Here is a 144,179-nt window from a genome sequence, read left to right as displayed (position 1 = left end):
TAATCTACAGATTTAATGTGCTCCCTACTAAATTACCAAGACATTTTTCACAGAAATAGGACACATACTAAAATTTATATGAAACAATAAAAGACCCAGAATTGCCAAAGCAATCCTGAGAAAAAAAGAACAAAGCAGGAAGCACAACCCTCCCAAACTTCAGACAATGTTATGAGGCTACAGTAATCAAAAGAGAATGGCACTGGCACAAAAATAGACACATAGGCCAATGGAATCAAATAAAGCACCCAGGAATAAACCCACAGACCAAGGGACAAATCAATCTTCAAAAAAGGAGGCAAGACTATACAATGGGGAAGACAGTCTCTTCAGCAAGTGGTGTTGGGAAGGTTGGACAGCTGTATGTAAATCAGTGAAGTCAGAATACACCCTAACATCACACACAAAAATAAACTCAAAATGGCTTAAAGATCTAAATATAAAACAAGACACCATAAAACTCCTAGAAGAGAATCAAAGCAAAATATTCTGACATGAATTGTACCAACATTTTCTTAGGTCAGTCTTTCAAGGCAATGGAAATAAAAGCAAAAAATAAATGGGCTCTAATCAAACTTTAAGCTTTTGCATAGCAACGGAAACAAAATGAAAAGGAAACTTACACTTAATTTTCAAAACAGCTCATACAACTCAACAAAAAAACCTAACAAGCCAATCCAAAATTGGGCAGAAGACCTAAACCAACATTTCTCCAAAGACGACATACAGATGGCCAATAAACACATGAAAAGGTGGTCAACATTAGAGAAATGCAAATTAAAACTACGAGGTACCACCTTACACCAGTCAGAATGGCTATCATTAAAAAGTCTACAAATAAATTATGCAGAGGGTGTGGAGAAAAAGGAACCCTCCTATACTGTTGATGGGAATGTAAACTGGTACAGGCTCTATGGAAAATAGTATAGAAGTTCCTCAAAAAAACAGAGTTGCTATATGATACAGCAATCCCACTTCTGGGCATATACTCACACAAAACTATATTTCAAAAAGATATACACACTCTGATGTTCATATTAGCACTTTTCCAGTGGCCAAGACATGAAAACAATCTAAATGTCCATTGACAGATGAATGGATAAAAAAATATGTGGTACACACACAATGGAATATTACTCAGCCATAAAAATGAATGAAATAATGCTACTTGCAACAACATAGATGGACCTAGAGATTATTATACTAAGTGCAGTAAAGCAGAATGAGAAAGACAAATACCATATAATATCTCTTTTATATGTGGAATCTAAAGAATGACACAAATGAATCTATACACAGAAACAGACTCACAGACATAGAAAATAAACTTATGGTTACCAAAGGGAAAAGGGACAAATTAGTAACAGATGTAAACTACTATACATAAAATAGATAAGTAACAAGATTATACTGTATAGCACAATTATACTCAATATAATACCTATAATGGAATGTGATCTGCAAAAAAAAAAAAAAAAAAAGAAAATCACTAAGCTGTATACCTGAAATAAACACATTGTAAATTGACTGTATTAAAAACAACAACAAAAAACCAAAGTGTCATTCCTTTGTTGCATCCCTGCTCCCCAAATCGCTTATGCAGAATCCCTTAGTTATGCAATATACACTTGTGGGTCCATACATCACACATTCATGCTATAAGTCATGATTATGTAACTGTGTAGTTGTTGGGCCTCAGGGTGGGTCATCCCCAAATGTGTTTCAGTGGCATACTGATTATTTTGAATTAAAGTTACTTAAGAAAAAGCCAATGCAAGAGGAACACTTGACCCTTCTGTCTTCCTGAAAGGAGGAAATACATCTTTCACATGAAAGGTGCCAACCCTGCATCTGAAGGTAGGGGTTATCTTTAGAAATCAGGGTGAAGAGCCCCTATAAACAAAGCTTGTTACTTTAATTTACTGCAGACTTTGCTTACATTCCTTATAATTTACAACCCAAACCTAGTTTCTTTGTCCTGTTGATTCCATTTATTGTTTCTTTGTCTAAAAAACTAAGAAGCTGCTTGCTTTGGCCACTTCTTAGCTCCTATTTCCATGAGAACTTCCTGTGCGTGAATGAAAATTTGTTTTTCTCCTGTTAGCCTGACTTGTGTCAGTTTATTGCTGGTCCACACACAAGAACTCAAGAGGGGTCGAAGAGGGCTCTTTCTCGCTCCCTAACACAGTCACCGCACTCATTCTGCCTGCATTTAATTCTTTCTTTTAAACCTGATCCCTATAAATTTGAAACAGTTTGAGACAAATCTTCCCAGGTTCCCCACTAGGCCCGCATTTATTAACAGTCCAAGGAATCTAGGGGTAACCTGGCCTTTTGGCTGGAAGCAGCTGAAACAGCTGACCAATTTGCTTAAGTTGGAACTGATTTCTGAACAGAGAACAGAGGCTTGACGGTTATTTTTCTATTTTACAAATTAGAATATTTGGGCTCAGAGAGGATAATTAAATTGCCTGATGTCTCCAAGCTAGTAAGTAACAGAGCAGGTTATGAATTCATTTATAAAACACAGACCATGTTTACCTGTTAGAATGTGTTAGAATTTTCGTTGCTGTTGCAAGCATGGGGGTTCCTCTCCTTCTGGCCTTGACTCAAGGCCCAAGTGAGCTTTGTCACAAAGATTCAGCCCTTCCTTCCTTCCTCTCAAGAAAATTGTGATCATTTGGGGAGCAGTCTCTGCAAGTCAGAGTTGGGACTAGGATAGAGCACATGAGTTACTACCCTTGGGAGAAAAAAAATTAGGGAATTATAAAAAAAGAAAAAATTCTATAATAAAAAGAAGTACTATTTTTAATACAATGTGGTTTTTTAAAGTCATAATATACAAAACCCCATGAAGAAAAAAAAAATACTAAAATGTGAAAGGCAAAACCAGTATTACTGACCTTTGCCTCAGGCTCCAATGCGGCTTGTTATGCCTATGATGCCAGGTGACTGTTTTGAAGTTTTAATTCAGGGGAAGCATCCCTGCCACTTATCAACAGGTAGACAACTCTCTGGACTTCCCAGGTGGTGCTAGTGGTAAAGTACCTGCTGCCAATGCAGGAGACAAAAGAGATTCGGGTTCGATCCCTAGGTTGGTTAAGATCCCCTGAAGGAGGACATGGCAACCCGCTCCAGTGTACTTGCCTGGAGAATCCCATGGACAGAGGGGCCCGGTGGGTTACAGTCCATGGGGTCCTACAGAGTTGGACACAACTGAAGTGACTGAGCACACATGCACAACTAGCTTGCTATCCCCCATAGCCTCAGGGGAGATTGACTGTCTTAGCTGGCAAGTCTAGGGTGGGGGTGGGGGGGGTTGCTTCCAAAAGCCTAAGAATTCATGAAGTCTGTGGAAATGTAGAAAGGAGAAGAGGATTGAGGGGGGAAAAGTGTATTGAAGAAGCAGGAGGCAAGCTGATCTTCCCACTTCCAACAACAAGTTTTCCCTTTGCTGGAATAAGGAAAAAAGGCCTTTGGCTCCTAGGGCAGCTGAATTGGATCCAGCTTCAGCAAGAGCTTGCAGGGGAGAAATGCCACGTGTCACATCAAGGCTCCCTCTGTCCCAAGTATGGCAGAGAAGAGTCTGGGAAGCAGCAGGCCTTGGCAGTCCTGCAGACCACACAGAGTGGACAAAGGGATGAAGACCAAATAACAAACACCTTCCACATGTGTGCGCACATGTCCTGGAGTCACAATGCAATGATGGGAAAGGACAGGATCCTTTCCCAAGAATGCCAGAGAAGTTTTAACTAGCCAGGAAGAAAGGGGTCTCAAGAGTAAAGACCAAAACCAGACTCAACCTAGCTTCCAGAAAATGGTGGGCACTATCCTACATCTATCCTACTTTCTATCATGCCAAGGTGGTCTTTGGCAGCTCCACATCCACATCTTCACAACTAACTGCAGGGCCAACCTTTCTAGTCGCTTCAACCGAAATGTCCAGGGAATATTCTGGTAGGTCTGGCTTGGATCACATACTATCCCTGAGTCAGTCACAGTGGCCAGAGGGGCAGGGCACTTCAACTGGTCAGGTCTAGGATCAGGAGTGAACACAGTACAAACCCGGGCCAAATCTAGCCCCACGTGGGCCCCATCAGGTCATGCTCATTCATTTAGATTGTTTGTTTTCATGCTATGCCAGTAGTTGTGACAGAGGCAGAATGTCTTGCAAAGCCAAAAATATGTTCCATCTGGCATGTGTATATAATATTTATGTAAGTTACAGGTGTACAGCATTATAATTCTACATCTGTATACACTAAAAAATTATCATCACAAGTCTAGTTACCATCTATCACCATACAGTTGGCCCCTTGGCTCATTTCTCCTATCCTCCCCTCCCGCTGCCCTGCTTTCCTCTGGTAACTACTACTCTGATTTCTGCATCTATGAGTTTTGTTTTTTTATCCTTTGTCTTAAGATTCCACATATGGGTGAAATAAAATGGTATTTGTCTTTGACATTCATTTAGCACAATGCTCTCAAGATGCATCCAAGTTGTCACAAATGGCAGGATTTCATTCTTTTTCATGGTTGAATAGTATTCCATCATGTACATGCACCTCACCTTTTTAAGCTATCCACCCATTGATGGTCACTTAGATTGTTTCCATATCTTGGCTACTGTAAATAATGCTGCAGTGAAAATGAGGGTGCAGATATCTTTTTGAATTAGTGTTTTGATGTTTCTTGGATGTTTCTGGGCTTCCCTTGTGGCTCAGTTGGTAAAAAATCCACTGGCAATATGACAGACCTGGATTGAAAAGATCCCCTGGAAAAGGGAAATGCTACCCACTCCTGTATTCTGACATGGAGAATTCCATGGATTGTATAGTCCATGGGGTTGCAAAGAGTCGGACACGACTGAGTGACTTTCACTTTCATGCATATACTTTGGATAAATATCCAGATGTGAAATTGCTGGATCATGTGGTAACTCTATTCTTAATTTTTTGAGGACTCTTCAGATTGTATTCTGATAGGGATAAAATAGTTATACAGGTAGTTGTAGAAGTCCCAGTAGGAGATTACAGAAAGAGGGAAACCTAGGGAACTTTGGGAGACCATTGTACATTAATGATCCCTCAGGAAAGCCATCTGAACAGTCATGGAACAAAGCAGGTCTGCTTAACTATAAAGCATGAGATACCTCCCAGATCATTAAGTGAAAAAAAAAAAAGTTACCATCCTTCTGGTGATTTGAATAAGTGCTATGACAGTCCCAGTTTGAATTCATAGGGTCTCCTGCCCTATATGAAGGATGAGCTAGTGATGTAACCCAGACCTCTACTTGAAAAATGGGGAAGGTGAGGCAAAAATGAGGCAAAGAAGGTCTTTGCCTCCTCCCCCATTTTCCTTTGATTATAAAAATTGTAGTCTCCTTAACCCTCGGGGCAGAGCCCCTTCGCATGCCTACCTGCACCCTTCACAAGCATCCTGTATAATAAGTCTATTTCTTGCCTATCACTTTGCCTCTTGCTGAATTCCTTCTGGGCTGACACACATGAACCTGGGAGCCTTAGTAAGTCCAGGCAACAGGTTTGAGTGATTCTAATTAAAAGAATCAGGCCCTACATTCAAGCCCCAATCTAGATTTAGGCTGGGTTTGGGTCCTGGCACCTGGGTTCAAGACCCAGTCAGAAGTGCACAGTTCCCCTACCAACAGTGTACGAAAGTTCCCTTTTCTCCATGTCCTCTCTCCAATATTTGAAATTTCTTGTCCTTTTACTAGATAGAAGGCCTTCTAACAAGTGTGCCACAATATCTACTTGTGGTTTTGATTTGCATTTCCCTCATAATTAGTGGTGTTGAACATCTTTTCATGTTCTTTACAGAAGTTTGCTGATCCCTTGACCAGGTGGTCCACGACGGCTGGTGCACAGTTTGACCTTTCTAAACGACCCTGAATGTTTCACAGCAGAGCGTTTGCTTATTAGAAAAAGGAAGCGGAGTCTAGCAGTAAAACTGAGCATTTGAGTTTTGTCAGGACTAAAGACACACATTATGTAACTACCTGAAACGTAATATATATTCAATTGACGTAATTTTCTCCACCACCCTCTCCCCTCCCACACATATCCTTAGACTTTTTTCTTAGGACTATTCAGGCAGCTCTCTGCTTTAACTGGGATGGTGGGGGAGTTGGGGGTGGTCTCTTGTTTCCCCATGTAAAGCTCCTGGAAGCCACAGTCCCATTCAAACAAGTAAAAACCCAGACAAAACTCCACAACTCTAACCATAACAGAGAGAAAGCAGAGCAAACCACTGCCGCCAAGATTAGAGAGACAGGCAAAAATAAAGAGTCACCTCTGGGTACCTTGCGCGGGGCAGGAAGCCGAACTGTGACAATTACTGGAGGCTCCACGCAGACAAATCCGAGAGTTAAAACTCCATGGGGACCCAGAAATACTGTGAGCTTTACCTCCAGGAGCCCAACTCGATTCCCTCAGAAAACATGGGGGAAAAGTCCTCTTCTGGGAAGGAGAAAAGGGGCCACTTTGAACTATCCCAGAATACTTTGCTCTCCTTAAAAAGCCTGTCTGCAGGGGAAACTAGTTAACCAGAACCTCACCTGCTGGGTATTATCAGAGCCTAAGTGACTTGGGGGAAGGGAAATACGCAACTCCTGAGGAAAAACCCGAGAAACTCTCGTGAAGTTCACAGTCCAGAAGCCTAGGCTCACCAGCAGACGAGACCCCATCACCCGACTAGAGAATGCTTCCCTTCCCCCACACCACACCGCCGCCACATCCCTACAGGCTTAGGGTGTATCCGGGGTCCCCAACAGCGCTCTCCTCGCCACCCCCAGGCCGCACAGCACGAGGTGGGCGGCGGGAGAGCAAAACTTCATCAGCTCCCCAGCACTTGCCCTACCACCTGAACTACCCCTGCGCCCATCTCCCCTCCATCGCTTGCGTTGCTTGCGCTTGAACCACACTCCCACCCTGCCTCGGAAAAGTTGTCATCTGTGAAAAAAATGACAAGGCATGCCAAACATCAGAAGTCATTTTGAACAGAAGAGCAAACATCAGATCATCAGAACCAGACATGGCAGGAATGTGGGAATTATCACACTCGGAATTTAAAACTATGATTCATATGCTAGTGGATAAAGCAATGGCATGCAAAAACAGATGGGCAATGTAAGCAGAGAGGGAAATCCTAAGAACCAAAAAGAAATGCTACAGATCAAAAACACTGTAACAGAAATAAAGAATGCCTTTGATGGGTTATTAGCAGAGGAGACATGGCTGAGGAATCTCTGAGCTTGAGGACATCTCAATAGAAACTTCAAAAGTCAAAAGCAAAGAGAAGGAAGACTTAAAAAAACAAAAACAGAATACCCAAGGACTGTGGGACAATTACAAGAGGTGTAACATACATGTAACGCAAATAGAAGGAAAAGAAAGAGATAAAGGAACAGAAGAAATGTTTCAAACAGTAATGACTGAGAATTTCTCCAAATTAATTTCAGATACCAAACCACAGATCCAGGAACATCAGAGAACATCACTCATGGTAAATACCAAAGAAAAAAGAGACTGAAATCACTCGATATGGGCTTCCCAGGTGGTGCTAGTGGTGCTAGGCTTGAGTTCGATCCCTGGGTTGGGAAGATCCCCTTGGAGAAGGGAATGGTAACCCACTCCAGTATTCTTGCCTGGAGAATCCCATGGCGAGAGGAGCCTGACAGGCTACAGTCCATGGGGTCATAAAGAGTCAGACATCACTGAGTGCCTAAGTACAAGCTCTCCTCCTTTCCATCTGAGTTTTTAACCAGTATAGATTATTGTAGGAAGCACTGACAAGCCCAAGTTTGTGTATCTGATGTACCGTGAGGCCAAAACCCCTGAAATGTTGGTGTTTGGAGCACAGAAAGATTTATTGCAGGGTCAAGGAAGGAGAATAAGCATCTCAAAAGATTTGCACTCTCCTATTTAGTCTTTTATACCATGAATTTTTGGGGGGAGAACGAGGCAGGTATTGTACTGGGTTGTTCAAAAGCTCCTTTGGGTGTTTTTTTTTTTTTTTTATGGCAACCCAAAGTTTTTGGCTAACCCAATAAATAGGGGCCAAAAATAATCCACATGATATGAAGCAAGAGAACAATTTTTGGACAAATATGGAATCCCTACAAGTAGTTCACAATATACTTCTCTTCCTCACTGGCAACTATTTCTAGTCAATTAAAGACTAAACAATGGTATCTGAGGAGAAATGGGAAGGGGAAAGGGAAAAATGTAAAGAAAATGACCACAATAAAAGAAATCACTGAGATTCCCTTTTCTCCAGGCTAGGGTCACTGAAGTCTGGTGGGGCCTATTTAGTCAAAGTGGAGTCAATCTCCAAAAGAATGTGCCCAATGCAGGCCTCCAGTGACTTTGGACTTTAGTCCTATAGGACTCCTGGCATTCTCAAAGTCAAGGAGGGAAACATCGCCCAGAGTCAGTCCTCAGGACCAATGGGAAGTTACAGAATTTATCTTCATGGTTCACAGGATACCCATTTCCATCTTTATTTTATTATCCCTTTGAGGAGCCTTTTGCTTCAGAAACACATTCTTCTCTCACATTTTCTCCCTGTTCCCAGGTCTTGGGGAAGAATCTGGTGCTACTCATTTGTGATGTTAGTGTAAAACAGGGATGCAGAACAGTCGGGTGGGGTCAGGAGTCAGAACGTATTAGGTTTATTCTGGCTAGGTATGCAAGTGGAGCTTGTGTTCACAGTCATGTCTGACTCTTTGTGACCCCATGGACTATAGCTCACCAGAATCCTCTGTCCATGGAATTTTCTAGGAGAATATTGGAGTGGGTTGCCATGCCCTCCTCCAGGGGATCTTCCTGACCCAGAGACTGAACCTGCATCTCTTAAAGTCTCCTGCATCAGCAAACAGGTTCTTTACCACTAGCACCACCTGAGTATCCTGGCTACTATCATATAATTAGCCGTGTGATTTCACTTCTCTAAACTTCCTGCGAAGTGGGGGATAATGAAAGAATAAGTTCATAAATTGTTAGGACATTTTAGCACAAAAATTTATTTGGCGACAACCTCATTTCTTTTTGCAAGTATGAGAGGCTTTGTCCCTGGTTAAAGGCATTTCAGACTTCTGTCATCAGTTGAAAGAATAATTTTGGAGAAATCTGGCCTTTCCAAATCCCCCAAATTGGCAGTGATCTTCTCCACCTCAGGACGAGACCAGTCTTGACTGTGAGACTTGAGACCTGCCCTCATATCCTTCCATTGTTCTCTGTTGCACAGTGTCAGCTTAAATGAGGCAGCCTGACATCATCTTATCAAAAAATAATGATTATTTTCTCCTAGACAGTAAAACAAAATTTTATTTCTCTAGTTATGTGAATGCAGATGGTAGAATTGAGTGAGAATGTTGTTTTACATTTAATGGGGAAGGGAGAGGATGGCTGGCAATCCTTGCTTGGCACACACTTTTTTGTCTTCTTTATAAATCTGTGTCATTCTGAGTCAGCACTGATTACCATAGGCACAATTATAGTAATCTGCCGACAAGCGCTAATATTGCTAATGATATGGCTTTGCAGCGTAATTATCTGAAAACCACTCTCAGCTGTTGCATCAGGATAACAGCATTTGGATAACTCCAAATTAAGCCAGGGGTGGAAAAGGCAGCACTTGTTCAGTCAAAAAGAGCTGGTGAAGAGGACAGCCTGCAATTAGCTCAAACAGGCTGTCACCAGGGGGCTGGCAGGCCTGGGTCACATGCCCTAGGGTAGGTGATGACCTTTAACAGATGTAGATTCTCAATAAAAAACCCCCCTCCAGTCCCAAGCAGATAAGTGAAGGAGGCTTTGTGCTTGGCTGCCTATCTTTTCATCTCTTCTTGGATTAAATACCCTGTGTTGAAAACTCTTTAGGAACTAAACCAGCAGCCCCACCTGCAGAACTTGTGCTTGGGTATTCCGAAGGTCAAATCAACCAAAATCACTCCCATTTTCACTAGTCCCTTGAACCATTTTTTGATATCTTCATTTACACTTTTTTCCTTTGGAGAAAAACACCCCCGCCCCCGCAAACTAGATTAAATCCATTAACTGTGAGAATGTAAAGCTGAACTCCCTGCCCCAAGTCTTCTTTTCAAAACAGGCTGTCCACGAATTTCATGAGTTTTCTGTCAGCGTTCGCCACAATGAACTATGCTTGATAAGCTTGAGCCTGGGAGTGGCAGACCTGCAGGTAGACATATGCAGACCAGAGAGGTAGATGGACCGAGAGGGTGGGCTCAGGAGAAAAGAGAAGCCAAGAGGAGGAGGGAGCAGAAGGGCCATGCATTTTCAGCTCGGTCCTCAGCCCTGGAATCTCTTCTGCTGGAGGAAAAACCCCTGTACGTGCTAAGTCACTTCAGTCGCGTCTGACTCTCTGTGACCCTATGGACTATATAGCCTGTCAGGCTTCTCTGTTCATGGGATTCTCCAGGCAAAGATACTGAAATGGGTTGCCATGCCCTCCTCCAGGGGCTTTTCTTGACCCAGGGGTCGAACCTGCGTCTCCTGCATCTCCCGCATTGCAGGCAGATTCTTTACCACTGAGCCACTGCGAGAATTTCCTTTCTTCAACCTTTCCTCCTGTCAATCTATCTCCCCGTTCCTAGGCATCCAGTTCATTCATCTGTGGCCTCCTCCTTTAAGTAAGTTCTGAGGTGAGCAGAGCGGGTGAACCAAAAAATGGAAACGAAATTAACTTTCACATTCTAGGGCCTAGGAAACCATCAGTTACATTTTAGTTACTTACTCTTCTCCAATACAAAAAAGTAGGCAGCTCCTTGGATCAGCCCCCTGGCTGCCTTTTACTGATTTTCTATTTTTGCATCTTAAACAATGGGCTTGAAGTGTTGAATACAGAATCCTCACATCACAGATGTTCAATAAGTGTGAATTCACCTGCCTCTCGCTGGCAACTTAGGGCCATATAACAGTAATTCTGTGGTAAATTTTAATCTTGGCCTTCTTTGTGAGGCAGGACCCAGCAAGCAAAGGAGAGAATTACAGGTGATGCTTGTAAAGCACTGAACAGCTGAGGTCCACATAAACCTCACAAGGGAGTCTTCCTTTAATGCCATAAATGGGGAAAGAGCTTTGAGTATCAAGAGATTTTTTCCCAGGTCACCCAGGCAGAAAGGGGCAGAGCCAGGATGCAAACTCAGGATACTGACTTAGGGCTTCATTCCCCAGGCTCCGTGAGCCATGAATGTCTCCAGTTATTGCCAAAAGTCCCTTGGGTGGCAAAATCACCCCCAGTTGAGAACCTCTTCACTTCATTTCAGATGCTTTATTGATGTGATACACAATTTAACCTTCACAGAAACCCTGTGAGGCAGGTATTATTACACAGTGTGCAAAGGAAGAGACTGAGGGGCAGAGAGATTAAGACCCCTCATCTTAGAAATAGCAGAGCCGGGTTGTGAAGCAGATGTGTAGGATTCCCAGGCTCACAGGAGCCAGAAATGATAAAACAAGATTTGTAAAGACATTTATGAGTGTTTTACAGTTGTTCTCTTAATCACCATTCTTATTTTATCTCTTTCCTAGTTCATGAAAAGTTGAAGTCTGAATGTATATTTTAAGCAAGATGTCTTGTTTTTCTCCCTAAGACTGTTGAGTATAGTATTCATAATTTCGCTATACATTTTCTCCAGTGTTACTTCAGAAAGGCACTAAAAATTGGATATATTTTCACGTGGAGTGCCTACTGTCTCCCTCTGGTGTCAGCTAAGAGTCTGTCTGCTTATAAAGGAGCTCATGTGTGACCACATTTCAAGTTAATGAATTCAAGTTTCAAGTCAAGTTCGTCAAGAGGTAATTTAAAAATTCCAACTGGCTCTTATTGATTACATTGTAAAATTATTTTCTTCAGATTTCACAAATATCATATTAAGGGTCGAACATAACCTAAGTTTTATAATATTAGAGAACAGTGAATGTGATTTTATTGTTTATTTTTTTAAGGGGCCCAAAGAGACATGTCACAAGATAAGACTAACTGGCAAAATAAAATGGTGTGTGTGCGTGTGTGTGTGTGTCTTCCCAGGCAGCACTAGTGGAAAAGAACCTGCCTACCAATGCAGGAGATGTTAAGAGGAGCAGGTTCAACCCCTGGGTTGGGAAGATCCCCTGGAGGAGGGCATGGCAACCTACTTCAGTATTCTTCCTGGAGAATCCCATGGACAGAGGAGCTTTGGGGGGCTATAGTCCATGGGGTTGCAAAGAGCCGGACATAACTGAAGCGACGTAGCATGCATGTATGTATGTATACACACACACGCACATATATATGAATGAAAATGTTCAGTCTCCCAATGATAAAAAGAAATCCAAATTAAAACAATAATATGGTAGCACTTTACGCTAACACTTAAGCAAATCTTTATCTAAGCAACACCAAATTAAAACATATACTTTCATGCTTTGCTGTGGTTTTTTGGATGTAACCATTTGGAAGAGTAATTTAACAATATGCAGACAAAGCTGTAAAATCATGTACACTCTTTGATCCAATCATCCTATATCTAGAAATAGTTTAAGGCAACTACTTCAGAAGGAGGCAACAGCTATTTGCTTGTAGGTGTACATTTCAGCATTGATTGAAATAATGAAATATTATTATAAGACCATAATCTTGAATGATTTATAGAAACTAAATAAAGAAGGGCAGGAAGAACATTTGGGGGGTTGGGGGGATACAACTAAGAAAGACAAAAGTGCATTAAATTCATGGAACTGCAAGTGTATTGATATGAGAACACAATGGGAGACCATGATAAGAAAAGAGCCCAGTGAGGTAGGCAGGAGCTAGACCCCACAGCTAAGCTAAGAGTAGTTGAGAGATGTTGAGGGAGGTCATCAGGAGGATGTGATCACACCAGTTGACCCTTGAACTGGACCGAGGCAACTGGAGGCTCCTCAATCCTCCTGGCCTTGAAATGAACATTCTACCCACTGTCCCTAAACTAGGAGCCCCTTCAAGGATGCAGCCTTGAGAGAATAATGTGTTACTAAGACTATATGGACTATATTCCAGGCTGAACCCTGTTAAGACTGCTGTATAAACAAGATTCTGGTGGACAGGGATTGGCTTGTCTTATAGCTGCATAAGACAAGCCTCATACATAAGTTCCCTTGCTTATTAAAACTGCCACCCATTAATCTGGAGTGGTCCACCTCTTTTTTCAGTCTTCTCTTATTCTCTTGCCTTATGTGCAGAGTACATCATGAGAAATGCTGGATTGGATGAAGCACAAGCTGGAATCAAGATTGCCAGGAGAAATATCGATAACCTCAGATATGCAGATGACACCACCCTTATGGCAGAAAGTGAAGAAGAACTAAAGAGCCTCTTGATGAAAGTGAAAGAGGAGAGTGAAAAAGTTGGCTTAAAGCTCAAAATTCAGAAAACTAAGATCATGGCATCTGGTCCCATCACTTCATGGCAAGCAGATGGGGAAACAATGTCAGACTTTATTTTGGGGGGCTCCAAAATCACTGCAAATGGTGACTGCAGCCATGAAATTAAAAGACGCTTACTCCTTGGAGGGAAAGTTATGACCAACCTAGACAGCATATTAAAAAGCAGAGACATTACTTTGCCAACAAAGGTCCGTCTAATCAAGGCTTTGGTTTTTCCATTGGTCATGTATGGATGTGAGCATTGGACCGTGAAGAAAGCTGAGTGCAGAAGAATTGATGCTTTTGAACTGTGGTGTTGAAGACTCTTGAGAGGCCCTTGGACTGCAAGGAGATCCAATCAGTCCATCCTAAAGGAGATCAGTCCTGGGTATTCATTTTGGAAGGACTGATGCTGAAGCTGAAACTCCAATATTTTGGCCACCTCATTGGCCACTCTTTGGTGAAGAGTTGACTCATTGGCAAAGACCCTGATGCTGGGAGGGATTGGGGGCAGGAAGAGAAGGGGAAGACAGAGGATGAGATGGCTGGATGGCATCAGTGACTCAATGGACATGAGTTTGGATAGGCTCCTGGAGTTGGTGATGGACAGGGAGGCCTGGCGTGCTGCAATTAATGGGGTCACAAAGAGTTGGATACGACTGAGCGACTTCACTTTCACTTTTCACTTTCATGCATTGGAGAAGGAAATGGCAACCCACTCCAGTGTTCTTGCCTGGAGAATCCCAGGGACAACAGAGCCTGGTGGGCTGCTGTCTATGGGGTCGCACAAAGTCAGACATGACTGAAGAGACTTAGCAGCAGCAGCAGCCACCATAAGATGAAAAGGCAAGAAGAACCAGAGATGTCACAGATGGTGCTATTACACTTAAGGTCCACAAGGTAGGTCTTAAAGCACATTCAACCCAACACTGGGATCTCTATGTGAATACCGAACTTGTTTTTGACTTTTGAGCACACTGCTGGTGAATCCATCTGCCCCGCCCATTACAATAGACTGACTATCCTTTACAGGGAATTCCAGAGAGCCACTGCCTGTTGATGCCTGGGGCATCTGCCAACTACACTGTGTGCAAGGCACTATGTCTTGTCACCAAATAAAACACCCATGAGAGAGCTTTTACAAGGAAACATCTGAAAACCAGAGGTTCTTTTCAGAGCTACTCATGCTTTCTGCTTAAGAGTAGAGTCTACTAAAATTTCTTCATCTGTTTATGGGTTTGGGACTCTTCCCTAATTTAATAAAAAATGTGTCTATTTTTTCAATAAGCTAACTTTGGATAATTTTAGACTTAACCTAAAAGCTATACGGATAGTTCCCATATACCTCTGTTTCCTCTATTGTGAACATTTATGCATTTGTCACAAGCTAGAGCTAACACTGGCACTTTACTGTGAGTTAAACTCTAAATTTTGTTTGGATTTCATTAGATTTTGTCTAATGCTGTTTTTCTGTCCCAGGATCCAATACAAAATAGAGTTGACTCTTGCACTAGAGTTTGAATTTGTACACAGATACTTTTCAGTAGTAAACATTACAGGGCTATGCAGTCTGTCGCTGCATCTGTGAATGTGAAGGAACCTTGAATATGGATGGATGCTGACTATAAATTATATGCTGATTAATCCCCAGGTTGTTTCATATGGCATTTATGTCTCCTTAACTACTCTGGGCTAACAGTTTCTCAGAATTTTCTTGTTTTTGATGACCTTGGTAATTTTGAGGACTCTCATTCTAAAGAATATCCCTCAGTTTGGATTTGTCTGATGTTTTTCTCATGTTTAGTCTGAGATTATGGGTTGTTGGAAGACTAGATGCGTGAATTGCCCTTCTCAACACATCGTATTAAGGGCGCATGCAAACAACGTGGTTTATCACTTATGTTAACACTGATCATCTAAGGTAGTGTTCCAGGTTTCTGTAAAATCACTCGCATTCTCCCTGGCTTTTGCATGCTCCACTTTAAGTCTGGGGAGTTAAGGTCCAGCTGCTTGATGGAGGACCATTTATTCTATTTGGAATTCTTCTGTTTTGGAAATTTTTCATATATCCTTCATCTAGCCAATCACATCAGCATTCTTGGATTTTAAAATTTCACATTTTAAAGTTTTAATACCATGTTCTAAACATAATCTAGTTTTGTTCAATGTATCTGTATGAGTTTCCTTTTTCCTTTTCAGTTTTCAAAATTTTCCCTTCCTTTTGTGCCCTCCTCAATTGCATGCCTTATCTACATACATTAAGTCAAGACCTGACAGTCTTTTTCATAACTTGATTGTCCTTCATCAACATATGGAAGTTAACTTTCTTTTTTTTCATTTATGTTTATTAGCTAGAGGCTAATTACTTGGAAGTTTACTTTCATCACTTCTTACAGAACTCTATACTTTTCTTTGTACCTATCTCTGTATGTCTTCCGTGTAGCTCTCGTGTCTAAAATGACTTATCAAAAAAAAAAAACAACAAACCACCAGTGCCTCTTTCTCCTTGAAATAGGGCAAACTGCTGAATCTTCTGTAAGTCTGACAATCGTTCATTTGCTTTCCAATTTTTCTTGGTGTTTATAATATAGATCAAGTGAAGCCACTGTTTTGTAGAGGTTAAATCTCTTGAAAAATCTGCCCAAAAGTCCGTAATGATGTCAATGACACGTGATATATTCCTACCTCTAGAGATACTAGTATCCCTCTCTCCCCTACATATGCCATTAGAGTTTCTGATAGACACTACATTTTAAGACATTTTTAAGTCAGAGATTGTCAAATACTCACCAAAATGAGCTATAAAAAGGGTATTGGAATGAAGCTTTTCTCCCCTCGCTTGATAAGCATCTTGAGGGCCCACAAGCAAACAGCTTCAAGGAACCTTAAGTGTTCGAATCAACATTCGAATACTTTCATAGTACAAAGGTTGTGGGTACTAGAAATTTTTGGCAGCCTATTGCTGGAAAGTTGCAATTTACAGGCCCACTCTATGTCACAGCCCTCACTGATATATTTGAATGGCTCTGAAAACAGCCTTTGGTTGCCGTCAGTTTACCAGACATTTGGATTGCTCAGTGGCATTCTGCACTATGATTACTAGCTCTGTACTTCGTGATGGTGGCTCTCGGTCTTTTTGGGTAGCAGCACAGCCTGGATATTGGACAGGACGCCACCCTGAGCGAACAGTCCCCCCCCCCCCCACGAGCTTGTTAAGCTCCTCATCATTACGGATGGCCAGCTGCAAATGGCGAGGAATGATGCGCGGGCTTCTTCTTGTCACGTGATGCATCACCTGCTAATTCTAAGATCTCAGCCGTTATGTACTCCAATACCCCTGCCAAGTGTACTGGCGCACCTGTCCCAACGCGCTCGGCGTAGTTGCCCTTAGCGGAGCAGGCGGTAAATCCTGCCTACCGGAAACTGCAAAACTGCTTTGGATGAGCGAGTTTTCGCCTTTGCACGGGCCTTGCCTCCTTGCTTCCCGCGACCCGACATAATCTCAGAACAAAATGGTGACACGCATAAACAAACTTCCAACAAACCCTACTGGACCTATTTATAGCCTGACGGTAGGTTGTGCTTTGCGTTCTGATTGGCTGATGGCCGGCTAGCCAATCAGCAAAGCTCAAGCAAATCGCCTCATTTACATACACGACAGTGCCAGATATCCAATCAGACGTTGGCCTCTTGATACGTCGCTTGAGTGCCGTGCCTATAAATACCACTCTTTCCACCCACGTAAACGTCTTATGATTATTCAGCGTGTGTGGGAAGTGTTCTCTCCGTGGTTAACTGTTCATACTATAAGGAGCTGCTAACGCTAAGAAGAACTGGTAACACTGAAGAGCTACTAACACTAGTCATGCCGGAGTTGTCTTCGAAGGGTGCTGCTATCTCCAAGAAAGGGTTTAAAAAAGCTGTTACTAAAACTCAGAAAAAAGAAGGGAAAAAGCGCAGAAGATGCAGAAAAGAGAGCTATTCAATATATATCTATAAAGTCTTAAAACAAGTTCACCCGGATACTGGCATCTCATCAAAAGCTATGAGCATCATGAATTCTTTTGTCACTGACATCTTTGAGCGTATTGCCTGTGAGGCATCGCGCCTGGCGCATTACAACAAACGTTCAACCATTACATCTAGGGAGATCCAGACAGCTGTGCGCCTGCTGCTGCCGGGGGAATTGGCTAAACATGCCGTGTCTGAAGGCACCAAGGCTGTTACCAAGTACACCAGCTCCAAATAAACTGGTAAAAATCACTTTTCAGTAACTCAAAGGCTCTTTTCAGAGCCACCTAACACACTCTTAAAAAAGCTGTGGGCTCGGTATTCACTTTACGTAGCTACGTAGTAAAGACCTGCTGCAGAAGACTCTGGTTCGATTCCTGGGTCTGGAATGTTCCCATGATGGCTAGGCTAACCACTCCCGAATTCTTGGTTCCTAGGGGTTCAAATGGTAAAGATTGTGCTTGCAATTGGGGAGGCCTGAGTTCGATCCCCTGAAGAAGAGAGTGGATACCTAATTACTCCAGTAGTGACTGGAGAATTCCGTGGACAGAGGAGCCTGGTGGGCTACAGTCAATGGAGTTGCAAAGAGTTGGGACTGAGAGATTACAATAAGTACTAGGATTGATAGTTACTCTGTTATTCAACACAGGTGTTACTGTGTAACTAGTGATTCTCAAAAGGCCCCAATGAAATCAGAAAAGCTTGATGATATACAACGTAAAACAAACTCAGAATAATGGATTAAGGAAGGCTATTTGGGCTTTCGTTTCTATGAATGACTTTTTAAAAAAACTTTCTATGAAAGGCCCAAAGCTGTGCAGAGATCTAGAAAAGGAGTGTGATAAAAGGAATAGAACATTAACACATTAAGGGTTTAAACTTTCTTCCACTGTTGGTGCTTAAGGAAGTTGGGACCCTCTGGGCCAGCCTAATTCTAAAGGTTAAGCACGTAGGCTTTTTTTTTTTTGCCTTAATGCCACACCCTTATATGCTGTTCAGTGCCTATTATCCCTGGAATATGGGAATACTGCCATCACCTATATTGTAACGCAACAACCTGGCTACCCAAAATTGACTAGGAAACAGGAACAACCTCTTTTTGATTTTTTTTCCCCCCTAAAAGATGGCATCATTTGTGGGTGTTTATGTTGTGTGATGAATCAATAAAAAGGTGCCTTGTATTACTGATCCATGTGGGCTCTGCTCAGCAGACAAACACTGAAGAAACATCAGCGGTAACAGACATTGATCAGAGCCCTGGGTGCATGGCCCTACAGTCTTACTGCCCTTTTCCCGACCCTGGCTTTACTCTCAAGATGGTCACAGTTCTAAGTGTTCACACAGGTCAGAGGACTACATTTACTTGGGTTTCCAATTAACTAATAAAAGCCTCCTCAGAGGATTTCCTCTCAAATCCCTTTTCGGTAACACCCTAGTCCCAGAGGTTGCCGGAGTCATTCACCTGAAGGGAAATTGGAACGTTGTCATTGACGAGGACAAGTTTAATACATGTGGCATATTTTTAAATTAAATGTAGTTCTAGATAACTTTTCTTTCCACAGTGTATTTCCCTATTCATATCTTCCAGCATTTTATTTTATATGAAAGTACTGATTTTTGTGCGTCTTTTATATCTTATTGAATTGACTAATTTTCATGTTGGCATTCTGATACAATTCTCTTGGGTTTTACATGTTTGCAATGATGCCTGAAAATAGTAAATATTTTACTGCTGCTTTTCAGTTAGTTCACTTCTAATTTCTTTCCCCTGATTTCAGTGCCTTGTAGCTTCATAAAGATGTTAAGTAGGGTGGCCATGCTTGTTTTATCCCTCACTTTGCTGAAGATCTGTGCACTATTCCTCATTACATATATCATACAATGAGGAAGAATTCTCTATCTACTGAGAATCGTTAAGTCAAGAATGCATGGTGAAATTTATAAAACATCTTTAGAGCATCTCTGAAGAATAAGCATAGATTTTCTCTCCTAAGTTAGGAGTTATTTTAATAAACTTCCTAATAGTCATTCTTGCATAAACTCTTGCTTGGGCCTCCTATGCTGCTCATTTACTGTTCTGTTGGGGTCTGCTTGCAGTATTATCATTTACAATTTATGCTTCAATATTGTAGGTTAAATTTATCTCATTTTTAAATGTGTGCAATGTGTACAAATTTTTATTCAATTCATAAAAATAATATGGAGGGTGGTTGTCCTTTTAATACTCTGGAACTGAACAGCTTTGGGATTTCTCTTTTCTTTAAAACTCTGGTAAACTTCTCTTTTTGAAACAGTTTGTACCTGGAGCCCCCTTTCAAGTGACAGTTTGACAAGTTTCTCTATTTTTGTATTAAGAGTTGCTAATAATTTGTAATAAGCTTTTGGAAATTATATTTTGCCAGAAAATGCTTTAAAGATTATTTGCACTGTCTTTGTAGCTACAGCTCCTTTATTAGTCTTAATTTTGTATTTGTTTTCTTATTTTTCCACAAATGACAATAGCTATTGGTTAACCTTTTAAGTGTATTTACTATTTCTTTATTCTTAATTTATTAATTTTACTGTTTTCTTTTTGTTTTCTTTTTCCTAATTATTTTTCTTTTTCAGTCTTTATCCTTTCTGCTTCCACTGGTTCAGGTTATTTTCGTTTTTCCTAGTTTTTATTTAGCAGTATGCTCATTTTGTAGTGACAGGCCTTAGACTGCACAATTTTGGTATAAATGAATGCACTTACCATGGTTTAGTTAAATAACACCAACTGCCCCAAAACACAGTTCCAATGTCATTAATGGTGAGTATATGATTGCATAAACCACAAACTTCACTGCTGGCTCTTTAGTTCACAAGTTATTGCACAAGCAACACATACAAACCATGCTCAGTCACCTAACTATATCACTTATTTTAAAATTTGTTATAAACAACAGGGTCCTATTGTATAGCACAGAGAACTATATACAATATCCTATGATAAACCATAATGGAAAAGTATATTAAAAAATTACATATATAACAACCACTTCGCTGTACAGCAGAAATTAACACATTGTAAATCAACTATATTTCAATAAATACTAATTAAAAAATGATTAAATGTGTTAGCAACTGGTCATTGCACATGTTACTCAGCTTATTCACAAATAGAAAGCATAGTAGTTTAGCTGCCTGCTTGTCTCCCAGTGATGAAGGTACATGACAAAAGTCAATAGTCAACAAAATGAAAGTAGAACAAAGCAACAAAAAAGTAATAACCCTGGGAGTGGGATTTAAATAAAACATAAATGGAGTTATTGGGGTAGTAGTTGGCAGGCGGAATGTTGACATTGTCACTATTGACTAGCTGTGCAACCAGAGGAACTCTGTGAAGGCCAATTTACATAAATGTAGAAAATGGTTGTGATGAAGAGGAAGTTCCAAAGAGAGTGGCATTGGCAAAATACTTCATATTAAAGGAATTCTCAGAGATATTTCATGGCACTAAAAATGCAAAGGATAAAATGTTAGAAGCTAATCCAAACTTGAAGAAAGCAAGCACCATCCAAGAAATGACACTTCTCACTGTTTTAATATTTAAAATTACAGTGTCTTTAATACTTTTTCGCTTCCCTTTATATGTTTGATAGATGGTAAGAGCTTTTAATTTTTTGATAAAAAAAAATTTAAAGATCAGGGAACAATCATGATTTTTCCCATTATTAAGGCTGCTTTGCATAGCCAGTTTCACAATTTCCATACTACCTGAAGGACTGCTTGCATATATACTTTCTAATTTGTTAATTAAATCTATCATTTTCCCTTTGAGCCATGCTTCATTTTATTTCCCCCTGTTCTGTAACAGATTCCTTCATTTCCTACTAGGAGCTTGGAAATTATAGAAAGGCAAAGCAGCTGGTCAAACTTTCCTTCTGTCAGAGATGCAGACCAGATGCAGACCAAGGACCAGCATTATGGAACTTGGTGAAACAAACACAGGCAGTTGCGTTGGGTTTGCAGGCTCTGAAGATTCTCTTAATTATGTTAATTATGTCAGAAAAATAAGAGTACGACTTTAGTTTAAGACAATTCATGTGAAAGCATAGAAAAAAATTTTTTTTTCAGGTTGTTACAATATTTAAGAAAGGTGATGTCTTTCGACTCAGATCTCAATCTGTCAGTCAGAGTTGGCAAGACAGAATTTTCTGAGAAAAGGACTATGGCAAAGTTAGGGTTCTGCTTTAAATATAATAATGTTTGGTTTGAGAACTGAGAAAAGCAGATCCTTTAAGTGCTATCCTCCCCAAACACCATCTAGCTGTTAACGTCACCCTAAAATCATTGCAATGGTTATCCACTGAGATTTTCCCTGGAAGCAGGGGAGATGTTTGCTGTCTCTCCCTGATTCTAAGTTGTGGTTCTTCTGTGCCACAAAAAAGAGAACATGAGTGGATGCCAGTAAGATAAGGCCTGGAAAAAGGGCAGAGCAACTAGGCCTGTTTAGAAACCCAGATGCTGTAATTACCCTAAAGCCACCATAATGGCTCTGAATCAAGAAAAGGAGAAATTGCTGGTACAGTCCTCAAGAAGGAAACTTTGTAGTCTCATCTCAGATGGGTCTTTGAGGTCTACAGGGCAAGGAAAAATCCAATCCAGGGAGCAGGGCCAGAGGGAGCTAGACCACATAAAGCCCTTACTGCATGATTCTGGCAGGCTGACACTGCTTAACTCTTCAGTTCAGGGCAAGTCACGGACAGGTGACTATGAATTTTGTTATGAATTTTGTTGTTTTTCTTTACTTTGTTTTCCAAAGAAGTTTTTAAAATTTGCGTTTCCCTTTTCTTCAGTCTTCAAACATTCACTGATTGTGTGTGCATGTGTGTGTAAGAAAGAGAGGAGGTCCTTACTCTCACTGTTTCCATTCTAGTTTAGTGAGGCAGACATAAACACACAAGGTCATTTCAGTTGACTATGAATGAGCGAGATAATTAGGTGTCTAAGGAAGGCCTTGTATTCTCTTTAATTTACTCTATAATACTTCTATCCAGATAGTGTGATGTAAATTTTGTGAGTCAAGGTTAAGCTAAACCTTAAATTAAGATCTGTTTGGTAATATGTGAAGCGTAATAGGCTGAACTATGTCCTGCAAGAGGATATGTCCAAGTCTTAATCTCTGATACCTAAATGTGAGCTTTGTTTGGAAATAGGGTGTAGTTAAGAATTTTGAGATCATTCTGGTAAAATTTAGGGTATCCTTATGAGAGACGGGAGAGGGGCATCAGAGCTGCAAAGCAGAGGACCATATGAAAACTGAGGCAGACAGAGGTTGGAGTAGTGCAGTTGCAAGCCAAGGAACACCAAAGATTGTCAGCTGCCTCCAGAGGCCAGGTAAGAGACACATAAATAGAACAGACTCTCCTTCAGTGCCTCCACAAGGAACCAGCCCTATGGACAGTGATACTGGGCTGCTTGGCCTTCAAAACAGTGAAAGAATATATTTGTTTTACATCAACCAGTTTTTGGTAACTTGTAGCTGCCCTAGGAAGCTAATAAATGGACTTTCCTAATGAGAAATTCATTCTGAAGAGGTTATCATTTGACCCACTACAAATTCTTCAAAATTATACTAGAGGACTGATAGCAGAAGTAATGAGAAAAAGTGTTTCAGTGAAAAGAATAAAAAAGTGATGATCAAGATGTGTGTCAAGAGCAGATACACTTGCATGAACTGAGTGGGATACCCCAGTAACTCCAGTATTCTGTGGCTGCAGAACTGACTTTGTCCATGAAGCAATCTTAAAATCATTAGTTTAACAGGTAATGAAGATTCAGTTTTCTGATCCCAACTGGACTGTGAGCAGAATTCTGCCATCTGATTTCTATGTCATCTGTCTTGGCTTTTATTGTATTATTTTCTGTGCCAGTCTAGTTGATCCTATATGAAAGTGACAATGAAAGTCGCTCAGTTGTGTCCTACTCTTTGTGACCCCATGGACTATACAGTCCTTATGATTCTCCAGGCCAGAATACTGGAGTGGGTATCCTTTCCCTTCTTCAGGTGATCTTTCTGATCCTATATACATCCTCTGAAAATAAATTTCTAAATACAAATATTAATTTTAATATTATCCAGATGACATCACCAGACCAAGAAACCCAGGAACTCGAAATTTCAGCAGCTGTAGGGCATCTGGCCTAATCCAGAATTTTCACACAATGCAGAAAATGCAAAGAAGCAAAATAGCCTTAAAGCTCCCAGGTCAGACATGGCTACTATCTTAATTTTTCTAGTTTTCAGGTCCCTTTCACTAATACCCGATTGAAAACAAACTTGAAATAAGACATAGGAGAGGTGGTCAAGCCATGTTCCTCATGGCACTCAACCAGAAAACCTCCCTGAAAACACATTTCGAGAGCTCCCTTCTTTGAAATATCTCGTGATCAGAGACTTCATTTACTGATTACTAGTCACACGTGACTAGCAAATTACTTGTGTGTTTAACCATGTTACCGCTGGGGAGTGAAATAAAATGGATGTTAATCATTTTTCACTCTAGTGATAGAGCCTACCCGCACATATTTAACCAGCCAAACAAAAAGTCTACAGCCCTCTAGAAACTTAAGTGGCTCTTAAAAGAGCCTTTGGGTTTACAAAAGTCGTCTGAAAGCAGAAACTTCACTTGGAGCTGGTGTACTTGGTGACGGCCTTGGTGCCCTCGGACACGGCGTGTTTGGCCAGCTCCCCAGGCAGCAGCAGGCGCACGGCCGTCTGGATCTCCCTGGACGTGATAGTGCAGCGCTTGGTATAATGTGCCAGGCGCGACGCCTCGCCTGCGATGCGCTCGAAAATGTCACTGACAAACGAGTTCATGATGCTCATGGCTTTTGAAGATATTCCTGTATCTGGGTGAACTTGCTTCAACACCTTGTAGATGTAAATTGAATAGCTCTCTTTTCGACATCTCTTCCGCTTTTTCCCTTCCTTCTTCTGGGTTTTAGTTACAGCTTTCTTGAAGCCTTTTTTAGAAATGGTAGTGCCTTTTGTAGTCAGCTCTGGCATGGCAGACGCACAACTCCTAGATGGCAAAAGACTAGCACTCACTCAACGCAACTGTGGTATTTATAGGTACAGTGCTCAGAAGCCCAGTTGGGCAGCTCACATCTGATTGGATAATGGGTGTGTGTATGTAAATGAAGTGATTCCAGTAACGTACTCTGATTTGATACAAGAGTATCAGCCAATCAGATAGCGAATCACAACCTACCTGATACTATAAATAGACCCCCGCACCTGCCCTAACGGTAATTTTTTTCCGTTATAACATGTCTGCTCTTTAGTTACGTCTGGTCGTGGAAAGCAGGGTGGTAAAGTACGTGCTAAGGCCAAAACCTGGTCATCCAGAGCGGGCCTGCAGTTCCCTGTGGGCCGAGTCCACCGCCTGCTCCGAAAGGGCAACTACGCAGAACGCATGGGGGCCGGAGTACCTGGAGCTGGCGGGCAACGCGGCCCGGGACAACAACAAGACGCGCATCATCCCGCGCCACCTGCAGTTAGCTATCCGTAATGACGAGGAGCTCAACAAGCTGCTGGGCGGTGTGACCATCGCGCAGGGCGGTGTCCTGCCTAACATCCAGGCTGTGCTGCTGCCCAAGAAGAATGAGAGTCACCACCACAAGGTCCAGGGCAAGTAACACCTCCCAAGTTGTAAAAGCTAAGCAAACGACCTGAACGTCTGAAGAGCGTTGGAAAAGTACCAAACTGAAACCAAAGGCTCTTTTCAGAGCCACTGACAATTTCTGAGAAAGAGCTTGGGTTTAGAAAAAAAATCCAATGCAAGTAACTGATGGACTAGCAATAAAAAAGAACTGGCCTACAACCTCTGAAGCAGTAAATGTACCACAATTGTGACAAAACTTGTGATCTTGAGTGAATATTTTTATATTTTTGGAGTAGACAGAAGAGGCTCCTGGTGGGCAGGGGGGTGGGGGTTAGAGATTCCATTCTCCTTGGGGAAAAGAGCAAGTTTTAGCTTAACTCTTATATTTGGAGACAATGCTAGCCTACCAACTAGCAAACCAACATGCATCACGGCAGCTTTTTCTCTCAAATGCCTTCTAGTAAGGGATTTCCAAGATTTCTAGGATGATTCTATATCCTGAAAGCTGTGACACGTCAAGCCAAAAAGTAAGACATGACTATTTGACAGGTAATTTTACGTGAAAAACAGTAAATAACAGATTGATTTCTTAACGGATAAGATTTATTTTGACATACCATTTTGATGGTAAAATACTAATATCGATATTACACTTGGTAAGTAATATGACGAAACAGCTTTCTACCACCAATTATTCAGAAACAGTAGGCAATGAGTTCAACAGACTTAACCACTGAAAGTGAAGCAAAATATTTTGTTGATCTGTAGCACTGCATATGAGTAAACACCCACAAAGGCAACTGACTGGAAAGCAGCCACATTCAAAATTCTTGTACGAAAATGAAAGCATCTGTCAATGTAAGAAATATTTGCAACCTAAAAGTTGAGAGTTATGTTTTATTTGGTGGGACTTTTTAGAACTTCATGCCCTGGAGACAGCATCTCAAGTAACCCTGAGAGAACCGCTCCAGGGAGGTGAGGGGAGGAGCCAGGTTATATAGAAGTTTTGCAACAAAGGGCATGTAATCTGAGCATTAAAAATTATTAAAGAAAACCAGATTATCTCAAGTTAAGGAAGTTAGCCCTTTTCTATGCATGGGAAGATGCAACAGTCTGGGCTCAGTGAAATCATTCCTTTGATAGATACCTCACCTTTCTGGGGCCAGTATCCCATTTTTCCCCCCATATCCTAAACTCAGGGCTCACTGTAGGGTGTGGCTGCAGTATGATGGCCGTTAGATGGCAGGTATTCTTTCCTTCCTGAATCCTCTCAGAGTTCATCAACCTTCTGTGGTGACTGCAATTGCTGATGACTGTGATATCCTTTGTTCTCTGATATGGCAGGAAAAATGTGATCTCTCTTATCAAAAATTTTCAGGGAGGGAGGTTCATGAGAGAGGGGATATATTTATACTTACAGCTGATTCACATTTTGTACAGCATAGCTAATACAACACTGTAAAGCAGTTATCCTCCAATTAAAAAATTAAGAAATGACCTTTAAAATTTTCCAAACACAACATAAAACAAACATCTACATGTTTAACTTGAAAATTCCTTAAACATTGCAAAGTTAAAAAGTTTTTGAACATTATTTTTGTCTATAAAAGTAGACCCAAACCTATACATAAACTGTTTAAAAATTCTAAGAATGTAGTTTTTAAAAACTTACGTTAACGTATTAAAAAATATGAAATGTAAGAGTTCCTGAAAAATTATAAATTGCTTAAATTAAACCTAGAAAGCAGTGAGAACTAAGATAAATGGGGAAAAAAGTCATCAATGAGCTACCATCCTCAAAGATTAGGCTTCCAAGAGTGTATCCTCTTAGACATTTAAGGAACAGATAAATCTATGGCTAATGAAATGGTTCTAAATTGTGAAAAAAAGTTTCATTTGTATTTTTGAAGAAATATGATAAAATTTAATGACGAAAGCATGCTACTAAATGCAGTGCAATATAAATTTTAAATAATCCATAAATCTCCATTAAATATGAATAACTAACTTTAGCAACACATTAACAAGATTACCAAACAAGAATGTAAGGCTGTTTTCAATGTTGAGTAAAACCAAACAAAGGGAAAATAAAGTCTTATGTTAAACTCAGGAGGTACTTAACATTTGCTAGTATGTTTAACTGAATAGTTTTTGTTTCTCAGTGGAAAACTAGTGATTACTGTTAGCAGACTTTTTCTTATCACTATATTTTAATATTACTCTGGACTATGTTAGATAAATCACTAAAGAGATATTAAGAGGATTCTGCTGTAGCAAAAGAAGGAAAATAAAATTAGGTGTCATCTTTGAGAGAAGGAGCTGTGGTCAAGTTTCAAAAAAATAGCATTTCATAAGTCATTTATATTCAATGTAATGTTACCTATAACTACTTCAAAATGTTGGTGTTAATCTCAGTTTGTGCAAACTGTTATATGAGAAGCCATTTTAGTGAGTAAAATGAAATCAGGCTTCTTTGTTAAGTGATGGCTGTTTTTCATTTATAATTTCAGAAAGCCACAGCAAATACTTAGGAAAAGAATTCATACTCCACCAGAATCAGATGGTGGAAAAATTGGAGCGAATGGGGGGTTAAAGACAAAAGAATCAGGAGAAACAAGGACAAATGAGGCTTGATGCTAAAGCCTGAAGTGGGAATAAGTACCTCTATTTAAGTGGGTAAATGAGGAGCCGAGGGGTTAAGTGAGCAATCCTGCTCTAAAGCAGTCTACCACACAATATAGGGGAAACTGCCCTGCTTCTGTGAGTAATGTGTTACACAAGCATGTAAGCTGGGAACAGCATTGATAGAATTCAAACACACAAATTTACATCCAATGCAGTAGAAAGTGAAAGTCAGTGTCCTGACTTTTTGTGACCCCGTGGACTATACAGTCCATGGAATTCTCCAGGCCAGAATACTGGAGTGGGTAGCTGTTCCCTTCTCCAGGGAATCTTCCCAACCCAGGGATGGAACCCAGGTCCCCCCCATTACAGACGGATTCTTTACCAGCTGAGCCACGAGGGAAGCAATGCAGCAGAGTGAGTTTCTTCTTTAAACTACAATTCACATTAAAAAATACATTTATGTGAGCAAAATTACTCTCAGAAATACACATGCGCACTAATAACTTAAAACAGTTTTCAGAAATAATATGCCATTGCTGGAAGTGTTACAGGGAAGAGCCAATTAGTACTCCAAGTTGGATCTATTTCTTTCACTTTAATTTTTGATTAACTTTTGCTTCCCATTGCTTTTATTCACTAAAAGGATATACTGTTTATATGTAATGGCCTGCCTCATGGAACCCTGTCCCTGGGTCTGAATTTTAAACCGAAGTGCCTTAGTTCAGGACCCTGTACACCTGTGGATGTTTACAGAAAGGAAGAAGTTAACACATTTGCTGTGTCAAATTGAAAGCTGTCACTTGAATTTGCCAAACAAATGTGTTTGCAGATGAAACACATAACTCAAATAGATTAAAGAAAAAGAGGGGATTCATTAAACATATTCTAATGAGGAACCCTGAGAATAGAAAGAAAAGCTACTGAGCCATTAGAAAGAGTGTAATCTGAGATGCAGAGACACAACAAAAACCCTATCCAGCATGTCAATGAATTGTTTTTTATCATTAATCTTGGCGTTTCATCACAGCAATCTTTAGTGAAATGAAATGGCCTTGTTTTTTTAATCATGATCTGTCACTGAGATAAATACAGAATATGGGAGGCAGAGGAGAAGGATGAAATTTAGCCAAGAAATGGAATTTTTCTTTCTTCTAATGGTATTGATGTAGAAGATAGATGGGCTCCAGGTTAGACATTTACAATTGGCCTCCTGTTTCCAGTTCATGGGGCACGAAGATGTGGGCTTCAGGCTGGATGCCTACAACTGTTAGCATTTCCTGAGACAAGAGAGAAGCAGGCTCCAGTTCAGGCATTTACAATCAGCCTCCTGTCTGCCCTCTGAAACGGAAGTAACGACAGAAACAGAGTAAATAGCCAGTGTTTGTTTCTTGTAAACACCTTAAGGTAAGAGTCATGGCAATAGTCAAGGTTAAGGACAAAGAGGGGCAAGACTCTGAGTAAAGGATTAAGGGATCCTTGTTCCCCCCACTTTGGGGACAAGGGAGACACTACACATGAACAGAAAGGCTCCTTGTGGGTCACAAGTCAAGGGATCATGCCAGGCCATAATGAGTCTTGCTCCTCCCAGAAACCTTCACTTTGAGATCCATCTTGGCTGAGGGGTGAGTGAACCCTAGAGGAGTGTCCCAGGGTAGGTCAGGTGTGAAAAAAGAAACCAGATAATTGGCTAAAGGCAGACAAAGACCTGGAAGAACTGCCCTATATAAATGACTTAACTGCCTCTTTACTGTGCTCCTCCTCACTAGGGAGGACGTCCACAACCTCTCTCTCCAGGTGTGCATCTCTGCCTTGCTTCTGTCTTAACTCAACAAACCATTTCTCTATGTGCTCTCCCACTTGTTGTGCTGTGTCTCTAATAATAAACTTTGTACCTGCACTTATAGTTTCTGCCTCTGTGATAAATGTATTTTTCACTGGGAACAAAGATCTAGGGGAAAATAGCTTCTAGCCTCTAGCCCTCACTGGTCTGGTGGCTAGGATTCCTGGTTCTCATCCAGGATACCCAGGTTCAATTCCTGGGCAGAGAATGAAGATCTTGTTTCATGCCACCATTCACTGCCGCCTTGCTGAGATCAATGTAAGGCAATTTAAAGGCAAATTTAACACCAAACAAGGGGTATGGCTGGCCCTTTGAGAGTATTTGTGAATCATTAGAACATTCTGATGAGATCATCCTTTGGGGATGGTGATCCATTTTTGGAGTCATGTTTCCACTCCTTACCTCTACTGCCAGAATCCATATAAGGGCAGTGAGTTAGGTCAGTCTGTCACTCATGGTTCCTTTTCTTACCCCATGAGTCATTTGAAATCTTGAGATTTATCAGACCTGGATTACATTTAACTAAGTTTGGCTTCAAGCTCTTTCTACCTAGTAGGAATAAAAGTGATACCTTCTTTTCTTTTCCATCTTGAATTTTACTTTCCTACATGGTCCAACTAAACTTATCAGTGTTAATCAATAATATATGGCAAATAGCATGCTGCTGGAAATAAGAGCTAGCCTGCTGCATTCACTGAAATAAAACAATGGTATTAGATCACTGACAGTTTCCCCCTTTAAAAAATCTGGCTGCAAAATTTGGGATTCCGCAAATAAATTGTCTCTCACTTTGTTACCACAGACAAATGTTAAGTCCTACATAAGTCGTTTCATTTCCTAACACCTTTCTTCTCATTTTTCTTTATCCCAACCATTCAGGCTCTGTTTGGATTCTAGTTGGTTATCTGTGTTTTTTCTGAGTAATCCAGGGTCTCAGACAATCTCAAGGACCTCAGTAGGGTCTAAATCGAGTAACAAGTGTTCTTATAAGAGACAGAAGAAAAGGTACATAGAAGAGAATATTTCATGAAAGGTAAAGGTAGAAATTGAAGAGATATAGCCACAAAACAAGGAATACAATAGACTCCTGGAAGCCACCAGAAACTAAAAGGGAAGCAGGGGACAAATTTTCCCTCAGAGCATCCAGAAAGAACCAATTCTGCCAGCGCTTGATTTTGGACTTTGTTCTGCCAATATTATATGGGAACAAATTTCTGTTGTTTTAAACTACCCAGTTTGTGAAAATTTGTTAACAGCTACAAATATGTAGAGAACTTCCAAAATTCAACAGTTAAAAATATCAATCTAATTAGAAAATGGACAAAAATAAGGGACATTTCACCAAAAAAAGATACACAGATAGCAAATAAGCATATGAAAAGTTTTTCAATATCATATATCACTAAGTGTTAAGTGTTAGTTGCTCAGCTGTGTCTGACTTTCCCACCCCATGAACTGCAGCCCACCAGGCTCCTCTGTCCATGGAATTCTCCAGGCAAGAATACTGAAGTGGGTTGCCATGCCCTCCTTCAGGGGATCTTCCTGATCCAGGTATAGAACTGAGGTCCCCTACCTTGCAGGCAGGCAGCTTCTTTACTGTCTGAACCACCAGGGAAGGGAATTATAAATTAAAACTATGATGAGATGTCACTATTATCTCACATCTTTTATAATGACCAAAATCCAAAACACTGACAACACCAAATGCTAGGTGGGAGATGGAGCAACAGGAAAACACACTTATTGCTGTTGGTAATGCAAAATGGTATGGCCACTTTGGAAGACACAATTTCCTTTTTTTTCCCTTTTAACTGAAGGATAATTGCTTTACAATGTTGTGTTGGTTTCTGCCATACAACAATGTGAATCAGCCATTAAGTATACATAGGTCCCCTTCCTCTTGAACCTCCTTCCCACCTCCCATGCCATTCCACCCTCTATGTTGTCACAGAGCACCTGGTTGAGTTCCCTGTGTTATGCAGCAACTTCCCATTAGCTATCTATTTTACATATGGTAATGTACAGATTTTAATCCTACTCTCTCAATTTGAACCACCCTCTCCTTCCCTGTGTTCACAAGTCTGTTCTTTATGTCTACAGAAGACACAGCTTCCTACAATAGTAAACACTGGCTATTCAATCCAACAATTGTACTCCTAGGTATATATCCAAATGAATTTATATACACATTCATTCACACACACAAAATATTTATAGCAGCTTTACTCACAATTGCCAAAAATTGTAAACTAAGATGTTATTCAATAGGTAAATGGATAAATAAACTATGTTATACCCATACAATGGAGTATTCAGTTCAGCTCAGTTCAGTCGCTCAGTCGTGTCCGACTCTCTGTGATCCCATGAATTGCAGCACGCCAGGCCTCCCTGTCCGTCACCAACTCCTAAAGTTTACTCAAACTCATGTCCATCGAGTTGGTGATGCCATCCAGCCATCTCATCCTCTGTCGTTCCCTTCTCCTCTTGCCCCCAATCCCTCCCAGCAGCAGGGTCTTTTCCAATGAGTCAACTCTGCATGAGGTGGCCAAAGTATTGGAGTTTCAGCTTCAGCATCAGTCCTTCCAATGAACACCCAGGACTGATCTCCTTTAGGATGGACTGGTTGGATCTCCTTGCAGTCCAAGGGACTCTCAAGAGTCTTCTCCAACACCACAGTTCAAAAGCATCAGTTTTTCAGTGCTCAACTTTCTTCACAGTCCAACTCTCACATCCATACATGACCATTGGAAAAACCATAGCCTTAACCAGACGGACCTTTGTTGGCAAAGTAATGTCTCTGCTTTTTAATATGCTGTCTAGGTTGGTCATAACTGTCCTTCCAAGGAGTAAGCGTCTTTTAATTTCATGGATGCAATCACCATCTGCAGTGATTTTGTAGCCCAAAAAAATAAAGTCTGACACTGTTTCCACTGTTTCCCCATCTATTTCCCATGAAGTGATGGGACCAGATGCCATGACCTTAGTTTTCTGAATGTTGAGCTTTAAGCCAACTTTTTCACTCTCCTCTTTCACTTTCATCAAGAGGCTTTTTAGTTCCTCTTCACTTTCTGCCATAAGGGTGGTGTCATCTGCATATCTGAGGTTATTGATATTTCTCCTGGCAATCTTGATTCCAGCTTGTGCTTCTTCCAGTCCAGCATTTTTCAGGATGTACACTCTGCATATAAGTTAAATAAGCAGGGTGACAATATACAGCCTTGACATACTCCTTTTCCTGTTTGGAACCAGTCTGTTGGTCCATGTCCAGTTCTAACTATTGTTTCCTGACCTGCATATAGGTTTCTCAAGAGGCAGGTCAGGTGGTCTGGAATGCCCATCTCTTTCAGAATTTTCCACAGTTTATTGTGATCTACACAGTCAAAGGCTTTGGCATAGTCAATAAAGCAGAAATAGATGTTTTTCGGGGACTCTCTTGCTTTTTCAATGATCCATCGGATGTTGGCAATTTGATCTCTGGTTCTTCTGCCTTTTCTAAAACCAGCTTGAACATCTGGAAGTTCACAGTTCACGTATTGCTGAAGTGTGGCTTGGAGAATTTTGAGCTTTACTTTGCTAGCGTGTGAGATGAGTGCAATTGTGCTACTCAGTGATAAAAAGAAATGAACTATCAAGCTATGAAAAAGCACGGAGGAACCTTAAATGCACACTTCTAAGTGAAAGAAGTCAGTCTAGAAGACAACATACTATATGGGTCAAACTAATGACATCCTGGAAAAGGTAGAACTATAGAGACAGTAAGAAGGTCAATGGTTGTCAGGGTTTGATAGTGGGAGGGGGCAGGGATGAATAGGTGGAGCACACAGGATTTTTAGGACAGGGAAACCACTCTGTATGATGCTATAAGGTGGATACACGGCATCACACATTTGTCAACATCCATGGAACTGTACAACACGAAGAGTGAACCCTAATATAAACTATGGACTGTAGTTAATAATATATCAGTAGTTGTTCAATAATTGTAACAAATGTACCACACTAATGTAGATGGAGAAGACATTCATGTGAAGTCTCTGTACTTGCTACCCAATTTTTCTGCTTTAAACCTAAAACTGCTTTAAAAAATACTCTACTTTAAAAAGCCAATCCCAAAAGATCACTTACCATAAATTCAATTTTTGTAACATTCTTGAAATGGCACAATAAACAGAATATATTAGTGGCCCAAGAGTTGAGGAGGGGGGTGGCAGAGAAGTGTCTGTGGGTATAAAAAGGCAACAAAAGGAATCCTTGTAGCAATGGAAATATTCTACATCTTGATAATATCGATGTCAATATCTTGGTTGTGATATTGTACTAAGTATTGCAAGATGTTACTGAAACGTTGCTGCTGAGCTGTGAAAGACACTGGGATTCTTGGCCTCCGAAGGACAGGAATTAAATCTGGGGCCAGTGATGAGGCTTGATCACTCAGAGCTTTTGTGTAATAAAGTTTTATTAAAGTATAAGAGAGATAGAGAAAGCTTCTGACATAGACATCAGAAGGGGGCAGAAAGAGTACCTCCTTGCTAGTCTTTAGCTGGATGTTATATAGTTACTAGGAGTCTGCTAATTGGACAAAGGAAATGTCTCAAAACTCAGAGACTGGCACCAGGCCCCTCACCCACAACCTGCATTTTGAGATAACATTGGCACAAAGTGAGTTGTCCTGGGCCATAAAATGATTGACACGAATCTTGAAGAAAGGCAGGTTTTCAAGCAAATATATTCTCATTAACATAGCTTAAGAGAACATTTGCACAAGTAAAACATATTGGTTTGTCAAGTCAGTTCTGAGTCTTAGGCAGAACCACCTTGAAGACAGAGTCTAGGGTAAATACATAGTTCATTAACATAGCTTAAGACAAACATTTCCATAAGAAAAACACATTGGTTAGCTCAAGGTTTGAGAAAATTAAGTTCAGGTGGAACCAGGTGTCCTTCTGGCAGCACAGAATTTTAAAAGAAATCTCTTTTTAAATTTGTATAGAGAAGGGGAAAAAATCTTAACACTTATTTGTTTCCTCCTGCTGCTTAAGAGAGAGATAAAAAATGTCTGATGCTTGCAGCCTATTTCCTCTGTTTGGAGACCCCTGGTCTTCCTGTCTGTTACCCTCTCAAAAGCTTTGGTGTAAAGTCTGTCTATACCCCCATCTAGAGCAGGGAGCAATGCCTACAGTAGAAAGAGGGCACCGGTTGCTTTTTTTTTTTCTCTCTTACAGAAGGGAGCTAACAATTCCAGCCTCACTCCTTTGACTTGTACCCTGAAAAACTGGGATAGATTTGATCCCCAGAGCCTAAAGACATGCCTGATCTTCCTATATGATACTACATGGCCACAGTATCCACTGGAGGACGGTGAATGGTGGCTAGACTGGTTCTATAGAAAACCAGGGAAGTGAGTAAAAGTAGCATATGTGTTGCCCTTTTTCTCTCTGCGAGACATGCCAGACTTATGTCCTAAGGGTATAGATTTGGGTATGAAACCTTCAGCTCCCTCCTGTCCTCCTACTTTGTCCCCTTACCCAGGACTCCAAACTGAGCAAACTGAAAGTCAGGAAACCACACCCCACCCCTCCCCCTCCAGGAAGGGTTACCTTGGTCTTGGTAAAAACTCAAACTGAGATTCAAACTGCCCAGATAGAGGTCCAAACAACCTCTGTCTCAGTACAACCTCAGACTACTGTGATTTCAATAGAAACTCAGACAATTGAAATAAGAGAAGTTCAGACAGCAAAAACTAAGGGTGAGATACACGATGAGATGCAGGACAGGAGACAAAGAGATAAAGAAGAGCAGGTTTCTCCAATCTATCCCTGGGATCATATGTGCAGAGCAGCCTGAGAGGTTGAGAACAGCCTCTTCATGAAGTACCCACCAGGAGAAATAATCAATCTGTGAGAATTAATAAGCCCTTTTCTTACCAATAAATACAAAGAATCAAGGAGGATCTGAGAGATTATTTAGAAGACCCAGAAAAATATATTAGAGCTTTTAAGGGTGTTACTCTGCTTTATGACCTTACTTGGAAGGATGTGATGTATATCCTGGGACAATTGCTAACTTCTGACTCAAAAACTCAAGTTTTGGGGGAAGTGGTTGCCTCTGGAGATGAATGGCTTGGTAATAAATCAGTAGGGAAGAGGGAAGATGAGATAGCTGCCCTCCCCACTGGGAATCAGGTGGTCCCAACTATAGAACCAGATTTGGACTATAACACAGCTAAAGGAAGATGGGATCAGGGTCACTTTGTCAGATGTGTTCTTGAAGGACTCAGGCAAGCGCATGCTAAGACTTTAAGCTATGCCAAATTAGCAAACATAAAACAGGAAGAGAAGGAAGTTTCTGGTAAATTAATAGACAGACTGAGGGAAGCCCTTCACAGATTCACTGAGATTGATCCCGAAAGTGAAAAGGGAAGAGCGATCTTAAAAGATAGATTATTCAGTCGGCTCCAGATATCCACCATAAGCTATTAAAACAGGCGTATGGACCAAATCAGTCTTTAGATACCTGTTGCAACTGGCTCAGTCAGTCAATTATGGTAGGGAATATAAGGAAAAGAAAGAAAGGCAGAGAAAGACAAAGGAACAGGGGAAGCCCTTGTAATGGCTGTCAGAACTGTTTTTAAACAGCCTGAGAAAAATGCCCAGAGGGACCCAGGTGAAAAAGGATGGGCTTGCTATTACTGTGGAAAGGAGAGGCATCTCAAGCGAGATTGCCCTCAGGCATCTAAGCTGCCCCTGGCTCCATGTCCGGTCTGCAAGGGACCACACTGGAAGAAAGACTGCCCCCAGAGGCGTAGGTTTCAGGGGTCAGACTTTCAAGACAATCAGAACTGAAGGTGCCCGGGGGTCCCCACACAAGCTCCTGGCCTAATTACACCTGAGGAATACCCGGGGGGCCAATCTGTCGATTTCCTTTTGGACACTGAGGCAACTTACTCTTTGCTTACTGACGCCCCTGGCCCGCCTTCTCCCTGATCCGCTTCTGTAATGGGACTGGACTAGCTAAACATTTACATTTCAGTCATCCTCTAAGCTGCAGCTGGGACTCTGAGCTATTTTCACACGAATTTATGATCATGCTGGAGTCTCCCTCATCCCTTTTGGGGAGGGATGTATTGAGCAAGGTCCATGCCTCTGCTTTCATGAATATGGAGCCCTCCCTTTCTCTACCATTAATTGAACAAAATGTAAATCCTAGAGTGTGGGCTGATGGAAAATCTGTGGGTCAAGCACAAAATGCCATTCCTGTAGCTGTCAAGCTCAAAGACCTGCATTTATTTCCACATAAAAAGCAGTATCCACTGAAACCTGAGGTTAAGGAAGGGTTAAAACCCATCATTGGGAATTTAAAGGAGCAGGGGCTATTAAATCCCTGTAACAATCCATGCAGCACTCCTATTTTGGGTATAAAGAAATCAAATGATAAATGGAGACTAGTTCAAGATTTACAAATAATAAATGAGGCTATAGTTCCTTTATGCCCGTGGTGCCTAATCCTTATAATTTATTGTCTGAAATTCCTGAATGAGCCAAATATTTTTCAGTAATTGATTTAAAAGATGCCTTCTATTCAATGCCTTTGCCTTTGAAGACCCTACTCAGCCAGCTTCTCAATTAACCTGGACAGTTTTGCCCCAGGGATTTCATGATAGGTCCCACCTGTTTGGGCAAAGTTTGTCAGGGGATCTACAAAACTTGAATAGCTCTGAGGCAGTGGTGCTACAATATGGAGATGATACTCTGCTCTGTGCTTGCTCACAAGCCTCAGGAAATTTCTTAAACTTTCTGGCATGCTGCAGTTATAGGGCATCAAGGGAAAAGGCTCAGCTCTGTCAACAATCTGTTAAATATCTGGGCCTAATCATATCAGAAAGGACTAGGGCCACAGGTCCTAAGAGAATTAAACCTATATTAAATCATCCCCTACCTATGGCTTTAAGACAAGCATTTTGTGCTTGACCCACAGGCTACTGCCTGTGATTGGATTCTGGGTTATGGGGAACTTGCCTGGCCTTTATATAAGCTTATAAATGAAACTCAGCAGGCCCAAACTGACAAGCTGGTTTGGTCCCTAGAGACTCAAAAGACTTTTAAGTCTCTTCAGACTGCTCTCCTGCAAGCTCCTTATTTGAGCTTGCCCACGGGGTCAGAATTTGTTTGTTGCTGAAAGAAAAGGTATGGCCTTGGGTGTTTTGACACAACCCTGAAAGCCTCACCAGCAGCCTATAGGAGTGTATTCTTAAACTCTAAGGTTAATACTTGGATGACTTCTTAAATATCAGTCACTGTTGTTAGAAGGACCAATAAATTAGCTTAAAGTTTGTGGAGACTTAAATCCTGCCACTTTCCTTCCTGAGAAGGAAAATGAAACACATGATCACGATTGTTCCCAATTTCTAACTTTAAACTATGCAGCTTGGGAAGATCTGATGGATACTCCATTAGACAATCCTGACATGAAAATATTTACAGATGGCAGTTCTTTTGTTCTGGATAGGGAGCATAAAGCAGGTTACCCCGTGGTGACAGCTGAACAGGTTTTAGAAGTGAAATCTCTCCCCCAGGGAATGAGTGCTCAGCTAGCGGAGCTTGTGGCTCTTACCTGAGCTCTAGAGTTAAGCAAAGGGCAGTGAGTAAATATCTACACTGATTCTAAGTATGCTTATTTGACTTTACATGCTCAAGCTGCAATATGGAAAGAAAGACAGTTTAAAATGGCAACCGGAGAACTATTAAGCATTTCAGAGAGACTGAGAGACTTTTAACTGCTATATATTGTCCTAAAGAAGTAGCTGTTATGCATTGCAAAGGGCACAGCAGGGACCAGAGTAAAGTAGCTGAAGGTAATCAGCTGGCTGGCTGTCAAGCCAGAAAAGGGACACTTTACAAAACCCCTTCACTGCAGATGCCTTTGATCTGGACAGGTCCTGTGGAACAGGAAAAACCACAATATACCGAGGAAGAATTAGAAAGATATGAGAAAAGAGGAGCAAAGATTACTAATAAAGGATGGTTACAGTCTGAGGATGGACGATTAATAATCGCTGAAAATGCTCAACGGAAAATTCTTAAGGGTTTGCACCAGAGCTTTCATTTAGGTGTTGAGAGTACTTACCAGATGGCTTAGCATTTGTTTGAAGGTAAAAATGTAACAAAAACTTAAAAGAATATTATCAAAAGATGTGAGGTTTGTCAGAAAAATAACCCAAAGACTGAAAGGCTAGCAAAATCTGGGTTCCAATGAAGTACAAAATATCCTGGAGAGGACTGGGAAATTGATTTTACTCATATGCCAAAAGCAAGTAGATATTCTTGCTTAAAAGTTTGGGTGGATACTTCTATTGGGTGGATTCAGGCTTTTCCCTGTCATAGTGAACAGGCTAAGGAGGTTACAAGAATTTTAATCCATGAAATTATTCCTAGGTTTGGGCTGCCACGGAGCCTTCAGAGTGACAATGGCTCCGTCTTTAAACCTGCTGTAACTCAAGGGGTGTCAAAAGCTTTAGGAATAGAATATTACTTACACTGCTCCTGGAGACCCCCAAACTCAGGAAAGTTTAAAAAAAAAGCTAATGACTGTGCAAATTAACTCAAGAGATGCAGGACAACTGGATTAAAATTCTACCCATAGCTTTAATGAGGGCTAGAACTTCCCCCCAAAATGAGGGACTGTCCCCCTTTGAATGTATTTATGGAAGGCCTTTCTTAATGCACAGACATTGTTATAGACCCTGAAGCCTTGAAATTAACTAATTATGTAACTCAGCTCTCAGTTTTTCAACAGGCATTAACAGAACGCCAGGAGGTGACACCTGACCCAGCCTCTGAGTCAAGCAAGACTTAATTTGAGCCAGGAACCAAGGCCCTGATAAAAACATTGGGGTCTGGGGGCCCATCCCTTGAGCCCCTCTGGGAAGGCCCTCACCAGGTTATTCTCTCTTCTCCCACAGCTGTCAAAGTGCCAGGGATTGATTCTTGGGTACATCACACTCGAGTCAAGAGGTGGCACCCTGACCAGAACTAAGTGACTTCATTTTATGTCTTTACTTTCTATGCTCTGACTTTGTACTTTTCAGATGGGCCTGATAATCTATGTGAGCCTGCTTCTGCTGACTCCAAAAATCCTGAGTCTGCCGTTTGATCCTCAAGACAATGCCTTCCTGCCCTGGGCTCACTCCTATGTTGCATTCTACAATCAGTCTAACTTCTGGGTCTGAAGAGCACTCCCCTCTTCATCAGTGGAAGGCTTCCCGTGGTGGGCATCTCCACTTTAAGGAAAGGACTTTCTCCAAGTCTGCAAATACCTTCAACAACAACAATCATATGTGATGCCTCTTCTTCATCTGATGACATCTAACAATCCTAAAATGGACTGGTGCAACACTTTATACTTTAACTATGGACATAATATGACTTTTAATTTTGATTATACATTGTCTTGGTTTAATGATTATTTTGCTACACATAAGAAGGTAAATGGGTCTAGATCTGGTGGCTTTTTACTTGATGTTTATCAAATATAGGATGAGGTTATAAGGCTAACTCCTGAAAAGGGATGTCTAATATCTACCCCAATATGCTAGGAACAAATAAAGCCATCCCCAGAAGTTAGCCAACAACTTAATTATAAAGATTGGAAACAACTGGGTTTTTTGCCTAAGGAAATATGAAATGTAATCATTCTTGTGTTTTCCAACCGCAGTTCAGGTCCTCCCTTTGCCTGGCCCGGCACTGATCAGGACTGGATATCTCAGTTATACTGCCTTGCTCCAAACGGGACCTACTGGATATGTGGCTCTTACCTATGGGCATGGCTTCCCCGTGGCTGGATAGAGAGATGTACCCTAGGTCTAGCTTTTACTCATGGTTTCATATTTTCAGAGTTTCCAGAGAAGCCTGCTAACATACCACACCTTAGAACTTGCCGGGCAAGGTCTGTATTTCACTGGTATGGTTATTTGGCTGCAGTATCACTTCCCTCTCTGGGAACTACGGATGTTACACTAGAAGTAGATGCTCTGACTAACTTTACTCAACAGGCTTTACAAAATTCTCAAAAAGCTATTTCAGCTCTTAATGCTGAACAAATACAAATTAGAAAGGTGGTTTTACAAAACAGATTGGCCTTAGATAGTCAGACAGCTGCACAAGGAGGAACTTGTGCCGTTATTCATACCCAGTGCTGTACATACATACCTGATATGAGCACTAATGTTACTCACTTTACTAAACACATGAACAAGATGACTCAGGCTATGGATACTCCTGAAGCCTCAATTGCCTCACTTTGGGAGATGTTAACTAGTTCCTCATAGTGGAAAACTATCCTAATTGCAATAATTCTGATTGTTCTGTTTTTGCTGTTTGCTCCCTGCATCTGTAACTGTGTAGCTGGATTTGTTTTCTAGTTGCATGAAGGCTTTTAATTACAAACAGTTGCTCAAACTCCTGAGACTGCAGCAGCTTCCTCCAACTACTACTTGGGGCCCCTGGATCAGAGACTCTCATCATGAGGGTTAGGAGAACATGTTGCCTCAACAATTTAGGGATGACACCCCTTATCAGCTCAGAAGCAATTACAGAACCAGAACGACGCCTCTTTCCCTAGGCAACCTAATTCTCCTAAAAGAAAATGGGGGAATGAGAGTGTAACAGGCAGGAAGGGCAGGGGTCTCCAAAGAGAGGAAATATGCTACAAGTGTCATTTTTTATGAGATAAAATGAACATTTTTATCTCTCTCTTAGGCGGCAGGAGGAAACAAACGTTAGATTTTTTCTCCTCTTCTCTATACAAATGTAAAAAGAGGTTTCTTTTAAAATTCTGTGTTGCCATAACAACACCTGGTTCCACCTGAACTTAACTTTTCTCAAACCTTGAGCTAAGGTTTTTCCATTTTTCTTATGGAAATATTTGTCTTAATACATATTTACCCTAGACTCTGTCTTCAAGGTGGTTCTGCCTAAGACTCAGAAGTGACTTGACAAACCAATATGTTTTACTCATGTAAACGTTCTCTTAACCTATGTTAATGAGAATATTTTGCTTGGAAACCTGCCTTTCTTCAAGATCATGTCAGTCATTTTATGGCCCACTTTGTGCCACTGTTATCTCAAAATGCACGCTGTGGGTGAGGGGCCTAGTGCCAGTCTCTGAGTTTTGAGACGTTTCCTTTCTCCAATTAGCAGACTGCTAGAAGCTATATAACATCTGGTTAAAGACTAGCAGGGGGGCACTCTTTCTGCCCCTTTCTGATGTCAATGTCAGAAGTTTTCTCTATCTCTTTTATACTTTAGTAAAACTTTATTACACAGAAACTCTCAGTGACAAGCCTTGTCGTTGGCCCTGGATTGAATTCCTCTTCTCCAGAGGCCAAGAATCCTGGCGTCTTTCATGGCTGAGCAATAACCTTTCATCCTGGGGGCTCGTCCCGGATTCTTCAGGACAAGGTAAGGACACTTGGAGCGCTAGTTCTTTCTTCTCCTAGAAAACACGTTTTCTGCTGTACTTTACTAACTTTACGGTGTGCTTGCGTGAATGAATGACAGACACACTCTGGGCGAAGCAAATGAGGAGCCCTGATCTGCTGTTTCTAGGTGCCTCGTAATGACTGAAGGCAGCCCCAAAAAGGGGAGCCCTGTCAGGGGTTTATACCGACCTGCCAATGCCAAGAGACATCCAGCCTCCTTGTGAGGGGAGCAGCCAGAAATGGGCAGAGCATGTGAACTGAACTCTCCTTTCTGGGTCAAACTTCCCAGTCTCTTTGACCATTTCATAACTCCCTGGGAATTAGAACTACTAACCTAATCTGTAGGATCATAGACTTTCAAGGGACTTGTGATCTATGCTGTTACTGTGTACTGTTACTCAGGTCCCAAACTTGGATTGGTAGTCAGGAAGTGCCTACCTAGCCTTGCTAGGAGTTGAAAGTTCAGATGCTAGATGGAGCTCTAGCTCCAAGAGCATATCTGAGGTTAAAGGTTACTCAGATAGGAAGTAGAGCACGCTTCTTCCTTTGGTATTGCTAGCTCTTAGTGGACCAGAAGAGGCTCTCCAATGGCTTTTGTCCCAACTTCTTAGATATTCTTTCTGTGGAATCTGTGGGAATGAACTGGAAGGACTGGCCCTAATAACTCAAGGACAAAAATCATTTTTCCCTCACTGGCCAGCCCTCCACCATTTCTTTTGCTATCACTTATACTGGTGTGGTGATGCTCAGAAGGACCATAATGGTTTTTATGTTTGTACCGGTCTTACTGTGGTCAGGAATATACTCAGGGTCCTGCACAGGCACTCCTGGAGACGAATGTTTCCCCTAACGGTCTTAGCTTGGGAGGCATTCCAGAAGGTTACTCTGATTGCACCCCGGGTGGCATCAGAGGCAAGCAAGGTTTTAATGGTGAGACACTGGACATTAGCCCTGGGATGCCATCAGGTCTACGCCTGGTGCACCTCCACGCCACCTCGGTGGTAGAACCGGGAGGGACGAACGAGCACGGCACGTGTGTTGGTAAGGGACAGACTAAGTCCGACCAGGGAAGCAAAGTGAAAGGTTGTTGCTGAGCCACGAAAGACACCAGGATCCCTGGCTTCCGGAGGAGAGGAATTCAATCCGGGGTCAGTGACGAGGCTTTATCGCTCCGTAAGTTTTACTAAAGTATAAAAGAGATAGAGAAAGCTTCTGACATAGACATCAGAAGGAGGCAGAAAGAGTGCCCCCCTGCTAGTCTTTAACCAGATGTTATATAGCTACTAGCAGTCTGCTAATTGGAGAAAGGAAATGTCTCAAAACTCAGAGACTGGTACTAGGCATGCATTTTGAGATAACATTGGCACCAAGTTTGAGTTGTCCCCGGTCATAAAATGATTGACATGAATCTTGAAGAAAGGCAGGTTTTCAAGCAAATATATTCTCATTAACATAGCTTAAGAGAACATTTGCATAAGTAAAACATACTGGCTTGTCAAGTCAGTTCTGAGTCTTAGGTAGAACTGCCTTGAAGACAGAGTCTAGGGTAAATACATAGTTCATTAACATAGCTTAAAACAAATATTTCCATAAGAAAAATGCATTGGTTACCTCAAGGTTTGAGAAAACTTAAGTTCAGGTGGAACCAGGTGTTCTTATGGCAGCACAGAATTTTAAAAGAAACCTCTTTTTAAATTCATATAGAGAAGGGGAAAAAAAAAATCTAACACTTACTTGTTTCCTCTTGCCACTTAAGAGAGAGATAAAAAATGTCTGACACTTGCAGTCTATTTCCTCTGTTTGGAGACCCCTGGCCTTCCTGCCTGTTACCCTCTCATTACCTTTGGGTGAAACTGAGTGAAGGGTACATGGGATCTCTCTGTATTATTTCTTACAACTGCATATGAATCTATAATGATCTCAAAATAAAAAAAAGTTTAATTTAAAAAATCTGTAGAATGTAGTTAAAGCTATGCTTAGAGGGAAATTTAGCACTAAATGTTAATATCAGAGAAGGTAAAAGTTCTTAAATCATTAATCTAAGTTTCCATGTTAAGCTGTGGAAAAAAGGGCAAAATAAGTTCAATTAAGCATAAAGAAAGAATAAAAAGAGAACTCAATGAGATTAAAACAGAAAAATCAGTGAAACAAAAAAGTCTTTTAAAAAGATCAATACAACTGAATAAGCTGTATCAAGACTGACAGTAAGAGAAAGACATCAATTACCAATCTGAAAAATCAAACAGAGAATAAAATAACAAACTATTAAAATGATAATAAGGGAGTACTATAAGCAACACAAACTAGTGGAGTTCATCCAAGATAAATTAGAGAATTCGAATATTCTTAAAGAAATTGAAATAGTAACTAAAACAACCAGATCCAGATGGTTTCATTGAAGATTTCTACCAAATGTTTAAACAAGAAATAACACTGTTTTTACACAATCTCTTCCAGAAAATAAAAGAAGATAAAGCATTTCCCAATTCATGAATCTAAAATTACTCTAATACTAAAATCAGACAAAAACAGTAGGAGAAAAAACCAAACTACAGACCAATATTTCTTATGAACACTGACACAGTATTAGCAAATCAAGTCCAGCAATGTATAGAGGTCAAAGAATGCAAGACTGGTTTGAAATAAATCAATGTAACTCACCATATTAAAAGTATAAAGAAGAAAACAACACGATTACATTGATGAATGCAGAAAAAACATTTGACAAAATTCATCATCCTTATCTTATTAAAAAATCTCAACAGACTAGGAGTAGAAGAGAACTTTCTGTGTCTAATGAAATACACCTACAGATATCCTACAGGTGACATCATACTAATGAAGAGAGACTTAATGCTTCCCTAAAAGGTTAGGAACAAGGCAAAGACATCCATCCTCACCATTAAATTCGATTTCACACTAAATTCCTCCATTGTTCAATCAGGCAAAAAAAAGAAATTAAAGGCATATGATATGTATCCAAAAGGAGGAAATAAAATTCCTTCTGTATGAAGATGCCATGATAGGCTGTGTAGAAGAGAACAAGAATCTACAAATAAAACAAAACCCCCAAAGCCTCTTAAAACTATTAGCTGCCAGCTATAGGAACTAGAATTTATAAAATAATTTTGAAAAAGAAAAATGAAGTGAAAGGAACCACTCTCCCCAGTTTCAAGGTTTACTATGTATTACAGTAATGAAGACTGTATAGTAATGGGAAAGGGATAGATAAATGTAAGTGGACCAGAAAAGAATCCACAAATAGTCCCACACAAGTATGGCCAACTGATATTTGATGATGAAAAAGAAATGTAATGGAGGAGGAATAGTTTTTTCCAACAAATAATGATGGAACAATAGGCAGAAATAAGAACCTCCACCTAAGCCTCAAACCATTTACAAAAAGAAACTAAAAATTGATGGTAGGTTTAAATGTAAAAGTATCAATATTTTAGGAAAAAATATAAAAATACTTGGGATCTAGAGCTAGGCAAAAATGAAACCAAAATGATCCAATAATGAAAAAAACTGGTAAATTTCATCAAAAGTAAAACTTTTTGTTCAGTGAAAGTCTCTGTGAGGATAAAAAGACAAGCTATAGGCATAAATGAAATATGTGCAAACCATATATATGACAAAAGTCTTATATTTAAAGTATATAAAGAACTTTCCAAGCTCAATAGTTAAAAAAACAAACAGATCAAACCCAAATTATCCCATTAAAGAATGGGCAAAAATTACAGAGCTATTTCACAGAATAGGACATAACACATGGCAAGAAAGTACATGAAAAGCTGTTTAACATTAATAGCCATTAGGGAAATATAGATTAAGACTATGATGAGATACTAATACACACCTATTAGGCAAGTGAAATTAAAAAATAGTGAGAAAAAAGAAATGCTGGCATGAATTTCCACATTCTCATCTCTCATACAGTGAGAAAATCAAATGGGGCATTTTGGAAAATATTTTGGTGGTTTCTTAAAAAACTAAACATATGCTTACCACGTGATCCAGCACTCTCACTACTGAGCATCCAACCCAGAGAAATGGAAATTTACATTAACACAAAACCCACGTTAGAATGTTCATAGCAGGGTTCGGTTTATTTTTTATTTATTTAGTAATGGTCAAAGCTTGGGAAAAAAATTAAAATGTCCTTTAATAGGCGAATGTTAAATATGCTATTGTTTATCCATACCATGGAATGCTGTTCAACAATATAAAGGAACAAGCTAGTGATATATGCAACAACTTGGATAGATCTCGGGAATTATGCGGAGTGAAATAAAATCAATCTCAAAGGTTACATACTATATGATTTCATTTATGTAGCATTCCAAAATAACACAATTAAAGAATATAAATTAGTACTCACTTCCAGCTGGTGTCCTACAAGGTCAGTAAACAGGAAAAATTCCTTTGACAAAAGAACTTCAAGTGGCTTTGAATAAAGAAAGCCTCTGGCTCTTAGTGAAACAGCCCAACAGCCTTACAGTCCTCGAGGTGCACTCAGTTCAGTTCAGTTCAGTTCAGTCGCTCAGTCGTGTCTGACTCTTTGCGACCCCATGAATCGCAGCAGGCCAGGCCTCCCTGTCCATCACCAACTCCTGGAGTTTACTCAAACTCATGTCCATCAAGTCGGTGATGCCATCCAGCCATCTGTTGTCCCCTTCTCCTCCTGCCCCCAATCCCTCCCAGCATCAGGGTCTTTTCCAATGAGTCAACTCTTTGCATGAGGTGGCCAAAGTATTGGAGTTTCAGCTTCAGCATCAGTCCTTCCAGTGAACACCCAGGACTGATCTCCTTTAGGATGGACTGGTTGGATCTCCTTGCAGTCCAAGGGACTCTCAAGAGTCTTCTCCAACGCGCTAGAGGCACCTAATTCTACAACTTCCGGTGTTTCACAGAAGACTTGACCTCACTATCACAGCTGGACTTGAAGCAAACTTGCTTTAAGTGAAAGTTGCTCAGTGGTGTCTGACTTTTTGCGACCCCATGGGCTGTAGCCTGCCAGGCTCCTCTGTCCATGGAATTCTCCAGGTCAGAATGCCGGAGTGGGTAGCCTTTCCCTTCTCCAGGGGATCTTCCCAACCCAAGGATCGAACCCAGGTCTTCCGTGACTGAAGCGAATTAACACACAAATATTCAAATGAAGTTTTCAAACAACCAGATCTGATTGGAGGAATGATTATAGCAGAATATAGGTAAAAGTCCCTGGAGGAGGGCATGGCAACCCACTCCAGTATTCTTGCCTGGAGAATCCTCACAGACAGAGGAGCCTGGCAGGCTACAGTCCATGGGGTCGCAGAGTCAGACACGACTGAGCGACTAAGCAGAGCGCAGCACACACATAAGTAGGACTGCCAATTTGACTCTTTGATTATCAATGTGACGTCAACCAATCAGAACACTAATCTTACCCCATCCCACTAGTCAAGTAGCTAAAACAGCCTGCGAATACTTCCCTCAGTCATTTGTTAAGAACTCTTGTTTTTCTGCTGTTTCTATTTTAAGGTAGGTAAGAGAGCAGGTAGGCAAAGGGCTGTCTGTCTTCCTGACTGGAAAGGAGTGACTCTGCTGGGAGCGATGATTGATACAGGGGCTGGCAAACAACTTGGCAGCTACAAGTCAGGCATCCTCCTGCCTAACTTTAGCACAACCATCGCCCTGGGTGGGCCTTCAGTCCCTGGGGTCTCAAAAGAGGAGGACAGGACTTAGTGACTAAACAACATAACCAATATAACTGCTCTCCTGGGCTATAGTGATTGGCCCAAAAGTGGGGAAGTGGCCTAAGCTGAGAAAATGTTTTCTGAGATTTTCAGCAGCTTGCACATATTTCTTCTTTTTATGAGGGTGTGAGTGAGACTGGGGTGGCTGAGGAAGTGTCTTCTGCCTTTTGGAAAAGATTGAGAAGAACGGTGAAGTGAAGGGGAGCAATAAAAATGAGTTTGGAAATTTGGGGTGAGGAACAGAGAGATGCATTTATATCCAGGCTCAGCAGGTGTGCTTGTTTCAAAGGCTCTTATCTTGTGAAGCATCCTAGTATACTTAAGGACCATCCTTCACTTTTGTCTCTTTTAAAAATGTTGTTTCAGCTTGACTTCTGTCACTGCAAGAGACTGTGTTTGACAAATTAAAGCCAAAACTAACTCAGCATAATGAAAACACCACATTTACTAGCATATTGAACAAATAAGTTCATTCTGCCCTTATCTCTGCCCTTCCTTGTCTTGCAGCAACAATACTGATGTCTTTGCTCTTAATACTTACCTTTCATTGAAAGAGAAGTGAAAATCAGAGTGGGAGGGAGAGTAGCCTGAAGGCATTGAACCCACTCAAGAGATTTAAAGTAAATCATTGAAAGGAGTCAAGTAGAGTCTGAAGGGATGCCTGGCACTCTTAGAACAGTGGGTATTACAAAAAGAAAGAAAGGAAACTCCTCTTGCTTTTGTCTCCAAGCTAAGATTAGAATTCCATAGTGGATGAACAAAGAGAAGGAAAATTTAAGGGAAATATTTTATTATCTAATAGGTGGAGAGTAAGGGTACAGAGCCTATAGCCAGGGTCAATGGCTGGAATCTTGACTGCATTCCAAGTAACAAGTCACTTAACCTCTCTGTGAAATAATAGTGATGGTATTTTATAGATTTGTTGTGGGTATTGAAAGTACAAATATATATAAAATGCTTTGAACATTGACTAATGCATAGCAAGTATCGTATAAGTGCTCTTGAAAGGAGCACTGGGAAGGGAGAAAATGGGAGCCCAGGAATTATATAGTAAAGAGCATGCTCTATCTGTAGGTAATAGGCTAACAGAACTGTCTTAACGAAAACCTGAGAGAACCAGTGAAAAGCAAGATACTTCAGTTAAGTAGCAAGATAGGAAACTAATACAAAAGTCAATAGCATTAATTATAACGCGGTAGTGCTAGTGGTAAAGAACCTGCCTGCTAATGTAGGAGATGTAAGAGATCTCTGGGAGATCATGAGGAGGGCATGGCAACCCATTCCAGTATTCTTGCCTGGAGAATCCCATAGACAGAGGAGCCTGGTGGGTTACAGTCTATAGGGTCACAAAAAGTTGGGCACAAGTGAAACAACTTAGCACACAGCACACATAACTGTTTAGAAGATACAAAAAAAGGAGAAGACCAAATTTTCAAAAGACACAAAATATGTGAAATGTCTACAGTAAACTTAATAAGACAACTTTAAGTATTCCTAAAAGAACCAAAAATAGAGCTAAATAAGCATGAAGGCATCCTCTACTTGTGGACAGGATGATATGACATCCTAAAGATGTCAAATTCAGTATAATCCTATTTATTCAACAAGCTGAAAGTTCATAGGGGAGAAAAAAAGGCAAATTACCCCTAAATACATGAAAAGATATTCATTTATAATCAAAATAAAGGACAAATTAAAATTATTGGGTTAGCCAAAATGTTCGTTTGGATTTTTTCCATAACATCTTACAGAAAAATCTGAATGAACTTTTTGGCCAATCCAATACACTGAGATATATCAATTCTTGCCTATCAGATATTAAAAAATCCTACAGCCTTCCCAGCTGACAATACTAAGGAGAAACGGGCACACCTGTACATTGCTGGTGGGAATGTAAAATGATACAGTTATTTATGGTGGGAAATTTCAGTTAGATCTAACCAAGTAACATCTGCCTTAACCTTGGACCCAGGATTTTCACTTGTAAGAATCTACCTTGAAAATATGATTCTCTATATATGAATTAACAAAAATGTACAAAGCTGTTCAGGCAGCATTATTTGCAATATTTAGTAAAGTGGAAATAATGTAAATGTACACCTACAGGGGAAAGGTTGAATAACTTCCAAGATACACTCACACTACAGCACCTGGGAATGAATGAGAATCATCTTCAGGTCCTGGTAGGGAAAGAGCTTCATGACATACTGTAAGGTGAAGAAAGAAATGTGGAAAAATTGCACATTGAGTGTTACTTTTGGGTAAAAGGAGGGAAATTTTGAACCATGTTCATGTTTCATAGGTTCAAGAAATAAAATTACATCAAACAGAAAATAAATTCTGAAAACAGACTGATACGCACGAAGCCAGGAATGGAACCCATGTCTCCTTACTCGCTGAGCCAATGGGGAAGATTGCGAATGAAGTTAACTGTATACCATATTGGTAACATGAAGACATAACGGTTCAGTTTGAACAGTTCTCTGATGATACTTTCTTAATGGGATGTCTTCTATTTGTCAGAAATTAAAAAAAAAATAAAACAAATAAATTTAAATCCCCACTTTTGTAAACTAATAGAAAAATGAAGCAACTTTTATGAGGTTTTATGAGCTAGCATTACTCTGAAACCAAAACTAAACAAACATAGCACAGGAAAACTCAAAGCTAATATCAGTTACTGAAGTAGATGCAAATGTCCTAAAGAGAATAATATAAAATCCATGCAAGCAGTTTATTAAGGAAAAATAACATCATGAAGCTAGGTGGTTGAACCTTGGAGTGCCAGTATACTTAAGGATTTAAAATGTCTTCCACCCACTGATTAAACAGGGGCTACAGAACATTTGGTGGCTCAGTGGTAAAGAATCTGCCTGCCAATGCACAAGATGTGGGTTCAGTCCCTGGGTTGGGAAAATCCCCTGGAAAAGGGAATGGTAATCCACTCCAGTATTCTTGCCTGGGAGATCCCATGGACAGAGGAGCCTGATGGGCTACAGTCTATGTGGTTGCAAAGAGTCAGACATGACTTAGTCACTAAAAAAAATAAAAACCAACAAAACATTCACATGCAAATGATAACTGCCCTTAGCCCCCAGGCATTGGTGGCAAACCAATGTTTCAAGGAATTTATGGATGTGGAAATGAACAAATGAATAATTTTAGAAAAATCATATACACCTAAAAAAACTATTTCTATAGCAGATAATGTGTACAAAAGTGTTTGCAAGCTATTGGGTTGAGAGTCTGGTTCAACTGAGAGAGGAAGGTAAAGAAAAGTTATCTAAGAAGAAGGTTATTCAAGCCAGACCTTGATGAGGGAATCACTAAATGCCATCCAGAGGAAAGGGCAAGACCCATTGAAGGAGACAGGAGAGCAACATCAAAGGCATTGAGGTGTGGCCAGAATGGTTTCTTTGAGTGATAAAGAATCTGATATGACTAGAGATCATAGACATGCAGTGGGAAGATTTGAGGCGCTTGGGGATGGTTGACACAAACTTTTGTGCATGCTTGTGCTAAGTCGCTTCAGTCGTGTCTGACTCTGCGACCTTGTGAACTGTAGGAGATCGGAACCGCCAATCAAAATGGTAAATGTGCAAAGCTTCTGAGTATGAGAGTGGAATAGTCAGATTTGTGAATTATTGAGAGACTGCTGGTACCAATAAGATGGATTATAGTGGAAAGACTGGGAAGTATGAGGAAACAAACCTAATGTGCTTGCTTGAGCCAGATACTAGGGATTCTATTAAGCATTCAACTTTGTCCCTAATCCCTACAAGTTACCACTCATAGAGCCAGTGTTGTGATAGATTAGGTTCCAATGCGAGCAAACTTGCTTGCAAGGGTCAACCATTAAATTTCGGAAAATTTTGCAAACTGGTTGTTAAATAACAAACACCATTGTTAAAAATTAAATTATATAAAACTACAATTAAATAAATTTAGAACAGGTAAAAATACACATCAATTTCTAATTATTTGCCAATGTTTACTATTAACTATGTTCTTCAGGTTATTTTCATCAATTCTATGTGAATGATAGAAATGCTATTTAATGGCTTGCTATTGTGCTTTTTTCTCAATTCTGATTTCATAGATGTGCTGGTAGCTGGAAATCAGCCTGGTGGAATTTTTTACACCACGGAAATCAACAAATGCCACAAGGCAGGACTTTACCTATTGCTCTCTTGATTACCTAGATTTAAGAATGTCCTAGAGGAAATGTGAATTAAACTTGAAAGTGTGATATATCTGTAGCTGTTGCACTGTAAAGAGCCCCAAATATTAAGGCAATATTTTCCCAGTATTCAGAAACTATTATCTGATTCAGTAAAAGAATCACTCATATCACTGACATCTGAGCAACGTTCTGATATAGTTTTTTCTTACTTGGCAAAATTAAAAAAAAAAAAAAAGAATCAACATTTATGTTAGGACTATACTCATTGGTCAATGGTATGAGTGACTTCTGTGATGAAATGGATAGTAATCAAGCAGTTCTTTGTAGTCTGATTTTATGATACTATTGTTGGTAATAAAATTATAAAAATGGGTATTTTGTATGAAACAGCAATTCCTTCAAAATGATAGGTCTAATCTGAAACTCAAAGAGACATTTTAGCTTAAAATTTATTTCTAAAACTGTATAAAAATAGTTAACAGAATTTCATACATTAACCCTTGAGCAGTGTCAAGAGTTTTATTAACACACACATGTGTGTGTATATGTGCTTAGTCACTCAGTTGTATCCGACTCTTTTGCAACCCCATGGACTGTAGTTGGCTAGGCTCCTCTCTCCATGGGATTTCCCAAGTATGAATATTGGAGTGAATTGCCATGCCTTCTTCCAGGGACATTTACCAACACATTGCTGTCTATAACCCATACTCCATACATTTGCGATAAGTTCCTAAATGAAATAAATGTATACAGGACAATGAAAGGCAAAGGAATACTTCATTCACTTGTTCTGTAGCCTCAAATCCTAGCTGGGGGGTGGTGAGAGGCCAGATAATGGGAAAGACCCTTTTCCCTGCACTAAAGAAAATAGGGAGGAAGTCAAACATGCTCATTTTTCCCATTTTAAAATTGGAGGCTTGTTCTCAGGCTCCTGATCCTTCTACCTCAGACTGATAGAGTAACAATCATCAAATAATAAAAGAAGATGATCTGGCTTCTTTTCAGAAAATCTGGGATTTGTTTTGGTTTTGCCATACATTGACTTGAATCTGCCATTGTAAAGTAAAATAAATTAATTAATTAATCCAAAAAAAAAAAGAAAATCTGGGAAAGTTCTAAAAGCCAAAACACTTGGGCACTATGGAAGTATTAGTATGTCTCTTGAGCTACTCTTCTATTTGAAAAATTGCCTTTCATATTCCATCCAATTAACAAATCCTCAGAGGCTTTCTAGAAACAGTGTCATTACATGAGATGCTTTAGAAGTATTAAAGGACATGCTTGGAGATGACTTCTTTAAGTCAAGACATGGGTAGCCATTCCTTTCTCCAAGGGATCTTCCCCACCAGGGATCAAACCTAGGTCTCCTGCATTGCAGGCAGATTCTCTGCTGTTTGAGCCAGCAGGGAAGCCCAAATAATAAACAGAATTAACTATTGTCTGCCTGGTAGGCTTGAATGTTTACCACATCTGCAAATAATAAATTCAACAAAAAGTACATCATGTCTTACCCAATGAACTGTGTGATTCAGAGCCATGAGCATATAAACCAGAAAAACATAGTTAATTACAGCTATTATTTTGGAAAGTTAGTTGCTCTGAAAATACTTTGGTTTCTGATGATCTTTAATTAGCTTATCTGCAGCTGGAGTCCTTGATAACTGCCTCAAAGGGTTCCTCCCCCAAATCCAAGGATGATTCAATACTGGGACATCCATAAAGGTGATTCACCAAATTAGTAAGTTAATACTGATAAAGCATTATGTTCATAACAATGGTTACTAAAAATGCACTTGAAAATACTCACTATAGTTACTCTTCAGTTAAAAACTTTTAGTAAGCTGAAGCTAATGGGATAAATTCTAAAAACTGTTGAATGAATACATCCCCAAAGAAAGCCCAGCATGTCCAGTAGTGAAATAATAGTTCTACTGTCTTTTGAGTCAGGAACTTGCTGCCAAAAGTTCTTATCACCAATACATGTCTTACTGTGGAATATTAGACAAAGATAGTAAGCACAGAATTTAACCATGGTCAACTCTAAGCCAATTTCAGACTTTTGGATGACTTCACTGAAGGTCTAATGTGGCTGCCAGCTTCTAAGATGGCACTCCATCACCTCTGCCTCCTAGTATTGGCACCCTTGTGCAGCCCCCTCCCCCACATTATACAAGGGTTAGTCTATGGGATGCAGAAAACACACACAATACAGCAGAAGTTAGAGTGTGTCACTTTGGAGATTAGGTTATAATAGATAAAGGAGTTTCCTTTAGTCACAAGGTAGAGAAAACAGAATCAATGGAGCTACTTATTGATTCCCAGCAATAGATTGCCAATAAAAAGATACATTTTCTTTTACAAATTCACAGCATCCTAAAAAGAATCTTTGATTTGAATGGGGACTTCCAAAGCTATTCACCAAGAATATCACCAACAGAGAAAATCCTTGAAGACTCTTAATCCCCTGAAGCACTTCCCCACTTCCCCTCCTCCACTGGTAACCACTAGTTCGTTCTCTGCCTCACCTGTGAATCTTTTCTGTTTTGCATGAAAAGACATTGCTAAGCACCAGGGAAACACAAATCAAAACGACAATGAGATATCACCTCATACCTGTCAGAATGCCTGTCATCAAAAAAACCACACAAATATCAAATGTTGGCAAGAATGTGGAGAAAAGGGAACCTTAGTACACAGCTGGAAGGAATATAAACTGGTGCAACCACAATGGAAAACAGCATGCAGATTATTTTGAATTAAAGTGACCTGAGAAACCACCAGTGGAAAAAAATAATTAAAAAACCTACTCTTATCTCCTGCTTTCCCCCTAAAAGTGGAAAATAAATCTTCCAAGTGAAGGTATCCTATACCAGGAGGGTAGAATATATCACCAGACTTAGGGAATTCGAGACTAAGAAAGCTATATAAACAAATTTTGTTACTTCTTCATTAGCTAGCTACCCCAAGCGCAAGCCCCTCTGTTTTGTTACATCTTCACAAATAATTGTTCCTCTGTTTAAAAGTGACAACTTTTAACAACTTTTAACAACAATTATAAACAACCTGTTCTGATCACATAGCAATGGGGTCCCATTGCTATGAGAATCCAGTGAGAATTAGACTGGTGTTTTTTTTTTTTTCTCCTGTTAATCTGTCTTGCGTCAATTTAATCATTAGACCAGTCAAAAGAACTCAAGAGGGGTAGGGGGAAATTTCCTCCTACCTGACAGAGCTAACAACAAACCCTCCATCCCAAAAAAGTATTTTAAGTTCAAAATTTGCTAAAAAGGCATAATTAACACTTATTTTACATTTAAAAAGTACTTACTAAAATAAGACAAATAGGATTCCTAACATATGTGCCCTAGTATATCTCAACCTAAAGCCCAATATTATGTCTGATGGTAAAATATCAGTACCATTCCCCAGAGAGTCAGGACCATGACAAAGAATCTTTGTATCACCATCGTTATTATTGATGACATTTTGTGACATATTTAGGAAAATTCATCAAGGAATTTTCCAAAGAGCTGATTTACTGCATTGTGTTTAGAGGAATATCTAAAGAGAGAAATGAAAACAGATACATTACTGTACTGTGCATTACTGTGGGAAAAAAAAAAAAGCTCCTTTTTAACTATGAGGCTATAAAGCAAAACAATGTAATCCATACATCTACACAATCAAAAGCTACAGAGATTTGGGACAAACAACGAAAGTGCACAGTGATATCGTGAAGAAAAGTCTAAAGCTTTCTAAGAGGATTAACGTGTGATTAGAAATAGCTAAGAATATAATAGCTAAGAACAAACTTAGGCAAATCAATTGTTCCTTGAATTAAGCACATGTGCCTTCCATGTGTGTGTGTGCGTGTGTGTGAGTGTGTGTGTGCACGTGTATGTGTGTGCGTGTTTGTGTATGGCAGCTGCAGATTTCTTTTTCTCAAAAAGAGGCAAAGAGATTCTGGGAAATGTAGAGAGAAAACTGAACCTCAAATTACCCCAAAATATATTTCATTTCTATATATGTAAAAAATATAACAATATGATGAAACCAATGAAAACAACATGCTCAAAATTGTTCAGAGTGACCTATTTCCTATGTTATTAATAAATATTAGAAAGCAACTCTGGGAGAACATTAATCATTAGCACACAAGGATATACTATAATCCCAATAATTCAATATTCAGTAAATATATTAATATAAAAAGATATATCTATGGTTGTACCACTAGATCTAATTAGGAGTGAAAAACCACAGTTACCTGAAGAAGGAAACTTTAGTATAAAGAATGAATTCAGGGAACTGGAGTAAGGACTCAGGGACTGGCTAATAGGAAGCAAAAATAACCAAATAGTGGAGGACTAGCAGAGACAAGGCTTCCCTGGTGGCTCAGTGGTAGGGAATCTGCCTGCTAATACAGGAGATGTGGGTTTGATTCCTGGATTGGAAAGGTCCCCTTGAGAAGGAAATGCCAACCCATTCTAGTATTCTTGCCTGGGAAATCCCATGGACAGAGGAGTCTGGCGGGCTACTGTTTAAGGGGTTGCAAAAGAGTTGGACATGACTTAGCAACTAAGCAACAAAACAACAAGGAGAGATAAGGGGCAGTTACTACTCGTAGGGTCAAAAGGGAGCACCAAGGACTGAAATCCATACCTTCTGGGAGAGGGCACGTGTGTGGGTCACTGGATTAAAGAGGAGTTGCTGTGGTTCTGCATCACTTGGTGGAAATCCAATCACAACAGGTGAAGGCAGCTGAGCAAATAAAGTTTGGAGCTCAGAGGAAGGGCATTATAGAAAGGAGACTACATGGGATCACTGGGAAAAAGTTCAGTTAGGACGTTCAAGAAGAGAGTTCTGGGCACACCAACATTAGAGGTTAAGGAAAAAAACGGTGATTCAGCAAAAAGGATTCAGAGTGAACAATGTATAAGGCATGAGAAAAACCAGACTTAAATGGCATGTGACAATCAAGGGGAATAAGGAGTGTGTGATGAAAGCTGTCAAGTATTGACAGCTAAGACCTGAGAAGTGACCACTGGATTTGCCAGTACAGAGGCTGGTGATGGCTTTGCCAAGTGCTGTCTTGTTGATGGTGGGCTCAAGAGAGAATATAACTTTCTATGGAGCATAATTTCCCACAGTTTGTTATGCTTCACACAGTCAAAGGCTTTGGCATAGTCAATAAAGCAGAAATAGATGTTTTTCTGGGACTCTCTTGCTTTTTTGATGATCCAACAGATGTTGTCAATTTGATCTCAGGTTCCTCTGCCTCTCCTAAATCCAGCTTGAACATGTGGAAGTTCATGGTTCATGTACTGTTGAAGCTTGGCTTCGAGAATATTGAGCATTATTTTGCTAGAGTGTGAGATGAGTGCAATTGTGTGGTAGTGTGAGCATTCTTTGGCATTGCCTTTCTTTGGGATTAGAATGATAACTGACCTTTTCCAGTTCTTTGGTCACTGCTGAGTTTTCCGAATTTGTTGGCATATTGAATGCAGCACTTTCACAGCATCATCCTTTAGGATTTGAAATAGCTCAACTGGAATTCCATCACCTCTACTAGCTTTGTTTGTTGTGATGCTTCCTAAGGCCCACCTGACTTCACATTCCAGGATGTCTGGCTCTAGGTGAGTAATCACATCACTGTGGTTTTCTGGGTCATGAAGATCTTTTTTGTATAGTTCCTCTGTGTATTCTTGCCAACTCTTCTTAATATCTTCTGCTTCTGTTAGGTTCATACCATTTCTGTCCTTTATTGTGCCCGTCTTTGCATGAAATGTTCCCTTGGTATCTAATTTTCTCAAAGAGATCTCTAGTCTTTCCCATTCTACTGTTTTCCTCTATTTCTTTGCATTGATCACTGAGGAAGGCTTTCTTATCTCACCTTGCTATTCTTTGGAACTCTGCATTCAAGTGGGTATATCTTTCCTTTTCTCCTTTGCCTTTAGCTTCTCTTCTTTTCTCAGCTATTCAGAAGGCCTCCTCAGACCACCATTTTGCCTTTTTGAATTTCTTTTTCTTGGGGATGGTCTTAATCACTGCCTCCTGTAAAATGTCATGAATCTCCATCCATATTTCTTCAGGCACTCTGTCTATCAGATCTAATCCCTTGAATCTATTTGTTACTTCCTCTGTTGAAAACTTTTAAAAAGATGGGAACACCAGATCACCTGACCTGCCTCCTGAGAAATCTATGCAGGTCAAGAAGCAACAGTTAGAACTGGACATGGAAGAACACACTGGTTCCAAATTGGGAAAGGAATACGTCAAGACTGTATATTGTCACCCTGTTTATTTAACTTATATGCAGAGCACATCTTGAGAAATGCTGGACTGGATGAAGCACAAACTGGAATCAAGGCTGCCAGGAGAAATATCAATAACCTCATATACGCAGATAACACCACCCTTATGGCAGAAAGTGAAGAAGAACTAAAGAACCTCTTGATGAAAGTGAAAGAGGAGAGTCAAAAAGTTGGCTTAAAACTCAACATGCAAAAACTAAGATCATGGCATCTGGTCTCATCATTTCATGGCAAATAGATTGGGAAACAATGGAAACAGCGGCAGACTTTATTTTTGGGGGCTCCAAAAATCACTGCAGATGGTGACTACAGCCATGAAATTAAAAGATGCTTGCTCCTTGGAAGAAAAGCTATGACCAACCTAGACAGTTTATTAAAAAGCAGAAACATTACTTTGCCAACAAAGGTCTGTCTAGTCAAACATATGGTTTTCCAGTAGTCATGTATGGATGTGAGAGTTGGACTGTAAAGAAAGCTGAGTGCCAAAGAATTGATGCTTTTGAACTATGGTGTTGGAGAATACTCTTGAGAGTCCCTTGGACTGTAAGGAGATCCAACCAATCCATCCTAAAGGAAATCAGTTCTGAATATTCATTGGAAGGACTGATGCTGAAGCTGAAACTCCAATACTTTGGCCACCTGATGCAAAGAACTGACTCACGAAAAGACCCTGATGCTGGGAAAGATTGAAGGGAGGAGGAGAAGGGGACGACAGAGGATGAGATGGTTGGATGGCATCACTGACTTGATGGACATGAGCCTGAGTAAGCTCTGGGAATTGATGATGGACAGGGAAGCCTGGCATGCTGCAGTCCATGGGGTCACAGATAGTTGGACACTACTGAGCGACTGAACTGAAGTGATGGAGTATAATCTATAAAATATTGAATTACTATGTTGTACACTTGAAACTAATATAGTATTGTAAATCAAATATAAATTTAAAGAGAGAGAGAGAATCAGAGATGAGCAGACAGACTAGTATGCCTGAGTCTTATGAAATGTTTTGTTACAAAATGGAGCAGATTCTTGTTGATGCATGACAGAAAACCACAAAATTCTGTAAAGCAATTATCCTTCAATTAAAAAATTAAATTAAAAAAAAGGGAGAAGAATCACACGGTGTCTATTTTCACAGAAAACTCACTGGCTTTGTGCAAATAGATATAATCAGAAAACGACAAAAATCATTAAAGTTAACCAAAATATATTAAGTCTCTACTCTGGAGAGCCCAGTTGTATTAAACAGGAGAGTGACAGAGACAGGACTTAAAAGGAACAAGACATACCCCTTCTCATGAAGAATATAATAACCCTGAACCACCCCATAAGGCACCAGTGCTTAAATAAGGAGCATGGGCTGTCAGGCTCCTATAAGAAGGAGCATCAATTCCAAATGGAAGATCAGGTATGATGACGGTAGCCTCATCTGGGCTTGAAGCATGAGCAGGATTTAATGAGCTCGATCTACTTGTCAGTGAGACAATGAAAGTAAAGTTAAAATTAAACCATTATGCCAATAAACTTCTCCGCTTTCGTAACACAGGGGCTAAAGGTTTAGGGTAATCATTTATCTCCTAGAGACTAGGAAATTTGGGAATGTTTAGAGATATCTATTTGAATGGAATGAGGACCCTGTACTCCACCTCCCTCAGGTGAGCATTCCGTCTTCTGCTCTTTAATATTCTGCTTTTGAGATGATGACAATGGGTTTTCCCATAGAGAGCTGCTTAGTTTGTTGTTTTGGGGCTGGGGAAGAGACTTTTCCTGAGATAATTCTGAAAAGTGAGAAAGGATGTTACTTTTACCTAAAAGAAACCAAGGTCCCAGAACTCTAGGGAATAAAAGTCTGGGAATAAAATTATCCAAAAGGATGGCCACAGAGACCTGGAGGCAAATCAATAATTTAAAATTATACTTTTTAGAGTTAATATCACCCATTTATTGGAATCTGTAGTTTAAGATTCCTAAACTGGGCTTGTTTTTATGGGATGCATTAATTTAAAAAAATCGGTTCATATATAAATGTAAATTCTGGCAGAGGGAGATTTTCATAGGTGTTAACAGATCAAATAACCAAAATAGACTTAACCTTTCCAATTAATTCATGCATGGGGAAAAGTAAAACAAAATGAAATCCCACAGGGCTTTGGGAAGTAGGTAATGAGTGAAGAGTTTGGGGCAGAGAACTTTAATTTGGGGGCTATGAATAAGAGCCATGAACTGTTCTTATATACAGGAAATGCTCAGTGCTGAGACCAGACAAAGATAACATTTGTGCTATTAATAGCTCTGCCTGGTACCTTAAGGAAGAGTCTCATTCTACAGTGAACTACTCAATGGCAGAAGGCCAGGGTATATTTAATGCAAAGGTAATAGACACAGAAAAAGTCTTGGCCAGAGAAAGTGATAGGAAATTGATACAGGAATGAATGGCCCAATTTTTTTGCTGGTTCTTTCTCATTTACCTGGTCTCTAAGTAAATAGATAAGGCTGATGACTTTCAAATTTATATTTCTACTTGGGCCCTCTGTCCTGAGCTACCAACTCATAGACACAATGCCTATTTGGCAGTCTTCCCTTCTGGGTCAAACAGGCAACTCAAACCCAACATGTCCAAAATGAAACTCCTGTTTTTCTTCTGGAAACTTGCTCTCCTCTTGCTGATCTCCCTACTGCCACTGAGCGCACACCACCATTCACTCACTCACTCAAGCCATAATTCTAGAAGTCTCCAAAAAAAATCTCCCCTTTTCCTGATCCCCTATCCACCTCATGAGCAATTCTTCTTGACTCTAGCTCCAAAACAGATCCCCACGACAGCCCAGCCTGGATACCATTAACTCTTGAACAGGTAACTATGACAGCCTCTTCTCAAGTCTCTTGGTTCCCAGTCATGACCCTTGTAGACCATGCCCCCTACAGCAGTCAAGGCAAATCCAGTCCCCTTATCTACCCACAGGACCCTACATGGTGTTTCCTCAACCACCACTTTGATCTCACCTCCCACCACTGACCTTCTCACTCACTCTGCCCTGGTCATGTTGGACAATCTTGCTTTGTTTCTTTGCCTGGAATGCCCTTGCTCAGAGCTGGCTCTTTCTCACCATTCCCATTTCGGCTTGGATATAACTTCCTCACACAACCAGGTAAAGTAGTTAGATTTGGCAAAATGATGCTAGTTACTAAGTTGTTGTCAGCGCTACTCTCATTATCTTCACACCAAGTGTCATTCTTACTTCTTTCTTTTCATTTTGTGCCTCTCCTGGAGACTTTGCTGGAGTTAACAAGGCAGTGGAAACTAGGACAAAGCAGATACAGGGTAAGGGATGCAGGTCTGGACAATATGCTGACATTATTGCTGGTTACCAGAAAAACTAGTAAGCACTTCTGTAACAATAAGTATGGAGAGGAGAAGTTTAATGAAAACTAAGTCCTTCCATCATAAATGCAAGAGAAAGAGCTAAGGTAGCAAAATGTTCCACTTACTGGTTCAACAAATATTTACGGAATCAATGAATGAACTAGTGGTCAGTGAACTTTCAGGTGCTGGTACACTAGAAGGGTCCTGCTAGGTATTGTTGTTATTTAATCACTAAGCCATGTCTGATTCTTCTGCGACCCTGTGGACTGTAGCCAGCCAGGCTCCTCTATCCATGGGGTCTCCCAGGCAGGAGTACTGGAGTGGGTTACCATTTTTTCCTCCAGGGGATCTTCCTGACCCAGGGGTTGAACCTGAGTCTTCTGCATTGGCAGGCGAATTCTTTACCACTGAGCCATCTGGGAAGCTCCCTAATAGGTATAACCTTTGGGAAAAAACATTGCTCTGAATGCTATGTCTTCGAACTAATTGCCCTACGTGGTAGACAGGCATATAACTACTGTTAATATGGGACGCGATATAAGGGATGCGATATTCAGTCCCTTCTTGTGACAGCTTTCTGGTCAGTTATCAGGCCTCCTCTATTTTGCCAATGAGCAATGATTTGAATTCCAATTCAACTTTCAGTTCATTTCTGAATTTCAACATGGACTGGCGGGCTCCTTGGTCTATAATCTCTGTGTTTTAAAATGATATAATGAGGCAACTGTTGTATTAGCTAATCACTACCCACTGTAGCTGTGATGTGCACAACACAGACATTATGCAATATTTCCGATTACACTTAAAAACAATATCATCAAAGAATCAGATGTATCCATGCTCTTATGTTAATTAAAGTAGTACTCCATAGAGAGAAATTAGAAATTTTATTTTACAAACAACTCCTACCCTGCCCTCCCTTCCCTTTACCTCTGCTCAGCTCCCTAACTTTTCTGATCATTTTCAGAGAGTGAAAAAGCCATTGGTTATTTTCAGCCTCCAAATAATCTCATGTGATAATTCATAGCTCCAGTCTGATGAAAAGCATACAACTCCCAAATTTTATCTAGAAGCAGAACTTCTCATCTCCAGCTTGGGTCTAGTTGGGGAGGGTGGTGGTGGAAGATTTGGTTTGCCTTCTTACTCCCTTTCTTTGTCAACTCTTCCTCTTACCCCTCCTGAGGCCTCCTGGTAACTGAGGTAACTGATCCATTTCAGGCTGGTGGTTAGGGTAGTTGGTAAGAGGCAGGAAGTATGGTTGTTCCCTGGAATCTTAAGATCTGGGGCTCTCTAGGCTTGGGTGGATGTTCAGCGTTACTCTTCTGGAGAGTTCCCTGCTGGGGACACCAATCAGTCTCTCCCATGCTCTCTGCCCAGCCCTTACTGTTCCTCCCTCAGCCATTGGGCATCCGGCACTCCACCCCACCTTTTGGGAGGTCATGTGGTCCTTCAAGACTGTTCTCTTGGCAGGATTTTAAAAGGCTATAACCTGGACCTCTCTAGTCATTCATATCTGGCTCAGAAGGAACCTGCATGTGTCTGTCCAGGCATCTTTGCACCTGCTGCTGTGGCAGGTCTCACAACCCTCCGATGTGCTGCGGGCCCCTTCTCTGCCCTGCAGCCTCAGGCCATGAGGCGCCACCCCGTGGCCTTCGATTCGGAGGTTTGTGTTACTTGTCAGTTTCCTTCTCTGTCTCATACACACAGAGTGGTGCACATACACACACACAACCTCCAGGGGACATAAGTCAAGCTCTGGATGATCCCGCTGCAGGCAGCCCATATTGTTTGACTTGGAGTAAGGGGCGGCATCCACCTGATCTCTTTCATGAAGTCAGGGTGAATAAGTGATGCGCAGATCAGCAACTTCCTAGAAGGAAGCTTTCTCAGATTCTTTGTCTCAGTTTGTGTCTTTGAAGTGAGTTCAGCAGGCTCCTCCTTCTCAAGTTTCTCCCATCACTTGGGCTGCTTTCTCAGGACTTCCCTGGTGATCCAGTGGTAAAGAATCTGCCAGCCAACGCAGGGGACATGGGCTCGATCCCTGGTCTAGGAAGATCTCATGTGCCACAGGGCAACTGAGCCTGTACACCACTACTACTGAGCCCACATGCCCTGGCGCCCATGCTCTGCCACAGGAGAAGCCCGAGCACTGAGAAAGCCCAGGCACAGCAATGAAGACCCAGCACAGCCAAGAATCAATCAATAAATAGTAAAAAAGATGTTTGCTAGATTCTGTTTTGTATATCTAGATCTTATTTAGTAGATCTAGTCTTTCAACTTACTTAATCCATTGGAATCTTCCAGGTGAAATTTCAAAGACGACTGTCCGGTTTTAACATCCAGTTGCTACTGATGGCAGCTGAAAGACATGGGAACATAGAACTCGAAAGAATACTACAATCCGTTAAGGCAAGCCAGATCAGATCCCTCATTTGAGAAAAGCAGAGAAGTGCCATTCCCAAGACTACACATTTGGATAGTGATAGAATCTGGACAACAAATCATGTCCTTTGAACGCTAATCTAGCATATTTTCCACTAAACATTTCCTCCTAATTCTTAGAAGAATTGGAGCTGTGCTATAGGACACCTCTTTTTATATTTGCTTTTATTTCAATAGGTAAACACCAGTGTCTGGGTGAAGAGAATCAAAATGTCTAATACAGTAGAAGCCGGAACCATAGTGGGAGGTCCTGTCAATAATGATACTGTAAACACGGCTCAAGTGCAAACCTCCAAGAAAGGTAAAATCGTGTACTGGGGCATGGATAAAACTGGGATCTATGTCACTGTTTGGTGATGTACAGCCTCTTCTTGATCCTACACATTGCCAAAAATTCTAAATAGCTGTAAAGCACTTTTACTGAGAATTATTTCATTTCTTGCAAGAAACCTTGACGGTATATAGGACAGGTAGATATCAAGACACCAGATCATGAAGACGTTAGGCAAAGATAAAGAAAAAAATTCACAGCAGATGTCAAATAGAAAATATGGAAACCAATCTAGGTTTTTCTGATACTAAGTCCAGAGACCATCCCATTTGATCTTTCCACTCATACTAGATCTAGATCTACCTCAAGGAGAACAGGCTTTTTCTTTACGTCATATCATAGAAGTCACACATCCTCCTCCCTCTCAGTTAAGTTACAATTTAGTGCTTTTCAATAATATATTGAATAATACATTGGTTCTTCCCTGGTGGCTCAGATGGTAAAGAATCTGCCTGCAATGCAGGAGACCTGGGTTCAATCCCTGGGTCAGGACGATCCCCTGGAGAAGGGAATGGCTACCCACTCCAGTATTCTTGCCTGGGAAATCCCATGACCAGAGAAGTCTGCCTGGCTACAGTCCATGGGGTCACAACTGAGCAACTAATACTTTTTCAATAATACATAATAAGGGAAACTGTTGAACACCTTATTTTACTCTAAACTCTAAATGACTTATAACTATTTTATTCACTAATTCTCTTAAGCATATAGGCTTTTCATAAGATAATGCTTTTTAAAAGTAAAACATTAACCAAGATGGAATGCTTTGTGAGACTCAACATTTTAGCCAGTTATATCTGCTGGCAAGTGAACATGCCTTAAGGAAAAGGGGATTTACCTAATCTTATCCATCAAAGAAGAAATCCGGAAACATGCATGCTATTTAATACTACTCACCCTACAATTAACTACCATCTGACATTTAATGAATACTCTTCCATTGCCTCAGCTTCCTTATCTGTAAAGTGGAAGCATTTGTATTTCTAAGATCCCATCCATTTCTAAATAATAGGAGACTATTTCACTATATGCCATTGGTCAAATTTTCTTATCCCAACTCTTTCTCTCTAAAAATCAGTAACTGATAAACAGACAACTTATAAACAGTTTTCATGGCACAATATAGCACATTGGGTAAGAGTACAGATTAAGGTGCTACACTGCCTATGTTGGCAACCCTGATTTTGCAATTTATGAGCTGTGTGACCTTAGGCAAGTTACTTAAATTTTCTGTGTCTCAGTTTCCTTATTTGTAAAAATGAGATGATAACAACAGTATTTATCTCATAGGATTTCCATGAGGATTAAATTAGTTATAATATGTGAACAATGTCTGGCATGTAGTTAAGCACTGTATAAACTTCACTATCATAATCACCTCTCATACAGTTTTTCTTCCTCAGCCCACTTTTCAGCAGTCATTGGAACTCTCTGGGCTAATTTGTCTAAAAGTGGAACTTAATGTGGTCTTTCTAGTTTCGTCCATAGTCTCTTAGGGCATCCACCCCACCATGCTGCTTTTCCCCTGGTGACCACCTCTTGACCCCAGCCTGTTATCACAAATGGCATTATGCTAATAACATCATCTTTTGTTTTGGCTGATTCTCCTTCCACCTTATAAGAGAGAACCTCAACCACTCCTCAATGTCCCACTTAGTTATTTTGTATTTCTCATAAATGCTTATGAATAAGCCTTGCTGGCTGCTTCTTCAGTTGGCGTCCAACACCAATTTTTCTTTCCTCTCTCTCTCTAGCCCATTCTCACTGGGCACTGCTGGGTCCTCTGATTCTCACTCTCAGGGCCCTGTTGGGGCTTTCTCCCAGGGCCAGGACCCCCAGAGATTACTGACATCTTTACTGGGCATGATTGTGCTTCTAAGATACTCAGAGAATCAAATCCAGGTGTTCCATGGCACGTGGGGCAATGCCCTCTCCCCCATTATATGTCATATCTGGTCACGTGGCCACAGGAAAGACTTGCTTATGCTCCTATATCTCTAGAGACACTAGGTGAAAAGAGATGGACCTTCAGGTTCTGCCAGAGGTCAGGTTCTATTAAGGATTCATATGGCAGGGTAGGGACAGACATCACCTTGACCTTCCTATCCTTTCTCTACCAAAGGTCCATGAGCTTTTGCCTGGGTTCAATCAGATAAATGGAAGCCACTTTAGGTAATTCAAGAAAAAAAAAAAAGAGGTTTAATATAGAAGATGAAAATCGTTCACAGACTTGGGGAGGCTGGGGAAGAAGAAGTCAAGTTAGGCACTTGGAGGAAATCCTGAGGTGTAGGACGGATGGGACACAGCTAGCGATCCTGTGGAGCACATAGTGGGTGGTATTCAGGAGAGTTCCAGGCCCAGGCAAAAGCCCCGTCTACCATTACTGATCCTCCTACTCCCCCCTGTAGCGGCCTCCTCAGCACCGTGTTCAGCTCTCACTGTGTTCAGCCTTCCAAACTTTGTCCTAATGCTCTTGTAATTGGAACCCTGCTTGCATACACGTAGGTTGAGGATTATCATTTCCAGGTATTTATCTATTACTGTGAAGAACTTAGAAGGGCCGGCCTGGCAGTGAGAATTAATAAACAACACTGGACACTGCTTCGTTGCTGCCTATCAAAAGCCGGCACAGAGTTAAATATACCCTGGCCTATGTTAGGAATGGCCCCAAAAGATGAGTCTGCAATAATGGTCCTTTCTGAAAGTCACAGAAATCAATAAAATAAGCACAACACCTTAAGAAAATATTTTTACTTAGGTTAAAACTTGGGAATTGTTCCTATCACACACTACAAATTCTAAGGCTCCTTGCTAGATTTAGTATAATTTGGATGAATTAACAGGATGCCAAGAGGAGACAAAACTCTCATCCTTGGAGCATGGCCCCATGTTACAGGCAGAAAGGGGAGGGCACTGTGAAGCCCCAGGTCAAGCTCTCCAGCTTAGACACTCTCCAGCATCTCAAGGCTGGTGGACCACAGGCCAGGTGAGGTCACCACAGACAAGGTGAAGTCTGCAGTACTGGGGGGGAAGCTGCTCTGTGGGGGAAGCTGCTCTGTGCCCACATCTTGATGTTTCCCCCTCCACAGCTCACCAGTCTTTCTAAAGGTTTGCAGCTTAGGATCTTGGGCCAGTGCAACAGAGCAAGAGAAAACTTACACAATTGCTGAAATTAACTTGGAAATTGGGGGGCAGGGTTCCTCAAATTATGCAATGTCATTGTAGAATTAAAGTGCAAGAGTAGCTAGTTTTCCCTGAATTGGTGACAAAATTCCAAGGTGCCATCTTCCCACCACCTGCCTCTTGACCATATGCATACATAATACTATCAGCATGTGACAACAGGCCTCCAACCAGCCAAGGCGGCCCATTGCAAGGGTTATACCACACAGGAGCAAAATCACACATGACTGACTTTTATAGTCCAAGACTGGGGGTGTGGGTGGGAACCACAAGGGACCTATATAAATACTGAGTTGGCCAAAAGGTTTGTTCAGTTTTTCCAAAACATCTTTGGTCAACCCAGTACTTTAGCACACACACATAGAAAAGGAAACAAATACATAAAAGACAGATCACTGCATAATGAAGGCATGTCTATCAAGTACTGAGCACTTTATATGAATTAATTCATTGAAACCTCACGAGAATCCTTCAAAGAACATACTGCCAGCATCATCTCCATTTTTCAGGAGCAAGAACTCCAGTACAAAGGGATTAAGTCCTCATTTAAGGACTCATTTATGTCATCCAGGCACAAAGAGGTATTATCTGGATTTAAATTAGAGTGGTCTGATTATTAACCGTTATATTACAGTGCTGTGCTTATTTGGGGAAATTGAAGAGTATTTTCATTTCACATTTCTCCAAGTTCTCAAGACTACTTTTTAAAAAAAGCTTAGCATGTATGAAGTAAATCAACAGGAAAATATGAAAGAAGATGAGAAAGGAAACTAAAGAGAAAAAAATGTCACTTCAGAACTAAAACAGGATTAGTAGTAGCAAGGAAAGAAATTATCACTGTAAAAAATCAAATCAGCAATGTAGAACTGAGGCTTGATCACTCAGTTGAGTCTAACTCTTTGTGACCTCCTGACTGCAGCCTGCCAGGCTTCTCTATCCATGGAATTCTCTAGTCAAGAATACTAGAGTGGGTAGCCATTCCCTTCTCCAGGGGGTCTGCCTGACCCAGGGATTGAACCCAAGTCTCCAGCATTGCAGACAGGTTCTTTACCATCTGAACCACCAGGGAAGCCCCAGTAAGGAAGTGATTCAAAGATAATGGATGTGGGGCTTCCCTGGTGTCTCAGTTGTAAAGCATCCTCTTGCTAATGCAGGAGTCGTGGATTTGATCCCTGATCTGGGAGGATCCCACAAGCAGTGGAGCAACTAAGCCCGTACACCATGACTATTGAGCCTGTGCTCTAGAGCCTGGGGTGTGGCTCTAGTACAAGAGAAGCTACTGCAATGAGAAGCCCACGCACCACAACTAGAGAGTAGTCCCTGCCTGCTGCAACTAGAGAAAAACCCTCAAAGCAATGAAGACCCATCACGGCCAAAAATAAACAAATAAATAATTTAAAAAAGATAATGGGTGTGAATAAAGTAACAAAGATTCTTCAAAAATAAATAAAAGTAAGTTAATTAAGCATTCAGTTTACTGAGTTTATAACTTCCAGGAAAGTATCTAGAAAACCAAAGAAGACAAATGTATAAAAAACATAAACTCAAATTATGAAGGGAATTGAAATAGAAAATATTTATAAGAACTGATTTCTATTCAACAGCAATAAGACAATTTACTACTCAGATTGATTAGAGAGATTAAATAAAGCAATCATGGGAAAAAGGGGGAGAGAAGCATTTAAAAGGTATAAGGTGCTAATTACAGGGGAATAAAGTACATGATCTTCTCTGAAAATATAATTTATAAGTTTGAATTAAGAAATATTGTGCATCTCAAAAAACAACTGTGTAATAGGGTGAGAAAGTTGTTCAGAAGTTATTCCTTTTAAACAAAACAAACTGTGCCCTAGTAGATTCACTAGAAAATTCTATGAGAATTTTAAGGAGCTGAAAATACTGATATTTTCTATGCAGAAGAAATCCAAATAATTTATGGAGATGAAGGTGAAATAAAGCTCTTCACTCCTTAAGTGTGGACTGTGCATGTGACTTTTTCCAGAGCATAGTATGGAAAGGAATAAAAAAAGAGTCAACTTCACAATTAAAAACCCTAGCAAACACTACCTCAAGCCAGGTGATCAAGGTTAATGTCATCAGTGAGAGATCACCTTGATAGTGTGTATTTTTGATATGATGTCATGAAAATAGCAGTCTACCTCTATGGCCATCCTTTCCAAAAGCACATTACTTCAGTCTCATCATGAGAAAAACATTGGACAAATCCCAGTTGAAGGACAATCTACAAAATATCTGACTGATATTCTTCAAAAGTGTTAAAATCATCAAAAATAAGGAAAGTCGGAGAAACTGTCACAGCCAAAATGATTCCACATGTGGTGATTAATTGGGTTATGGGACCCTAAATGGGATTCTGGGACAGAAAAAAAAAAATCTATTAGGTGAAAACTAAGAACTCTGAATGAAGAATAGGCTTTAGCTAATAATACTAATTAATGTAGGTTCATTAATTGTGACAACTGTGCCATACCAATTTAAGATGTTAATAACAGGGGAAATGGTATGAGGTCTACGGGAGCTCAATAACTCTGTAAGTCTGAAACTGTTCTATAATTTAAAAAAAAAAACATATTAAGAAAAGAGAAAATGACTTGGTATCTAAAATACTTCAGATCACATATTGAGATGGAAAGCTTAAAACTTCCTTTCTTTACAAAGCTAGCATGGCAAAAATTCACAAACACACACATTCACAAACTACAAATTAAGCTCAGTTATATATGCTAATGTGAAACTCTAGCTAAAATATTAGCAAAATAAATCATGTGTTTTCATTAAAACAGCCTATTAAGAAGAGGTCATCCTAAGAATATAAGGCTATTTGAATACTAATAGCTATAATGAATTTATATTGCTGTTGCTTTTTTTGTTTAGTAGCTAAGTCATGCCCGACTCTTGTGACCTCATGGACTGTACCTTGCCAGGCACTTCTATCCATGGGATTTCCCAGGCAAGAATACTGGAGTGGGTTGCCATTTTTTTTTTTCTTCAATAAGGAACTTATATAAACTTTCAAATCTCATCACACCACCTTGAGTCTCTATTGTTAACCTTAATTTACAGGTGAAATAATTGAAGCCACACAGAGTTCAGAGACTTGCCCAAGAACACACAGCTGTAAAGAGAGCAGATCCAGGAGTCTGGCTCTATGATTAAAATATAGTTGATCAAACTTACTACATTCTGCTAAAAATAAAAATAGGATAGCTTAATACAATAAAAGTATAATTCCCACCAACACCTAGCAACATACCTAATAAGTAAAGTTAGAAGTATTCCCAGTAGATTCAGGTATCACATGACTGCCCATTTTCACCATTCCTATTTACCAGTGTTTAGAAACTGCCAGTGAATAAAATTACCCAAGAGAATAAAGTAAATGTTACAAATGGCAAAAACAAACACTTATTTTTTCCCATTATTTTGTACATAACCTGTGTATGTGTTCGATTTTCTTGTCTAAACCTAAGGGGGGGCAGTGAAAATGACAGGAGAAAATGACTCAGTTAAGAAACCACAGAAAAGTACTTTAAAAAAGCTTGTGACTTAACTAAAGATTAATTACAAAATTCTACCTTGGAACAAAGGAAAGAACTTGAATTAATGGGGAGCCATCTCTGCTCTTGGCTAAGAGAAGGCAATACTATAAATACAGCAATCCCTCTTAATCTGCCATATCAATATGATATTGATCAAAATTCTAGTATAAATTTTGTGGACAGGGGAGGGGAGAGTCTCAACTAAATGCTCCCAGAGTTAAACCAAAGGTGGGGATCTGTCTGTCAATTCCTAGAACTTAACAAGAGTATTGCTACACAACAGGGGACAGTGCTGGCCACCCCAACTGTTTACTCCCTTGCAGGAGCCAGGAAATGGGGCATCCACCTGCCCTAAGGATAGTGATCACACATCATACCTCTGGAATTTCTCTCCAGGGATAATGAATCAATTCTATCAGCTGTTGTCAAACTAATGTATCTGGACTCAACCCCAGGGATAACCTCAGAGTTCTCATGGATCACTGGCAAATTATGTGCAAGCCTGGATTATAGTATCAAGATAATGTTTAAATACTTCCATGGTTTAACTAACCTTCCTTTGAAATCTCATTTCCTCTCAGCCCCCGAACATACTAATCTACCACATTCCCGGTTACATTTGGTACTGAAAGCCATCCCAGCTGTCCAAGTGGGGCACTTGGGAATCATTTCCAACAAATACTCTCTTACTATCCATATCCAATCAATCACAACTTTGAGCTAATTCTTTCTCTAAGTCTACTTTTTTCTATTCCTGCTCTCATCAGCACATGCCAGGACATTGACTGGGAAACTCTTTTGTTTGCTCTGGCCAATTCCATATATTCTTCAAGTCTCTGCTTAAATCATGGTTCTGATGGAGTTATCCACTCCCCACCCCCATACTCCAAGGGGTACAGGTGTTTGCTGAACACCTACAGTCACTTCTGCTCTCTGCATTTCTGCTTCACAGATGGACTGCAATCTTCTCCCACGTCCAGACTTAGGAAGGGTGGGACAAAAGCACCCTGTTATAGGATTGTCTGTACCTTTTGTCTCAGGCTTTTGTTCAGTTCGACATGGGCTAGCCCTTATCCTGCATCTGTGTAATCTTTCGATTTCCACCCAACAAATGAACATGAGCATTGCCTTGCCAGTTATGGTGAACAACACAGCTCTGTCCAGTTCACCCAATGCCTCCACAGAAAGGCCACCCACTGACTCCCAGGACAACTGGAATGAAACTCTGAACGAATCTAAGGCAGTGGTAAGTTGAATGAGACTCTGGATCCTTTCTTTGACTCAAATATTTTGACCTAAAGAGTTATGTGCTAAGATATACTATGTTCAAAGAACCATATTACACAAAAGCATAATACGCATATGAGATTTTATACTAGTTAGTGTCTATAGGTGTACCTAGGGACTACCATTAGAATGAAAGGAACAGATCTTTAGCATTTAGTAGGGGTAAATTCTTCCCCTACAATGATGAAAATCACCAAAAAGTAAGTTCTACAGATTTATGTCTATTTTCTCTTTCTTCACATATTTTTTTTTATTACTTTGTCTATGATGCCTTCTTCTTTGTAAGTTTTCTTTCTTTACAGGTTCTCAGTTAATTGTGTAGCTGGGGAAAGTGAGTAAGGGAAACAGTATATTGGGCATATATTTAGGTTTTACTGATAAAATTGGTAGATTGAGGAACTGGAGAGAGGTAAAAGGAAAGAGAACTGCCAGTCATTTTCTTGAATCTCAAGTCCTGACGATAAAAACTGTTGAGTCTCTAGTCAATGAGTTTCTCTTTGTCATCTAGGCTGCTGTGTATGACTGGAGTCCTGAAATTCAGGGGATCATCCTCAGCTCACTCAACTACGGCTCATTCTTGGCTCCAATTCCCAGTAGCTATATGGCTGAAGTATTTGGAACCAGGTACTTGTCTGGTACATGCATGTTTATTACCTCAGTCCTGGCCCTCTTCACTCCACTAGCAGCTGATACTGGAGTGACTGTGCTCATTGTCCTACGGGTCATCCAAGGCATAGTCCAGGTACCAAGACTTTTTCTAAGTACGCGTAAAATTAGGTTCCAAAATGACCTCAGATAGCCAAGAATCAACTTTTTATTTCAGGTTGTGTTATTAACAAGTCAGTATTCAATCTGGGCTAGATGGGCTCCACCACAAGAAAGGAGTCAACTCACCACCATTGCTGTAGCAGGTAATTGATACCGTAATTATCACCTTGTATACTCTGTCCCTTGTGGCTGAGCTGGTAAAGAATCTGCCTGCAATGTGGGAGACCTGGGTTCTATCCCTGGGTTGGGAAGATCCCCTGAAGAAGGGAAAGGCTACACACTCTGGTATTCTGGCCTAGAGAATTCCATGGACTGTATAGTCCATGGGGTTGCAAAGAGTCGGACACCCACACGGCATTAGGTGGACTGGGCAGAGCTGGACATGACTTTTTAGTGACTTTCACTATGCTTTGTCCAAGAGTACTCTGCCACAGCCTATCAGCAGAAGCCAAACCTTACACCATAAGTACTGTGTCTCCCTGCTTTACAGGAGCTAACCTAAACTATCCTATCTTTCTTGATCATAACCAAATGCTTCCTGGGCACCAAACATTCTTGCAAGTGCTTTTAATTTCATTTTAGTCTCAAAGCAATCTTGCAACGCAGCTACATATAATTATTTCCATTTCACACAGAAGGGAATAAGAGACACAAACAGACTGATAACTTTTCCAGAATCACAGAGCTACTGAGTGAAGGAGCAGACTCTGAACTTAGGTAGCCTGGGTTGCAGCTTAGCTTTGTAATGACATTGGTCTATAGGAAGCATCTAGAGTCTCGAGTCTGACCTTCTCACCCAGATCATCCTCACATCTTCTGTTTAGGGTCAGTGCTGGGCTGCTTCATCATCTTCTTTGTTGGTGGTTACCTCTGCCAGACTATGGGATGGCCTTATGTCTTCTATATCTTTGGTGAGTTTGTGTTTTTCAAATCTCAGAATCTTGTTTTATGACCGAGACTGCTGGGCATGATTTCTGTGATGCAGGTCATCTATGGTTAACCAAATCCTAGTAGATAAAGTTCAGAGCTAATCATGTGGTAAATCTTGCAAGTGACATTTAAGTTTTAATATCCTGAGTGTAGAGCTAGAATAACCTGATGAGTTTAAAGGCATCATAATATTCCTTCCTGCTTCTAAACTGAACCCACAAAGGACCTCAGAGGGATTTCTTTCATAAAATGCTGCATATGTAATCTTAGTGAGATTCTATTTTTAGTTATGCTATTTATTTAATGCTTCCTCAGTGGTTCAGTGGTTAAGAATCTGCCTGCCAATGCAGGAGACATGGGTTCAATCCCTGGATCAGGAAGACCCCCTGGAGAAGGAAATGGCAACCCACTCCAGTATTCCTGCCTGGGAAATTCCATGGACAGAGGAGCCTGGTAGGCTACAGTCCATGGGGTTGCAAAAGATTCGGACATGACTTAGCAACTAAACAACAAAAATTTATTCAGTACCTTCTTTTAAATTTCTGTTATTACTACAACCAGAAAATTATGGGAATTTGACCTTCATGCATGCTCAGTTGCTCAGGTGTGTCAGACTCTTTGTGACCCCATGGACTGTAGCCTGCCAGGCTCCTCTGTCCATGGGATTTCCCAGGCAAGAATACAAGAGTGGGCTGTCATTTCCTTCTCTAGGGGATCTGCCCAACCGGGGTTAAACTCCGTGTCTCCTGCATTGGCAGGCAGATTCTTTCTCTCTGTGCCACCTGGGAAGCCCAAAATACTGACTGGAGTAGAGATTCAATCAGTAGAGGCTGCAGGACAGAGCAGATCCTGTGAGGCTCAGCAGTGGACAATAATATACAGAGATGTTGGGAAAGTTTCCGAAGATCACAGTGTTCCAGAGGTGGCATTCTACCACTTCACAATTTTGCCTTTACTCAGCCCTGTGTGAAATCTTCCCAAATGCTTTCAACTAATCTTTGTTTGATTTTTGAAACATTCTCCAGAATCCCATCTGCAAACTGCCTGATTCCAGTGGAACTTACTGGTCTCATTGGTGTTTTCATTAGAGGATAGTAGTCTTAGATCCAGGATTCTTATAACATCAGGTCAGTAAATCTGCTGAGAATAAAAGTGTATGAAGATTGTTTACTACACTATAGCATATCAGTCTTCAAAGGTTCTGTCATGGAAACTTTCAGAAGGGCAGGTTACAAAATTTTCAGGGAATGAGAGCTTACCGTGCTCCTGGTTTTGGGAAAAGGTAAGTAATATACACAGAATAAGAACTCAGCAAATATTGCTGAATCAGTGTTAACATCCTCCATCCTCAACGTGCAATAGTGCTAGTTTTCATCTCTCTCACTCCCCTCCCCTCTTGCTTTTAAGTTTCTTGATGACAAGATCATGTCTTTATACTCTTATATTCTCAACATGAAGCAAAATGCCTGGTACATGGCAGGCTGTTCTATATTTGGGAAGGACTGTATAAACAACAAGCTAACAAGTGAAGAGAAGACTCTCTTAAGATTCCAAAAAGGGAATGAATGTTTCCACTCAATACTAATCATGTTGAGTTGTCCAAAACTGTAATAATGTATATATTAAACAATTTTTTTACTGAGGATTAATTTCATTCTATATCCAGAAATTACCTGGGCAAATTACCTCAGCTGCATATATACTGTATATACTGCTGCTAACCATTAAGTGTTAGATATAAATAAGAAAAGATTTAATAAAACATAAACTTTGTGAAGCATGACTAGCAGGGGGGATGCTGACTGGTAACTTCAACAGGGAGGGCATTTTCAAGTACATGGCATGAACACACTAACTTTTAGCAACAATGTACAGCCTTACTACTGGTGCATTTCAAAACCTCCCCAAACTCAGTGATTTTAAACAACCAACATTGAGTCTCTTAGTTTTGTGGGACAGCTCGGCAGGTCTGCTCTCTGTGTCTCTTATCCACCTTAGACAGTGGACGAGCTGGGGCATGTTCTTCCCATGCCAATGGCTAAGACACAAGAGGACGAGTGAAAAAACGCAGTGCTTCTTAAAGCCTCGCCTCTGAATTGCCCCATGCCACTGGCAAAAACAAGTTACATGGCCAAGACCAAAGTCAAGTGGTAAGGAAGTACCCTCCATCTATGATATGCAAGGGATATGTGCAGGAAGGAGGGGAGTATGGGGCCATTTTGTTAACCACAGGAATCATCTCAAGGCAGAATCAAACTGATAGAAGTCCAATTCTGTGCTAAGTAGAACCTCTTTTTTTCTTTTTTTTTTTTAAGGTGGAATTGGCTGTGTCTGTTCTTTTCTCTGGTTTGCTGTCATTTATGATGACCCTGTGAATCATCCATTTATTAGTACTAGAGAGAAGGAATATATCGTCTGTTCACTGGCTCAAGAGGTGCATTGGGGAACTCCTCTGCCATTTCCCCATATCTGTCTGGATGTCTCAGTGGTAAAGACTTCAGTAGAGCAGAGTTCTGATCTTCGGATACATATCTGATATTGATATGTACTTTCTTCCAGGGTTCTCCACCAGGCTGGTCTCTTCCCATTAAAGCTATGATCAAATCACTACCACTTTGGAGCATTCTCATCTTTTACTTCAGTGATTACTGGTATTTTTTTGTCCAGACATCATACTTACCAACATTCATCACCTCTGTATTTCAAGCTAACATCAGAGATGTAAGTATGGAGAAAACTCATTCTGTTCTTCTGTTGCTTTATATATAATCCCTTCTTCTCTCTCCTACAGTCACAGGTTTAGGCCAAGGGTCTTCATGGAGGAAACGCTACCTGATTCACTTGAATTCTGATTCAGTTCAACATGTCAACATGCTTATTGGGGGCAGAATGGTATGGCTCTAGGTCAAGTTGCCATTCATAGAATAGCATATTTTTTAACGGACCTATGCAGAAAATTTTATGTTCAATCCAATCAACATTTGCAAACAAGACATTCTGCTGGCAGCATAAGTGATAAAACAATAAAACAAAATTTGCCTTTGAGAAGGCTCTGACAGAGAAGCATAAATAATGTTACAACATTAAAAGGACATAAAGTTCCAAATAGGACTTGTACCAAAAACTTGTGGAAAATGTTTTTTTAGAAAAACTTTTATTCAAGTGTAACATATATAAAGAAAAGTGTGAAAACTGCACATGTGTACAGCTCTCTATACAATATGTACACATTTTCTTTCTCTGTACACATTTTCACAAAGTGAACAGATGCTCTGAATGGCTGAAAAGAGCCTATCAATTCCTGTCAGATGAGTGTCTCAAAATTGGTGAAGGGTGTATCATCTTCTAGCTTGTAAGTGACACTTCACTAGGTCACTGAGTTAGTGTTTCATTCTTATCCCTTGTACAAAACGTGGGGCTCATCTGGTGAAATCATGCTAAGTGGTCAACAAAGAACTGACCTTTCCCAAGGTCAGAGTCCAGAGGGCATACATGCAAACAGTCTGGAGGAACTGAGATCAGAAAGCCCAACGACAGAGTAGCTATGGGTCTTCCCAAAGGAGGAAGGGGGGGGCCAGCAGCAGGTAATTGAAACAAGAATCCCAGGCAAAGGAACTGGAAGACAGGAGGTCTAGACAAGCAGGATGCCAGTGCTGAGAGCTGTTGGAAGTGATTGGTCCCTGGTGTGAAGTGGGGTAGGCTCTTTAATCTCAGAAACCAAGGCTGAGGAAGAGGGTGATGAGGGAATGATTAGAAGGGCAAATTGAGGACAGACAATAGGGTTTCCCCAGCTTGAGAAATCAAGAGGCCTTGAGTCCCATTGGTCTCAGGGTATTTTTCTCAGTAACCTTGATGGTCCTGTTTTGTTACTGGTTTTGTCACTACAACTCTTTGCCCACTCTTTGTTGTGCCTAACTCTTTGCAACCTCATGGACTGTAGTTGGCAAGGCTCCTCTGTCCATGGAATTTCCCAGGCATGAATACTGGAGTGGGTTGCCATTTCCTTCTCCAGGCTTTGGTTTACTCATCTGCAAAATAAACATCTTGGACCATTTGACAGTGAGATCCTTTTCATTGTCTGGATTATGTACAACAAAGGATGTTGCATTTTCTTTAATAACATTTTGATTTAGGAATTGAAATGATAACATTTAAAAAATATATAAAAAGACATGGTGAAAAATCTCTCATTCCTGTCCCCCCAAAACCCTGTTTTCTTAGCCTTCTATTATGTTGAGATATGTTCCAATTTTGATGAGAATTTTTATCATAAATGGCTGTTAAACTGTCAAATGCTTTTATTCTGCATCTATTAACATGATTGTGTGATTTTTACTGTTCCTTTTGTTAACATGATGTCTCACATTGATTGATTTGTGAATACTGACTCATCATTTATTTCTGGAATAAATCTTACTTGATCATGGGGTACGATTCTTTTTATATATCATCAAATTTGGTTTGTTAATATTTTGTTTAGGGTATTTTCTTCTATATTCATCAGGATATTGGCCTATAGTTTTCTTTTATTGTAGGGTCTTTATCTGATTTTGGTATAGGGTAATGGTGGCCTCATAAAATGAATTTGGGAGTATTCCCTCCCTTCCATTTTTCTGGAATAGTTTGAGAAAAGTAGGTATTAGCTCTTCTTTATATGTTTGATAGAACTCCCCTGTGAAGTCATTTTGTTCTGGACTTTTGTTACTGGGAGTTTGGTATTTTAATTACAAATTCAATTTCATCACTACTGATTGGTAAATGTTCAGATTTTCTATTCCTGGTTCAGTTATGTATGTTTCTAGAAATGTATCTATTTCTTCTAGATTGTCCAAATTGTTGGCATATGTTCATTGTATTCTCTTATGGATTTTTTTTTTTGTATTTATGGTATTGAGTGTTATTTTTCCTCTTTGACTTCTTATTTTGTTTGGGTCCTCTTTTCTTCTTGGTAATCTTGGCTCTTTATCAAGTTTGTTTATCCTTTGGAAAAAGCAACTTTTGGTTTCACAGATCTTTTCTATAGCTATTTATTTCTGGTCTATATTTTATTTCCTTTTTGATTTTTATTATTTCTTTCCTTCTGTTGACTCTGGACACTTTGTACTTTCAAATACAAGATGGTGAGATTTTTCTTGAGAAAGGCCTGTATTGCCATAAATTTTGCTCTTAGAACTGTTTTTTCTTTTTCTTGAAGGATAAATGCTTTACAGAATTGTATTGTTTTCTGTCAAATCTCAACATGAATCATCCATAGGTATACATATATTCCCCCCCCACCTTTTGAACCTCCCTCTCTTCTCCCTCCCCATCCCATCCCTCTAGATTGATACAGAGCTTGGGTTTGAGTTTCCTGAGCCATACAGCAAATTCCCATTGGCTATGTATTTTACATATGGTAACCTAAGTTTCCATGTTACTCTTTCCATACATCTCACCCTCTCCTCCCTTCTCCCCATGTCCATAAGTCTATTCTCTATGTCTGTTTCTCCACTGCTGCCCTGTAAGGAAATTCTTCAGTACCATTTTTCTAGATTCTGTATATGTGCATTAGAATATGATATTTATCTTTCTCTTTCTGACTTACTTCACTCTGTATAATAGGATCTAGGTTTTTCACCTCATTAGAACTACTCAAAGGTGTTTCTTTTTGTGGCTGAGTAATATTCCATTGTGTATATGTACCACCACTTCTTTATCCACTCATCTGTCGATGGGCATTTAGGCCGCTTCCATGTTACAGTTATTGTAAACAGTGCTGCAATGAGCAATGGGATACACGTGTCTTTTTCAATTTTGGTTTACTGAGGGTATATGCCTAGGAGTGGGATTGCTGGGTCATATGGTGATTTTATTCCTAGTTTTTTAAGGAATCTCCATACCATCTTCCATAGTGGCTGTGTCAATTTACATTCCCACCAACTGTGCAAGAACATTCCCTTTTCTCCACATCCTCTCCAGCATTTATTGTTTGTAGACTTTTTGATGATGGCCATTCTGACCGGTGTGAGGTGATATCTCATTGTAGTTTTGATTTGCATTTCTCTAATAATGAGTGATGTTGAGCATCTTTTCATGTGTTTGTTAGCCATCTATTTGTCTTCTTTGGAGAAATGTCTGTCTAAGTCTTTTCCCCACTTTTTGATTGTGTTGTTTGTTTTTCTGGTATTGAGTTGTATGGGCTGTTTGTATATTTTGGAAATTAATCCTTTGTCAGCTGTTTCATTTGCTATTGTTTTCTCCCATTCTGAGGGTTGTCTTTTTACTTTGCTTATAGTTTCCTATGCTGTGCAAAAGCTTTTATGTTTAATCAGGTCCCACTTGTTTACTTTTGTTTTTATTTCCATTACTCTAGGAGGTGGGTCATAGAGGATCTTGCTTTGATTTATGTCATCAAGTCTTCTGCCTGTGTTTTCCTCTAATTGTTTTATAGTTTCTGGTTTACATTTAGGTCTTTAATCCATTTTGAGTTTATCTTTGTGTATGGTGTTAAGACGTACTCTAATTTCATTCTTTTCCATATAGCGGTCCAGTTTACCCAGCAACATTTATTGAAGAGGCTGTCTTTGCCCAATTGTATGTTCTTGACTCCTTTGTCAAAAATAAGGTACCCATAGGTGCATGGGTTTATTTCTGGGCTTTCTATCTTGTTCCATTGGTCTATATTTCTGTTTTTGTGCCAGTACCATACTGTCTTGATGACTGTAGCTTTGTAGTATAATCTGAACTCAGGAAGGTTGATTTCCTCCAGCTCCATTCTTCTTTCTCAAGACTGCTTTGGCTATTTGGGGTCTTTTGTGTTTCCATATGAATTGTGAATTTTTTTGTTCTAGTTCTGTGAAAAACGCCATTGGTAATTTGATAGGGATCACATTGAATCTGTAGATTGTGTTTGGTAGTATAGTCATTTTCACAATGTTGATTCTTCCTATCCAGGAACATGGAATATCTCTCCAACAGTTTATGTCATCTTTGACTTCCTTCATTAGTGTCTTATAATTTTCTTTGTACAGTTCTTTTGTTTCCTTAGGTAAGTTTATTCCTAGGTATCTTTTTGTTGCAATGGTGAATAGGATTTTTTCCTTAATTTCTCTAATTTTCATTGTTAGTATATAAAAATGCAAGTGACTTCTGTGCATTGATTTTGTATCCTGCAACTTTGCTAAATTCACTGATTAGCTCTAGTAATTTTCTGATACTATCTTTAGGGCTTTCTATGTACAGTATCATGTCATCTGCAAACAGTGAGAGATTTACTTCTTTTCCAATCTGGATTCCTTTTCTTTTTCTTCTCTGATTGCTGTAGCTAGGACTTTCGGAGCTATGTTGAATAATAGTGGTGAAAGTGGACACCCTTGTCTTGTTTCTGATTTTAGGGGGAATGCTTTCAGTTTTCCACCATTGAGGATAATGTTTGCTATAGGCTTTCCCTACTAGCTCAGTTGGTAAAGAATCTGCCTGCAATGCAGGAGACATGGGTTTGATTCCTGGATTGGGAAGATCCCCTGGAGAAGGAAATGGCAACCCACTCCAATGTTCTTGCCTGGAGAGTCCCATGGAGAGAGGAACCTGGCAGGCTACAGTCCATGGGGTCACAAGAGTTGGACATGACTGAGTGACTTTCACTACTACTACATTACTATCATAAATGGCCTTTACTATGTTGAGGTAGGTTCCTTCTTTGCCCATTTCTTGAAGAGTTTTAATCATAAATGGGTGCTGAATTTTGTGAAAGGCTTTTTCTGCATCTATTGAGATTATCATATGGTTTTATCCTTCAATTTGTTAATATGGTGTATCACATTGATTGACTTGCATATATTGAATAATCCTTGCATCCCTGGAATAAACCCAACTTGATTATGGTGTATGAGCTTTATTATGTGTTGCTGAATTCTGTTTGCTAAAATTGTGTTGAGGATTTTTGCATCTATGTTCATCACTGACATTGGCCTGTATTTTCTTTTTTTGTGTTGTCTTTGTCTGGTTTTGGTATCAGGGTGATGGTGGCCTTGTAGAATGAGTTTGGAAGTGTTCCTTCCTCTGCAATTTTTTGAAACAGTTTTAGAAGGATAGACATGAACTCTTTTCTAAATGTTTGACAGAATTCTCCTGTGAAGCCATCTGATCCTGAGCTTTTCTGAGAGATTTTTGATCACAGCTTCAATTTCAGTGCTTGTAGTTGGGTTGTTAATAATTTCTATTACTTCTTGGTTCAGTCTTGGAAGATTGAACTTTCCTAAGAATCTGTCCATCTGTCCATTTCTTCCAGGTTATCCATTTTATTGCCATATAGTTGTTCATAATAGTTTCTTATAATCCTTTGTAATTCTGCATTTTCTGTTGTAACCTCTCCTTTTTCATTTCTAATTTTGATTTGATTCTTTTTTTCTTGATAAGTCTGGCCAAAGGTTTGTCAATTTTGTTTATCTTCTCAAAGAACCAGCTTTTAGTTTTATTAATCTTTAGTATTGTTTCTTTCATTTCTTTTTATTTCTGCTTGGATCTTTATGATTTCGTTCCTTCTACTAATTTGGGGTTTTTTTGGTTCTTCTTTTTCCAGTTGTTTTAGGTGTAAAGTTAGGTTGTCTATTAGATGTTTTTCTTGTTTCCTGAGGTTGGATTGTATTGCTATAAACTTCCCTCTTAGAACTGCCTGGCTGCATCCTATAGGTTTTGAATTGTCGTGTTTTCATTGTTTTCTTAGAACTGCTTTTGCTGCATCTTATAGATTTTGGATTATTGTGGTTCCATTTTCATTTGCCTCAAACTATTGTCTGAATACCTCTTTGATTTCCTCATTGACACTTTTTTTTTAACGTAGAATGTTCTTTAGTCTCCACATGTTTGTTTTTCCTATTTTTTCTTCCTATAATTAATTTCTAGTTTCATACTATTGTAGTCGGGGAAAATGCTTGATATAATTTCTATCCTCTTAAATTTGTTGAAACGTTTTGTAGCCTCATTTTGGAGAACATTTCAAGTGCAACTTTTCAATGTGTATTCTGCTCTTTCTGCATGAAATGTCTTGTAAACCCAACTGGTCTATTGTGTCATTTATGACCACTGTTTCCTTACTGATTTTCTGTCTGAATTATCTGTCCATTAATGTAACTGATGTGTTAATACTATTACTGTATTATTGTCAATTTCTCCCTTTATGTCTGTTAATATTTGCTATATATATTTAGGTGCTCCTACTGAATATATGTTAGAAAGTGTTGTATCTTCTTGTATTGATCCCTTTATCATTATATAATCCCCTTTGTTTTTTTTGTTCCAGATTTTGTCTTAAAGTCTATTTTGTCTGAGTGCTGCTACCACCGTTTTATCATGCTGTTTTCATGAAATATCTTTTCTCATCTCCTCACTTTCAATCTGTATGTGTCTTTTAACTCTGAAATGAGTCTCTGCAGGCAGCATATAGATGGGTCTTGATTTTTAATCCAATTACCTGCCCTGTGTCTTTTGTTTGGGGCATTTAGCCCATTGACATTTAAAGTGATTATTGGTAGATATATACCTATTGCCATTTTGTTACTTGTTTCCTGGTTGTTTCCGTAGTTCTTTTCTACTCCTTTATTTTTAGTTTATTACCTTGTGGTTTGATGTTTTAGTGGTATCCTTGTGTTCCTTTCTCTCTCTCTCTCTCACTTCCCCCCCTCCCTTTTTTTTCCTGTATCTACTGTAAGTTTCTGATTTGTGGTTACTGTAAGGCTCATGTATGTTTACCTGTATCTACTTGTTTTAAACTGGTAGTCATTTAAGTTCAAACTCATTCTAAAAGATCTTTCTTTTTGCAGCTCTGATTGCTGATTTCCATTATTCTATCTTCCAGATCACATATGCATTCTTCTGTATCATCTAGTCTGTTAATTCTTTTCAATAGGTTTTTAATTTCAATTATTGTATTCTTTAGTTCTGGCTGGCTCTTTTTTAAAAATATTTTTTTATCTCCTTGTTAAAATTATCACTATGTTTATCTATTTCTCTAATTCAGATTAGCATTCTTATTACTAATTATTTGAACTCTGATACATTATTTGTTTCATTAGTTGTTTTCTTTTTTCAGGGGTTTTCATATTCTTTCCTTTGAATTAAATTCCTCTGTCTTTTCATTTTGCTTAATCTTCTCTGTATCTATGAAATTAAGTGAAACAGTTACCTATCTCAAACTTGAAGGGGTGTCCTTATGTAGAAGCATCCCTGTGCAGTCTGTTGTGCCCAGGGTCTTTGGTGGGAAAGCTCGGTTCAATGTTGAACATGAGTCACTCTTCCCCATGGTCGAGAGTAGGAGGTAGAACTAGAGGTGGAAGGGCTAGAACAAGAGCCACTTGTGAGCCAGGGCTTGTCCTCCGTTTGACAGCCAACACCACACTGCTGGTGTGGGGTGGGTGGGAGGGTCCCAAGTTTCTGGGTCAAGAGCCTTGAGGGTTGGTCTGATCTGGTTACATTCCTTCTGTGTGTGCTCTCCCCACTCCCAGCACTGGCACCCTCGCCCAGGGAGGAACAGTGCTGGAGCAAGAGGAGCTGGAGTGGGTGCTTGACATGAGTTGGGGTGTGGGCTGTGGTAGTCCCAGCCCACCAGTCAGAGTCCTGGACAGCTCCTGATCTGCTGCCTTCACAGGCACCAGCAATGTTCAGACGTTACGCTAAGTCTGAGCTGCCTCTTTCCCTCACAACTGCACACTCTTCTCAGGCGTGGCAGCCCTCTCCCCAGCGTGGAGCTGCACTGGGAGCAAGAGGGGCTGCAGCAGGTGCTCTGCTCAGGTTGATGTGTGTGTTAGGCAGCGGTGGGAAACCAGCCAGAGTCCTTGTCAGTTTCCATCTGCTGCTTCTGCCTTTTTTCGGGAGTAAGCAAGTGTGTGCATTCTCTTCCTAAGTGGAGTCTAGGTTTTTCTTTCTTTTTCTTTTTTTTTATAGTCTGGCTATCAATCCCAGTGTTTTTCAAATCAGCTAAGGGGAATTGTCCTATTGGTGCCAGACCCCAGGGTGTAGCACTCAGTATGTGGTTCTCACCACTCACTCCCCAGGGAGGATCTCCGAACCTGTGTAACTCTCCCTCTTGTGTGTACCCTCCTAAGGATGCAAGTCCTGATCCGATCACTTCTCTTCATTTCTACCCAATTCCGTGTGGATCTTTGTTACAGCGTTGGTTGGATAACAGTCTTTCTGCCAGTCTCCAGTTTGTTTTCAGTGAGAATTGCTCCACATGTAGATGTATTTTTGATGTGTTCATGGGGAGGTGAGCTCTGCATCTTCTTACTCCACCATCTTGATCTCCCTCCTTTATAAACTTTTATATTTATTAACAAATTGCCCTCAATTGGGCATTAATATTTGGAAGTGCCTGATTCCCCTTGGCATCACCACAGATCATGTCAAAAAACTGTTGCACTCTTGCCAATTTGACAAAATGTTCTCTCACAATAGTTTTACTATTATGAAGTTGGTTACCTTTTAATATGTTTAGGAATCACTTTTTTTTTTCTGTAACTTGTCTTTCATACCTTTTGACTATTTTTCTACTTAGCTTTTGTTGTTTTTAATATCTATTTCCACAAGATCCTTATATATGACATTAGTCCATTTTTTTTCAACTTGAACTTAATGCTTATTTTTCCTCAGACACTAAAATTATATTGGTTCATTCCAGTAACTTAAGTTTTTATTAAAGATGCTATGTATATATAAGAAAAGCTATAGATGTAGACAATCCACCCAGGGATCAATCTATGTCATAGTGGCTGTAGTGAGGCATGCACTTCACCTCAGTTCTGGTTCTCAGAGTGGGATACTGTCAGCCCTGCCGTTTGCTTCTGCCTGTATCTTTATTGTCCCTGGAGGTCTACTGGCAGATTTTCTCCTCTCCAGAAAAATCCTCAGACTCAATACCATCAGGAAACTCTTCACTGCTATAGGTAAGAACTGAAGTGGATACAGGGGGTGGATGTGGGACGCTCAGGGAAGCTTCCTATTCACTCTTTGTTCTCTTGCCCCAGCGGTTCTCCTCCCAGCTGTGCTCTTCACATCTGTTTTCTGGGTTAGATCCAGCTTCAGCACCGCCATAGCCTTCTTGACAATCTCTTCTGCCTTCAAAAGCTTCGCCCAATCAGGAGCCCTTGTCAACTTCATGGATATTGCTCCTCGGTAGGGACCCCTTTGCCTGATCCTCACAGAAGCTCAGTTCATATCCAATATCCCTAAATCTGCTCTGACACACACGAGCAAAATGTGACATGTACTATGGGTCATAGGAAATTTCAGCACCACCCCTCATCCAAACAACTCCTGGAAGGGACTCAAAGCTCGTCAACCACTATTAAATTAGTTTTTCCAGATGAAAACAGGAGTCAGTGGCTGCACTCACAGTTGAACTGTGTGAGACTCATGCCAATCTCTTTCTGTTGGGGAAGGCAGCAGTTACACAGGACTGGGTCACTGAAAGGACTCGTAAACTTCAGAGGGTATGCTTATGTAAGCCTTTAATATGGGTAGAGGATAGCAGGAGAAACATTTACCTCTGATATAGGTAAATATCAGAGATGACTGAGGCTTCCAAATGTAGCTCCCAGGGACCATCCACGCACCGTTCACAGTCAATAGGACACACTTCCTCTTCAGATAATGAACCATCAAATTACATGGGAGATACCTTGGTCTCAGGGGAGCCAATGACTCATCCAATGAGAGATCTTTTATACCTAAAAACAAGGCTTCTTAGCAGAAGCCAAGAGAACATATAAAGTAGGTGCCAACCATCAATTTGTGCATTTGGTATAAAGAATGTTGACGAGTTAGTACAGTTTATAACCCCCTGGAAATCCCAGATCCTGGCACTGGATTATATGCATCACTAGTCAATACATTTCACTCAGGTTTGACTAAGGACCAACACAGCCCCAGGAATCCCCAGATAAGCACAGAGTTGCAACAGATCAGCTGATATGAACTCTATGCTTACACAGGAATATTGCTTTCTCCCAGGTACAGTGCCTTACTCAGGGCACTATCACAGATCTTTTCTTACATGGCAGGAGCCATCTCTCCCACGGTCAATGGATTTTTGATCAGTCAGGTAAGGTTAACTGTTCTGATGATAGTCACCAAAGTCACCTAGAAAGGTCACCCAGCCTCTCATTCTCACCCTAGGCTCATCTCAAGCAGAGAAATCACCACATGATCAGGGTATGAAGTGAAGGAGAATGTTCCATTGTATGAGTTTATGCCTTATGAGTTGTTAGAAGATGAATTTCTCATGCTAATCATCAAATTTTCTAATAATAATCACAGCATTTCTTGTAAAGTATAGAATAGCCAACATTCTGATTTGCCTGGGGCTGAGGGCTTTCCTGGGATGTGAAGCTTTCAATGCTAAAATCTTGAAAGCTCCAGGCAATCTGGAAAGAGTTGGTTATCCTACGTAGGAAGCCAACAAATATTTATAGAGTGAGATGCTGAGTAGATGACAGAGTGAAGGAGCAATCTGCACCTTACACATATGTTGACCAGTGATTAGTAAAGCAATTCCTCTGCCCAGTATTGCTTACATAGTGTTTTTACACTCATACAACCTTCTGTCCTGGGAGGTGCATTTAAAATTGTCAGAATAAACAAATTCATCTGATGACAACTTTGTATGACTCAGACTTGATACAGACTTTATGTGAGAAATATGTATATGACATTCACATGACAATCATTCTTTAAGTTTCTTGTGGTTTCTACCAGTCAGCCAGGAAAATGAATAGAGAATAACAAAGAAAGGGTATTTTTCTTGACATGAAGTCCTTTCTTTGTTTGAAGCTTCAGTTCTCTTCCAGCCCCTAAGACACTGTCAGGAAATGGCTGTTTAAAATAGAAATTCTCAAATTGCCCTTGTTTCCCTTGTTACTCACTCATTCATTCAACAAGTATGCAATGGATATTGGAATGTGCCATGCAATGTTTAAATGAATAAAACAAAAGTCCTTGCCCTTAAAAGGTCGATATGGTAGGGGAAAAAAGCAATAGAAAACTAGTAAACTAAACAAAAACATGATATACTGAATGATGGTAAGTGCTAAGAGAAAAGTAAGGCAGGAGAGGAGAATAGGGCATGTAAGACCGGGCAGGGTTACAGTTTTAAATGGGGTGGCTGAAAAAGTAATACTTAAATAAGAATGGGAAGCAAGCACGTGAGCCAGACAAATGGCTACCTGAGGGGAGAAACATTCCAGCAGAGGGAAAGGCCAGGGTACCAGAAATTCTAGGAACAACCAGGAATATATAATTGAGGGCAGAGTTGGGGGTGGGGTCAGTGGAACATAGTGCCAGAGCCTTTCTGCAGCAGGATGGAGAAGAACAAAGAGACTGTTGATAACTTGTGATTTCCTGCCTCCAGGATCCAGAGCTTGGTTGGAGAAATGTCTTCTTGTTTTCAGCTGCTGTGGGCATACTAGGCCTGATTTTCTACCTCATTGTCGGCCAAGCAGAGGTGCAGGACTGGGCTAAATACAGACATGCACCCACTTCTGAGCGAACTGACGCCTCGGATGCCAGCGCTTAGTTGTTCACTGTTTGCCCTCACGGACATTCCCCTTTCATACCTGCTTGACTAATTATAGCCTTTCAACTTGAATTGACTTTACTTCCAGTATCTTCTCTGAGACCTCAGCTATGTCATACTGAAATTTCTGCCTGGAGATTTTACAAGGGATGGTGAGGGGGAGATTAGTTATTTAACTCTAAGCTCCTGAGAGCATAGGTGTATCTGAATTTCTATGTGTTCTCCACTCTTTTCACTGTTATTGCAACATATTTGGTAGAGATGAAACACGTATTTCTTATAATGGCACAGAGCTCCTAAAATCCTTGTTAATTTCTTGAGTGATAGGGAAGAGAGGAGAATCTTTTATTATAATATCTGGTCTTAGTCCTTGGTTCCAGACAGAAGAGCTTCTAAGACCCTCGGTATCTCTGGAGTGACCAACGTGTCTTTATGGTATACTAATGAGATGACTGGGCCTGGGGGCTCTAGATAGCTTCAGGATGGGGGTTGGTTGCCAAAAAGACCAAGACTTGATTAGAAGGTTGGAACTTTCAGCTGTGCCATCCCACATCTGGGGAGGGGAGAAGGGCTTGAGATTTAGTTATTCATCAATGGCCAGTGAATTAATCAATTATGCCTACACAATAAAATCTCTGTAAAAACCCTAACAGTGGAGTTCTGAGGATTTCTGGAATGGTAAACACACAGAGGTTCTGGGAATGGTGTACCCAGAGAGGGCATGCAAGCCCTGCATCCCTTCCCACATAGCTTGCCCTAGGCATCTTTTCTGTTTGACTGTTCCTCAGATGCATCCTTTAGTATGTTTTCCTAAGTTCTGTGAGTCATTCTAGCAAATTATCAAATTTGAGGAGGGACCATGGGGACCCTGAGTTCTGAAAATAAATCAAACAGAAGTCTGGGTACCTTGGGCACCCACTATTTTGATTGGTGTCTGAGTAACTGTTCTCAAAATTGAGTTAGGTAGGGTCTTGGTGTCCACAGAGAACTGGAGAACTGCTTGGTGTGGAAAACCCACATTTGCTGTGAGAGTGTTGTAAATAGAGAAACAATTTTTCTTTAGTTATCCAGATATAAGCTAGAGAGGCTAGAGGACAATTTCTCACCAAAGCAAAAGAGGACACCAGAACCATGGGGTGTGAAGACTGAGAATCACAATAGGACTTGTATCCAAACATCCAGAAGATGAATCCTGAGCACCACTATCAAAAGAAAGCCCCAAACAATGAAAGCCACAGTGTATAAATCCAAAGTCCTGGACCAGGAAGACAGAGCAGGGAATTAAGTAAGGAGGGATACAGGGCCATCCTGGGGGCTTGGCTTGGATAGGATACCCAGGTGAAAAATGTCAAAGCAGAATGGACAATAAAGACTGACTCCATTTTAGGATATTCCCAGGTGGCACAGTGGTAAAGAATCTGCCTACCAATGCAGGAGATGCAAGAGATGCAGGTTTGATCCCAGGGTCAAGAAGATCCCCTGGAGTAGGAAATGGAAGCCACTCCAGTATTCTTGCCTGGAAAATCCCATGGACAGAGGAGCCTGCTGAGCTACAGGCCATTGGGCCGCAAAGAATCAGACTTGACTGAGCATGCACTCACACACTCTTTCTCTCTCTCTCTCTCACACACACGGCTGTCACTTTGCTGTGCACCTGTAAATATCATAACATTGTTAATCAGGTATACTCCAATACAAAATAAAAAGTTTTTAAAAAATGACTGAATCCATTTTAACAAGAGTAAGAAACATACCTGCAATAAATGGGGTGGGGTAGTAGACTTCAACTATTTCAGACAACTTGCTTTCTATGGAGGCTAGCTTTGGAATCAGAAACCCCTCTTAATACTGCAGGGCTGGGGTGCTCTCCAGGGTCAGCTCTTTCCTTCTTTCTGGCCATCGTGACCTCTGCCTCACATCTGGCTTGCAGCACCATGCAGATCCCTTGAATCTTGGCGAACAGACATTGTCCAGTTTCTCCCTTATTCCTTCAAACACCTGTTCCTGCCACCACTCTTGTCTCTGATGTCCTTGCTCTGTTCCTCTGCTGGAATTCTACCTGCCTTCAGAGGGCCTCAGTTAATATTCACCTGTTAACATGTCTTCCAAAAATGAGTACAATCCCTGTGCTGGCTTGACTCCATCCCAAATATCTGGAGAGTGTGTATGGTATACCTGCTTTCATTAATCCCTCATGTGGGCAACATAAACAGTAAATAAATATTCATCAACACATAACATGTGGCAATGGCAGAGACCAAAACCAGACATAGCCTCAACATCTCTGGAGGGTGGATGACTCTGAATTTTGATTCACCACACAAATGAATGTGCGATGGCTGTGGAATTAAATCATGAGAGGTACACCAGGCTATGAGAGCGAATGATAAGGGCATATGCACGAGTCTGAAGATGAGGAAGGGCCCCCATAAAAAGTTTCAATTTTTTTGCTAGGATCTGAAGAACAATAGTTAATTGATAAAGAAGGTGGATGGAGAGAACGTTCTAGAAATATGGTATAAAATAAGAAAAGGTTGGCGGCAGGAGGGAGCTGGAGAGGCCCACCAAGTGGTTTTATTTTATGTTGCCTCCTATTTGGAAGGGGTAAGAGAAACGTCTAAGGTGCTCTTGTCAGACAAGAGGACCAAAAAGTGAGACACCCTGCAGGTACCCAGGCAAGGTGATCACCTCCCACAGAGTAATGTCAGTGTTACACATTATTCCACAACTGTTTCATTTATGACAGTTCCCTCTACCTAGTATGACTGTAAATTTCTAAGGTTTAGGAACCATGACATACACTATTTTGTAATATCTTTAACACAGAAGATATTAGCATCTTGTACACAGTAAGTGCTAATAAACTTGTGCATGTGTGTGTGTGTGTATATAAGATACTTGTTGAATCCCTGAATGAGTCAACAGTGAAATGGCTTTGGGGTGGTATGAGACATAAGTTAGGAAAGAAATGATGGGGAAAAAAGGATCCTATTTTGATCCAATTTTTCTTTAACTCCCTTTGTTTTACAAAGCAGAATCACTTACACCCATGGACTATCTTCCTTTCTCATCTGATATTAAGATATCGAGAGACTAGGTTTGCTCCATTCCATAGCAATCACACAGTCAACTCCAGGCTCTCATCGGTGATGGTTAAGACGTTTGCCATTAGGGCACAGAGTTTCTTGTTTATTTATGAGCCAGCCATGTCTGCCTTTATTCACCTCTTTTCCTTCTCGAGGCCCTTTTGTTTCTTTCTAATCTGTCACTTTTAGTTGCTTCTGAAAACAAGTGATTTCTCCCTGGGCCTGACTTATATTGGGCTGGCAAAAAAGTTTGTTCATTCAATACGTTATTCAATAAAGTTCTTGGTGAAAATAATAAAAAAAAAAATGTGTCTTTTATTTTTACTTAACTCTGGACAAACTTTTTGGCCAGCCTAATAGTTTTGTCCCTTACTTTAAGGCTGTCCTTAAGCACAGAAATTTTCTTCAATTTTCCAGTAGCCCATACATCTAGGACATGGAGGAGTGAGAGCTGCAAATTGTGGAAAAACTCTTTCACAAAGTCTTAGAATAAAATCTTATCTTCTTGTGCTTGTTTTTGGTTTCACTATCTTTTATAAAGCATTTAATGCAGAGTAGAAGACAAATAAATCTGAATTTAAACTTCAGATGTGTTATAAACAATACATGGACAAAAGAGATGGCCACGGGGTGGGCATGGTGGCAGGAGGTGGGGGTGGGGACTGGCCTCCTTGGAATCTCCACGCCATCTTCTTCCTTGGGTTGGTGACTGGAAGTCGGTGACCCTCAATCCCAACTCAGGTGCTGGTCCCTCTCCCCTACAATAAGGAGTTCAGCCTCAGGCTCTCTAAACACTCTGTTTTACACTAAGTTGTGTAGAGAAAGCAAAAAGCACACACAATGTCACTGCTAAGTCCTGATACCCAGTGGATATAAGAAAGTTTTATATAACAGTTCGAAGGAATAGTCCAGCTTAGTATATTTTTTCAAGTTGTTTCCTTTGTCCGAATTACAGGTTATCCTAGGTATTTGTTACACTCTCTCCTCTTGACTTAAAAATGGTGCCATTTTGTCCTCCTTCCTTGTCCCTACTCTCACAAGTTTCCGTGTCAATATCATGCTAGGTCCAGGCATGTGGTTTGAAGTCACCCAACATCTGCTCTAGACCTATGCTGTAACCTGAAAACAAAAACACTGCACATTCTTGGGGTCTGGGATGCAGGTAGTCTGATGTTGCTTCTCTCCCTAATAAGAACACATTTTATCCACAGCATTCACAAAGGTACACTTTTTGTATTTGACCAAATTCCCATTCTCTGTAACTAATATTATTACAAAGAAAATGACAATGAAACCTCTTGTGACCCTCCACCAACCACACACACTGGTCCCACTCAGAAGCATCCCAGTCCTTTCAAAGAGCAAGTTACCAAAACCTGTGGCAACTGTAACAGTGCTATCTGGAAAACTGGACGGAAACCCAGCTTCATCTGGCTGGCAGGTGTCCAGATTAATTCATCTGCTGTAATGTTCTCCGAAACCCAGAAAAGGAAAGTGGCCAACGTGCTTACTCTGGGTTTCAATCAGGGAGCCTATCTGGGCAACAATGAGGAAGGCACACTTGAAACATGGCCATTCACACAAGTAGACAGTTTCTGGGTTTCCCAGTAGAAACAGTTACACTGCCTAATAACTATCAAGAAGTGCCCCACATGTGTTTCTACATGTTAGCTGAATATAAACATTTCTTTAAGGTAGGCAATCTTGATGCATTTTTTTCCACAGCAGGGAAAATGCTATGTAACACAGGTATTTCACCTATGACTGAGAAAAAAGTTGGTATCCCTCACCAAAATGTCAGTGCTTTAAGTGCACATAGTCCATTGTAAGAAATAAAGGTTTCTCTTGTCTCCTCTTTTCTGGGATGGCCTATATTTGGCCAAATGTATGGTGACTTATTCTCTGCTACTGCTAAGTCACTTCAGTCGTGTCCGACCCTGTGCAACCCCATAGATGGCAGCCCACTAGGCTCCCCCGTCCCTGGGATTCTCCAGGCAAGAACACTGGAGTGGGTTGCCATTTCATTCTCTAGCACATGAAAGTGAAGTCGCTCAGTCGTGTCTGACTGTTAGCGACCTCATGGACTGCAGCCTACCAGGCTCCTCTGTCCATGGGATTTTCCAGGCAAGAGTATTGGAGTGGGGTGCCATTGCCTTCTCTGGACTAATTCTCTAAGAGTGTGTATAATAATGTTATACTGAAGACTAGCTATAGGTGGCCATGTACAACAGCTATAAAATTCCAAAGTGAGGTGTTTTAGGGTACCTTACAGATATTATTCAGGATATGATTTTTTTAAAAAAGCCATATGATTCTAAAACCATTTAGGATTAGATAAAAGTAAAAACCTTGTGAGCACAGAGTTGGAGACAGGCTTAGAAATAATTTTAAAATGTATGTTGTCCCCCTAAGATCAAGAACAATACAAGGGCATCTACTCTTGCCACTTCTATTCAATATCCTCTTAGAGGTTCTAGACAGGGCATGTAGGCAGGAAAACGAAATAGAAGGCAGGGTCTTCATTTAGAAGGCAGTGGTAAAGAATCTGCCTGCCAGTGAAGGAGACACAGGTTTTATCCCTGATCAGGGAAGATCCCACATGTTGCAGAGCAATGAGGCCTGTGTGATACAACTCTGTTCTGGAGTCTGAGAGCTGCATACGGAAGCCTGAGCACCCCAGAGCCCATGCTGTATGTGCTACAAGAGAAGCCGCTACAATGAGAACCTGCACAACACAACTAGAGAGCAGCGCCCACTAACCACAACTACAGAAAAGCTCATGTAGCGACGAAGACCCAGCACAGCTAAAAATAAATAAATAAACTCATTTAAAAAAGAAATAAAAGGTGTCTAGGTTATAAGAGAAGAAATCAGACTATATTCACAGATGGCATAATCCTCCATATAGAAATTGTAAGGAATCACTAAAAAATAAATGAGTTCAGCAAAGTTTTGGGGTACAAGATCAATACACATAAAACAGTCGTGTTTCTACAGATTTCCAACAAACAATCCAAAAATTAAACTAATTTCATTTACAGTAGCATAAACAGACTAAATTTAGGAATAAATTTAGCAAAAGAAATATAAGATTTATACTCAAACAGTAAAATTTGTTGAAAGAAATGAGAGAAGATTTAAATGAATGAAAAAAATGGATGTTTATGGATTGGAAGACTTCAATACTGGTAAAATGGGAAAAACTCCTGAAACTGATCCACAGATTTAATGCAATTTCTATCAGAATTCCAGCAATTTCTCTGTGGAAATTGACAAAGTGATTCCAAAATTGATACCAAATTGTAAGGGATCCAGAATAGCCAAACAGTCTTTTAAAAGAAAAGTAAAGTTGGAGGATTCACACTTCAGAACTCTCCACAAAGCAAAAGTAATCAAGACAAGAGTTGTACTAACATAAGGATAGATACATAGACCAGTGGAATAGAATTCAGAGTCTAGAAATAAACCAATGTGTCCATGATCAACCGATTTTTTAACAAGGATGCCAAGACCATCCAGTGGGGAAAGAATAGTCTTTTAACAAATTGTCCTGGGACAACTGGATAGCTAAATTCATTCTAAAGAATGAATTTGGATCCCTAGTTCATACCATTTACAAAAATTAAAATAGATCAAAATAGATCACAGATCTAAATGTAAGAGCTAAAACAATAAAATTCTTAGAAGGGAACATAGGGATAAATCTTCACAACCTCAGAGTTGGCAATGGCTTCTTAGATATATAACATCAAAAGCATAAGCAGCAAAAGAAAAAATAGATAAAGTGGATTTCATATATATTAAAAACTTCTGTGTGGCCAAGGGACACAGTCAAAAAGCAAAAAAACAGCCTCAGAATGGGAGAAATGATTTGCAAATCACAGATTTGATAAAGATCTAGTATCTAGAACATATAAACTCAACAACAAAAGACAATTCAATAGAAAAGTGAGCAAGACTTGAATAAATATTTTTTCAAAGAAGATACAAAAATGACTGATAATGCAATGAAAAGATGCTCACCATTATTAATCACTGTTTAGTTGTCAGTGAAGTCCGACTCTTTTGCAACCCCGTGAACTGTAGCCCACCAGACCCTTCTGTCCATGGGATTTCCCAGGCAAGAATACTGGAGTGAGTTGCCACTTCCTTCTCCAGGGGATCTTCCCAATCCGGGGATAAAACCTGGGTCTCCTGGATTGGCAGGCAGATTCTTTACCAGTGATCCACCTGGGAAGCCCCATTAATCATTAGGAAAATGCAAATAAAAACCACTTCAAACCCAGTAAGATGAATATAATAAAACAAAAACAAAATAGGAAATAACAAATGCAAGGATGCAGAAAATTGGACTCTTCAGACATTGCTGATAGAAATGTTAAATGGTATTTCCACTATGGAAAACAGTAAGGTGGCAAAGACAAGTATGACAACACACCATGAATGAAATTCTGAGAGCTCTGTGTAACATACTTCCTGATTCATTTAGTTGCTAATGCCAAAATCTAGGTCCCATGCTAAGATTCTCTCTCTTGCACAGTCCATAATCTCCCTGCCATGTCTGCCTAGCTCTGCCTCCAGAGTCTGCATCTAACTGCTTCTCACCATTTCTTCTGCCTCTTTCCTAGTCCACACCACCAGCATCTTTGGCAATGAACTTCTGAAACAGCCTCAGTCTGGTCTCCCTGCCTCCACTCTTGTTTCCCTAGAGACCTTTTCCTAGAAGGCAGCCAGAGGATCTCTATAAAGCATTAATCAGGCAAGTCATTCCCCTCCTCAAAAGCATTTAATTGATTCAATTATAAACAATTAAATTCAAACCAAGTCCTTCACATGATCTGCAAGCACTACAGGATCTGGCTTTTAACTAATTCCAAATCTCATTTCCTGTCACTCACTAGATTCCAGCCCCACCACACTCTGTTCTCCCTGCTAGGCAGACTCAGTTCATTCCCACCTCTGGGCTGTTTCCTTGCTTATTTTTGATGCTTGAAGCACTCTTTCCCCTGATTGTCGTGAGGCTCTTCTCATTATGGAACACAAATGTCACCTCCGGGACCTCTAGCTAAAGCAACTTTCCTGGACACTGCCATTCTACCCTCTTTCATGTTCTATATGGTCTGTTAATTAGGACCTGGAATTGTCTTAACTTTCAGAATACAGATATCATTCATCTTCTCTCCCCATTCCACCCCCAAAACACACACCTCACCACACACAACACAATGTAATGCTCTTTTAGAATTAGAAATCCTGATGATGTAGCTGACTTCTCAGTACTTATAAAAATGCTGTAAAAATTTGTTATCTGGTTGAATATTAGAAAGCAGGGGCTTTTAATCTCAGATCTGTGAACTTTATAGAAAAAGTTACATCCTTATATACCCAAACTCTGGTTTAAATTCAACATTTCTATCTATTATGAATGTAAGTAACAAACCACAGTAATGGCAGTATTGATGACTGATACCATATGAAATCACAGATATTTTCTTATGACATTACAGTAATTAATATCTCAATATCTCAAACATCTCAAAATACATTGTTTTGCTCAACACTATTTTGAAATTACAGTAGCTCTACTAGGCTGGTAGTTAGTTCTCATTATTTAATGAATTAATAAAGGAGCATATATATGATCATAAACACACTTTTAAATATCTTTGATGACTTTCAGCATAATCATTCTCCTTTGGAGTTCTCTGCATTATATTCTGAATTGAAGCCCATCACAAAAAAGTTAAGCAGCCTTGCTCTAAAGGACTTCACAGGCAGAATGTATGTCTCTTTATACAACTATTATATCTGGAACCCACTGAAATACATTCAAAGATGCAAAATCAAAAAATTATAAAGAATGGAGAACTACATCATGCCCCAAACAACAAGGACTATTTACTAAATTCAAAACAATGAGGACCACTTGCTAAATTCAAAACAATGAGGACCAAATGAAAAAGCGACATCGGAAATAAACTCACAGATGTATACCAGACTGAAAAGGTAGGTGCATTCCTCTGGAAGTAAGAGAGGGTAACGCCACAGGGCCAGGGGCTGCTATATCCTTCCACCAGGAGGAAGTGCATCTAGGAACCAGATAGACCCTTGCAATTGTGGCGTCCCATGCCCTTTAGCAGTGGCTTCTGGGTTCCAGGAGAAACATGTGGCTGTGACTCAGCCCTTTCTTCTTTTCCCTCAGATTCTTAAATGAAGATGGGAAGTGGAGATTGACCAACTTTGCAACAGTGTATCAGTTTGACCGCCGCGAGAAATACCACCGATTCCGGAAACACAATGCCTGAGCACTGCCTAACGGCTGACACCCCTTAAGACGTAGGTGAGGGAAGAAACAACCAGTAGCACGCGAAAACAGAAGACAAGGCTGAGGAAAATGTCTCCGGAACTATCACATCACCAGGGCTTGCGTTCCCTGAGCTGTCTAGGGTCTTGGCTAGGGTCTGAAAAGCGGATTTCAACTCCTGGCTCTCCAGCAGCAGCCTGATGGGAAGATGGAAAGAGCAACCAGGTAAACAGGAATATTGAGGAAATTCTATCCTCAACATGTTTGAGGAATTACAATCTCTGGGAGAATCGGTCCTCGCCAGGGAAAAGTAATTAGAAAAGTCGAGTATGTTAGATATTTTGGAAGGGAAAAGAAGGCAGAAAAAGAATATCGCAAGGTAAGGGAAAATGACCACATTTTCAAAGAAGATTTAGTTAGAGTATAAACATAGCCCAAACTTAGAACATTTCATAAACCTTCCAAATTAGTAGAGGCAGGCAAGGGAGCAGGAAGTAAAGAAGGACAGAGAGAATATAAAATAACAGAAAATGAAGTTTGTTTCTAATTGGAATGAATGCAGTTGGAACTCAGCTAACAAAGGAGACAAGTCTCAGAATGGGTGAAATCATGGAACCCAACTATATATCCTTTGTACGGAACACATACAAATGAAATGACTCAGAAAGGTGGAATTTAAAGGCTATGAAAAAGTATTCCTGGGAATCTAAAACAAGCGCAAATGTACAAAGTTTGAGGTTGCAATATCAATATCAGAAAGTCAGTTAACAGTAAAAATCATAAAATGGAAAAGGGTGATAGCTTTACAAAATTGAAATTAAATTTCCAATTAAGATAAACTTGTCAAAATCTTTTGGAAATTGTAATATAATGTCAGAATATTCAATAATGACTGCTCAGACATAAACAGAAATGAGTAGAAATAACTCATGGAAATAACATAATGGAAAACTCTTATAACGTTTAGTATTTAATACGTCAAATATATGCAAACAAGTAAGATTTATAGGGTCTGAGTAGTGTGATTGTTTTCATAGCTGTGCCCACTCTGTACCCTGGAAACAGAAGAGGAACTTTTGCTAATGCCTATGAAATATATCCTAGTGCTGTTGTGCGCTTCTTCATAACAATGGCCTCAGTAATTTCTATATTTGTATGAGATCCCATATTTTTCAACTGCTAGTTATATTCCATTCACCTACAAAATGTATTAACAAAGACACCACTGATAAACATGTTTAATTCCAGATCCAGTTTTTTGCCATTTCTAGTCATCAATCTTGAGCACAAATGCATCTAGGTGAATTTTTGTGAGTGCACCATTTATGGAAATTTCTTGGCAAATTTCTCAGCAAACTGAGTCAAGTTAATATTGGATTAATAACGATCAAATTTTCCTCCAACCATCATTTGGATCATTTCAATAATTTTGCTAACTAAATTTCAATAAATTTGCTAACTAGTTATTGCTGTTCAACATGAAAAAAATATTTCTGTATTAATAAGTTAGTCAGGAAACTTACTGCATGCACTTATTTTTTCTGTAGCTTTCCAGCCAACTCAGTTAGATTGTCTAGGTAAACAATTGTATCATCAACTCATAATGGTAGTTTTACCCTTTTCCAGTGTGGATTCCTTTTCTTTCTCTCAACTTCTCTCTTAAGTGAAAACCCTGTAGATCAACCAAGATGTGGGAGTAGAAAGACCTCATCTCCTCTTACAAGCACATCAAAATCACTACTTGGAGAATAATCATCTATGAAAAAGACTGCAACCTATCAGAAAAAGATCTACAACTAAAGGCAGAAAGACAAACCAAAATGAGATAAGTAGGAGGGGCAGACTCTCTATATAATCAAGTCCCATCACCTCAGGTGAGCTACCCACAAAACTGGAGAATAATTGTAGTCAGAGGTTTCCCTAAGAAGTGAATGTTTCTGAGCCCCACATTGGGCTCCCCAGCCCAGGGGACCTGCACCAGGAAGACAAGCCTCTCTTCATCCGTGATGTATACATGTGGATGCTGGCCAGAGCCCCTTTACCAGTTTGTCATGACAGTTTCTTCTGGGAGAGGAAGAGGGGACCTTGGGGAAGACCTGGGATGACTTTGAGTGAGTAAAGCAATTAGGCTGTGCCTTGCAGATGCTCACATCTCCAAGGAGAGCTCTACCACAAGTGCCCATGGTATTAGGGGCACACCTGTATCCTGTGTGCCTTGCTCTCTGGGTTCCCTGTGGACACGGCCTCAGCCACCACTTCAGCCTGAGTCTCAGATAGTATATATATGTCCAGGTAATTCAAGTGGTGTAATTCTGCATGTGCATTCTCTCTGCAACGTTGTGAAACCTCACTATTGGATTATTCCATCAGCTGATATACATCTAATTCTAAAACAACAAACATATAAAATTTCCCTGCTATACCATGCCATTTCTCTGCTTTCCTTTAGAGGGCTGTCTATTTTGCTGTCTCCACTTCCTTAGCCACAGCATTCAGATGAGAGAAAGAAATAAAGGTATTCAAATTGGAAGGGAAGAGGTACAACTGTCATGATTTGCAGACGGCATGATACTCTCTATAGAGAACCCTGAAGTCTCCGCCCAGTTAACACTCTTTTAATCATGACCTTGGACATGAAAAGCAGACTATCACCAGGATCCCAGCAGTTTTGCATGTAGTTTATCCTGATCACAACTTCTCCCTTCCCCTAAAAGTAATGACTGTCCTGACATTGGTATAACATCTTCTGTGCATGTCTTTATAGATGTATCACCCACACATGTTTTATAGATGTATCATCCACACGTTAGTAGACTTTAGTTTTGCCAGTTTTTAAAAAATTGTATGTCTTTTAAGTCTCTGAATCTAGAGACTCCCCCTCCATCACTCTTCTTTTTCTTTATAATTCATTTAAGACAATTATAAAGCTGTTTGGGTTTGCTGATGATATCCTTAGGATTTAGTTCAAAATATTCTCTGTCCTCTGTATTTTTTACAAAACAGTAGCTGTATCCAGAGGTTTGACCACATTCACTTTGATCTTTTTAGCAAGACCTTGGTGGTCTTTGCACCCGGAGGTACAAAACATCTCTCTCTTTGTGGTAACAGCCTGATGCTCAACCCTAGATCTCTTAATTCACTGGGGTTTGTAAATTGGGGATATTCTACGTCTATCAATTCTCACTGATGTATTAGCTAAACAAATTCTACAAAGGGACATTTCCCCTACTGTTTACTTACCACTGATGGAGTTTAGAGAAAAAAAGGCACAATATCAGATTCTCCTTTAAACTTTAATGGACCCTTTGTCTCCATCATTTATTTGAAAAACCATTCTAGTCGCGATCATCTTTAAAGTACCTCTTGCCAAACCCATTAATAAATTCTCAGAATCTTACATAATTTGATCCCTTGATAGCATTTGCCATGGGTACTCATTCCCACCTTTTTCAGTTTTCTTCTGAGACACCACATTCTCCAACCATCCTTCCTACTTCATCAAAGGCCCTTCTCAGTTCCCCTTTCAAGAGTCCACCTCTCTTCCTCACTTTTAAATGGTAGAGAGGCCCATACTCCTAAATTTCTATCTCTAACCGCAGTTAGAGATAGGGCAGAATTCTAGGGCAGTACAGCCGCTGGGCTGTATGCCATTTCATCAGGGTGTCAAATAGTTTCAGACTTTACCTGGCCCCCTGTACTCCCCTGAACCTGCACCCCTTATTTTTTCCAATCTGTCAGCAACACCAGAGTTTGCTCAGAGGCCATTTAGCTTCTTTCTATCCTGCATCCACAGTTTCAAAATCTGCCCTTAATTGAATCACTTCTTACCTTCAGAGATAGGTGTTTTGTCTTTCTTTAGCCCAGTCTTGAACTTCTGCTTTAGCAAATATAAGGTAGAAGATTAGGCTTATCATGTTATTGCCTATCATCAGGAGGAAGATTTTAAGCCAGGGAGATTCTGCATCCTGAGGAATTAAAGTACAAAAAATTATAAACTACTGTTGTGTTTTGTAACATTTAAAATGTAGTGTTAATATAGGCTTGATGCAGGTCACTTAAACATGGCAAAACATTCTAAATAGGAACAAAAAGTTAAATTTCACTGTACAGAGATAATCACCATTTGACTTATGGTTTGTGTCTATGTACATATAACTTTTCATATGTAAAAAGGACTTTGCATGAATATAGTGCTAAAGCCAAGAATGCATATGGTTTTATATTCAGAAATATCCTATAAACGTTTTTGTATATTAGGAAATATTTGACTGTATCATAACTGTCTCTGACTAGTAATCCGGAATTTAGATTTATAAAATTTATAAGAGCATCCCTTATTTCTTTAAAGTTGTTTTCACTTTTTGTTGCTATAAGTTTGAATAAGTTGGTGATTAATTACAAACACAGCAATGCTTTTGAATAAGATTTATCAATTACTCTTATTTATAAAAATGGTTGATACATTTTCTCTTTCAGACTATTAATATGATCAGTTTCATTAATACATTTTATTAATAAATAGAGCCACTTTACTTTCTTAGAAAAGGGCCTACTTGATCATGATGTTGTACATATTTTAATATATTGGGGAATTCTATGCACAGGTAATTTATTTTTGGCATCCATATTCAAAGATTACTTTAAACTTCAGTTACATTTCAGATTTGTTTTACCACTTTGCTCTTTACTTTTTGAACAGCTGAGGTTAATTAAATTTTATGCAGTTAAATGCAAAATGCATTGTGATTGCATTTTGGTCTCTGGTGTCATGCTTTTGAAGGATGGATGTCCTGTGTGAAGTTTAAATAATTATTAACTCCTATTTTACTTTGGTAGCTTTATTATATCCTTTCTTCATTTACATTTGTTATTATCCATAATTAACTTGGGGGTAAATATGAGAACAGAATGTAATTTTTTTTTTTCAAGTGGGCTCACCACTGTGTTTTTAAAGAAATCAATCCATTCCTTCTGGTTTGAGACGAAACTTTATTATAAAGAATGTGGTTTTTTTTTTTTCCCCAGAACTTGATCAAATCATCACTAGTTTCATTTAAAATATAATTAGGAGTAGAAGTTGAAAAAAATGTTTCTTGCCAAACTAGACATTAAATATATTTAATTATAATGATTTCTATAATTAAAACATGCTGAATTTGACAGCTAATATGTAAACAGTGAAGAAAAAAAGAATCAAGATGCGTTTAGAAATTTAATGATAATAAAAGTTTTGATAATTTTAAGTGAATAGAATTTATTGTCATTTGGAATTGAAGTCCAACCTAGAAATTTAATGTGTGTATCCCTACTAATATTTTCACCGATGTTGATCAATAAGTGTGCAATCTTCTTCATATGGACTTTGTACAGTTTTCAAAATACTCATAGGTATTTTGCAATATTAGTTGACACTGTGCTTATTGATTGATACTGTGCTTCAGAGTTTTCCACATTATGCTATCTAACTTTGATTTCACACCCCCACCCCCTGCCGGGAAGATAATCACAATCTCTGTCCATAGTGTTGTATTTTTCCTCTGCACTTACATGGTGTATATCAATAATTTAGTTTTCTTGACAGGTGTGTTTGCTAGCATTTTCAGAATGCTAAACAATAGGATGGCTAGCAATACGCTTTTATTTTTCCTGATTTAAAAGTATATGAGAATAAAACTACTAATAGCTGTTATGCATTGCATGCAAACATCTAGTACTCCCATGAATGATCTGATGTGGTAATTACCTTAACTCCATGAAGTTTGTGTCATCTTAGGCATTTACAGCTAGAGACACTGAGATTAAGAAGTGTTTCCAGGTCACATATCTTGTAAGTAGCTAAGACTTGAACAAGATAGTTTTTTTGCTGGAGAAATTGAAACTCCTAAGAAACTGTTAGGCCTTCCCTTGTGGCTCAGCTGGTAAAGAATCTGCCTGCAGTGCGGGAGACCTGGGTTCGATCCCTGAGTTAGGAAGAGCCCCTGGAGAAGGGAAAGGCTACCCACTCCAGCATTGTAGTCTGGAGAATTCCATGGACTGTGTAGTCCATGGGGTCGCAAAGAGTCAGACATGATTGAGCGACTTTCACTTCACTGTTAAGTAGCTGATTCTCAATGTTTCTAGTATTTTTGTGTAAATGTTTTTTTCCCTGATATCATCATCTTTGGTTAATGTTTACTTCATCTTTTTATGCTATTCTTACAAGTTTCAGTGTTTCTATGTCTATTTTAGGTATGTGTGTTATATATTTTTTATTTATATAATATTTATGTATTTTATATAAATAATTTCTCTATGAGGTATGCAACTGTGGATTTCTGTTTATCCTACTTGTCATTATTGGGTTTCTTAAAGGTGTGAATTGCTGTCTTTCTGTAAAACTAGAAAACAATCACTTTTTCTTCAAATTTAACTTCTGTCCTATTCTCTTTTCTGGAACTCCAGTTAAATGTATGTTGGGCCTTCTCCTTGAGTCCACATATTCTATACCTTCTATATATTTTTAATATGATTCACTCTGGATAGATCCTCCAGAAAGGTCAAGATAAAGTAAGTTATACTACAGATATTAATGCCCCCTCCCCAACCCTTCACAAATCCTAGTGGCTTTTAATGGCAGAGATTTGGTTTTTATTTAAACCAAAGGTTCATAGTCAGCTTCCCCAGTGACTCAGTGATAAAGAATCCATCTGCCAATGCAGGAAATGCTGGTTTGATCCCTGGGTCAGGGAGATCCCCTGGAGAAGGATGGCAGCCCACTCCAGTATTCCTGCCTGGAAATTCCCATGGACAGAGGAGCCTGGAGTCACAAAGAGTTCGACACAACTTAACGACTCAACAACAACAACAAGGTTCATGGCAAGTTCGCGAGAGATCATGTTCCATGTCTCTTCATTCCTGGCTCCTGGTTGATGGATTTGCAGTTGCTGTTCTGACTGTTGCCAGTTGCTGTGTCAAAGCAAGAAAGTAGTCTGTTGATTCTTAATGCTTGTCTTCAGAATGAACACATATCACTTTCTCTCATGTGTCATTGGTCAAAATAAGTTATATAAAATACATCTAGCTTCAAGGAAATGGGAAATCCCCAAGAGGAGAACAAGAAAAATTACTGTATCTGCAATAATTACTTCCCAGCCTGCCCTCTGCTCCACAAATGGATTCACTTACCTTCCTCTATGCCAAACACACTAATCAAGCGGGACCACTCCACAGGCCCTCCAGCCCTACCTTCACTTGCTTCCGAGCCTCATTGAAGAATATTCAAATATTCATCAGGACGTGCCTCCCAAACTGTCTGCCTAGCAGTGTGTCATCAGCATTGGTGTGTGTGTGTGTTCATTCGCTCAGTTGTGTCTGACTCTTTTTCGATCCCATCAACTGTAGCCTGCCAGGCTCCTCTGTCCATAGGATTTTCCAGGCAAGAGTACTGGAGTGGGTTGCCATTTCCTACTCCAGGGTATCTTCCTGACCCAGGGATTATACCCACGACTCTCATATCTCCTGCAATGGCAGGTGGATTCTTTACCACTGAGACACCTGGGGGTTGTGTCAGCATAACTAAGGATCTGCAGTTTCTGTTGGTCTCCCAATCCTCCTTTTCTGAAAGGAAATACTTATTGCAGCTATTGAATTGCTATGCTACCATTAGATATAGCATGATAGAGCATGTAGCCCCTGGTATAGAGGGTTCTCCCCCAATGAAGGGGTGGATACATTCTGCACTTTGAACTTGATGCCATATCTAGATGGGACTTTGGGTGTCTGTTGATTTCCTTATAGAAGGAGTAAAATTGCTGTGCATTTAAGTTTTTATACATTTTCAGGTCTTTAAATTGTCTTAAGAGAATTGGTCCAAATTCCTTACCTTTCCCATGAATGGAAGCAGAAACCTCACAAATTCTCTTATTAGATGTATTTTATCTGAATTTTTAATTTTTATATTTTTAATTGCCAGAAGTTAGATTTAGCTCTTTGTTAAACCTTATGTTTCTTATATGTTAATCCTTTTAGTTCTTTAAATGTATACATATATGTCCAATATCTGACCTGATACTGTGGTTTTTATTCTTCTCTCACATGACATTTCATTTCCTCAAGCATTTTGTAATTTTTGATTGATTGTGAAATCATATTCACCAAAACTTTATGCATAAGAAATTCTGGAGGATGAATTTTAGGGTTAGTTTCTTCAGAAAAAAAAAATTATTACTTTTTCTAGACATCTGTGGACTACTTGAAATTAATTTTTTGGCTTATGGCATTAGGACCCAACAGAGTTTGAATTAGGGTCTGAAATCCTTGTGAATAGTTTCTTGTTTCAAACATTCCAAGGTGTCTTTATTCAGATCCCCTCTCCCTTTGTAGCTGAGGCGCAGACACACAAGTGTCCTTACTGGGCAGAGACAACTTCAGACAGCTCTGGAGTCGTGTTTCTTGCCACCTTTTGGGAAAGTCAGGTCAGAAGGTCCAAATGAGTTCATTGGAAGGCTGAACTGGCTGAGTGGGCTACATGCTCAGGAGGAAAAAACACATCCTGGTCTCTAAGAGTTCTTTTTTATTGAGGCCACCTCGCTGACCATGGAGTCTCCATGGTTATAGTGATGTTTTCAGCCTTTCTGATACCATAAATCCTAACACATGATGGTGGGGGGCTGCCAAAGTTGTGGGATAAGGAGCATTTGGAGGATTTTCCTGTACACTGCTATTTCTCAGCTTGTAGATACATGGTAGTAGTGGTATCAGTTTGTAGTCCCTAGTGATTACAGTTTTATGTCAGCATTTTCATTTTGGCTCTTCTTTGTGAGTGGTTTTGGGGGTATTATTGCTTGTGTCTGTTTGTCCATAATAACTGAAGCTATAGATCACCCAGCATGGGCAATTTCCCCAAGGCAGCCAGTGGCTTTGCTGGTCATTTACCTCTCTGGAATCAAGCCCTTCCTTCATTTTCAGTCTCCGAAATTTTCCCTTACGTTTTTTTTTTCAAGGTCAAAGTGAAAGTGACCTCAGTCGTGTCTGACTCTGTGACCCCATGGACTATACAATCCATGGAATTCTCTAGGCCAGAATACCTAGAGGAGTATTCTGTACTAGGAGTGAGTAGGGAGTGAGTAGTCTTTCCCTTCTCCAGGGGATCTTCCCAACCCAGGGATTGAACCCAGGTCTCCTGCATTGCAGGTGGATTCTTTACCAGCTGAGCCACCAGGGAAGCCCTTTTCAAGGTCAGGCATGCCTTTAACATGATTATTAAAATTTGATAAGGCACTTAAATTTCTTTGAATTTATATTATTAGGTTCTGGAACCACAGAATTCATCAAATTATGTTGGCAAAGATTGTACAGCCATTTGAATCCAGTGGGCTGGAGAAAGTATATTCAGGTGTTACAACAGTCATCGTATCAGAACAATAAATCCTGGTCAAAGATAAACCAAGCTAGCAAATAGTAAAGTGAAAGTTGCTCAGTCGTGTCCAACTCTTTGCAACCCAATGGACCATACAGTCCATGGAATTCTCTAGACCAGAATACTGGAGTGGGTAGCCTATCCCTTCTCCAGCGGATCTTCCCAACCTAGGAGTCAAACCAGGGTCTCCTTCATTGCAGGTGGATTCTTTACCAACTGAGCTAACAAATAATAAACTTATTATTAATAGTTAGTGGGTAAATAATCTGTGGCTTAAGAAGAAAAGTCAGCCCTTGGCTGAGAGGAGACTCTGCCTTGGGCCCGCCGGTGTAATAAACTGCGCTCCACTAAAAAAAAAAAAAAAAAAAAAAGAAGAAAAGTCAGAGGAAATGGGATGGTTGAGGAATGGTTTCCAATGATCACCTGAGTGACTATGGTGATTTTGCCCCCAGGCAAACAGCTCTGGGAATTGAGTTTCTTTACATGATACTATCAATTTATACAATATTCCTTCCTTCAGAATTGTCCATATATTTATCATCTCTTGCCTCTTTTCCTTTTCATATCTCTAATCTATCATTTGGGATAAATTTATTTTTCCCTAAAAAACTACCTTTAGCTTTTTTTTCTCAGTGCTAGCTTACTTTTGATGAATTCTGTTTTTTTTTTTTTTGAAAATGGATGCGTTTAAACTCCATTTTTTATGGCGGATTTTTTTTTTTTTTTTGATGGACTGTAGAATTCTAGACTAGCAATACCAGAAAAGTCGTTTTAAGTTTTTGGTTTTTTTTTTTTCATTTTTAAAAGGAGAATTTCAAGTAACTTTGTCTATGGAAACAGAAGCCAGCCTTCATAGAATTGTTTCGTTTGGTCATTTTAAACTTGTCTTTGTTCCTGATTTTTCATTCCTTTCCTGACAAAACTATGTCTTATTACTTATATTACCATTCACCCAGTCAACTATTTTGATCAAGGCACACATTAATTGTTAAAAAGCGCAGAAGTCCACCTCTGTTTCAATAACCAATAGTTAAAGTTACCAGCATAATTAGTTGACATATTACAAGAAAGAAATTGTATCATCTATGAATTTGGAGGCAATGCTTGATTTGACCAAGTTTAATATGACAGAGAATCTCATAACTCACCTCTTGATGATGTCTCCTCTGCAATTTACTATATGCATTACCTTCTTTTTCTGTAGTTAATATTAGAAAAGTAACTACCCATGTCTTGATGTTCCTTACCTCACTAAGGATGATTCCAATCACAGTGGAAGAAATGAGTCCTCCTGTTAGTCCAATTACATTTGTAATTCCTCTAAGAAATCCATAATATCTATACAAAAATGAATGACAATACACAAATGTAAAGTAATACAAACACTACAGGAAAAAACATAATGTGTTGAGAGTTTAAGAAAGAAAACTGTTGACTTCCTAAATTTCCCATTCCCACTATTCAAATTCCATTAAAATGTCTGAAAAAAGTATATGGATATATAAATAACGTTCTGGTTGCACTACAGAGTCAGAAAGCTTGGCTTTAACAGTAAAGAATATTAATATATTGAGAAAATGAAAGCATATTAAGAGTGAAATCTATGTTTGAGAAATTCCAAAGGTGATGTGTTTTGGTAATAGGAACTGGTTTGGGATTAATACAAAATTGAAGGGTTCCGTTCATCTGGCCTCTTCTCACCGTCCCAGAACTACTGGCCCCAGTGATTGTTCCCAGGCAAGGAGCAATGATTACTCAGGCAAGGAAACCAGAAACTTGTTTATAAGCAACTGTGATTGGCCAATCCTGAGTGCCAAAACCAACCTCAGCAGAAAATGAGCACTGCAGAAAGCAGGGGAGCCACAGGGAATAACACATAAAATAGGGGTCAAATCTATCAGTCTTCAAGAACAAGGAAGTGCCTTTTGGAGAACAGAATCTGTCTAAACAAGAAATTAGTTCACTTCAGGACTGGGAGTCTGTGACTTTCCTGCCCAACACATTTCACCACCAAAGGTTGTGTACTTTAAATTCTTCCCTTTTGTGAGAGTGAGGGCTTTTTGTCTTTTATTTCCTTGGGTCTATTCTAATCTTTCTCTACCTTTACATGTTGAGTATGAGGGGGAGTGTATAATTTATTAGTTTATGGGTTCCTGATCAAAGAAGCATCACATCTGGGCCTAGAGTCCTTGGTGTATGCTTTTTGCTGTGGTCCCTCTTGCACCAGTCGAAGAATTTCACCTAAAATGCACCCCTGGCCATCCCTCTTAAGGCCGGAACTACAATGGTATTTGATCGTCTTTGACTTTTTTTTTTGACTTTTGTTTTTTTTGACTTTTTGTTTTTGATTCATGAAACATTCTTGGCAAGTGGACCTAGAGTCCCTGGATTGTGGAGGTGTATGTAGTCACAGGGTGGAAATTTGATTTGTCTCTTTTTGAGGGGAGCTGGAGAGTGTCTTTTAATGTGTGAAGAAGAACATTTATGGTTATGAGCAACCACAGGTACAGATTGGGCAGAAACCATCAGTTGTCTGCCGTATTCGTTGCTTCCTTTTTAATTTTAGCAATAGAATCCCTGGGTTCAGGGCCACTTCTGCCTTTGGGAGCGCCTGTCATTTTTGCCTTCAATAAATGTTTATAATATTTATCATATTGTTTACAATATTCTGTTGCTTTATTATGTGCTAAAACTTACTACAATGCACCCTTTTTCATTTCTTATATTGGTAATTTTTTTCCTTTTTCTTGATCTTATTTTATTAATTTTAAAAGAAGCAACTTTGATATTGTTGGCTTTATGTTATCATTTTGGTTTTTTTTTTTGGTCCTCATCTTCATAATTTCTTCCCGTCTACTTTCTTTGGGTTTAATTTGCTACTTTTTTTCCTTACCTACTTGAGATACAAACATGGTTACTGATTTTAAGACTTAATTGTCTATCAGTATATAAGTTTAAAGCTATACCTTTCTCTCTGGGTATGATTTTTAAATGCACCCCACATGCTTATCAATGATATGTCACATTTCATTGTAATGCAAAGTATTTTCTAATTTCAAATGTGATTTCTCCTTTGACCTAAACATTAACTTCAAAGCAATGGGAGTTATCTATTGTTTGCTTTTGATAGCAACCCTAATTTCACTGTCTTTTGCTAGCAACCCTAATTTCACTGTGATTAAAGAATGTATTCCGAGTGATTTCAGTCATTTAATCTTAATTCAGTTTGCTTTATGATTCAGCAGTCCCCAGTGTCAAGAATCCTGAGTGCCATGACAGTTCCTCTGAAAATCATTGCACATCCACAATATGGAGTGATTCACCAACCTGTGATTGGCAAGGTGAGAGCTTTTTATGCTGCATTCCTCATGCCATCCAAACCTCAAATGGTAGGTATTTGATATGGGGAATGAAAACAGTCTTGAGATGGTTTTAATGCTGGACAATTCCCTGGACAGCAGTTAGCTCTAAAATTGCTCAGTTGTGTCCAACTCTTTCCGACCCCATGGACTATAGCCTGCCAGGCTCCTCTGTCCTTGGGGATTCTCTGGGCAAGAATACTGAAGTGGGTTGCCATACCCTCCTCCAGGGGATCTTCCCAACCCAGGAATCAAACCCAGGTCTCTCACATTGCAGGTGAATTCTTTACCAGCTGAGCTATCAGGAAAGCCCTGAGATTGTTTTAATGCTGGATGATTCTCTGGACAGGAGTTAGCTCTAAAATTGCTTCTTCAACTGTAACATCACATGGTAAAAGCATTTTGGAAGTATAAATAGCTGCTGAAGCAGACTTTCAATTTAATTGATTTTATATTTTGATTTAATAATGATTCAGTAGAACCAGAACAAGATTCAGATGTCTAAACTATACTTTAATCTTACATGGAGGGAAATTGAAGAGTACATGACCCATCCATCAGTCAAAAATAATTAAAAAACATTTTGGAGCCTCCCTTTAAGAATGTCAAGGGGATGACAGTGCCTTCTTAATGCATCACATAGCATCTTTAGAATCCTCTGTGCTTTTCCACTCTTGCTACCCACCAAAGAGATGGTCACTACATTTCCAGGTCTGCTCTGTCTCACTCCATTTCCCAAACAATATTCTCATGGAACCACATCTGTATCTCTTCTTATTCCTTCCAGACCTTCTTTCTTGTCATCTTGGTTCTACTCAAACAAATGTAATCATTTGCCCATTCCTCAGTTCTAGCAAAGATCAAATTCCCCTAAAAGGAAAATTTAGTAATTTATCTTCTAAGGGAACTCTTTTTAATAGGCAAGGGAGATATATGACTAGAAACATTAGGAATAAATTAACTCATTAATTAAAAAGTTTAAGAATTGTTTGTGACATAATGTATTAATACATATACCCTAAATATTAAGGATGATCTAGCTTAAGAGGCTAATAATATTTCCAAATTGTATATTAGTTTATCTTCTATGACCTTACAAAATCACCTGGCTAACATGGAATTTGGACCCACTGGAATGATGCAACACCAGTCAAGTTCTGTGATATCCAAGCCATTGCTGGCCAAGGTATTTCCCATCCTACTGACCAGGTACTGGTGAATAACACTAGGGAGGCATTGACTACATCTAGGCAGCTCTGGAGGCAGGCAAATCTAGGTATTAATCCTCCTTCTACTTATTACTAATCATGTGACTTTATATACATTCATTTCCCTGGGCTTTGGTTTCTTTTCTCATACTTTCTGGACAATATTATCTTACAGTGGGGCATGTCACATAAAAAATAATAAATGGTTGTTCTTGCTGGTTAGTCACCAAGTCATGTCCAATTCTTTTGCGACCCCATGGACTTGCAGCCCACCAGGCTCCTTTGTCCATGGGATTTCCTACCTAAGAATATTGGAGTGGGTTGCCATTTCTTACTCCAGAGGATCTTCCTGACTTGGGGATTGAACGCCCATCTCCTACATTGGCGAGCGGATTCTTTACCACTGAGCCAACAGGGAAGGCCCCCAAAATGGTAGCTATTTATAATTTTCTTAATCTATCTGTAGATACATTTTTAATTTACCTGGTTCTCAGAGTGCATATGGCCCAACTGGCATTGTGTATTCTGTAGCAAATAATCCTTTTATGTCTTTATATAATTCCAAGTAGTCAGAAAACTTGCAGGCATTTTCAAGGAGGGTCTCAAAACTGAATAAATCAAATGGATACATGTCTTTGTTACTTTGGCCTTCACCTACTGTAGATCTGATGGACAAGATTCTTTACAAAATTGTGACAAATTAGAATATTCTTGGTTGATCTATGCCCCTCTACCCCAGGCTGCAGATTTACAAAACTTCAGAGAATTCTGTTTATATTGGATCTATGTTCTCCGGAAAGTGCCAGCCCTGGACAGTGTCCCCTGGAATTGTGCAAACAACAGAACCGCTTCCATCAGTCACACTTATTATATCTAAAAAGGGTATATTATATCTAAAAAGGGTATAGCACAGTAAAAAGAGGAAAAGTTTTTTGCCAGCCAGATCTGGATTATAATCCTAGGTAATATCCAAGCCAGTGGTGAGATCTTAGGCTGATAATCAAGTATCTGAATGTCAGTTTCCTTAGTTGCAAAATAAATATTGCTAATTGTTGGTTGAGGAGTGATAATATATACTTTTTATGTCTGACCTGTATCAATGCTTCTTCAGAATGTTTGGCCTGTTGACCATCAATTCCAAAATAGTTGGAATCTTAAAAGATCCTTGAGTACTTAGATACAAGAAAGAGATTTTAAAAACCTACCTGGGAGCGATATCCACGATATTTATCATTAGTCCACCCATAGCAAAGCTTCCTGTTGAATTAGCAAGTATCAGGAAAATTACAGTGCTATAGAAGTTGGAACTCAGGTAAAGCAGGCAGAGGCTGAAGAGGGAAGGCAGGAGAAGTCCTGGGGAATGATTCAGACAACAGTCAGGTGCATGCCAAAGATGGGGGATACCCCAAAATACTTGAACGTATTGGCTATTTCTTACCTAGCGAGGTGAAGAGTTTCCGGATGGTGACTAGACTGAAAGTATTCCTGGTCTGGAAGATGTCTGCCATATAACCTGCTAGGACAGCAAAAATCCAGGCAAACAAATGGGGGATAGAAGACAGCAGCCCATTCTGAGGAGGAAATGTTATTGTGAGTGAATATGAGAAATGGAATAATCCCTACACTGAAATTCAGTATCAAAAATTTGTATTATCACACAGGAAACAATCAACATGCAACCCCAGAATTATTTCATGCTACCCAAGAGAAAGAGAAAAATAGTTTGGAGGTCAGAAACAGACATCACAATCTGCTTAGTTTTCTATTGCATTGTCTTGGGACCTGAAAGTTCTAGATGGCAGAGAGGAAGACTAAGTTGGAGATGGGAAATGCTATCCCTGAGGAAAATGACAAATAATAACGATAATAGAAGACATGTATATGGTGCTTATTCTGGACCAGCTGCTGTTAATCTTTGCAACAAATCCGTGGTCTAGTGGAAGATTACACTGAATCATACAGAGCTTAAAAGACCTTAGTGTCACGCTAGTCCCTAGGCTGGGTAGTTGGAAGTTCATTATAGAATGTCTCAAAGTGGCAAGCCCAGACTCCATTTCTAAAGGAGTCTTTCCTGGTTATTATGGCATCAAGCAACAGAAGGTTTCAGGCGTTTGTACTTTTTCAAGTCAGAAAAGCAATGAGAATGGCAGTCCTTTCAGAGCAAGATATGAGTCACGGGTTCCCAGGACTCTTTGCCTCTCCCCTGTGGAGAGGATTGGTATGAGCTGTGATGAGTGGTATACTCTGGCCAATTGACTTTCAGGGGAGAATCCGCATCCCTGCCGGGAACAATGGTATTGAGCTAAGGAATACACAGAGGTTATTATTACAGGGAATGGGAGATATGGAATCTGTGGGAAGCTGGGTGGTGTGTATTTTTGTGGGAGTGCTAGAAAGGATGTCTACACTTTTGTTCTGGGCACTGTTAACATAATAATCGGAAATGGTGAAATCTCTAGGTAAAGAACATCAGCTAAATATTATGAGTGCTAAGTCGCTTCAGTCATGTCCGACTTTGAGACCCTATGGACTATATCCTGCTAGGCTCCTCTGTTCATGGGATTCTCCAGGCAAGAATACTGGAGTGGGTTTGCGTTGCCCTCCTCCAGGGGATCTCCCTGACCCAGGGACTGAACCCACGTCTCTCTGTCTCTTGCATTAGCAGGCAGGTTCTTTACCACTAGCGCCCTCAGAAGCCCAAATAGTATAGGGACGGGCAAGAGCTAGGACTACAGTCATGGGAGAAAAAGACATGGGCACAAAGTCCTTCATAAAGTGAAGAGGAAAAGGTGTATTTACCTCTTTTACATCGACATGAAGCTTGTAGTCAATATATATTGGTGTATAAATACTCAGGAAGGTATTTGACCAGAAAAAAGCAAAACCACAGAGGGAAATGACCCAGAGTGGAGCAGACTTCAGCATAGCTTTGATGGGCACTTTGATGGGTGTACTTGAGCTGACCTGGAAGGGAACCCATTAATCATTAGCACATTAGGTCAAGCTGGAACACATTTCATTTGGCACAGAATCTGGGAGATACCAAAGTGGAGCATGCGGATTCTACCTGCTGGGTGAGAGCGGATGTGATGTATTCCTTCTCTCTGATGCTTATATATGGGTGGTCCTTTGGGTCCTCATAAAACAGAATGAACCAGAGAACACTTAAGGCGCAGCCACAAGCACCTATCAGAGCAGGACAAATTAGAATTGAAATTGCTCTGTCCGTAGTGAGTTTCTTTTCCAAATGGGCACTTTTCATTACTGGTCTGAGAACCTGGACCTCCTCTTTCTTTTTGGAACTTTGCAACAAGGCTTAAATTTTTCATAATTTTCTTTGTATCCACACCTGCCTCTTCCAACAGAGTGAATTTTGCAGAAATGGTAGCAAACCCTCTGGCCTCTCCTGATTTCTTAGCCTCTATTATTCTCCATGCTCTCACACCATTATCTCTACAGATTACCATTATCTCTACAGATTCTTAATGTGTTCTACCGTGAGAGGGGGGTGTAACTGGGCTCATACAAGGCTTGACAATCACCTGGTTTTGAGAAGCAGGCCTTGGCCATACTCCTAAGATGCAGTCTAGGCCTTCAGGATCGTCCAAGTCCCATAAGTGTCTGCCAAATTGTTTGCTGCTTTTGAGTTTTTTATACTAATGACCTGATCATAAGGAATCCTCTGTTAGGATAGGGAATGTGTATTGCTTAGTAGTCAGGCTTCCAGAAATGCATTCATTCATTTGACAAATGCACTGGTTAAATGCCATTATGTACCATGTACCATTCTAGGTCATGGGAATGCAGCAGTGAATAAAGCAGACACACGCCCTGCCTTTACAGAGTTTACTTTCTAATGGATGAGAGAGATAGTGAATAGTAATTAAGCAAAAGGTAGTAAATGTCAGTGACAAGAGCTAGGGAAGAGAGTTATGGGGAGAGGAACAAAGGAGCACTATGTTCAGGGAAAGTGAGGACACCGACATGGGCACAGACACTCTAGGCTGAGGGAGAAATAAGTGCCAAGGCCCAGAGTTATGAAGCCGGTGTCACTGGACAGGGAGCAAGGTGAGGATGGTAATGGATGAGGATGAGAGGTAATGAGATCAGACCATGTGGAAAGCTGGAGCCATTGTAGGATCTCAGACTTTTGCAACACGCTTTAAGACAACATTAAAAGAATAGTTTGACAGAATACCATTTCCACCTCATTCTGTGACCTGAGTGCCCAAACCCAAGGCAAAATGTAAATAGACATGAACATCTAATAAATACACAGGAAATACAATATATTTCTCTGAATTACTGTAGCCAGTCCTTAGAAAACTCATTTGATGCTATTAGCTTTCTTTCAAAATGGGAAAATGGATGCTCAGAAAGGTCTATTTACTTGCTCAGGGGCACATGGTTAGTAAGTGGTAACTGACACTTCAGCATGGATTATATTGTCTAGAGAGGGAAAATAGCTGTAGAGAGGAGACTGGAGAACAGCTTTGAAGAAAAACAACAGTTAGTGGCAAGCAGAAGAGGAGAATCTCTGCAAGTCTCTGCAAAAGAGACTGAGAGGAAATGGCCAGAAGGATGAAGTCCAATGCAGGGACAGCAGGACCACAGCAGCTGAGATGAGAAGGAAATGCCTGATCACGGAGGTTCAGCGCATGGAGTCAAAGGTACAGGCACCAGGGAAAGAATGGTATTGTTGGGTTGATTGATGGTACTTGTTCAGGTCAAATGTGGACTGAAGAACTTCAACTTGATTTATGGGCATTGAGGCTTGGACAGTTCTAACATTTGGGAGGCATATAAGGAGCTTGGAAGTCATCATCAAATGTTGAACAAACTAAACATCAGACAGTGCTTCTTTATCTGGCAGAGAATTGAGGTCACAGGGCAAACCACTGCCCCCAAACCACTGCCCTCCTATCTCTAGAGAGACAGACAGACAGAGGCAGAGAATTACAAGTTCCCAGAACAGAAGCCCAGAAACAGAAAATTCCAATGGAACCAGTCAGTAGTAGAGTAGGAAAACCTAGCATATGATGGTTTACCATAGGTTCAGTGTGGACAACTTTGAGAGATGAAAAATCTGGGTGGGAGGGGGCCCAGGCCTAAGCAGACCTCCCACACTTTTGTGAGTTTTATTTCCAGAAGACCTGCCAGATTCTCACAGTGAATATAAGAAGAAAATCTCTTAATCCTTCTAGGAGAGGATGGGCAAAGTAGCCATTCTTAATTACATCTAGAGCATTCTGTTCTTCACAAAAACTACTCAAGGGGAAATTATTTTACCAGAGCCTCACCAACTTAAGGAAAGGGAAACGCCCAACTCCAGACCCTTCTTCCAGTCTCACTTAAGGAGGGGGAAAAAAACAAAACTGAGAACTTGTGAAGCTCAGGGGTGCAGGCTCACCAAAACCGAGACCAAATCATTGACCACAGAACACTTTCTCCCAACACACACACCTTACCACCATAACAGAAGAATCCTTGCATGTTAGTGGGAATCCATCTAGAATTGCATGTCCCAAACCTTATTTAATAAGTCTCTAGAGAAACTAAAAAAACTACAGGAAAGACAAAAACAAAGATACCAGAGGAAATTGTAACCTCTGAAACTTAGAGCACACAGTAAGCCAGATTAACCTGTAACCAGTAAAACATAAAACCTCACACTAAAGGGCTATTTATTTCAGTTCATTTTAGTGTATTTTGTTGAGCTTTCAACAAGAAAACCATGAAGCATAGAAAAAGACACACACACACACAAAACAGTTTGAAGAGACAGAGTAAGCATCAGAACTAGACTCAGATATTAGCAGAGGTATGGAATTATGAGATCAAGAATTTAACACATGATTAAAAAGCCTGTGAAAAAGACAACATACAAGAATAAGTAGTAATGTAAGTAGAGAGACAGATTCTAACAATCAAAAGAAAATGCTGTAAATTAAAAACATGGTAACAGAAATGAAGAATGCCTTTAATGGGCTCATTAATAGATAGACATGGTTGAAGGAAAAAAATCACTGAACTTCAAGAAATGTCCATATGAATTTCCAAACCTGAAATGCAAATAGAATAAAAGAATTAAAAAGAAAAGAATATCCAACAATTGTGGGACAACTACAATGGTGTAATATATGTGTAGTGGGAATATCAGAAAGAGAATAAGAGAAAGGAACAGAAAAAATATTTGATGACTAATGGCAATGATGAAGAGCAGTGAAACTGAGAGGATGGAAGACATATTTTCACATTATGGCTCGGCCATTTGCTCCCTGTGTGTATTGGAGGCTCCCTATAGATCCACTGTCCACCCTTCTTTACCCTTCTTTGGCCACAGATTGGCTGACTTCAATGAACATCAACAAGCCCCCATGTCCTCTGCTTTCCAGATAGATTTGGGCAGAAGCAAGCCTAAGCAGAAGATTAGAAGGAGAGACTTGAAGGAGATTAGGGTGTCTCCTTCCCTAGTTATGACCTTCCCCATCATTGCCTCTATACTCCCTTTTATGAAAAGTCACAGGTCCTCTCAATGTAGATATCTCTAAAGGACTCTCTCTTAGTAGATTACCATCAATTACTCCCTTGCTTGCCCCTTTGGACCTGGGGATGGTATTAGCTTCTGTTTTGCTAGCACCAGATCACTCCTCTAACTCTGATTCTGCCACATCTTAATACCATTTAAAATAATCACTTCATAAATAGATCCCTCTGCATTAAGCCTCTATATTGTTCTTTGTCTATCAAATGAGTATAAAAGTACTCATCCACAGTCCCTTATTGACAAATTTAAAATCAAGATTTGAAAGTGATTTTCTAACTTATCTGGAAACCCCAATCCTTTATAGTTTTTCATTTATTCCAATTTGTTGAGAATTTCATGTGTCACTCTAGAAACTAATGTGTTTGATTATGAGATGATAGGGCTTCCCTGGTAGCTCAGCTGGTAAAGAATCCACCTGCAATGTAGGAGGCCCCAGTTCGATTCCTGGGTCCGGAAGATCCTCTGGAGAAGGGATAGATTACCCTTCTTGGGCTTCTCTGGTGTTTCAGCTGGTAAAGAATCCACCTGCAGTGTGGAAGACCTGGGTTCGATCCCTGGGTTGGGAAGATCCCCTGGTAAAGGGAATAGCTACCCACTTCAGTATTCTGGCATAGGGACTGTATAGTCCTTGCGGTCTCAAAGAGTCGGACATGACTGAGCAACTTTCACTTTCACATAAGATGATGTACCAAATCGTGCTTGGGATGTTAAGTATACATAGTATACTCATACTATGTTTGAGCTGTTCTGATCATCCCTTTCCCCATGAGTTTACGTAAGGGATATGTTTCTATAGCATTGATGTTATAGAGTTGTGAAATTATATACAATAATGCCTGTATAGTTCTGAGCGTGATGTCTTGCTTGCAATAACAAATTAAGGAAAGTTGACAGCTCTTTTTCCTTCAATGTGATTTATGATTTTTAATATTGTTAACTTCATATAAATTATTAAATTTTGCATTTAATTTTAGGTTTTTTAGACCTCTAAATAATGACTGGGATTTTTATAGAAAGAGACTCACCAAAAATATAAAAGACCATGGGCCATCCCAGGGAGTCACAGATGAATCCAGTGATAAGCAGGACAATACAGGGTCCTAGTAGAAGTCCTAATCAGAAGGCACAAGGAACACCCCTAATGAATGCAGGTATCCGGAAATGGAGATAATGTAGCTTCATGGTGGCAGTGAACAACTTCTAGTGAAATATTGATATAATACCAAACAGAAGAAACTAATGAAATATTTGCTTTCTTCTCTTTTTGCTGTTGTTAGAGATAAGGAAACCTCTTCTCTGTCCTAGACAGTTTCCACATATTTAAAGCGTGGATGGTTTCCAAAGCCCTTGACAGTTCAAAACACACATATTTCTTATGTTTTAGGGCAGAACATGCTACAATGAGATGACAATGGGATTAAACATTCTAGGCCCTAAGTCATTACCTGACAAACTCAGAGAAGTAAGTCGCGTTAGTTCCAAGGGAGGAGCCCACTTGATCCATATTACTTGCTGAGTTGTTAAGGTTATCCCCTGAAAGAATGATTAGAACATTTGATCTCTGACATGTTCTGTGAATTTAAACTCTAGTTTTTGCATTATCTTTTTATTTTTTTAATTGGAGAAAAATTGCTTTACAATGTTGTATTGGTTTCTGCTGTATAAGAATGTGGGTCAGCCATAATTATATGTATATCCCCTCCCTCTTGAGCCTGCATCTCCCCGACTCATCCTGCCCCTTTAGGCCATCACAGGGCACCAGGCTGGGATCCCTGTGTTAGACAGCAACTTCACACCAGCTATCTATTTTCACTTAGTAGTGCATATATGTCAATGCTACTTTCTCCACTCATCCCACTCTTGCCGTCCCCCACTGGGTCCACAAGACCATTCTCTACGTCTGTGTCTCCATTCCTTCCCTGCAAATAAGTTCCTCAATGCCATTTTCTAGATTCCATATATATGTATTAATATATGATATTTGTTTTTCTCTTTCTGACTTCATTCTTTATAACAGATTCTAGGTTCATCCACCTCACTAGAACTGAATAAAATTCATTCTTTTTTATGGCTGAGTAGTATTCTATTTTGCATTATCTTTATACCTGGAACATTCCCTTGATTACTCGGCATATAATGACCCAAATTTCTCCAAGTTCAGCTGCGAGTGGGAGGAGCAGGGTAAATAGAGAACTGAGAAATAATGCAAAACCAATCATTTTCTTTAAAGAGTATATTCCAGATAAATATCCTGAAGGAATTTGGCTGATGAGTATACCATAGAAGATGGAACTTAACATGATCCCCTGCATGTCAGTGCTCCAGTTATACACAGGGTTCTGAAAGAAAAAAAGGAGACAGGTCTAGTTACTCTGCAAATGATTTTCTATAATGTTCAGGAATGTGGGAAAACTGGTCTTCCAGTCTTCCAGCTTACCTCATGTAAAATATCTGCCCTCTGCCTAATCTCCTCTGTTATATGACTTATCTATTCCTAATAACATCAATTTCTGTGTGTAATTACATTTTATCATTGGCATCCTCAACTATAACGAAGTCCTTGCTATAAAGGGCATCACCTGTTCCTCCCATATCTGCATAGCATAGACATTTAAAACGTTTGTTTTTTAAAAAAATTTAGATGCAATTGGCATATTAGTTTCAGGTGCACAACATGATTGGATATTTGCATATACTGAGAAATGATCACCACAGTAAGTCTAGTTAACATCCATGACAACATATGGTTCTAGTTCTAGTTGTGATGAAAACTTTTAAGATCTACTCTCTTAGCAACTTTCAACTATTCAAGATAGTACTTTTAACTGTAGTCACCATGCCATATGCTACACTCTCATAACTTATTTTATAGCTGGATATTTGCAATTTTTAACTCCTTTTACCCATTTTGCCCAGCCTCCCCAACCCCATGCTACTAGCAACCATTAACCTATTCTCTGTGTCTAGGAGATCGGTTTTGTTTAGATTTCACATATGAATGAGATTATATAGTAGTTGTCTTTGTCTTCATGGCAAATAGATGAGGAAACAGTGGAAACAGTGGCTGACTTTATTTTTCTGGGCTCCAAAATCACTGCAGATAGTGATTACCACAATGAAATTAAAAGATGCTTACTTCTTAGAAGGAAAGTTATGATCAACCAAGACAGCATATGAAAAAGCAGAGACATTACTATGCCAAAAGAGGTCCGTCTAGTCAAGGCTATGGTTTTTCCAGTGGTCATGTATGAACATGAGAGTTGGACTATAAAGAAAGCTGAGTGCTAAAGAATTGATGCTTTTGAACTGTGGTGTTGGAGAAGACTCTTGAGAGTCCCTTGGACTGCAAGGAGATCCAACCAGTCCATCCTGAAGGAGATCAGTCCTGGGTGTTCATTGGAAGGACTGATGTTGAAGCTGAAACTACAATACTTTGGCCATCTGATGCAAAGAGCTGACTCATTTGAAAAGACCCTGATGCTGGGAAAGATTGAGGGCAGGAGGAGAAGGGGACAACAGAGGATGAGATGGTTGGGTGGCATGACCGACTTGATGGACATGGGTTTGGGTGGACTCTGGGAGTTGGTGATGGACAGGGAGGCCTGGCGTGCTGCGGTTCATGGGGTTGCAGAGTCGGACACGACTGAGTGACTGAACTGAACTGTCTTTGTCTGATTTATTTCACTTAGCGCAGGGTCCTCAAGATCCATTCGTGTTGCAGCAAATGGCAAGATTTCATACTTTTATGCCCAAGTAATATTCTATTAAATATTAGTACAACATTTACGTTATCTATTCATTCACTAATGAATACTTAGGATATTGTAAATAATGCTGCAATGAACACAGGATGTAGATATTTTTTCAAGTTAGTGTTTTCTTTTGCTTTGGATAAATACCCAGAAATAGAATTGCTGGATCATATGGCTATTTTTTTAAGAACCTTCATACATACTGTTTTCCATGGCAACTATAGTAATTTACATTATACCACCAATGCACTAGTGTTTCCGTCTTTCTTCATCTTAGCCAATATGATATTTCTTATCTTTTTGATAATATTCATTCTGACAGGTGTGAGGTGATATGGGTTTGAATTACACTTCCATGATGATATTGAGCACATTCTCTTGTGCCTGTTGACAAACTGGACGTTTTTCTCAGAAAAATGTCTATATCGTCTGCTCATTTTTGAATGGATTGAGTTCTTCATATATCTTGGATATTAATCCCTGATCAGATAACATGATTTGCAAATATTCTCTCCCGTTCAGTAGGTTGCCTTTTCATTTTCTTGATGGTTTCCTTTGCCGTGCAGAAGCTTTTAGTTTGATGTAGTCTCACTTGTTTTATTTTTGCTTTTGTTGCAATTGACTTTGATGTCAAATCCAAAAAATCATAGCCAAGACTAATGTCAATGAGTTTTTCACTTATATTTTTAGTTTCATGGTTCTAGGTTTTAATGTTCCAATTTGGATTCATTTTGAGTTAATTTTTGTGTCTCTTATAAGATAGGGGTCTAGTTTTCCCAACACCATTCATTGAAGAGATTGTTCATCATTGTAAATTCTTGACCCCTCTGTCATAGATTAATTGCCCACCTTATGTATGGGTTTATTTCTGGGCTACCTACTCTGCTTCATTGATCAACATGTCTGTGTTTATTTCAATACCATACTTTCTTGATTATTATAGTTTTGGGATATAGTTTGAAATCAGAGGGCTTGATGCCTCTTTGTTTTCCTTTCTTATTATTGCTTTGGCTATTTTGGGTCCATACAAATTGCACTGTTTGCTCTATTTCTGTAAAAAATGTAATTGGAATTTTGATAAAGATTACATCTAATCTTGACTTTTTAACAATGTGAATTCTTCCAATCTATGAGCACAAAATATCTATCCACTTACTTGTATCTTCTTCAGTTTCTTTCATCAGTGTCATGTAGTTTTTAGTGGATAGGTGTTTCACCTTCTTGATTAAATGCATTCCTGCATATTTTATTCTTTTTGATGCAATTGTAAGCGGAATTGTTTTCTTAATTTTATTTCTGCCAGTTTTTTTATTAGTGCATAGAAACACAAAAGATTTTTGTATATTGATTTTGTATCTCACACGTTTACCAAATTCATTTATTAGCCCTAACAGTTCCCTTAGTGAAGTCTTTGGAATTTTCTATATATAATGTCATGTCATCTGCAAACAGTGACAAATTTTCTTCTTCGTTTACAGTTTGGATGCCCCTCCTTCTCTACCTTGCCTAATTGCTCTGGTGAAACCTTCCAACACTAAGCTGAATAAAAGTGGTGGGAGTGGGCATCACTGTTTTTTTCCTGACATTGGTAGAAAAGCTTTCAGATTTTCACCATTAAATATGATGTTATCTGTGGCCTTGTTACATCGCTGGTCTTTACAATGCTGAAGTATGTTCCCTTTATACTCACTTGCTGAGAATTTTTATCACAAATAGATACTACTTTTGTCAAGCCCTGTTGGCCACCAGAGCCAGGTGATCAAGGCAGCAGCTGCTAAAAAGATTAAAAAGAAAAAAAAATTGAGCACCAGAACAGGAATGCCAGGAGAATGTAAAAGCTGCCCCTTTGGGAGATACTGGCTCTCTGGAGTACAGAAGAGAGAACACAAGGATGGCATTCACTGGCTTCCGTCCCCAAAGAGAAGGAACCCCAAGCAGACCCTGATGCGTATGTATTAAATCAGATGCTTGTGCCTCGAGTCAACAGTTTATGGTAAGCAAATAAGCCTCTTTCATAGAATGTCTTGGTGCTTTTCAAACAGCTGCTTCCGTGCTGTGCCATGGGGTAGGTGAGTCCATGGACAAGCCATTTAAGAACCATTTCTCAGCTCCCTTTACCCTTGTGGGACTTGTGTTTGTGAGCCCAGTTGGCTTTCAGAGCTAGACCTTTGGGTGGCTTCTCTCTCAGGCGCAGGGATGATGCCCAATGCGGGGTTCAGACTCTTCACTCCTGAGGGGGGTGTCTTGCTGGGTCACCTTGCCAGGGGTTTACAGTGAGATTGTGTCTCAGCATTTCCTCTTGGTTATGGGCATTTTCTTGTTCTCCCGATGTGTAGGAATATTCAGCTTTTGATTTTTTTCCAGAAGAAAACTTTCCATAGGTATCTGTATATTTGGTGTGTCTGTAGGAGGAGGTGAGTCCAGGACATTTCTACAGGTTCATCTTCAGCATCTCTAATACTTATTTCTTAAATATTACTAAAATACACGCAAACTCCTCTGTAGAATACCATGTAGTACTACATTTACTGCAGTTATTAATTTCCGCTTGCCCCTTCTCATCCTTTTTCTCTATTCAGTTAACCTTGTTCACAAAACAACATATCCCCCTAACAACACACACACTGATCCCAGAGAGCAAAGTAGCAACAGAGAGAATATAAAATCATGAAGAGAAGTTCTCAGGCTGAACTATGGGAATAATTGAATGGGATAATGAAGGAAAAAAGGCCATTTCTCTTTTTTCACTTGGCTCTGACGCCACATGTTTTGTTGTCTGTCTCAGGAGTGGATTCCTCTGCCGGTTTTGGCTAGGGGGTCTTGCATAGTTTTGTTACTTTATTAAATCTGACATAAGAAATTCTTAATATTGAACTTACAGTTTGGACTATGAGGAGGTTGCAATATTTTTGGACTCACTGCACAGGAAGAAATTTTAATTTTAGTAGGTGAGGACAAGATGAAAACTTCTTTGGAAATGTCTAAGATAGTCCTCCTTCTCTAAACTATCTATGTACTAGCATAATTAGTTTATTTTAGATAAAGAATGAATGTTCTAAATGGAACTCTTGGTTGACTATGAAATAATCAACTAGGTAGGAGTTTGTTTGTTTTCTCATCACTATTATCTTGCGTCCTTCATCCTTTGTCTCCCTTTCTCAAATCTCTGTCATCCTATAGCAGTAGATAGTGATGTCTTGTCTGATAGAAAGGACTTCCATTTGAGATTTGGTAGAAGCATCACTTTGAGTATATTGAATATTAATAGTGAGGGGCCTCTATATAGTAGTCAAGTGGCCATGGAAGCTCCAGATCTTTTTCATTGGTGGGAGATTACTCAGAGGATGGAACAAGATGCTCTGCCATATTTTTCTAAATGACAGGTATTTTCCCAAGGGAATCAATATTCACCTTTCCCCATATCAGGTGATTCAGCACACATTTGCTAGACTCTCTCTGTGCAGATTATTAAGAATATTGGGTTGTTTTTCTCAAGGCATAAAGCCATCACTCTTTATAGTGGAATGGAGAAACAGAAGAAAAATGGGCACCATAGTTGAATTCAAACCACTCACCTCAGATGAAATTCCCCACACCAGAAGAATAAAACCTAAGTTGGTATTTCCATATTCAATCCATTAACTAGCTATCATTAAATAAAGTAATCTGTATATAAATATGTAAATTACCCTATATAAATCTTAGGAATAAATATATATACATCTGTATGAGTCATATAAATGAAGAAATAGATAATATCCCAGTAGGTAAAATGGACAGAGGGTATCAATAGATAATTTATAAGAGAAAAAAATAGTAATGGTCAATAAATATAGATCACAGAAATATAAAAATGTACACATTCATTAATAAATTTCAAAGTTATCACAGAATTTCTATCAGATTGGTAAATTTTAAACAAAATAATTATATATATATTTTTGGCTGTTTTGGCAAAGGGAAGACAGAGGCTATTTCTCATTTATGTGTAACACTTTCTCATCTTCCTTCCTTTTCTATACTCAGTGTCCCTTATTGAGCTCTCTTTGGTTTCTGTTCTCTCTTGTTTTCCTTCTTATTTGCCTTCTTTTCTAAAATGTTCTGTCTAGTATTATCGTATCAGTTTTCTGAGTTCTGTCCATTTTTTTTTTTTTTTCCATTCATCCACTGTCTGAGCAGAGACTTCTATCACCGGGCCATCTCAGCTTTGAGTACCTAAATGTGCTACACTATAGTGTTCCTTCCTAGTTATAGTTACTTTGCTAGTTTTTAGGTTTACTTGTAATATTAGTTTACAATTTAGGTCTGCTTTGGGAAAATAATCTTCTGGTGAGTTTTCATATTTGAGAATAATTATGTAATCTATTTCTTTATCTAGTACCTTTGTAGAGGAGAAAACGGAATTCCTTTTCTATGACTCTTATTTGAAGAAGGTCAATTCTCCTGGATTACAGCAGCAGATTCCTGGGGGGGAGGAGTGGGGGGGAAAATGGTGAATGTGCCAAAGAAGTTTCAAGCTTCACAGTTTGAGCTGCCCTTCTTTTACTACAGTGAAGGAAATAAAATACAGCTTTTTTGAGTAGCTATTTCTCTAGAAAATGGGGTTCTTGATATTTAAACCAAGGCAATGGAATACTCAAGAATTAAAAATTTTTGAAAAAAATTGAGTTTTTGACAGATTTTTTGAGGTACAGTTGACACAATAAACTGTGTATTTAATCTTTGTTATAAAGTATACAACTTCTTAAATTCTTAAATGTGTAACTTCACAGGATATAGAATTTTAGTTTGGCAGGTTTTTTTTCTTTCAGTACTTTAGAGATTTCACTTCTTTCTTTATGTTTGAGTGGTATCTGGTAAGAAATCTTCTGTAATTTTTATTCTTGTTCCTCTGTAGTTTTTTTCCTCCAGATTTATTTGAGATATATTCTTTTTGTCTTGGTTTTCTGCAATTTAAATATGTATGTCTGGGTGGTAATTCTTGTTGTTCTTGATTAATTTTCTTTTTAGTATTTATCCTGTTTGGTGTTCTGAATTTGTGGTTTGGTGTCTGCCATTAACTTCAAAAAGTTCTCAGCCATTAATTTTTCAAATATTTCTTCTTTCCATTTTTCCTACTCTTTCTGATAGTCTAATCAAGCACGTGTTACACCTTTTGGTGCTGTCCACAGTTCTGGGGTGTTCTGCTTAGTTTTTTTTTTTAAATCTTTTTCATTTTAGCTTGGGAAGTTCGTATATTCAAGTTCACTGATTCCTTCCTCACCTGTGTTGATACTACATATGAGCCCATCAAGGCATTCTTTATACCTGTTACAATTGCCATGATTTCTACTATTTCTTTTTTATTCTAGTAATATCCACCTCTGTATTGACATTACCTCTCTGGTATTGTATTCTTTTCCCACTAGACACCTTGACATATTAATTATAGTTATTTTAAATTCCCTGTAGGAATTCCTACATATGTGTCAAATCTGAGACCTGGTTCTGATGCTTACGTTAAAAAAAAAAATCAGGGTGCAGTACACTGCATACAGAGCTACTCTTAGTGTAAATAGGGGTGAAAATAAGGAAATATTTTATTTGCTTGTGTATTAAAAGAGGGACATAAGAAAAGTATAGTGAAAAAATATTTTTTCCTATCTATTTCCATTTCTTTTTTACTACATCTTTTGACAGATAAGTTATCAACCCATTAGCTTCTGTAGGTGAAATTAACAAAACATGTAAATATACTGTATGTTAAAAACATAAATAAGAAAGAAAACATGTTGATTTCTGTTTCTCATTTAAGATGTTTTCCTTTTTTCTCTTGTCCAAACTTCTCTTGCCGTTAACAAATACTGAGACATACTTTAGTCATGGGACATCTTCATTTAGGTTACTACTGATGAGGTAGATCAAGACTTGAGCTTCTTTTTTGAATAATTACTATTATATCAATTATGACAACATTCAATCTCTACACAAATTAGTTAGCAAGATAGGATTTTAAACTTATGACTGTGTATAATATTTCTGATATACCTTTATGTTATCCTGGAGCTCCTTTGTGGAGGTGTTGGACAAACCATGTGGCTCCGTGCTGTTCACCATGGCTATCATCGTGAGGCTCATACATACACGCTGTGACATTACTATAACATTACAGAGGAGCAGGAAGACAGCAATTCCATAACGAATGGAACAAAAGTATGGAACTGGAATGTACGACAGAAAATATCCACTGTTAACACAACTGACGAAGAAAACATATTTTAACATTAGGGGTCCAAATTTCCGAGTGGCCCTTCCTAAGAAGTGGCCCTTCCTAATGTTTATTTTAAAGGGACCATTTTTAAAAACACCCTGAGTTACTCTTGGAAATAAGTCCCCTGAATAACCAACAAGACCTTCCCTCAAGTAAATGACTTTATTCTCAAAACTTAATGACTAGTCTGATTGAGAAACTCAAATGTGCACATTGCAGAAGAAAGTTGCATTTAAAAAAATTTAATGTGTAATGTAATTGGCCTCCAATTAAAATAAATAAATTAAAAAAAAAAAGTAATGTATTTGAGGTAGCTTCAAGCTACAGTAATCAATGCAGTGTTAGTGTGAGACCAAACAAATTCATCTATAGGAGAAAATAGGGATTCCAGAAAGAGAGGAATATATATGATCATATGTTTTTGAATAAATGCACTAGTGCAATTCAATGGAAGATGTTAGTCTTTTCAACAAATGGCCTTTCTCAAGAGAAATAAAAATATATATCTACTAAAGGCTTGTACTGAATTGTTTATGGCAGCTTTATTTAAAATAGCTGGATCTTTGGAGTGGATGAACATACTGTAGTATATTAATACAATGGATATCACTCAGAAATACAAAGGAAGGAAACACATACACTCAAGAATCTGGATGAATCTCAACAAACATTTGCTCAGCTAAAGAAGCTAGACACCAAAGAGTGAATACCATTTTTATGCTTGTTATTTCTATGAATTTCAAAAGTAGGCAAAATTAATTTATGTGGCTAGATATTAAATAGCAATTCCCTCTTGGTAAGGAGGGCAAAGGGACATCATGGGACTTTAAACGAATGTAATGTTCTATGAGTCTTGTTTGTAAGTTTATACATTTCTCAAAGCATGTCTAAATATACACTTAAGATCCATATTTTATTTTATATAATTATACTTCAATAAATATTAAAATATTCAATAATGGTGTTGGGAAAACTGGACAATCACATGTGAAAGAATGAAACTGGACCACTCTCTTATACCATATACAAAAATTAACTCAAAATGGATTAAAATTTGAACTCAAGACATGAAATCATAAAACTTCTAGAAAAATATATAGATGGTAAATTCCCTGACATAGGTCTTGGCAATGATTTTTTAATAAGACACCAAAAGCAAAAGCAGAGAAAGCAAAAATGAACAAAGGGCACTATATCAAACTAAAAGTCTTTTGCACAGCAAAGGAAATTATAAACAAAATGAAAGGGCAACCTACTGAATGGGGGAAGACATTTGCAAATCATTTATCTGATAAGGGGTTAGACTGCAAAAAATAAAAAGAACCCAATTTTGTTTTTATTCTGTCTTGAGATATAGCCAATTAACCAACTGTGTGACAGTTTCAGGTGGACAGCAAAAGGACTCAGACACACAAATACTTGTATCACCTCTCCCTCAAACTCTCTTCCCATCCAGGCTGCCACATAACATTGAGCAGAATAAAAAGAACCCACACAATTTAACAGGAAAACATTTTTTAAAAAAGCAAAACCAAAAAACTCTGATTAAGAAATGGGCAGAACTGAAGAGACATTTTTCCAAAGAAGACATGCATGTAGTTAGTAGGTACATGAAAAGATGTTCAGCATCACTCATCATTAGGGAAATGCAAATCAAAACCATAACGGGATAGCATCTTACACCTGTTAAAATGACTTTTATCAAAAAAGGTAAGAAATGAGTGTTGGCAAAGATGTGGACATTTTTGGACTTCCTGGGTGGTCCAGTGGTTAAGACTCAGTGCCTGCACCATAGGGGTTGTGGGTTCCATCTCTCCTGTGTGAAACTAAGATCCCGCATGCCCTGCAGTGCAGATAAAAATTTAAAAAGACAAAAAAAAAAAAGGATGTGTAGTAGGCAGAATAATGCCCCAGTCACATACATCAAAAAAAATTGTGTAGAGAAACTATGATCACATATCAGATTGGCATAGATCCAAAAGCACGTTTGTTGGCAAGCCTGAAAGACAAGAAGATGGAACCCCCATTATTACAACCCAGTGGAGGTTTTAAATTGTCTGTGGTTAGTATAAAGAAATAATTTTTTGGCTACACCATGCAGCAGGGGGTTAGTTCCCCCATCAGGGATTGAATCTGCACCCCAGGCATTGGAAGCTTGGAGTCTTAGCCACTGGTCAGTCAGGGAAGGTCCAAGAAATTAAATATGACTTTTAATTATTGATGTTATATCCATCAATAATAGCTAGCCAAAAGTTAATCTTGCTTCTGAAAATTCATCTCCTAATTTGGAGAGGTTTTCTATGTACGGAATGTGCAAATTATGATTTTATCTCCTCTTTTCCTATCCTTTCTGTCTTTAACTTCATGGTATCATTGCATCAGAACCACGAGTGTATTACTGATTGTTATCAAGTAGTTCTGGTTTTATGCCATTGTTCCTGATTTACATAGAGTGATTCTAATGTTTTTACATTTTGGATAATGTTTGTTGGAGGTTCTGTTGTAGATATGCTTTATGAAGTGTATTTGTTTCTATTGCTATGTTAAAAAATTTTCACAAACTTAATGACTTAAAATGGCACCCTTTTAATAAAAGGTTCACAATTCTGCAGGTCATAAGTTTTAGGATGATGTGGTTGGATTTTTCAATCCTGGTCTCAAAGGTCAAAATCAAGAGATCAGGCAGGATGAGTTCTTAGGTGGAGGTTCCCTGGAAGGAACTATTAGAAGAGTTCAGTTTTCTGTGGTGGTTGTACTTCTGTTGCCATTTCCCTGCTGACTGTCAGCTAAGAGTTACTCTCAGTTTTAAGATGCTGTGCATTATGCTGCTTGTCACATGGCCCCCTCTATCCCCAAAACCAGCAAGGAACAATCTCTTCTGTTAAATCCCTCTTGTGCTTTGAATCTCTCTAGCTGCTCTCTGACCTCTAGATCCAGATTTAAAGAGCTCCTTTAAATCCAGTCCTACCTGGATTTAAGATCAGCTGATTATGGACCATGCTTAGATCTGCAACATCCCTTCAAGCAGCACCTACCTTGACATTTGCTTAAATAACTGGAGGATGGTATATGTACACCAGGGACCAAAATCTTGTGGGCAATCTTAGAACAATTCACTCTCTGGTCCCAGAAGATCCATGTTCATGCCATATGCAAAACATACTCACCCCATCCCAAGGTTCCTTAAGGTCTAAATCCTCATCAAAATGTCAGCTCAAATTTACAAAATTTAAAACAAATATGGATGAAGTTTCTAAAAGTAAGCCACTATGGGTACAGTATCTATCAGCGAACTTGTGAAATTAGAGAGACAAGTTACACACTCGCAATGTTTCCACTTATAATGGTGGGACAGGCATAGGATAATTGATACAGACATTCCAGTTTCAAAAGGGGGAGAAATGGAGTGTAAAAAGAAGTCACTGATCAATAAGAGTTTTGAAGTTCAGTTAGACAAGTGTTGAACTTTTCTTGAGGCCTGGGGATAATCCTTGTGGCCCTTGGCTCTGCCCTCTGAGCTCTCCGCTTTATCCTCTGCCCTTTGGTTCCACCCAAGAGTGCAAAGGAGCCATCTTAGAGTACTGTCCATCACATATTCATAGTTACCTAATAGTGTTCATCGTGAATGAATGTTAATTTCATAAAGATTTTTTTGTATCTAATGAGATCATCATATAGTTTTCTTCTTTAATTTGTATTGAATGACAATTATTTACTTTGTAATAGAAAACTGTTCTTTCATTTCTAGGATCGATTGGACTTAGTTTTTGTGATTTAAAAAAATTTTTTTTTTAAAAATTATGTTTTGCTAATGTTTTATTAGGATTTTTGTACCTTTTAAAAATAGTGTTAATTTTGCTTTACATATTTGAGTCTATTTAGTTACACAAGTTTTTTTCAGTAATCCCACTGAATTGAAATTTGTAACATTGTACATTTTTGAAGAATTGTTTGAAACAGTAGATTTTAAATTAATCAGCAATTATCTAACTAAATAAATTAGATAAATTTATCTAAATTATCTAGTTATCTATCCAATAAATTATCTAGTTAAATAAACTATAATATAGTCATACCACATTCATATGCAACTGTAAAAAATGATGAGGAAGCTCTTTGTGTACAACTGTAGGATTCCATTTAGATACATTGTTCAGTGAAAAAAGTAACATTAGTACCTGGAAAATTAGTTTCTTGACAGATCTCCCTTTCTAAACAGATAAGAATATTAGATAAAAATTTAATTAAAGTTAACAGTTCATTGAAAGTGTGAATGATCTGGCAGGAAAGATGAGATACTCAGGCCAAAGCTTTTGTGAAGACAGAGTCCTCAAGGCATAGACCGATCATTGAAGGCACATTTTTCCCTGAAGACAGTTGAACTCAGGGTGCTTTTTGCCTCCCAGAAAATGGGGCAACAGGAATCAGATACCAATGCTCTAGCAGTGGAAGAGTCTAGTAAGTGACCCTTTCCTTAAATGTTTAGATGCCAAAGACTTGCTGAGTCAGTGAGGGGAAAATCCATTGCCTCCTAACCTTTTCCAGGAGGCAAAAATTTTTGCCCTGTTTGAACCTTGAGACTGAGCAAAAGGAAGAAAAAATTGCCTCAGAAATTTAATCATTACCCAGCCCTTCCTTTGCCTTGAAACTCACTGGCCTTGGGTCATCTGCAAAACATTTCAAACCACACATGTATACATGCACACTGAGATGACTTGCTCCAAAGCTTTCTGAACAACCTCATTCTTTTAAAAATTCTCAAAAGCAAAAGGGAAATAAGTAGACCCAAAAATCTGAAGGAAACAGTGGGAAAATTCCTAGAGGAGGAAAAAAAGCCTCTAGAGGGCAAAGGGGAAGCTATCCTCACCATGTGGTGAATAGGGCTTGTCATGGTCAATTAAGGGTACCCTTCCAAGTTTTGCTCATTTTTTTCTTCTCTACATTGGTCCAGAAAGAATATGAATTACTTCTAAATAAGTCTTGAATTTGAAAAGGAATCATAGGGGTTTAGAAAGGAATATTAAAAAAAATGTATATGTGTGTTTAACAGTCACTTTGCTATACAGCAGAAATTAGCATAACATTGTAAATCAACTATATGTCAATAAAAACAAAGAACAAAAAATCTGAAACTCAAAAAAAGAAATCACACACAAAAAGAGAAATCACAAGGAGTGTTCTAAAGTGCCTGGGATTGAGTAACAGTAAGATACTACACATCAATCTCTGGAAAGAGTAAATTCTACACCTCAGAACATATTTATTAAAAAAGAGAGAACTCAAAGACTTGGAAAATGAACAATGGATGAACCCAAAGATCCTAAAAAGAAGTAAAAAGAAGTAAATGTTAAACATAAAGGCAGAAATCAATTTTATATACATAAATATATGCTTATATCTTTTACATGTTCACATATAATTAAAATTCCATGGATAGAGGAGCCTGGTGGGCTACAGTCCACAGGGTCACAAAGAGTTGGACACATCTGAGCACACAGACACTAGACTAGATAATTTCAATACAAAGGAACAATATGAAAATACCAAAATAATTAACTATCAAAACTGACACAAGAAGAAATATAAAATTTAATAGGCCACTAACATTTATATAAATTGAAAAAGTATGCAATTTGTTGCCCTCCCTCTCTTCTAGGATTTTTGTCCCCCATAATGTGGATATAACTCTAATCTGATAGCAGTAATTCCATATTGTTTTTCCTCTGCCCTACTTGAGATAAACAATCTAAAAAATATCCTGTAAATATCCAGCTGTTGATGTTGAAGGGTGCAGTGACTCAAGAACATTCATCCTGCCTCACTTCCATCCATGTATCTGTCTCTCTCTCCTTGAGATAGAACCAAAATAGTCCCCTCTCTTTCTGACATTCTCCACCAAGTGATAAACTGACAGGTGTATAAGAATCAAAATAACAGTGTGAATAATCTTGGTACATTGGTTATTTTATTTAGGGTTTTTCTAATGGAAAATCATTGCAGGGATATTTTCCCCCGACCTCCTTTCCTGAACATTTCTAAGACCCTTTACATTTTAGTCCATATGTTTATGGACAAAATCTTCTCACATGGAATCAATGGTGTCCTGTTTAAGAAGAAGGAAGCCTATGTGATAGAGAATAATTTCTACCTTTCCCTGGAGAGACCTGGTTATCCACTTGCATAATGGTGTTATGGTTGTGTTTCTTCTTGCTGAAGGGTTTGTTTTCTATCTCCTGCAAGTGCAAAACACACTGATGTCAGCATTACAGAGGGAAGAACTGGTTAAAATCCACCTAGCACCTCTCTCTGCTTTAAAACATTAATCCAAGGGAAATTTGCTTTGTCATACCAGTACCCATTGTTTTGACATTTCACTTTTATGATATTTTTGTTGATTACAAAATACACAGAAAACCTGAAAACTCTAAAAAGCAAACAAGACATCCTGCCAAGTCATAATTCTATATCCAGTGAAGATATCACTCACAAGTGAAGGAGAAAGACTGTCAAACAAAATTGAGAGAATTCATTGCCAGGAAATCTACCCTGTAGGAATGTGAAAGGAAGCTTTTCAGACAGAAGCATATTACTGAAGGTAGCTCATCAGTAAAGAACCTGCCTACAATGCAGGAGATGAGGCAGAGGCCTCAGGTTCCATTCCTGGGTCAGGAAGATCCCCCAGACAAGGAAATGGCAACCCACTCCAGTATTCTTGTCTGGGAAAAACCAAGGACAGCCCATGAGGTCACAAAAGAATCAGACTTGACTTAGCAACTAAACAACAAACTTGGATGTACAAAAGAAAGGAAGGATGTCAGAAAAGGAATTATAGGTAACATACAGTTCTTTGTTTTTCCTGTATCTTCATAGAGCTAAAAGATTTGTTTTTTTAAAAATGCTTTTACAAGGAGAGGTAAATCATTCTCCCCACTACCCTGGACAAAATGACCCCTCCTGCCAGGTCTGCATTTGTTGGCGGGAAGCTCGACAAAGTGGGTGAATCAAAGAGTTTTGTCTATATTAGCATGTATGACATCAGATGCTCAAAAAATACTTAAAATTTCTAAGGCTGGGTTTGCAAAATATATATAAATGAGCAGTCTTGTCAAGCACCATTATTACCCACTGGGACATCTAGGGCTGCCGTTTATTTCAGTATACACACACACACCACCACCGTCACAAGCACACTCTCCACGCCACTCACACATACACAAGCATTAAACACCACACAATACACACTTCTCTTTCCTTGTCTATTGACATAACTGTCCACCTCAAACTCATCCCTAGGAATGTTTTTTCTTTCCCTTGTGAAAAATCTATAAAAAGAGATATTTTTTCCAACTCACCCGTCCAAATTTCCCCAGATTGCTAAATAGCTTTGATAAAATCTCTCATAGAAGCCCTCCTTATTAATCCTTTTGAGGAATTTGTTCTAAACTTCACTTAATGAATAACATAAAAACATTTAGTTACTAACCTGATTTAGGACAGAAAAGCAATTCCTTTTTGCTCTGTGAAGACTTTCCTCTCAAATTTAAAAAATATTGAATTTCTGGATTTGCTAATTTCAGCCACTTAAATCCTTCACCATATCCTTTGATCTCCCTAGGTCAAAGTTGAAAATTTAATTTTTAACTTCACTTACATTCTTGCCTTGAATCTTCAGGGGAGGGGAGGGAGTCTTAAAATCGTCCAATGGACTAGAAACCTCCTAGAAATCTGCCAGTCATTTCATGACTTTAATAGACAGACGCCCACCCCCACCACCAGCTGCCCCGCCCCCCAGGCTCCTTCTCTATCAGGAGGCAGAACCTGCCTGTCCCATAAGAGTTTCCAGGATTTTTCTATTGAGGATGGCTCCATGTCTACACTGCTGTTTTGACAGGCATGCTATGGGTTTCTAAATGCTTTATAAATGTCCTACTGGCTTTCTGGCCCATCTTCCTTCCCTCCCTTCTTTCCATCCTTCCTTCTTCCCTCCTTTCCCTTCGCCCCTCCTGTTTCCTCTCCTCTTCCTCTCCCCATCCCCCCTCAACTCTTCCAAAGGCCATACCTGTTCGATATTCAAGCTACTCAGATGGAGGGGCATTTTACTGAGGTGTGTCCTCTGAGGACTATGAATTGCCTCGTGTCTTCTCCTGCAATGACTGTAAGTTCTCCTGGTTCAGCCTCCTGTCTATAGCAGTACTTGGGAGCATTTTACCCTGGAACTCTTCGAAGACAAGCTACTGAGTAGATAGGGACATCTAAGCCCTGAAATCAAAAATTTTGCACTATAATTTCCTACATACTGAAGCATTTAAAAATTTATTATGCTTTTAATGTGCTTAATATATGTTTGGCACATAGAAGATGCTCTATAACATGATCAGGTTATTTTCTATCTAAGGAAATGTTGAAACAGAAGTAGAGTCACAGATAGAGAAAACAAACTTACGGATACCAGAGGATAAGTCGGGGAGAGATAAATTGGAAAATTGCGATTGACATATACATACTACTATATATTAAATATATAACTAATAAGGACCTATTGTGTAGCATAGGGAACTCAATACTCTGTAATGGCCTATATGGGAAAAGAATTTTAAAAGAGAGTGGCTATATATACAACTTGTAATTTATACGTGTAAATATATATGTGTGTGTATATATATATATAACTGATTCACTTTTCTGTACACCTGAAACTCATATAACATTGTAAATCAACTATACTCCAATAAAAATATTTTTTAAAAAATGTTGAAAACTTTAACTCATTTGCCCAAGAGTCTTTGATACCTTGTCATATTCACCTGGATTTTTTTTCTTTTTCTGAAGTCCAGGTTGTGCTAATTTTTATCTGGCTCTTTCAGGGTGTTTTTACTATTTGTCCTATCTGACACAAAGGCTATCAATTTCTGATGTTTCCGGGGATAGGGGCCCATTTATTGACCGAAAGTTCTAGGTCAACAGTTGTTTAAGGTCCATGTTTTAAGCAAACAACCTTCCCATCTGGTGTCAATATCCCCAGTTCTAGGTACTGATTACCCAGGAGGGAACCATCATTCTGTTTGCTGACCCCAAGGCTTTATACTGCTTTGTGATACCCTTCGAAATTGCTTCTGGATTCTACATCTGGATTCAGTGTTTTCCTTATTAAGTTTTTAAGTTTAACATTTTATTATGTAAAATTTCAAACACATAGGAAAAAAAGTAGATCAATCTAATATAACCATAGACCCATTAACCAGTTTCCACAATTTTCAATATTTGGCCATTTGACTTTCCATATACCATACCCAGCAGTGGTTTTCTGTATTATATCATATCATTTCTCCAACAAAAAGTACAGCATGGCTATATAATTCATTAGGACTTGGGAAAACATAACATACCATCATCACATCTAACAAATAAGCAATAACTGCTTAATATCATCTAATATCATGAAAATTTTCCTAATTGCTTCAAAGTTATTAATTTATACTCTCTTTAAATGAGGATCCAAATAAGATCCACATATGACACTTAATTGTTATGGCTCTCAGGTCTAATTTCATAACAATCCTTCCACCCACCCACATTTTCTATTTGCTGTTATTTAAAACAGTACAACAAAAGAGTCATTTGCAGAATTATTCTCATAATTGATTTGACTAATTGCATTCTATGTCATTTGATATATTTCTTTATCCCCTTACATCCTGAAAACTCTGGGTACGTAGAGTTGGTTAGATTCAGGAAAAGAGTACTTCGTAGGGGTGTCTGATGCTTTCACCACAGCAGGTTGTCTCACTTTTAGTAAGACTGACTAGTGGGTTCAGATATTCTCAGCTTGACTTATCCACTAACAAAGTACTCAGATATTCTCAGCTTGACTTATCCACTAACCAAGTACTCATCAACCTTTGACCTGTGGTTTTTAGTGTTTGTTAAATGTTACCTAGAATTGTTATTTCATTATAAATTGCAAAATGGTGACTCTAGAATACTATTGTGGCTTCATTTTTGAGCTGCAATTTTCTACAAAATAGGAAATTCACCTAGTCAAATATTTGGTTACCCTGAAATACAGATTTAATAGGAAAGCCAGGATAAGTACTTAAAACTTTTCAGAGTAATAATTCAATGCCTTAGTAAAGATGACCAAGTAAAATGACCTCATGGAATCACAGTCCTTACTCTATTTTGATGCTCAAATTATCTCTTCTTTGGCCAGCAGGAGTCCCTTCAAGCTGGCTCCTATGTCATTATGACATGACCCTAGTGATGTTGGATAGCTTGTTTTCTAGCACACACTATTTTCTAGGGTTCTCATATATTTTCTGTTCCCAGACCTGGACTTTCTGAAGGAGTGCTGGTTCCTTTCAGAAGGAAACAATATTAAGAGACCACATACTGGGCACTGGGGTGCATCTAGGCTATTTCAGTGGAAGAACTCAGAAAAAATATTTTTTAGAAAAAAACAAATTCTAATATTTCCAATTCAAACTGAATATTAGAGCAGTTTTTTAAAAAGTTAAATTTTATACTCTTGCATTTTCCCCTTATGTTGAACACCTTGGTTCTTAATTACTTTTCTTACTTTATTGTAATATAATCATATAAACATCAAAATAACACTGACATTATTACTCAAATAAATTGTTTTGCCTCTTTTAGAAGCAGACCTTGAGATCAAGATTCCTGTAAAAGTGATTTAATAGGTAGTATTTTTAGAAAAACAATAATGACAGTAGGGAAGTAAGGATAAAAAGAAAAGCGTGCAAACAAGGGTGTGATAACAACCTAAATCTGGAGGAAGGTAATTTGGGGCTAATTCTTCAAGGGAGCAATGGGTATAACTTAAACCATACCTCAGAGTTTTTCTAACCAAAGCTAAAGATGTTGGAGTATTTATATGCCAGCATCTATCTATCACTGGCCAAGGGCTGCCTCCGGGAGGTCCTGAGTCCCCAGGCACTTCTTTCAGTGAGTACAGGTCAAGTAGGTTCCAGCCGCCCAAGGACAGCCCTCAAACCAAGTGATGGGTGTGCTGGCTATTGCCAGTGAAAGCACAACGGGCATTGGTATTCATGCCCCAAAATGTAAAAGACCCCAGAAGATATGGGCAGAGCACTGACAGCTTGCTATTCTTCACACTGTCCAGTTCCATTCTCTTTTCAATGAAGTTCATAGCACTGATTCTTTAGGAAGAAAAGATTAATGAAACATTTACACGCCCGCAGCTGCAATCAGTCCCAAAGACTTAATTGATATTCACAATCTTCCTTCATCCACCCCTTACAGGTCTCCTCTCTTGGCCAGTCCTTTGGTTGCTTTGGGTTGCTTGCAGAGCACGGTGACCCAATAATTCATCTCTGGAGGTTTGATGCCATAACTCTGTCTAATGTTCAGTTCAATTGTTCAGTCATGTCTGACTCTTTGCGACCCCATGAACCACAGCACGCCAGGCCTCCCTGTCCAACACTAACACCTGGAGTCCACCCAAACCCATGTCCATTGAGTCGGTGATGCCATCCAACCAGCTCATCCTCTGTTGTCCCCTTCTCCTCCTGCTCTCAATCTTTCCCAGCATCAGTGTCTTTTCAAATGAGTCAACTCTTCGCATCAGGTGGCCAAAGTATTGGAGTTTCAGCTTCAACATCAGTCCTTCCAATGAACACCCAGGACTGATCTCCTTTAGGATGGACTGGTTGGATCTCCTTGCAGTCCAAGCGACTCTCAAGAGTCTTCTCCAACACCACAGTTCAAAAGCATCAATTCTTCGGTGCTCAGCTTTCTTCACAGTCCAACTCTCACATCCATATATAACCACTGGAAAAACCATAGCTTTGACTAGATGGACCTTTGTTGACAAAGAAATGTCTCTGTTAATATGCTGTCTAGGTTGGTCATAACTTTCCTTCCAAGGAGTAAGCATCTTTTAATTTCATGGCTACGATCACCATCTGCAGTGATTTTGGAGCCCCCCAAAATAAAGTCAGCTACTGTTTCCCCATCTATTTGCCATGAAGATATGGGACCAGATGCCATGATCTTTGTTTTCTTAATGTTGAGCTTTAAGCCAACTTTTTCACTCTCCTCTTTCACTTTCAAGAGATTCTTTAGTTCTTCTTCACTTTCTTCCATGAGGGTGGTGTCATCTTCTTATCTGAGGTTATTGCTATTTCTCCTGGCAATCTTGATTCCAGCTTGTGCTTCTTCCAGCCTGGTGTTTCTCATGATATACTCTGCATGTAAGTTAAATAAACAGGGTGACAATATACAGCCTTGACGTACTCTTTTTCCTGTTTGGAACCAGTCTGTTGTTTCATGTCTGGTTCTAACTGTTGCTTCCTGACCTGCATACAGGTTTCTCAAGAGGCAGGTCAGGTGGTCTGGTATGCCCATTTCTTTCAGAATTTTCCACAGTTTATTGTGATCCACACAGTCAAAGGCTTTGGCATAGTCAATAAAGCAGAAATAGATGTTGTCCTGGAACTCTCTTGCTTTTTTGATGATCCATCGAATGTTGGCAATTTGATCTCTGGTTCCTCTGCCTTTTCTAAAACCAGCTTGAACAGCTGGAAGTTCATGGTTCACATATTGCTGAAGCCTGGCTTGGAGAATTTTAAGCATTACTTTACTAGCATGTCTAATGTAGTTGCTGTAATTACCTATTCATAGTTAAAAAGGGTATGGGATTTCCCAAGCTCTGGACATACTTGTCCCTGTCATATAGTAGCAACAAACCATCTCATAATGATCAGGGTTAATTACTCTGGCCAGTCTGGTGACTCCTTTCTTTGGCTCTTGGGTCTACCAGCAAGAGGATCCCTATATGACAAGTCAGCACTCACAGTTTTAGGCATTTTGTAACCCTTACTGAGCCCATTCCTGGAAGTATTCCTCTTTTCTGGGAACTAGGACTTCTATACATGCTGAAGATAAAGTTCTATTAATGATATGCCATCTGGCAAAACATATGCAATTAAGACTACCACTGGATTAAGTGGACTTCTCAGGTCGCACTAGTGGTAAAGAACCCACCTGCCAGTGCAGGAGATGCAGGTTTGATCCCTGAGCCAGGAAGATCCCCTGGAGAAGGAAATGACAACCCACTCCAGTATTTTTGCCTGGGAAATCCCATGCACAGAGGAGTCTGTCAGGCTATAGTCCATAGGGTCACAAAGAGTCAGATACAACTGAAGCGATTTAGCACCCACTGTCATTGGATTTGGAGAAGGCAATGGCAGCCCACTCCAGTACTCTTGCCTTGACAATCCCATGGATGAAGGAGCCTGGTAGGCTGCAGTCCATGGGGTCGCTAGGAGTCGGACATGACTGAGTGACTTCACTTTCACTTTTCACTTTCACGTATTGGAGAAGGAAATGGCAACCCACTCCAGTGTTTTTGCCTGGAGAATCCCAGGGACGGGGGAGCCTGGTGGACTGCCGTCTGTGGGGTCACACAGAGTCGGACACGACTGAAGCGACTTAGCCGCAGCTGCCGTCATTGGATTAAGTCTATGGTAATTCTTCAACTTCTGTTACAATCCATTTTTGCTGGGGCCACATAATGGTGAACTGAATGGGAACATGGTAAAGGCCATCATCCTAGTATCCTGTAAACCTTTTAAAATGGCAGCACTCTCTGCTATTCCACCTGCCATGCAGTATTGCTTTTGAATTGCTAATTTGCCAGTAATGGACCATTTCAGGTGTTCCATTTAGGCTTATATAACATTAAGTGTTGAGTCATAGCATTATATCCCCATATTGTCAAAGTCTCCCTTATTCAGTCTTACATTCTGCCCCAAAACCCTGGTCCCATGTTTCAGGCACACTCTCCTGATCCCTGATACTTTGTTGGTGAATAATCCCTTCCCTCCCTTAGCGGGACCAGAACTATTCCAAGTAAGACGCACTAAGGTCTAACCCAGTTATTTGTCTCATGTTAGGTTTATTATTTGTTGGGTATTAGAGAAGAAGAGAATAGAACTTGAACAGTCTTCAGAGAGGCTGCTATCTGCCAATAGTAGAGCAAATAAGTTTCAGGTTTATCTAAAATGTGATATTAGCATAAGAGACTTTTTGTGTCTTTAGTCTTGTGTTTTTGCTAATCTAACAATCGAATCTAGTCGTTAGAGTATATCTTCCCTCTATTGGAGACTGTAATATCTATGTGCTGCCAGGGAGGTTTTCTGACTTTCATACCATGTTCTTAGTCGCTCAGTCGTGTCCAACTCTTTGCGACCCCATGGACTATAGCCCACCAGGCTCCTCTGTCCATGGATATTCTCCAGGCAAGAATACTAGAGTGGTTGCCCAGGTCTCCTCCAGAGGATCTTCCATATCATGCTGATATCATTCTCCCATTTGAGTCCCTCAGTGGTTCTGACCAACACACAGCCAACCTCTAAGTTGTTATAATTGCTATTTCTCCATATTGCTCAAGACTAGTATTGACTCAGCCAGTGCATGCCTTTTCACCTGTATCTCACTTCCCAATGTTCTCCTACTGTTACAGTAGGCCAAGACTACTACTGCTACCCTTACTAACATCAAATGTGTCCTTGTGTCATCTGACTTGAGTGATTCAACTCCAGAAGTCTATCCTGAGACTCTGCCTCCTAGGTTCCCTTGTAGAAACAGTTGTCTTGGATCAAGTTCTCTAGAATCAGATCTTAAAATGATTCCTATGAAAATGATCTATTAGGACACATTCCCAAGAAAAACTGTCAGAGAAGAGAAGATCTAGAAGGGATATCAAGTAAGTTTCAGATCAATTCTTAGGAAGTTTGGAAGACAGTGTATTTGTCTCAGAGTAGGAGCAAGGAAGCTGGAGTATTTATATCTCTGTGGCAATGAATTATTGGTCTCTTGTCCCTGGAGGACATAAATTCTCAGGCATGTTCCTGTTGGTAGGCAAAACAGGCTCCTATAACCTGAGGGCAGCTCTCTAGTAAGGCAAATAGGTGCCAGGTACTGGAAACGAAAGCTCACCTCAAATTAGTATGCATTCTGGTAAGGCAAATGGAGGATGTGTATTGCAGTTACTGCACGTAGTTGAAGATTTCTTTTTGATGGGAAAGAACCTCTTCATTGATTTTTTAGCACACATATAGCTAAGGCAGGGATTGTCTCAGGATGAACCTAAGCTGTTTCTATTAATAATAGTAAAATCAAAATATACTTGGTTTATGGAGAAATCCAATGGAGTAATTCTCACCAGGAATCTCTTCATAAGTGACTAAAGATCCCTTGGGAATGAGGAAAATCAGAAAAAAAAAAAAAAAAAAAAGGAATGATGGAGGCAGGCACACAATCTCAATAATGCTGTTTCAGTAACAATGACATGGTAAATAAAGGCAGTTATTGAGAGAGTAAAAGTGAGTGTGGTTCAGCCCTTCAGACTTCATGAGGGAAGAGGGGTCTGCAGTTAAAAACTAAAGGAGCAGTTTTATCAGAATCTCTTTAAGAAATAGTGCTCAAGATAGTTCTGCTTGAAATTCATGTAATGAAGTGGGAAGGGACACTTGGAAGATATTGGTTGCTGGGCTGCACCCCACAGGCCTGCAAGCCCTGTACTTGCCCATCCTTGAGACTGAAGAATGAGCCTAGAGTCATTGACAGAAACATTAGTGGTTTAATGGAT

The 144,179-nt window shown here is 39.5% G+C and overlaps 4 protein-coding genes and 2 pseudogenes across 9 annotated transcripts; 3 read left to right on the top strand and 3 right to left on the bottom strand.

Moving 5' to 3' along the window:
• Window positions 1-16,520: 16,520 nt before the first annotated feature.
• Window positions 16,521-16,934, bottom strand: LOC122429564 (annotated as a pseudogene).
• A 352-nt stretch (window positions 16,935-17,286) lies between these two features.
• LOC122429809 (histone H2B type 1-A) lies at window positions 17,287-17,670 on the top strand. The gene has a single exon (XM_043450458.1). It carries the CDS (start codon window positions 17,287-17,289, stop codon window positions 17,668-17,670), a length of 384 nt encoding a protein of 127 aa, XP_043306393.1.
• Window positions 17,671-24,081: 6,411 nt separating this feature from the next.
• On the bottom strand, window positions 24,082-24,495 carry LOC122429845 (histone H2B type 1-A). The gene has a single exon (XM_043450504.1). It carries the CDS (start codon window positions 24,463-24,465, stop codon window positions 24,082-24,084), a length of 384 nt encoding a protein of 127 aa, XP_043306439.1. The 5' UTR covers window positions 24,466-24,495.
• Window positions 24,496-24,578: 83 nt separating this feature from the next.
• LOC122429253 lies at window positions 24,579-25,097 on the top strand (annotated as a pseudogene).
• A 34,725-nt stretch (window positions 25,098-59,822) lies between these two features.
• SLC17A4 (solute carrier family 17 member 4) lies at window positions 59,823-90,155 on the top strand. Of its 4 annotated transcripts, none has more exons than XM_043450612.1 (12): window positions 59,823-59,890; window positions 64,216-64,342; window positions 72,252-72,361; window positions 72,911-73,144; window positions 73,226-73,313; window positions 73,995-74,081; window positions 76,416-76,534; window positions 76,660-76,821; window positions 85,886-86,018; window positions 86,100-86,247; window positions 87,085-87,175; window positions 88,481-90,155. In XM_043450612.1, the coding sequence occupies exons 2-12, from the start codon at window positions 64,252-64,254 to the stop codon at window positions 88,643-88,645; spliced, it is 1,428 nt and encodes a 475-aa protein (XP_043306547.1). In that variant the 5' UTR covers window positions 59,823-59,890; window positions 64,216-64,251; the 3' UTR covers window positions 88,646-90,155. The 4 variants fall into 4 exon arrangements, with proteins under 4 accessions (XP_043306547.1, XP_043306544.1, XP_043306545.1 ...); XM_043450609.1 differs by having other exon boundaries at window positions 72,156-72,361; XM_043450610.1 differs by having other exon boundaries at window positions 59,828-59,890; window positions 64,219-64,342; window positions 72,156-72,361.
• SLC17A1 (solute carrier family 17 member 1) lies at window positions 86,566-136,171 on the bottom strand. Of its 3 annotated transcripts, none has more exons than XM_043450613.1 (13): window positions 136,032-136,171; window positions 134,697-134,781; window positions 128,326-128,498; window positions 120,652-120,885; window positions 119,992-120,079; window positions 119,572-119,658; window positions 115,067-115,185; window positions 114,799-114,963; window positions 113,438-113,570; window positions 113,205-113,352; window positions 108,680-108,770; window positions 101,864-102,000; window positions 86,566-86,816 (listed from the first exon to the last, which is right to left on the bottom strand). In XM_043450613.1, the coding sequence occupies exons 2-12, from the start codon at window positions 134,728-134,730 to the stop codon at window positions 101,866-101,868; spliced, it is 1,407 nt and encodes a 468-aa protein (XP_043306548.1). In that variant the 5' UTR covers window positions 134,731-134,781; window positions 136,032-136,171; the 3' UTR covers window positions 86,566-86,816; window positions 101,864-101,865. The 3 variants fall into 3 exon arrangements, with proteins under 3 accessions (XP_043306548.1, XP_043306550.1, XP_043306551.1); XM_043450615.1 differs by having other exon boundaries at window positions 86,566-86,813; XM_043450616.1 differs by lacking the exon at window positions 86,566-86,816 and adding an exon at window positions 97,072-98,232.
• Between the last annotated feature and the right edge of the window lie 8,008 nt (window positions 136,172-144,179).

The sequence above is a fragment of the Cervus canadensis genome, chromosome 28, assembly GCF_019320065.1.
Source record: "Cervus canadensis isolate Bull #8, Minnesota chromosome 28, ASM1932006v1, whole genome shotgun sequence".
Lineage (NCBI taxonomy): Eukaryota > Metazoa > Chordata > Mammalia > Artiodactyla > Cervidae > Cervus > Cervus canadensis.
The sequence above is the reverse complement of the archived record's forward strand: the minus strand, read 5'-3'. Positions and strand labels throughout refer to the sequence as shown.

Bases quoted from the DNA above. Each gene is read 5' to 3' on its own strand.
- SLC17A1 (XM_043450613.1), bottom strand. From the start codon at position 134,730: ATGCAAGTGGATAACCAGGTCTCTCCAGGGAAAG. The intron at 120,080-120,651 runs GTATAAAGATAA...TCATTCTTTCAG, and splicing joins TAATCAAGGGAATGTTCCAG to GGGATAACCTTAACAACTCA. The intron at 113,353-113,437 runs GTAAGAAATAGC...ATCATTCCCCAG, and splicing joins GAAACTCTTCACCTCGCTAG to GACTTCTCCTGCCTTCCCTC.
- LOC122429809 (XM_043450458.1), top strand. From the start codon at position 17,287: ATGCCGGAGTTGTCTTCGAAGGGTGCTGCTATCTCCAAGAAAGGGTTT.
- LOC122429845 (XM_043450504.1), bottom strand. From the start codon at position 24,465: ATGCCAGAGCTGACTACAAAAGGCACTACCATTTCTAAAAAAGGCTTC.
- SLC17A4 (XM_043450609.1), top strand. From the start codon at position 64,252: ATGTCTAATACAGTAGAAGCCGGAACCATAGTGGGAGGTCCTGTCAAT. The intron at 72,362-72,910 runs GTAAGTTGAATG...TTTGTCATCTAG, and splicing joins TGAACGAATCTAAGGCAGTG to GCTGCTGTGTATGACTGGAG. The intron at 87,176-88,480 runs GTAAGGTTAACT...TCCTGCCTCCAG, and splicing joins ATGGATTTTTGATCAGTCAG to GATCCAGAGCTTGGTTGGAG.